The sequence below is a fragment of the Carettochelys insculpta genome, chromosome 9 (genome assembly GCF_033958435.1).
Source record: "Carettochelys insculpta isolate YL-2023 chromosome 9, ASM3395843v1, whole genome shotgun sequence".
NCBI lineage: Eukaryota > Metazoa > Chordata > Testudines > Carettochelyidae > Carettochelys > Carettochelys insculpta.
The window spans coordinates 34,822,152-34,966,330 of NC_134145.1; the positions used below are offsets into that span (position 1 = coordinate 34,822,152).

Here is a 144,179-nt window from a genome sequence, read left to right on the forward strand (position 1 = left end):
GGTGCTTTCAGTCAGGACTAGCTAGGGGTATGTGTTAGAGCAGAGGTTCCATTTTCAAGGAGGGTGGTAACCTATTTGCTTTGCATTAAGGATGTACTCTAAATCTGGTGGTCCTCCAATTCTCTCTTGTGTGCCCAAAAGGGCAGATAAGTTTTAGGAAAAATCCTCTATGCCAACAACCCTATATGACAAACCAAGACACTTATCGTTGAGGACTGACAGGCAACTCAACTTCTTGAATGTCTTCATGCCTTGAACATAATCGATAAGATTGCTATGATTTGGCTTGATCAGATTGCACATGGCAAATAATAAATAAGGTCTCATACAATTCACCGAGGGAAAAAAATCATACAGAAAACTATGGATGTGCCCCAAGAACTCCTAAGAACATACACAAGAGAGTGCAACACCAGTGACGAGGCAGAAACTCAGGTATGACTGTATAATGTGATGGCTCCCTCCAAGCCGTAGGAGGGACTTTTATGCTAAGATTTGGGTACCAATCAGCTAACTCTGCAGTGAACACAAACACAAAAGCTTGCAATCTAAGACCATGATCCTGCAAAGACATTTTATAGAGGCCGAACTGCACGCTGAAAGTAGTTCCAGACTTCATTTGGCTAATTCACTATGCAGAAAGTTAAGCACGGGTGTAAACCTTTGCATAAAAATAAGGAAGATATGAAGTCTTGGAAAGGACATAATTAAATGCTATATGTAATTGTGGCATGTTTAAATCCCTGCCAAGAAAATATTTCTTGATATCTCTGTAGAAGACAGAGCTGGTTTGTCACCAAGGAGGTATTTTCAGCTGTATAGTAACTATTGTAAACAGCATTATCCCTGTCATCTTGTGGTTACTGTTGAGTCAAATAGTAGTGGTACAGTCATACTCCGAGATACGCCGATTCAAGTTATGAGAATTCGACTTTACAAGGAGTTTCATTTCATACCCCTACTTCGGCTTATGAGGCATTTCTTCGCTTTTACGAGGACTGATTTGGATTTTGCGCGCCTCAGCAGGACGCAGCTGCCCTGCAGCTGGAGAAAGGCCGCAGCTCCAGGCGACAGCTGCCCACAGCTGCTGCCCGCCTGGCGCATCTCTCCACAGCACCCGGTGGCGGTTTCCTGGAGCCCATGGCTGGCCACAGTAGACACCCACCTCCAGAGCTCGGAGAGGAGGGGACAACGCCCATCCGCGGAGCTGCCACCCCAGGCACTTCGGTCCACCCCCGCCTTTACCTTGACACTGCTGTGGCTGGTCTGGGTCTCCACCTCAGCATGGCAGCAGCAGTGCACCCTGGTCTGGCCAGTGGCTGCAGGCTCCCTGCGCTCCTGGCAGCGCAGGCCAGGGCTGGGCGGAGGCTGGCGGCTCTGGTAGGCGAGCATTGAGGGGATGGAGTTGGCCGCATCGGTCTTGACGAAGAGGCCGTGCAGGGGGGCGGCGGCACAGTGCGGGGAGGTAGACTCGTCCGAGTCCTGGAAGTAGATCACGCCACTCTGCGAGACATGGATGCTGGGCGCACAGCCCATCCTGGCTGCGCCGCTGCCACCCGCCCCCCCAGGCGGTTAAGGGGCCGCTGCCGCCCCCCTGTGCAGCTGTGCCTCGGGTGCCGCTTGCTGCCTGCAGCGTTCCGTCCCATTTATTGCCTGGCTTGCCTACCACTGCCGCCTCAGCCACCACTGGCGGGGCCTCTCCACCACAGAGCCCCATACAAGCGAGACATCGCCCCTCGCCAGCCGGGTGTCCCCTGTGCCTGCCTAGCTCCATGCGCAGGCAGCCTCCGGGCACTGCACCCTCCCCTCTTAACCTAAGCTGCGCTCAGGCCGGGCTGCCTCCCCGTGCCCTGCTCTGCCCTGCCCACTCACTTGCACCAGACCCGCTTCTGCAGCTGTGGGCAGCTACCCGGCTTTGCACCCCACTCCCAGGCACTCTTCAATTTCCATTCCCCTCGCAGCCCTGTCTCTGCACCTGGGACAGCCCCCCGAAAGCAGGTAAACAGCCATATTATAGAGTAATTAATGAAGAGAAAATGCCTTGTTACGTTGTGTTATGATAACTAATGTTAACTATTGAAGTAATTGTGTTCATTTTAATGGGATTTGGTGTTGTTTTAGCATAAATGGATGTAAATTTTGGGACTCGGGAACGCATAAAATTTTTTCACATTGAAATTAATGGTAATTATGTTTTCGACTTACGAGAATTCGCCCTAAGAGGGGTTTTTCAGGAACGAATTACCCTCGTAAGGCGGGGGAAGACTGTATTAACTATTTTAGAGATACTCATTGTGGGATTGATTCTTAGAGCCATTTAAAATTTTAAAGAGCACCTTGCATTTGAAAAATCCTGTTAACTAATCACAAAGGTTCTGTTGCAGAAGCAATGCTGGCTTAGCTCTCTCTTGTTCTGTTTTTCCTAGTTTGAATAATAATGTTGAATTTAACTACTGTTTGAATACAGTAGATGCAATCAGTACTAATGTCAGATTAGAATAACCTGGGAATAGAATCTGGTGGCATCAGTTTTAAATAACATCTTTGTGTCTTACCCTAAGCCTAACCTTTAGCGCTATTATTTAATATCATGTTGTACATGAGCAAACTTCTTCACACATTACTTAAGTAAAACCGTCCTTATTGTAGATGGATTTGTGGCTGAACAAGTACAAGATCTGGGCCACTACTATTAACCAATGTAAGAAATCAAAGATAACTTTATTTGATGGAGTACATAAAGTAAGTAAATAAAATTCATACTTGAAAACATGATAGGGAGCAAAAGGAGAAGAAAGGAAGATAACAGGATAGTGAAACTAATCCATTTTTGGTCAGTTTGCTTGAGTTAATAAATCCAATTTGATTCCAGTGGGCTGGATCTAAAGTCAGTTGAAGGGAATAGGAAAACTCTCCATGTATTTTCAAGAAATAAATATGACATAAAATATATTAAGCATGAATCTGCTTCTTCATAGTGCAGCAATTAAAATGGATTTGAGTGGTTTTATGTATAAATGGACAATAATTACATTTGTGTGGCTCTCACTCACTTTAAGCTGTTAGTGTCTGTTGAAAATGAACTCCCCTCTATTCTTTATCTATATAAATTGATAGCAGGAATGAAATGAGAGTTTTACAACATGCTTTAAATAGCAGAAAAAGGGGATTCAATAGAAAAAAAACTGGTTGCTAGATAGCGTTAATATTGCCTTTTGTGCACCAGCATCTCAGTAAACAGTGTGATTTAAAAGTGAAAAGAATAGTTTGTGCCTATACTTTCCATATTTCAAACTCATGTTATTTTCAGATCACAGTAGTAGTAATAATGGTTAAGAAGCCCCAGTCAAGGATAAGAGCCCACATACCACTCAACCTGCCAGAACCCAAATATACAATGAAAACCCAATAGGAGGGGCACAAAATTGTTTTTAGGCAGGAAACTTTAAATGCTCTAAATTAGTTCTTTGTAGCATTAATAACTTTTATAACCTCAACTTTTATAATTTTTTATTTTTACGTAAGTTTAAGAATTAAAGTGAGACAATTTATGTAGATAGGTAACTATGGGACTGAAATTAGTGGCATACCACAAAATGAGGGAACTGAGAGTAGTGGGGTCCCATTGTTCGAAGTGCAATATAAACTTGCTGCTTAGCTATTTCCTCGCCCCGACTTACAGTGTTAGGTCCCCACCCTGCAAGGTATTGCTTGGATAGATCCCTGTACTTTCTCTGGGTGAGGCCTTAGTTAATGAGAAGGTGCAACAAGTGGGTGCAACATTATCATGTTTGGCAGAAGGATGATGTGAGTAACGCTAATATAATCTTGTTTATGGAGTAGTACAGTGCTTTTCAGGATCATTTTTAAAACTTTCATGTAGCATACTATGGCATGTTCAAAATTAACTTAGCTTTGTGGCAAGGTAGGTAATTACGATCTTAACTAATTTTTGGTTTTAATTTCATTTGGAACTTAAAAGTTATCTAAAATACAGTTACCTTAATAGAGTTTAATACTAGCAATGGCAATGGGAGGTAGGACTTTGTATTTTTTCTTAGTAGCAGATAGTGATTTGTAAAGGCCTCTTGAAAGGTTAGCAAAGTAAACCATTTAAACAGTTTATAGGCAGGTGGTTGTGCTATATCTAATAATTGTCCTGCTTCACAGCCATGCAAAACAATACAACCTCAGTAAGTTTAGGGCTCACAGGGTACATGTACACTAGCAAGTACATTCAAAATTAGGATCGGAAGACCGAGTTCTTTTGAAAGAAGCCGTGGAGCATCTACACTGACCCGGCGCTCTTTCGAAATTCATTTTTCATTCATCTTTCAAAGTCGATCTTCCGTTCCCGGGATGGGAAAAGCGCCCTCGAGAGCAAGTGTAGATGTTCCGTGGCCCGCTTTTCGAAAGTGGGTCCTCCATGGCTGCAATCAGCTGGCAGGCAGCGGCACCACTCCCAGCACAAGCAGAGCTCTACGCTCCAGCGTCCGGCCACCTTTCGGGACGCAGGCTCCCAGAAGCCCTCAGGCAGGAAGCTGAGAGCATGCAGGCAGCAGGGAGCCCACGCTGCTGCCCAGCCATCCAGTAAGGGCGACGCTCCAGCCTGCTAACCAGCCTCCCTGGCACCATGACCAGTGCCCCTCACCCCCGCCCACCCCAGGGGCCCCCCAAGGATACCAGGGAGCCCTCCCAGGTAGGGAGCCAGCCCCCCCAAGCACTGGGCGCCCTCCTGGGCTGACACTGAGCTGCAGGATCTCCTCGCCCTCTGGGCAGATGAGGATGTCTTGCAGCAGAAGGGGGTCTGGCACCGAAACGTGGCCATGTTTGAGCACCTTGCCAAGGGCCTCACCAGCTGGGGTCACCCCACCCAGACCCCGGATCAGGTGAGGTCCAAAGTGAAGGAGCTCTGGCAGGCCTGCTGTTGGTCTCTGAACACGGCCGGACAGTCAGGGGCAGCGCCCACCAGCTGCCCCTACTTTAAAGATCTCAACTGCCTCATTGAGCCTAAGGAGGCGGGACCCCCAGCCGTGTTCCTTAACACGGCGGACCCCCGGATGAAGCCAGAGCTGGAGGAGATGGGGACTGAGGGGGAGGACCGCCCCAGACCTCCAGCCACCCACAAGTGGCCACCATGGATCCTGGACACCAGTGATAATGAGGGCTCGAGTGAGGGGGCCCTCATCATCAAAGTCCCCTCAGGCCCATCCAGCCTGGCCCCCTCAGGTTGTGCCTCACCCGAGCTCCTGGAGGGACCAACAGGTATGTACCGTGCACATGGGTGGCTGCGGGGCTGGGGAAAGGGGCACACAGTCCCGCCCAGGGTGGCCGGAGCCCACCCACAGGGACATCAGCCCCAGCGCACGGGCGGGCCAGATGGTCCCACCACCCCGGCCTCACAGGGCTGATGTGTGGCACTCAGCACCATGTGGCCTGGACAGTACCACGGGCGTACAGGCTACAGAGGGACTGAGGGGGGCAGAGGAGAGGCAGTGCTCCCGCAACCCAGCCAGGGAACCCCAGATGTGGTCCCTGCAGGACCGCTGGGGTGGGGTGGTGTGGCTGGGGTCGGGGGGTTCAGCGGGTCCCTCACCAGGACTAATGGCCCGTTCCTCTCCCCTTATGTCTCCACAGCTCCAGTGGCCGGCAGCCAGACCAGCCCCACAACAGGTCCAGGGAGCCCCACCACCGAGGGCAAGGGGGAGCAGCCCAGGCCCTGGATGGGGACAGCACGGGGCCTCTGCTGGTACCTCTGCCAGTGCCACCAGGCCGGGGAGGAGAAGGCAGGGGACACGGCCCACATGGCCACCCTGAGGGAGCTGATGGGAGTCGTGCAGGAGTGGCTTGTCATGGAGTGGCAGTCATGGGACCGGGTGGCGTCCAACCTGGACTCCCTCACCCAGGACATGGTCAGCCACCTGGCCCCTGCTGCTGCTCCATCACAGGCCACTCCCGCACCCCCGTCGCCCCCCACCATCCCCCACACCCCCGTCGCCTGTGTGTCCCCTCCCCTCCCCCCAGCATTTCCCCCACCCGCCTCAATCCCCCATCCCCCCTGCTTCCCCCACAACAGCCCCCCGCCCCGCGAAGGCTGACCTTGAGGCCCTGCTCCCTCCCCACCTCCCCTCAGCCAGGCGGACCCTGCTGGCCAGGGCCAGCCAGCTGGAGGTTGAGCCCCTGGCCCTCCCGCTCTGGCCCCATGCTGAGCCTGGCGCAGGCGTGGGGAGTCGCGCCCCTACCTCCCCATGCTGCCGGCCCCAGCCCAGCCCCGGCAGAGCCCCCGGACCCGGGGAGGAAGGGGCGGATGCAGGCGGCGGGGCTCCCGGCCATCGAGCCCCGTGGAGGGGTGAGGCCCCCCCCAGCCCGGCTCCACATTCACCCTCCCCCCACACATCTAAATAGTTCTCCCCGTTCACTTCCCCCCACATATGTAAATAGTTCTCCCCACTTACCCTCCCACCACATGTATATAGTTCCCCCTAGAAAATGAGGGGCCCAGTTTTTCAAAGTAAATAGTTTATTTTTATGGTTTAACCTGTTTCCCTTGTGCATGGGTGCTGGTGGGTGTGCATGTGTGCGCAGGGTGTGGGTGGGGGAGGAGTGTGTGTACAGGGTGCAGGTGGCGGGGAGCATGCAGGGTGGGGGTGTTACAGTGGCCCCCGCTGAAAGGATTGGTGCAGGGCCTCCCTTACACGCACCCCGTCCTGCTGGGCCTGGTGACACGGGGTGGCAGGGAGCTGTTCGTACCTGCACCCCACCTTGGTGGCCCACCCCTGCATATAGGGCTTGTGTTTTGCCTCCACCAGGTTACGGAGGGTGCAGCAGGCCCCGACCACCGCTGGGACGTTGGGGAGGCCCAGCGCCAGCCTGGTGTAGAGACATCTAAAATGCCCCTTGAGGTGGCCGAACGCTCGCTCCACAGTGTTCCAAGCACGGTTCAGCTGCTCATTGTAAGGGTCCTGGCTCAGCTGGGTGTGCCTAGTATATGGCCACATCAGCCAGGCCTGCAGGGGGTAGGCCACGTCTGCCACAATGCAGCGTGGCATCCTCGTGTCCCCAACGGGGAACTCCTGCCGCTGGATGAAGGTTCCCTCGGCCGTATGATGTCCCAGCCCTGAGTTCCCAAAGACCCTTGCGTTGTGTGCAGGTCCAGACCAGCCTACGTAGATGTCCTGGAACCAGCCGTTGGCGTCGACCAGGGCCTTCCGGACCACCAAATGGTAGCCCTTGCGATTCATGTAGGCCACGTGGCTGTGCTCCGGGACCCAGATGGCGACGATGTGGGTGCCATCCAGGGCCCCGAAGCAGTTGGGGAAGCCCAGCTCCTGGAATCCCCGGATGGCGTTGTCCAGGTCCCTGATGCGAACCAGTTGCCTCAGGAGCACCTTGTTGATCACCCGGATGACCTGCAGGGCATAGGGGGCGCACTTGTGAGCATGGAGTAGGGTTTGGCTTACCCACCCATGCCCATCCCCATCCCTGCCCCTGTCCCTGGGGTGCCCACCCTTCTCCCTATGGTGCCCCTCACCAGGCTGCCCCTAGGCCCCTGCATGCAGTCTAGGTGTGAGCTGCGCACGGCTTACCTCGATGAGGACGGCCCTGACGGTGGCTGTGCCCACCCCAAACTGGTGGCTGACAAATCGGTAACTGTACAGTGTGGCCAGCTTCCATAGGGCAGTAGCCACCCTTTTGTGCAGGGGGAGCGCCGGCCTCAGGTGTGTGCCCTGGTGCTGGAGGACTGGGGCGAGCCGGTGGCACAGCTCCAGGAATGTCCCCTTGGTCATCCTGAAATTCTGTAGCCACCGGTCCTCCAACGCCAGTCGGTCCCACCAGTCACTGCCTCTGGGGAAGCTCCAAAGGCGACAGATGAGCCGGGGGTCCAGTTGGGGACGTTGCGCCCTGAGGATGGCGTCCAGGAGGGTGGCTGTTGTGCTGGCCAACCCGGAGCCTCTGCAGCACTGCATCCAGGACTGCATCCAGGGCACTGGCCATGGCTGCGATGGAGGGGTCTGCTGCTTGGGGTCCATGGGGGCCCGGGATGCCACCTCCGATGTCTCTCTCGTGCTCTCTCTCTCTCTCGCTCTGTCTCTGGCTCTGCCTGGGGACAGGGTTGCTGGCCCTCGGCATGTGCAGGCTGAGGTATTGGGGGGGGGCTTTAAGGGGACAGCAGGTGGTGGCCCTGGAAGGACTTGTCTGCCATGCAACCCTGCCCGTGGCACTTCCTGCCCCTGCTCTTTTGAAAGAGCGCCCTGGCATGTGTGGACATTCTTTTCTGAAATTGTGCTGGAGGCCTTTCAAAAGAATGGACCAAACCTTTGGTCCCCGCTGATGTGTGTGGACACTGCATTTTGAAAGACCATCTTTTGATGTTCTCTTTCAAAATACATTCTTTCAAATCAGAACTGTAGTGTAGATGCAGCCACAGGGAATTGTATGGGCTGTAGTCAGATCCACTAGAAAAGGGTTAAACTGTAGATTATCCTTCTCCCAAGGGGAACATAAAACCACACCTTTTCTTCCTAAGTAGAAAATAAACATTCCCTTATCCTCACAGTGATAGCAAGCCCCAACAAGGAAAATCAGGACACATTCCTTCTTTCCTTTATAACCAGTTGTTTGATTGCTTCCAGCACATTCCAGATCTGCTAGGAAACCTTAATTGTCTTCACCTGGAGGCCCTTACCTACTAAATTCCTGTCCACTACCACAATACTATGGAATGGAAAATTCTTTACTCCCAACCTTTCACTGCTAAGTCCTGAATTGAGTTATATATCCTGTCCCACAGGCATGTATAATTTATAGAAACAAGTGAGCTATGTAGGTGTAAATAACCATCTTGAAGTTGGTTTATAGGCCTAAAATATTATTATACAATTTGTCATAGATTTAGAACTGATAGGGGATAAAGAAAATCTCCTTCTTTTTGTACTATAATGTGTAGAAGAAGTACAAAAAACCATGCCAATGTACACTACGGGTTGAATCTCTCCAGTCCAGTACTCTCAGCACCTGAATGGAGCTAAATGAGAGAATTTGTCAGTCCACTGGAAGTCAATATTGTCTAGCAGCGTTACCAGCACTTCCACTGCTTACTGAGCTCTTAGAAGACATTTGGGTTACATTAGAGCTAAATAAAAGTGCAAAACACTGAGAGCCAGTACTGGTGGCTGTATACAAACTTTATGGGAACACGGGAAACTTGGTCATAGGAGAGAGTGGCAGAATAGAGGGGTTCAACATGTACATAAAACATTCAGAAAATTAATATATATGGTCCCCAAAGATATTGGGGTTGCAGGTCTCCCTCAGAAGACTTACCCAGACGGAATTACGGTTGTTGGTGGCCTCAGCTGTTTGCCTCCAAAGAAGGAATTAGTTAGGCAGAGGTGCATTGTTCACTCATTCTGAAGCCTAGCAAGGGAGGTATGTGGAACCCTTTGGGAGAGGTTAATATGATAACTAAGGGAGGGAAGAATGTACTAGAGGGCCTGAGTAACGCTAGTTACCATACCAGGCATGCAGGGAGATTTGATTCAATTTGCACAGCCTTGGAGGCAGAAATTGTCATTTCCTTTGCAAACTGAACTAATATTCAGAAAGGAAATCTAGCACCTGCCTTCCAGATTTGAACAGGAGTATTCAAGTTTAATTTGGGCTGCTATTAGATTCTTTCTCAAAAATCAAATACTGATTCACTGTAATTTGTTGGAGAAAAAAGTAGGATAACATTGAGTAACAAATGCTGGTATCTTCCCAGTGATGACTGGGATTGGAGTTGCTACTTTTAATTGCCATTACCAGGTATGTTTGTTTATTTTGTTTGGTTTTTTTATGTTTTCTCCTTTTAAAAAGAAGACAGTAATATTGCATTGGTGGTTTTCCAACAGAAACAAATAGTGTAACAAAAGAAAAAAAACAAGGCACCTCAAATGTTCTTCCTTACGTGGGATAGTCTTACTGTATGGAGCCAGATATCATTCAATCACAAAACCTGAAAATTGTTCAATTTCACTGCATTTCTGCAACCATGCAGGAATCAGTCCTATCGTCTGTGCAATTTCAAAATTCCTACTGAAATCAGAAGTGCCTTCCTTCTGCAACTATAGTACATGATATTTTCAGCCCTTATAAGCTAAGCAGGTTTATGTTTAGTAATTGAGTGTGAGGCCTCAGAAAAAATTAACTGCTGCAAGAGGTGTTGATTATTCACTAGATAATGTGAGCCCCTCTTGTTACAATAATAAACCAGTGCAGCATAACATGCACTTTGCTCCTAGAGTCTAGAATGGGTCCTTTGCTTTTATGTAAAGACTGTCATTTCAGCAGGCTTTGGGTGGACCTGGTTGTATATGGGGTAACTCCATCTTCTTCATTGGATCCCAGTCCCACAGAGGAAGGAGGCAGTGTGAACTTGTTGCAGAGCTGTTGCACAGGGCTGAGAACCTACTGGCACCCCAGCTTCCAAAATCACTCAGGCTGCACTGCACTTTGGTCATGGCTGTGTGCCAGATGAGTGGTGCCTGGGATTTGGGGACCCCTACTGCAATGGATGGCCATCTCAGGTCATGGTCTAGAGCAGCAGTTCTTAGCCTGGAGTGCACACACCTCCTCAGGGCGCATGATGCCCTTTCTCAGGGTGCAAGACATCCCAGATTTTTTTCAGAAGGTAAATCATCAAAAACACAAATTAAGCACAGGCACTTAAGTACAACTATTTTGTTTCATCAAACCTATGTATTTATTAACATTATATTTTTGTATGCCTACTGTACTATTATTGGTGGTGAGTATTTAATATGCATTTAGAAGTGTATAGGTCCCCCATCTCCATCTTTGATAAGGAGTGAGAGAACATATTTTGAGAATCAAAGGGCACTTCTCACTATTTTGGTTGCAGACCCCTGGGCTAGGCTGTGGTTCTGAGGCCCCTCATCAGCTGGAGCCAGTTGGGGGCCTTGTAACCATCTGTGAAGAGCTGACACAAAGTTGCAGACCCTCTGCTTCCACCTGCACTGAGACAGGCAGGGAGCCCCACTATGGTATTATTGCCAATTTTGGTTGTCTGTAGTCCTGGAGGGTTCATTACATGGCATAATCTTTACTTCAAGCCAATCCTGGAGGGTTGGCAACCATACACTAGGGGCATGTGGAGAATTTATGTGGCTCCACCTTTCGTGATTGGGGGATAGGGACTAGTGTGGTGCAGGAGAAGAACAGAAGGTGAGGCGGGTCCACTCTGGGAAAGTTGAAGAGCCATGGCCCCTTATCTTCTCCTGCTTCTGGTGTCACTGGCATATTTTCACTATCTCTATACAATCCTCAGACCAAATAAGAGGCTCTATGCATATGGGAATTCCTCCTATGTATTGTCAATGTCCTTTACAAGTATCAGATACTTCTCAGTTTGGTGTGGGCAAACTCATGGTGCTGTCCTGTGAGCTAGAAGTGTGTTTAGCAATAAATAAAGTCTTGCAGAGTCATTTGACTGCAATGAAAATAAGCATGGTTAATGAAGGGTTTGATGTAGGGCTTCCTAAACAGCGGTGGAGCCAGTGCTGGAATTCTCTTCCCATCCTCTGCCCAGGAAAGAAAGCATCATGCTACACTAGTCAAACTCTTCTACACACACAGGTAGATCTTAAAGATGATTCTCTGATTGTATACATTATCTCGCTTGGTTAAGTATGTATTCCCAGCAACTCTTCCTTCTTTGTGAAACTCTTTCAGAAACTCTTCCTATTGCACACTACAAAATTTGAATGGAATATTTGCTCCTAAACAAGATTTCCTCCAATTTTTCCCATCCATGAGTGGAATAAGTTTTGTTACATGTACCAAGGCATGTGCAGATGTACATCACCAGTAGAAACACATGTTGTGAGCTGTGGACACTTTGCTAATCAGTTGGGTGGCACCTGAAACTCTCCTGGGTAGCCATCCAAACACTCAGCTAACAGAAACACTGCTCCTAGGTGACTATTAGCAATTCTGCTTGTCCTTTGCTAACTTGACTGGTGAAACAAGAGGTCTATATTAGTTCAAGTATTGCTCCAGTAAAACTTGTATGCTGGTTAAATATGCACTGGAAAGTTTAAAAGAAAAGTGAAGATGTCATCTGTTCTACACCACAGTAAGAAAGGCACTTGTTACATCCCTGTTTTTATTTCAAAATGTTGTGTTTTGGGGAAATCAAGATTGAGGATGCAAAAAGAGATACTGCATTGTTACCAGCTGAAACCCCTTAAAATACCAGAATTCACCACTGCAGCAGGTTCCAGGAAGACTAACATAAATTGTGCCCCCCACCTGCACTTTGTCACTTGAGCCACAGCAAAAGAGGGTGGGAAATATTTCCTACAATCCAACACCAATAAAAGCCTCTGAGAGCAACAAATTAAGCAGTTCATTAAAGGATCATTAGTATTTTTGATTGTACAGGTTGAACCTCTCTCCTCTGGCACCCTTGGGACCTGACTGGTGCCAGATGAGAGAATTTGCCAGATGACAGGAGGTCAATATTTTCTAGCAGCATTACCAACATTTCCACTGCTTACTGGGCTCCTAGAAGACATTTTGGGGCAAATTAAAGCTAAATAACAGCATGGAACACTGAGAGCCAGGTCTGGCGGCTGTAAACAAACTTTATGGGACCACAGGAAACTTGGCCACACCCGTGATAAGAGGTCATCTGGCTAACTAAAATCATTCCATGTTATGGAGTTTGCCAGATGAGAGAGTTCTAGATGAGAGAAGTTCAACTTGTACCTTTTTTATGGTTTTTAGCAGTCAAGAAGAACTTGGAATGTGAGAACAAGTTGTTTACATGTTGGGAAAGATATTTTTCCTATTCTGGTTTTATGGCAGTATACACATACGGCTATTACTTTGAGCCAGGGTAGATACTAACAGTAAAAGCAGCAGCAATATGAACAGAAATATAACAGTATAAACATTCATCCTCAAGTTCCATGCCTGGACAGGACATCTGGAATGAGTTCTTTATCCTGAGTTTGGCTGAAACAGTAGAGTCTGCAGAGATTTCAACAAAGTGCAGCTAGATGATAGCAATACAGCATGCCCTGCTCAATTGATTGCACTGACTCTGTACCACAATACAATGCCTCATGGTTTCCATTGAATGTTCTGTACCAGGGTCACCTAGTGAGCTGTTTCCTTTCCCTAAGCAATCTATGGTCAATTCTGCCTAATATAGAAGCATGTTTCTACCAGCTGATAGGACTCGATCCAATGTCTATTAAAGTTAATGGAAGGCATGGCCTTGAGCCAGTTTTTGCTTCTTTATCATGGCTATTAGAAAAGTAGTGGTGTTCTGTCTGTTTTTTACATTAGAAACTCAGGTCTTATCCACTGTGATTTTCCTAGGAAATCACTGAAAACACCATGGGATTATGACATTGGCAAAACCACACAGATCCTTTTAAAAGCTGAAAAATGATGCACGCTCAGAAGGCAAGAACATTAAAACATTAACTCAAAATATTCCTGGCCATTTGGAAATCATAGTCTTTGGTTCTCAATCTAAAACTCACCAATCAGACTCATCTGGAAGATGAAAGAGGATCAAAAACGGATTGCCATGTTTAACTTAGTGAGTGGTTGAAGTGGGAAGGACCCTTTAAATGCATAAAAGGGGACTGCATACCAGGGTAGCTACTGACAACTAAGGAGTTGCAAAACCAAAAAAGTTTATTTTACTAATGCTTATCAGAGAAAAGATGGTCAAAATGGAATTAAATTCAAGGATGGCAGCGGGGAGGAGGGGAGGAAGGGAAGGAAATGGCAGAGGGAAATTAAGGACATTAGCAATTCAACCTGAGCAAACCCTGATAGTCTTTCCAAAGACTGATAAACTGTGAACACAATGGGTTATACCCTATAATCTGGAAAGGGATGGCTGAGAAGATTACTGGTGCATAATGGATACTTCTGATGGTTCCTGGGAGAGAGGGGAGGAACTCTTTGAGTAAGACAAAGTACATGTACTGTTCTCTCAAAAAAAAATACAGTAGGGAGAAGGGGAAATTAAAAACTAGAAAAACTGGCCATGGTAGGACTTAGGATTCTGGGAACATTTGTAAGAGATGAAATCACAAAATACCTGGAGCTATATGAATGCAATAATATTTTCTAGTTTTCACTCAGAATGGGTAAATCCCCTGCTCTGTCCCCACCTGATTCTTCTTGTGGAAGCACCACACTGCTTCCAGCAAGTGCAGGGGCAGTCCTCCCCCTACCCCAGAGAGGCAGGGAAGCTCATGCTGCTCTTGGGCTATGCTGCTCCAGGGGAGGGGTGGAGTTGCCTCTACACTCCCTGGACTTGACACAGCACTGACAGTTAATGGAAAGAGGGTGAACACTGCAGGAATCTATATGACTCCAGTGCACCCCCCATGCATCGCCCCTAAGTGTAGACAAGCACTAATGCAGTTGTGACTGTTTATAAGTTTGATTATATTATTTTCTTTTAATTTCCTTAAGTTATAAATGGAGGAGATAAACATTTTCGAACAAGTCTTAGTTTACACAGTTAACATGATTTACACTTTTGTTAGTTACTTAGATGTGGAAAATAAATTTAATTATTTTTAAAAATCAGGAAAGCAAGTTAAAAGCTGCATGATCTTCACAATGTTAGGAACTCAGCAACTGGGAAGCCTATACAAGCATGCCCTCAAGTTATGGGTATAATAGTAGTGTTGATCACTTCCCTTTACTATTATCTTTTTCAAGTAACTATTCTGATTCCCTCTGAAAGGATTATAAAACTAAACTGCTGGCACCACCCTGTGGTGCACTCAGAAATTACATTAAACTTACCTTCAAATCAGTGTCTTTGCTGTGGGCACGGGCATGGCCTCACAGTTTGCCAACATTTTTATGGCTGACCTGGAACAACACTTCCTCAGTGCTCATCGCCTAGCGCCCCTCCTCTACCTGTGCTACATTGATGACATTTTCATCATCTGTACACATGGGAAGGAGGCTCTTGAAGAGTTCCACCGTGATTGCAACAGTTGCCACCCCACCATCAACTTCAGCCTGCACCAGTCCACACAAGAAATTCACTTCCTGGACACTACTGTACAGATAAGCAACGGTCACATAAATACCACCCTGTACCAAAAACCCACGGACCACTATGCTTATCTACACATCTCCAGCTTCCATCCAGGGCATACGACAAGATCCATTGTTTATAGCCAGACACTAAGATACGATCATATTTGCTCTGATCCATCAGACAGAGACAAACATCTACAAGACCTTTACCAAGCTTTCCTCAAACTACAATACCCACCTAAGGAAGTGAGGAAACAGATTGATAGAGCCAGGCAGGTACCCAGAAGCCACCTGCTACAAGACAGGCCTCGCAAGGAAAACAAGAGAACACCACTGACCATCACATACAGCCCCCACCTAAGGCCTCTCCAGCGCATCATCAGTGATCTGCAACCCATCCTGAACAATGATCTTTCACTCTCACACACCTTGGGAGGCAGGCCTGTCCTCGCCTACAGACAACCTGCTAACCTTAAACAAATCCTAACCACCCACTACAAATCACAAACCAGTGACTCTAGGCCTGGAACCAGACCCTGCAACGGTCCTCGTTGCCAACTCTGCTCACACATCTACGCCAGTGACATCATCACAGGACCTAACACCAACCATACCATCAGGGGCTCCTTTACCTGCACATCTACTAATATAATATATGGCATCATGTGCCAGCAATGCCCCACTGCAATTTACATTGGCCAAACTGGACAGTCTCTCTGTAAAAGAATAAATGGGCATAAATCAGACATCAGGAACGGTAATGTACAGAAGCCTGTGGGGGAACACTTCAATCTCCCTGGCAGATTTAAGGGTGACAGTTCTGAAACAAAAAATTTTTAAAAATGAAGTGGAGAGAGAAATCTCTGAGCTGCAATTTATTTGCAAATTTGACTCCATTAGCCATGGATTAAACAGAGACTGGGAGTGGCTCACAGCTTACAAAGGCAGTTTCTCTGCTTTGGGTGCTATTAGCTCCCCATCTGACTCTGACAAAGGCTCACATCCCCCTGTCTGATCTGACTTGTTTTTGTCTCTTCTGGTAAGTACTGTTGATACTGGACTATTTCCACCTTGCTCAATAGACCTTGTCAGCTCTGACCCTTCCTCTTACTGGGACCCCACTCTTTAAATACCCCTCTGAAACCACCACCCCATTCATGCATCTGATGAAGCAGGTCTTTGCCCATGAAAGCTTATGATCCAAAATGTCTATTAGTCTACAAGGTGCCACAAGATTTCTTGTGGTTCATTAAACTCAGACAAATCCTTCAGCTCTTGTAACTGGGCACATCCTGTTAAGGTTGATTTTTAGCACCCAATTTTGTAAGGTCAAGGGTCCATGTCCATATTGGCACATGATGATGGTTGATGGAGTGTGTCCCCATTAGTGTGGGCAGCTTTGACTTTGTCAGCAATGCTCTGTGGGTACCTATCCCACAGTTTCTGCTGCTTCTTTTCATTGTGGGTTAAGTTCCCAGTGTCCAGCAGGACAGAAAAATTGCTGCAGAAGGTTCTGGATATATGTCATCAGCCTCCCACAGTGCACTTGTCTCTTCCCATTCTCTTCGGAAAGCAATGGAAAAAGTGTTTTCATGTCCTTTTTCACTGGGTATCTGGGCAAACCCCATAGCAAGGCTAGTATGGAACCTGTCCTGAATCTCCTGCACGCTCCATTGTGAAGCTCATCTGCGACCCTGGGAATTCATGGCTAGATGTGCAGCTGAGGTGTGCTGCCTACTCCGGTCTGCATGCTGGCCAAACAGGAAATGAAATTTAGACTTTGCCAGGCTGTTTCCTTGCATACCTGGAAAGCAGCAGAGCTGAAAGTCGTGGCCAGAGTGGTCACATTGGGGCACTGTAGGACACCTCCAGGAGTCCAAGAATGTCGAATTTCACAACGCTCTGTCTGCACTATTCTAAAGTTAACTATGCAAGATCGACTTTGGCATTTCTCCTTGTGGAAAGCAGGAATAAAAAAGTCAACCTTAGGGGGTCCTTAAAGTCATCAGAATGCATCCTGTAGTGTGGACTGATTGCTTAGAAAAATTGACCAAAGGCAGCAAAGTTCAACCTAATCTGCTAGGGTGCATCTACACTAGGAAATATGTTCGAAGTTAGGCACTACTTCAAAGTAGCCTGCAGAGAGTCTACACACATTTTCCCTTACTTCGAAGTTAACTTCAAAGTAAGGGAGCCCAGCTTCCAAGTCCTTACTCCATTCCTGGGAATAGTGTAGTGCCCTACTTCAAAGATTAACTTTGAAATAGGGTGTATGTAGATGCTCAACTTTGTAGTCTGTTACTTCAAAGTTGTACTTCGAAGTAAGCAACTTCAAAGTTATTTTTGTAGCGTAGACATGGCCCTAGTGTAGACCAGACCTGACTGGCCTTTCCCAAAGTATGTCTAGAACCCCCTGGACATGGGATTAGTGTCTTGTACTTAGCCTTCCTGCACCTCCTTGTGGCCACAGGTCACACCAACTACACAGCAGCAAAAGCTGCTCATTTACTGGCTGCTAGCTGGGAGGAAGCTTGCCATAAATAGTAGTCTGTGACCCTCTTTCCCCGTTACAGTGTTAAACTTGACCTGGAGCTTGTCCTAAAAATTAAAAGATCCACGATGATAGTTTTCCAAATGCAAAAAGCTCATTGCTTTGTTTGTTTAAACAGGTTCTACCGTGCTCAGTAAAAACTGGTATTTTTCTTATGGCTTGTGATATATACTAGTCAGTCTGTGGATTAGATGGCCTGTTAGGTCCCGATCATGCAACAATAGCAATCAATGGATACTGTCTTTGACTGCTTTAGCTGCAGGATCAAATTGTTCTTATGTATGCTTTACATATAAATCCTGTGTTTCTTTTCAAAATTATATTTATTTTCATGTTACTGAAAGAATATAATATGATACTTTAAGGTTACAAAATTTCACTCAAGCATTTGTCCTAATATATTTTATGCAGTTACTTTAACATTTATAGAGCCTCATCTTGAAAATATTCAATTTCATTGCAACACCATAGAGCTGCCACTTTACATGTTAATAGTACAATAACTTACAATATGACAGTGCTGTGCTCTAGAATCTTTTCATATGAGATAAATGTATATGATGTAGCAGACATCGTTGTCATGCACGCTAACCTGGTGTCTTTTACAGACCCAATTGATTATAGTACTTTGTAATGCTGTATTTGCCCGTTTCCTTATCTGTCAAACACGGATAATTAGCTGAATTCACAAAGAGGATGTAGGAATTGCAAAGCTGGAGAGAGAAAGAAAAAGTACGACAAAGTTAGTGAAGAAGAGCACTAACTTTGTGATACTTTTTCTTTCTCTCTCCAGACTCCTGGTATTCGCTCTTCCACTTTTTAAATTCTCTCTCTCATTCCCCTGAGATTTTAATTACTTATTTCTTTCTGCTCCTCACCTTAGGTCTGACTCATTTGTCTGCTTCTCCTCTCATGGATTGCAGTCTCTCAAATGCCTCCCCAGCTCCCATCAGTTTTTGACTTCTCGGCATTGGAACAAACCCATTGTTCACATTTCCTCAATCTTTCTGCTAACTCCTACTGGCAACCATACCATGTAAGTCCTCTTATTTCCAGTCCAGGAACATAATCTATGAACTAGGGTTGGGATGAGAAAGTTCCTGGAGATAAAAAAATATTAAGAAGCAAGCTCAAGCTTGCTTTCTCAAGCTTCTTTCTGCTTAACATCAAAGGCAAACTGCAGAGAGGCTTGGCCTATAACCATTGTGTGATTATTGTAGTAGGAATAAGGTGGGAATACTACATGCTTATTTAATTTTTATTTTATTTTTATGTGCTCTGCAAAAGCTAAACAGCTAAGGGGTTAAACTCAAGAGGGTGCCTTGCTTTTGCTGGTGAGCATGAAGGAGTTAACCTTCAAGGGACAGGAATCAGAAAATCTCCCTACCCTGTTTACACTTTCTTATCACAGCACAGCTCCCATACTTCATTGTACAGTATTAATAATGATCCATAGTCACCACGCCCTTTGTTTCATCTTCACCCATGTATTTAAATCCATGAATTGCAATTTACATTCCTCCACAAAGAAGGAAAGACTGTAACCAGGACCCAAAGTATATACAAGATGGTAGAACCAACTCAACACTTTGAATTGTCCCCAGAAATGAAGCAGAAGGCAGTGCATTCTGCAAAGCACAGGTACGAAACAGCTGTTGCAGAAAGCTTGGCTAAATAAGCAGGCTGCTACATTCTGCATAAGTGGTATTTCTTAATGGCTTTCTCAAGTAACTCCAGGTTACATAGGTAGGGTTAAAGTAGTATAAAAGAGAAGCAGACACATTGGTTTGAACTTTGGTTGCACAAGGGCTATGTGTATTTAAAGGTTGTCAGACCTCCCTCCCCACCAAAAAAAAAGCCCCAGCAATATATGCAGCAAAAACAAAATGAAGTAATTTATTCAAGTATCTTAGCAACAAAGAAGCAGCATTGTATCTGGTTTTAAGAACAGAAAATATACACCATCACTGTATAGTAACAGAGAGGAAGCCGTGCTAGTCTATACACTATCAAAACAAAAAGCAGTCAAGCAGCACTTTAAAGACTAGCAAAATAGTTTATTAGGTGAGCTTTCGTGGGACAGACCCACTTCTTCAGACCAGAACAGACTCAATATTTAAGACACAGAGAACCAAAAACAGTAAGCAAGGAGGACAAATCAGCAAAAGTAATCAAGGTGAGCAAATCAGAGAGTGGAGGGGTGGGGGGGAAGATCAAGAATTAGATTGAGTTAAGTATGCAGACGAGCCCCTATAGTGACTCAGAAAGTTCACATCATGATTTAAACCATGTGTCACTGTTCCGAATTTGAATATAAATGTCAATTCGTCCGCTTCCCTTCTTTTCTACTGAAAAGAAATTATCGCTCCTTTGTAGAAAGGGAAGCGGACAAATTGACATTTATATTCAAATTCGGAACATTAACACATGGTTTAAATCATGATGTGAATTTTCTGGGTCACTATAGGGGCTCGTCTGCATACTTAACTCAATCTAATTCTTGATCTTCCCCCTCACCCCTCCACTCTCTGATTTGCTCACCTTGATTATCTTTTTCTGATTTGTCCTCCTTGCTTACTGTTTTTGGTTCTCTGTGTCTTAAATATTGAGTCTGTTCTGGTCTGGATATGGTCTGAAGAAGTGGGTCTGTCCCACGAAAGCTCACCTAATAAACTATTTTGCTAGTCTTTAAAGTGCTACTTGACTGCTTTTTGTTTTGATACCATCACTGTATGATATCAAAAAAATGTCAGTCGCTTGCAGCACACCAGCGAGTTGTTCACAGAACACAGTGTTCTGTGGAACATAGTTTAAGAAACTCTGGTCTAAACTACATGGTCACATACTTTTTTTTTTTTAAACCAAAGGACAGCTGCCCCATTCAGTGAATGGGTAGTCGTTAATATTTATTTTTATCCTCCACATTCAGTGCCTGGCTCCAGGCCTTAAAACTCTGCACAGAATAAAAAAATTATTAATTATCTTCTGGGCATTTCTATGGTGCCCACATAATGTTTGTGACATGCACATATTAAGGAATTTATTTTCACAATATTATTTTCAGATTCAGTAATATTGTTGGCATTGGCTACTGTTGGAAGACAAGATACTGGACTCGATAGACCTTTGTTCTGACCCAGCATAGCCATTCTTATGTTTTACAACTGGGGAATTGAGAAAGAGAAATTAAGGCCAAATTGTCTAAAATGTTCACAGATTTTGGGTGCCCAAATTGAGACTCCTACAGCTTGATTTTTAAAGTTCTTACCATTTTATAGCACTTCATGGCTGTGTTTACACTGGCTCCCAACTTCGAAGGGAGGATGGTAAGTAGGGTGTCGGGAGATTACTAATGAAGTGCTGCGGTGCATATGCAGCACTTCATTAAGCTAATTCTCCCCTGCAGCAACTTCGAAGCAGCAAACTTCGAAATGCCAGCTTGCATGTAGCTGTGGCTAACCTGTTGGTACTTCAAAGTGCCCAGGCTACTTCGAAATCCCTTTACTCCTCAAAACTTCAAAGTAGCCTGGGCACCTGAGGAGTAAAGGGATTTCAAAGTAGCCCATGCAATTTGAAGTACCGGTGGGTTAGCCGCGGCTACACACAAGCCAGCACTTCGAAGTTGGCCGCTTCAAAGTTGCTACGGGGGAGAATTAGCTTAATGAAGTGCTGCTTATGCACCATAGCACTTCATTAGTAATCTCCTGACACCCTACTTACCATGCTCCCTTCAAGGTTGGGAGCTAGTGTAGACACAGCCCATATGTTTAAAAATTAAAAGAAAGCCAAGTGAAGGTGCAAGAGCTCTACACTCTTCCATAAATCTGAGCCCAGGCATCTCATGTAGTGCATCCAGAAAATGAGGAATACACAATTCAGAGCCTGCTGTGAATATTTTAGTTCAGTTGACTCACCTGAAGGGGCAGCAGCCTATGTGGCAGAGGCAGGGATACAATCCAAAGCTCCAGGAGGGCATTTGGCTTCCTTAAACATGAGACCCTCCTTTATTTCCCTGTGGTTCCCTGTGTCATTCACCACATGCCTTTTAGGTTCTGTAACAAGTGAAGCAGGGCAGGGGTGCTGTTTAGGGAGGGGAAGGGAGGCATCTTTCCCACACCCTGAGTTTGGTGCTACAGCGGAATGAGAGCCATTTGAGATATTGGTAGTGGTACGCTCTGCCCTCCCTAGTTGGCACCCATGAAACCAGTTCTGCAGTAGAGCATTGTGGGCCCACACAGCCACACCTTGTACTTCTGCTCTGGGCAGTGGCACCAGCAAAGGCTGTGCTTTTCAGTACAGGAGCTGATCACAAAGCTGCAGGTGCCGGACTTTGGTGGGAAGGCCAAAAGGAGAGCAGTCTGTGTGGCTGGTCCCTAGCAAGCTTTGGGCAGCTACTGGAGGTAGGAGACCAGCTGTATTAAGTGCCCGGGAGGCACATGGGTTAGGGCCAGGAGAGGATCAGGTGCAAGTTAGGGGAGAAGGAGGGGCCATGGTAGGGGAACTATGGCAGAAGTGGGCCATAGGAAAGGCTAGAGGACAAGTGCTTTAGAAAGCTAGTGCAGGGATGGGGGAGAAGTGGTGCAGGAGGAGAGAGGGTCAAGGGGATATATGAGCATCAGCACAGGTGCTAGGAGAGAAGGAGCAAGGGCAAGTGGGGTTATGTGATGGCGTAGATGTAAAATGTGCCAGGTGCTGGGCAGATCTGTGCTGTACAGGACTGTGTGGTTGATGAGCTCAGAATGAGCTGTTGCCTTCCCCAGCACTTTGTCGTCTCACATTCTCTGTGTGCAGAGCAGTGTCGGTTGCCTGGGGCCTGGCTGTCCCAGTGCTGTGGGAAAACAGGTGCTTGAGCTTAAGGCGCTCATTAAAGTTGCTAATCACAAGTTGTACTTCACCAGAGGGTGTTCAAACAAACTAATTTCTGGCCAAGCATTTTCTGTTAACAATCCCGCCTGCTGAGCGGCACAGCCATGGCTCTTGAGGTTCCTGGTTGATCATTACACTGGAGCCCACTCAGGGGCACTCACAGGCTCAGTGTCATCTTGGGGCGTTTGCCGCACACAGGGATGACCTCTGTCTCTTAACGGTTGATGAAATTTTGAATCTGACGCAACTGCCTGACAATGACAAGGAGAAAAGGCCTCTTACTGCCCCGGTCAGCAGCGAGCACCCTGGCACTGAGCTCCATAGAACTGCGGAGTGCCAGGCCGGAACCCCAGCTAGGAAGTTGGGAAACTCAAGTTTTTCGTGGGCACTGATGCATTCACGGCCCACGTCACTCACACATGGATGTCAAATGGCAGTGGCCGGCTTTTATCTGGCCCTTTGTTCTATTCTGTAATAACCTTTTCACTGCACTGAACAACTCACTGGGCACTGGGATGGTGAAGGTGAAACGCAGGTGTCTGTTGTGACAGTTCAACAACCAGTTGAAACTGTCACATGCCGCTCTGCTGCACACAACAGCCTGAGAGAGCTTAAAGCTGTGGCTGGAACAGAATCCCCATCACTTGCACTGAAGCACTAAGGCCATGGTGCCCAAACAAATGGAGAATCTTTCCTATCTATTGGCAGGATAGGTCCCATGACAGCCACGGGAACCACGAGAGGTATGTGGTGCACACACATGCCAGCTGTTTATTACAGACTTTCATATATACGCAAAGATTGCCCTCAGAACCAGCAGTTCACATCTTTTGAGATCAAAACAAAAAAGCCGTCCAGTAGCACTTTAAAGACTCACAGAATAATTTATTAGGTGATGAGCTTTCGTGAGACAGACCCACTTCTTCACTTGTCAACCTTGATTACTATTTTTGGTTCTCTGTGCCTTAAATATTGAGTCTGTTCTGCTAGGGCTATGGTCTGAAGAAGTGGGTCTGTCCCACGAAAGCTCATCACTTAATAAATTATTCTGTTAGCCTTTAAAGTGCTGCTGGACTGCTTTTTTGTTTTGATAGTAAATAGACTAGCACGGCTCCCCCTCTGTTACTTTTGAGATCAGTGTAAGAAATCTGTATGTCTCAAGTACTTCCACTCTGTAACTTCCAAAGTCTTTGCTTGGGCTTGTCTGAGATCTTGGGCCCTGGCCACTCAATTACTGTGGCACCTTCTCCTTATCTGAGACTTTATCCCACCCACAGGGATTGAAATGGACTCCTTCCATTCCCATAGCATGGGCTCCTCATCACCAACAACTGAGCTGAATGAGGATCTTAATAGTTGAACAGCAAAATTGTTCTAACTGCATCTCAAGGCCTGGAATTGGGAATGTCCTCGTATTATCTCTTGGTTGGTGTTTCTATATATTTTTTCTTTCTTTATATAGGAATTAGATACAGTGCTTCTGTAGTCTAATCTATTATCTAGAGCTTTCAGGTGTCTCAGTAGCACCCCAACTATCGGTTAAAGTTGTCCCCTCCTCCCACTAAAATCTGAATGCAGGGGTCCTACACACCAGCCTCATTCACTGGAGAATAGAAATGACAATCTGGCATGCTCTACTGTCCCTGACACAGCCTGTCAAATGTAGCAGGCCAATCAAAAACAGGTGAAAAATGACAACAGGTATGGAAAGCAACACCCTGGAGACAAAATAACAAAGATGAGCAAGAATGGGGACTAGCCAAACGCTAAAATTTAGAGCAGGAAGAGCGAAGAAAGGGGCAAAGAGAGAAAACAGAGAAACTTCTAGGTGAGGAGTAAGTCTCAAAATCAAGGGCTAGTGTACGCAGTTTTTGTATCAACTTCACTCTGTTTTTGGATATAGTTGCTAATCACCTTTTTATCTATATATAGGCATCCAGATTAGGGGGCTCCTCTACTGCCTGAAGGCTTGCTCTACACCAGTAGTTCTCAAAGTGCTATCTGAGGATCACTAGTGGTCCACAACAATGTTGCAAGTGGGCCACAGGTGTGGGACTCCCTCTCCCCCACTCCCACCCTGTTGCAGGAAGCTCCACCTGGTTCTCCAGGCCTGCACCCCTCCTTATGTTATAGCTGCATGTCTAAATTGTTGTGCTCCAGTAAACTAATATTAATAATTTAGTCAAGTGGTGTCCAATAAGAATTCAATGCTTGCCACGCTTGTGTTTGTCATCTTTCCATATTTGCTACACTATATGATACAAAACATTATTAAATAATATTAGAAAAATAAATACCTTCTGGCCTTTGAATTTGCATGACGCTGTGAGATGACATAATACTCACAGACACAAGTATGGCAACATGACTCATTGAAGCAGAGAAGTGCTAACTGTGGAAAGACTTTGAACCCCACATAGCCTCTAACAACCAGCCCAGGGCATAGCTCCAGCTGTAACCTGCGAGTAATGCACAGACAGCAGTGCTGCCCTGACACATTGGAGGGCATGATACCAGATCCCCATCCTTGCCTTGCCCTGCAGTGATTCCTTTCAGCACGGGTGGTGTCAGTGCCGGCAGGGGTTCCCCAGTGGCTGGCAGGCTGCCTTTTCTGGATAAGCGCATGGATGAATCAGGCAGCTTCTGGAGCAGGGCAAGGCGAGAGTGTGGGTTAGTGTCTGCAAATGCACAGAAGCGTGCCCCAGTGTCTGTCTTCAGCAGCAGCACATCTAGCATTGTGCCTGTGCTATCATCTTGAGCACGGGTGATGAATTTGAAGAATTATTATTTCTTATGAGTTAGGCATTAGTGCATAACACAGTCCTATTTGCCACATGTGGGCTGTGTCTACACGTGCACGCTACTTCGAAGTAGCGGCGCCAACTTCAAAATAGCACCCGTCATGGCTACACGTGTTGGGCGCTATTTCGAAGTTGAAATCGACGTAAGGTGGCGAGACGTCGAAGTCGCTAACCCCATGAGGGGATGGGAATAGTGCCCTACTTCGAAGTTGAACGTCGAAGTAGGGCACGTGTAGACGATCTGCGTCTCGCGCCATCGAAATAGCGGGGTCTGCCATGGCGGCCATCAGCTGAGGGATTGAGAGACGCTCTCTCTCCAGCCCCTGTGGGGCTCTATGGCCATCGTGTGCAGCAGCCCTTAGCCCAGGGCTTCTGGCTGCTGCTGCCGCAGCTGGGGATCCATGCTGCATGCACAGGGTCTGCAACCAGTTGTCGGCTCTGTGGATCTTGTGTTGTTTAGTGCAACTGTGTCTGGGAGGGGCCCTTTAAGGGAGCGGCTTGCTGTTGAATCTGCCCTGTGACCCCGTCTGCAGCTGTTCCTGGCACCCTTATTTCGATGTGTGCTACTTTGGCGTGTAGACGTTCCCTCGCAGCGCCTATTTTGATGTGGTGCTGCCCAGTGTCGAAGTTGAACGTCGACATTGCCAGCCCTGGAGGACGTGTAGACGTTATTCATCGAAATAGACTATTTTGATGTCGCTACAGCGAAATAAGCTATTTCGATGTAGCGTGCACGTGTAGACATAGCCGTGGTGATTAGCGAATATGTTGACCACCATGGATTTAGTATGTAAGGTATTTAGAGACAAATGAATGTGTGTTGTCATCAAGGTTGGTAGGCTGGCAGGCAGTGGAAAGATTTGTGTTGAGTGCAGTTGGCCACAGGCCAAAAAACGCGAGACCCACTGGTGTACGCTATACTTCTGCTGGCATTGCTATCTTGGCCGAGAGGTTTTTTTGGTTCGTGTTTATAAACTTCCAGCCAACTTGGCTGTTCTAGGAGTTCTTAGCCCTGCTTATTATAGACACAACTATGCCAACAAAATGTCATTTGGGAAAGTGAAGTACCATGTCAATGGGAGAACATCTTCTGCCTGTTTATTCTGAATCATCCCTGGCCAGCTTTGCGAAAATAATTATACTGCCCCAGGATCTGTAATGCAGACTTGGCTTTAGTCTGATTATTTCCTCTCCTTTCCCCCACTATTTCTACCAGCAAAAACCTTAGAGTAGATGCAGTTATACCAGCATGCAGTGGGGCTGACAGCCACTGTGGGCCCTGAAGGAAGGTGTGTGTGTGGAGTGGCTCCATGCCTGGGAACGAGTGGGGCCTCCAGTGGAAGGGCTGGGGATGGAGGCAGTCAGCCAGCCCTCTGTGCTACCTGGACTGCAGTGCTGTCCTCCCCATCTTTCAGAGCTATGCAGAGTACCACTCTGACAGTGATTCAAAGGGGCCTGGGGCTCCATCTTCCACCACTACTGCTACCGGAGCTGGAGCCCCAGGCCCCTTAAAATTACTGGGCTCCAGGGCTATTACCTTCTTTGCACTCCCCTTGTCAGTGGGCCAGCCAGCGCAAAGGTGGTTCTGACAATACAGTTTGTTTTGCTTGCCAAAACAGTCCTGGCTATATCAACAAAAGCAGGTTTTTGCTGGCAAACTAGGCCTACAGCAGGAAGGTTTGCTGCCTTAGCTGTGCAGGCAGACCATTTCTAGCGTATAACTGGCCTTATACTTGTATAGTTGTTCCCATTCCTGTGTGGGAGTGGTTCTTAACCTGGGGTGCATGCACCCCTGAGGGTGCGTGATGCTCTTTTGGGGGGTGTAAGACATGCCAGATATTTTTAGAAGGTAAATCATTGAAAACACAAATTAAGCACAGGCACATAAGTGCAACTACTTTGTTTCATCAAACCTATGTATAAATTCAGTTGGCCACTGTTAGCAGGTTGGTTACAGTTTACTTCCACAGCAAAACTCCATGACATCTCTGGATAGTATTTGCATATTTTTGTATGTCTACTGTACTATTATTTATGGTGAGTAATAACATAAAACTATTTTACGTATATTTAATATGCTTTTAAAAGTGTATAGGTCCCCCGTCTCCATTTTTGATAAGGGGTGTGAGAACATGTTTTGAGAACCAGAGGGGTGCAGGCTGCAGTAAAGGTTACGAACCACCTCTGTATGGGAGTAATTATAGTAATACAATACACTTTTATACTGATATAATTGTGCCTACACTACAGGGTGTTTTACCTACCTCTTCAACTAACTAAAGCTAACTTTGGCAAAATTCCTTTTAGCCACTTTCCTCTCCAAAATAAAAGTGTCACACAAACTAGCACCAAAATAACTACAAGTTTTTTAAATCACATCTTTTGTTATTCATTGCAAGGCTGTATGTAGTTTGGCATTTAGATTTGTGCTGCTCCACATGTAGACAAACTCTTCACATACAAACAAGGCCAAAGAGAGAGTGACATTTTCAGATTAAAATGCTAACTGAAGTAAGAACCAGAAAATACCTTTCCCACTGCTTAAAAAATCCCCCCAGTTAAGAGCTGCGCCATACCTAGCTACTTTTGCACCTGAGGCAAGAATATAAAATTGCGCTCCCTTGTATGGCAGGGTGTGTGTGTCATGTTAATGCCATCTATTCCTTTGCCCTGACTGCAGAGCTGGGCTTCCAGAGAGTGATGGCTGTTCGCTGGGCATCCAGCTCTGAAGCTGGCACCCTTTCAGCAGCAGTAGGGGTGACAATACGATATCATGCCATGCCCACCATTAGTCTGGGTTGCTGCTAGTGTTGGTTCTGCCTTCAAAGCTGGACTCTCAGCCAGCACCTGCTGCTCCCCAGCTGCTCATCTCTGAAGGCAACATTGCCACAATGGAGGTGCACATAAAGAGAATTCATTCTGCTTGGGATGGGAAAAATTAGGGGTTGGAACACTGACTCCAACCATTACCTACCAGAACCATGTGACACCTCACTCCCAAACTCCTTTTTGGTCACAACCCCTACAATTTCAGTGCTGTAAAATTTGAGATAAAAGACAGCTGAAATCATGGAATTTACGATTTTTAAAATCCTATGACCATGAAATTGATCAAAATGAACCATGAATTTGATGGTGCCCTAGTAATAGAAGAAGTGCTAGAGTGGACAGCCATTCAGAGTCATCAGCATTTAGTACTGCGGTGTACAATTCTGATTAGAGCAAATTCTAGTTTAAAACAACAATAAATTAATCCAGTGGCAACCAAAGCCTTGCCACTATGATCTCCAGAGGAGAGGAACTGGTGGCATCCATTAGATAATTTCAACATTAGATCATTTGGGTGACATGAAAGATAATGTAAATAAGTTCAGAGGGAGTAATTATAGTTACAATTCTATTGTGAGATCTCATGGTTTCCTTCTCCTGGGTTGGCACCAGCAGGCAAAGTACCTACAGACTAACACGGCTACCTCTCTGATACTGTGAGTATTACCACCTTATATTAAAATATTTTTTTCTTCCTTTTTTTCTTCATCAGGGCCATAATAGGGTAAGGTAGGTGAGGCACTCACCTCAGACACCATAGTTCCCATAGGGCACAGTTAAGATCACAGTGGTGCCATTTTTTAAAAGCTCTGTCCAAGATGCATGTGACTCTTTAAAGAGCCATTTGCAGCTTGGGAAACTGCCACCTCCCGCTGACTCCTCCTCCAGCTTGCTCCCTGCCCTGCTAGCTGTGCTGATGGAACTCAGTTTAATTGGTTTAACAGCCAGTTGTTAAACCAATTAAATTGAGTTCCATTAGTTTAGTACGGCAAGGTAGGGACTGCTTGCACTGAAGGTGTGGGCAGGGGGAGCCAAACAGAGGAGGAGGTGGTGGTGGCAGTGGCAGCAGCAGCTGCCACCTGGCAAAGGGGCAGCAGGGGCAGCAGCAGCAACACACCACTTGGCTGCTGATGTGAGGTAGGGTTGGGGGGCCGTGGGGGAGTGGCTTGGAGCCAGAGGGCTTAGTCTGGGGCTGAGAGAGCAGGGTTTTAGCTGGGGTGCCGGGGGAGAATGGTTAGAGACTGAGTGAGTGGGGTTTAAGCCTGTGGGGCTGGGAGAAGCAGTTTGAGGTTAAATGAGTGGGATTTAAGCCAGAGGGTGGGGGCAGAGGTTTAGAGTGGGCGGTGAACAGTTTAAGCCAGAGGGCGGTGGGAGCAGTGTGGGACTGAGTGAATGGGGTTTAAGCCAGGGGTCAGAGGGTAGCGGTTTCGGGATCAGTGAGTGAGGCATAAGCAAAAGGGAAACAGTTTAAGCTGGGGGGGTGGAGCAGGTTGTTTGGGGCTCAGTGAGTGGGGTTTAAGCTGGGGACCATGGAGGAGCGGTTTAAGATGGGGAAGGGGTGGGAGTGGTTATGGGCTGAATGAGTGGGATTTAAGGCAGGGGGCAGTTTGGGGGCTGAGTGAGTAGGATTTAAGGCAGGAGGCAGTTTGGGGGCTGAGTAAGTGGGGTTTAAGGCAGGGGGCAGTTTGGGGGCTGAATGAGTGGGGTTTAAGGCAGGGAGCAGTTTGTGGACTGAGTGAGTGGGATTTAAGGCAGGGGGATTCAGGGGAGCGTTTTGAGGCTGAGTGAGTGGGGGTTTAAGATGGGGGGAAGGGGAACAGTATGTGGCTCAGTGAGTGGGATTTAAGCCAGCGGTTGGAGGGAGTGGTTTGGGGCTCGGTGAGGCAGTCTCTTCCATATTGTGATATTTCTATTATTAAACACTAAGCTATATTTTAGTATATGCTGTTCTTTTTATATTTATTTCTTTGCGGTGAAATCTACCATTTTAGTAAGAAAGTGAAGGCAATAAGACAAGAGACTTCAGTTTGCATGTTGGGACTACTATTGAAAGGCAGATATTTATTAACTAAAACTCTTAAAAAAGGACTTATTAGCATCTTATGCTAATGGGGAAATGGTTAATTATTTTTCAGTGTTAAAAACAGGCATTTTGGCATTAGGGAAAAAAATGATTACATGGTTGCTACTTTATAGGTAAAAGTGTTGCTCTAATCTCTTCCATCCCACACACAAGGTGGTGACTACTTCCATGTAATGTAGTCTTGTTTGAGGTACATATTAGGCCATGCAATGAAAAGTACTGCTTACAGAAGAAGCCTCCACTCAGGCATTAAGGTCATTTTTAGCTGGTCCCTCCCACACCGCCAGTTGCTCCTAGAGCCAGATCATTTAACGTGACTTTTAGAGACCAGTACATTACAAATTGAAAGATTCATTGCAAGGGATGTACACTGTGTAATACACATTATTGTAAGGGGTTGTTGTTCTTAAGATATCTGTGTTCAGAACCTCCCTCCAGCACCATCTCTGAAGGAAAAAATGAGTTTAGATAAGTCTAAAGTTAACATTATAGGAGACTTGTATGTAGAATTTGCAGAAGACAGTGGCAAAAATCTTTTAAATATATGCACACAAAATATAGTGGGGAGGGGAAAGATGCAGCATTTATTAAAACTGAAGTTTGCTTCAATCTCCCATTCTTAATTCAATACAAACTTGCAGTTTTCTTGACTCTATGCTTGTTTCATTTGGTGCTCTGTTGGCAGGTGAGGCAAAGTGAGTCACATAAGTGAGTTTGGTACCACAACCTCCCACTCAGATTTTGGGTTTCACTTGATCAATTTCAGAGTCAACTGCTATAGGGAGGCTGAGCAGTGAAATATAGAGGAGTATCTTCAGAGTGCTTCTCTTCCCTGTGCTCCATTTATGAAGACTCACTCTAGATCGCAGCCCTGCTCCTTATGAGTTATGTCTGTTTGTACAATATAATCCTTATAGTTGAAATAGATGAAGACCATGCCTAGGCATGTTGAGTTTTTAAACTTTAAATCTGTGATAATTTACATCAGACTATTAACCCTACTTTCTGAGATGCAGTACTGTTTTAATTATCGGAGGGGTAGCCGTGTTAGTCTGGATCTGTAACAGCAACGAAGGGTCCTGTGGCACCTTATAGACTAACAGAAAAGTTTTGAGCATGAGCTTTCGTGAGCACAGACTCACATCTGATGAACAGCATCTGATGAAGTGTCTGTGCTCACGAAAGCTCATGCTCAAAACTTTTCTGTTAGTCTATAAGGTGCCACAGGACCCTTCGTTGCTGTTACAGATCCAGACTAACACGGCTACCCCTCCGATACAAATGGAGAGAAAATCTCTGAGCTGCAATTTATTTGCAAATTTGACTGCATTAACCAAGGATTAAACAGAGACTGGGAGTGGCTCGCAGCTTATAAAGACAGCATCTCTGCCCTGAGTGTTAAGATCTCCTCATTAGACTCTGACAATGGCTCCCATCCTCCTGTCTGATCTGACTTGTTTTTTCCTCTTTTGATACCTACTATTGATAATGGGCCATTTCCACCTTGCTGAATAGACCCTGTCAGCTCTGGCCCTCCCTTTTACTGGGACCCCACTCTTTAAATGCCCCTCTGAAACCACGACCCCCAACGCATGCATCTGATGAAGCGGGTCTGTGCCCACGAAAGCTGATGCTCCAAAATATCTGTTAGTCGATAAGGTGCCCCAAGACTTCTTGTTGTTCTCACTACTCACAGTAGTGAGTGTCGTGTAAATACCACAAGCTCTAAGGGCACAGACAGAAAAATGCTAGATGAGCAATCTGGCAACTTCATGAGCAGATAGTGTCCAAGATTACATACACTTGTTTTTGTATCTAAGGAAGGGGTAAGCAAACTTTTTATGTTGGGACCCACTTTTTGTTCCTACATTTAGCAGGGGACCCCCCAAACTGTGAGAGGACCACAGGAAGGGATGCTGGGGGGTGCTCAGGAAGGGGATGGGATGCTCAGGAATGGGATGGAGGGGGCTCCAGGGGGCCCCGAAGCGGGAGGAGTACTGTGGGGAGGACCCCAGGAGGGTATGTGGGGGACTCAAGAGGACTCACGGCTGTGCCATGATTGTCAGTGGCACCAAGCTGAAGGCAGCCTTGCACCCTCACAGGCAGCACTCACTCCACACCAACATCTTGGGGTACTCCTGATAGCGAGCATGAAACAGGATTCAGAGACCAACACAGCCACCTTACCAAGCTAGGAACTCACTGGCTTGGCCACACCACTTGACTTAGGACCTCTGAACATTCTGATTGGCCCAGCGGCAGGCGGGCGGGGGGGACATTCCCTTGGTGATGCAACAGCAGAGGCAGCAGAGGAGAAAGCAGAGGGCTAGGGAGGCAGTGGAAGCAGTGTGGGGAGCTGATCACGCTGTGCTCCCCTTACAAAATGTCATAAGCCCTCGGGGGGCACAACCCCAATTTGTGCACCCCAATCTAAGGCACGACAATCTCTCCCTGTTGCGCAAATTGTCCAGGTCCTAGTTAGGTGCATTTTTTTCAACAGTTATTTACGTGCCTAAATAGGAGTTGGCCTATCATATTCCGGAGTGCAATCTATACCAATAAGAGTTTGCACAGCCACCTGCCCTGCAACTTCGGGTGTCTCATAGTGCTTTGCTGTTGTAGCATGCATACTGGGCCGCTCATAAACATGCATGTCACACCCTGAGTGCACCCCTGTATAGCTACAACACTTGTCCAGCAATGCAGACTTCAGTGTCACTAACATACCAGTCAAACTCTGACTTCCACCAGCTTTGATTATTACCTGCAGGATGAACCCCATACACTCCTAGTGCTAAAATTTTCCCAAAAACCTATGTTCTGCACTGTCCAGCCCTCTCCTACGCTGTTCAGCCATTAGAAATCTGATGCACTTCTAAGGGATTGAAATACAACATGATGCTGAATTAGTTTTAATTAAAAAAATATAAAGCAAGTTTATTTAACTACAAAGAAGGATCTTCCAGTGATTACAAAAATAAGGTAGTAAAATCAGAAATGCTTACAAGAGAAATCAAGTTAGAACACTTTCTATTAGCTAAAACTTGCCAAACTAGTTTAAGTGTAAGATAAAATCCTTATCAAGGTTTCCAAGCAATATTGTTAACTAAATTCTCAGATCAGGAACCCCCTCAAAGTCAAAGGAATGTTCCTTTGCCACCTTAGTTGAAATGGAATAAGACCAAGAGAAACTCTTACATGTTTTCACCCACCCTTTTGTAGTTTTGTTACATGCAATGTGTGTAAATTTGTGTGTTTCTCGACAAAGTATAGCAAACATAGGTATGATGTACTTGGGTAGCTCTTCAGTTGGGGCAGAAAATGGTTCTCTGCCTTGTATAAGGGTGGGGGAGAGAAACTGATTGTATTCCACATATATGGCTCAGTCCTGCAAGTTGCTACACACTGTTGTCCTAATCCAGGGAAACATTTAAGCGGGTGCTTAACTTTTAGCACGAGCAGTTCAGTGCACTAGATCGGAGTAAGAATGGTCAGCCTCTCAAGTAGATGGAGCCCTATCTGTATGTATTTTGTAGGTTTAAAAAAAAAGGAACTTTTCTGAAAGTTCAGGGATGTCATTTTTGTTTCATATGTTGGGCAGCATCCAGTAACAGCTTGGGGAAGGGGATTCCAAAAGACACCTTAACATTTGAATACCCTTTTTGGTAGTAGGGATTTAATTATTTTTAAATAGAATAGGTTCTAGGGCCAGTTCTGTGCAACATCTTTATTAATAACCTAGATGAGGGGATGGATTGCACTCTCAGCAAACTTGCAGATCACACTAATTTGGGGGTCAGGGAGATCATTGGAGGGTAAGAGATAAGGTCCGGAGTGACCTGGACAAATTGGAGGATTGGGCTAACAGAAATTTGATGAGGTTCAACAAGGAGAAGTGTAGAGTCCTGTGCTTGGGACGGAAGAATCCTAAGCATAGTTACAGGCTGGGGACTGACTGGCTAAGTAGCAGTGCAGCAGAAAAGGACCTGAGGATTATATTGGATGAGAGCCTGGATATGAGTCAACAATGTGCCCTTGTAGCCAAGAAGGCTAATGGCACATTGGGGTGCATTAGGAGAAGCATTTCCAGCAGATATAGAGAAGTTATTCCCTTCTGTTTGGCACTGGCGAGGCCTCATCTGGAGTACTGCATCCAGTTCTGGGCCCTCCACTATAGAAAGAATGTGGATGCATTTGAGCGGGTCCAGCAAAGAGCTACAAAAATGATTAGGGGGCTGGAGCACATGACCTTTGAGGAGAGGCTGAGGGACCTGGGCTTATTTAGTTTTCAGACAAGAAGAGTGAGGGGTGATTTGATAGCAGCCTACAACTTTCTGAAAGGGGGCTATACAGAGGATGGAGAGAGACTGTTCCGGATGGCAGAACAAGGAGCACTGGTTTGAAGTTGTAGAGAGAGAGGTACAGGTTGGATATTAGCAAAAACTAGTTCACCGGGAGAGTGGTGAAGCACTGGAATGCGTTACCAAGAAAGGTGGTGGAATCTCCATCCCTAGAGGTTTTTAAGTCCCAGCTTGACATAGTCATGGTTGGGATGATTTAGTTGGGGTTGATCCTGTTTTAGGCATGGTGCTGGAATAGATGACCTCGTGAGGTCCTTTCCAGTCCTAGAGTTTTGATGCTGTGATTTGATAAGTATTTTCCCAAAGGTTTTCCCTAAAGTTTCATCCCACTAGAAGGGCAGCACCAAGTTTCATGGTGAAAGAGGTTCCATATAGTTACTTGCTAAAATGCAAATCCACCTATTCCTGCTCTCATTCCTTGCAAAAGAGTCACTTGATAGGTGATTCCCAATCAACTTTGATGGTATCAGGTTAAAGGCCTTACCTTGTCCTTTGTCTCTGAGGGACAGATTTACCCCCTTCCTTGACCTGTCTGGGAAACACATTTCAGTCACAATTTTAGTTTATGTTCATATAATATAGCTACACATATTTCACCATGATAATATTTCCTAATAAGCTTTTTCAGGTGATATCTCACTAAGCATAGCTTGTACATAAATTATTACAATAATGTAGTAGTAGTAGTAGGCATCCTTCAGTCTGCATAGACTATGGATCGCGCCCTTTAAAGTTTCAATCGAGGACTTCATTTACAGCGTCTATTGTGACTATGAAGACCCACACGAGAGTGACAGTCCTTGCTGCATCTCTTGCAGATGTAGTAGGTGTCTGGAAAGTCCTTATTGTGCTTTCTGTGCGCTCGCTTCTCCTCTGCTAGCTGTCTGATCTTCATCTCGCCCTTCTGAAGGCTCTTGTGTACCCCTGCCTCCATCTGCTGTGGTCATCTGCTAGTTCTTCCCAGTTGCCCAGCTTGATGTCTACCTCTCTGAGGTCTCTCTTGCAGACATCTTTGTAGCGCAACTGGGGGCATCCGGGAGGTCTTTTGCCAGAGGCTAGCTCACCATACAGGATGTCTTTTGGAATCCTTCCATCATTCATCCTGTGGACGTGGCCAAGCCAGCGGAGTCGATGCAGCCTGAGGAGGGTGTGCATGGTTGGGATTCCAGCTTGCTCAAGGACGGAGGTGTTGGTCACTCTGTCCTTCCATGATATTCCAAGGATGTGCCTGAGGCAGCGCAAGTGGAAGACGTTCAGCCTCTTTTCCTGGTGGGCATACAGGGTCCAAGTCTCGCTGCCATAAAGGAGGGTGCTGAGGATGCAGGCTCGCATTTTGGTGTGAGTGTACAGCTTGTTGTTGTTCCACACTCTTTCGCTGAGTCTGGACAGAGTTGTGGCTGCTTTTCCGATCCTCCTATTTAGCTCAGTGTCCAATGACAGGGTGTCAGTGATGGTGGACCCGAGGTAAACGAACTCGTGGACGACCTCTAACGTATAGTTGTCAATGTTGATTGATGGGGATTCAGCAACATCCTGACCGAGTATGTTTGTCTTCTTTAGGCTGATGGTAAGCCCAAAGTCCTTGCATGCTTTGGAGAACTGATCCAGCAGTTTTTGAAGCTGGTCTTCTGTGTGAGACACTACAGCAGCATCGTCTGCGAACAGCATGTCTCTGATGAGGACTTCTCGCACCTTAGACTTAGCTTTCAGCCTTGCAAGGTTAAACAGTTTCCCATCAGATCTTGTATGCAGCAAGATGCCCTCTGTTGAAGATCCAAAGGCATGCTTCAGGAGCAGTGCGAAGAAGATCCCGAACAATGTCGGAGCAAGCACGCATCCTTGTTTGACGCCGCTCCTGATTCTGAAAGCATCTGATAATGCGCCGTCATATTGGATGGTTCCTCTCATGTCTTTGTGGAATGACTGGATCATCTTGAGTAACCGTGGAGGACAGCCTATCTTGTGGAGCAGTTTGAACAGACCATCCCTGCCGACCAAGTCAAAGGCCTTGGTCCGGTCGATGAAGGCTATGTAGAGTGGCTTCCTCTGCTCCCTGCACTTCTCCTGCAGCTGCCTTAGAGAGAAGATCATGTCAACGGTAGACCTCTCTGCGCGGAATCCGCACTGCGATTCGGGATACACCCTCTCAGCAATCTTCTGGAGTCTGCCAAGGATGACGCGAGCGAACAGTTTACCAGTGACGCTTAGGAGGGAGATTCCACGGTAGTTGTTGCAGTCGCTTCTGTCTCCTTTGTTCTTATACAACGTTACAATGTTAGCCTGGCACATGAGCTACAATAATGTATGTGGAAATGAAAAGCAGTCAAGTAGCACTTTAAAGACTAGCAAAATGGTTTATTAAGTGAGCTTTTGTGGGACAGACCCATTTCTTCAGACCATAGCCAGACCCGAACTGTGACTCAAGAGGTGAATATCTGGTCCACCTGTGCAGTTTCAGTCTCTTACTAATACTGCGTCAGGGAGGTACCGGTATTTGGTGAGGTGTAGAAGTAGAGGCTCAGGAAGATGTGTGGCAGCAGCATTCCCTGTAAGCTGCCTGCTTGTGCAGCAGCTCAGCAAGATTCAAATGCCGCTCAGTTGATCTCCGCAGAATTCCCACAGCTAGACTTTTTGTTTCTATTGGTGGCACATGCCCCAATGCACATACAAATTTATTCTGCACATGGATGGAAAAAAAATCTGCACACAGATGGGAAAGCTTAGAGGGAACATTGCAGGGTAGTACATTGCAGGGCCGGGCTGAGACCCGACACCTCTAGACTTGGTAGTTAGTCCTGACATCATGAAGTGCAGAATTAGAGACTGGGGATCTGCAGGAACTCGGGATGTGCAGAGGCTCTGGGAAGTGAGGGAGCAGAGACTTGGGGAAGTGCAGGGCCTGGGGAGGTGTGGAAGGGAAGCGCGGGGTGGATACAGGGACTCAGAAGGTGCAGAAGCAGGACCAGGGAGGTGCAGGGACTAGCCCAGCGAGGTGACACAGGAACCCCTAGCTCACACTCTCCCTTCTCCCCCCGTCTGTTGCAAACAGCCGGCCCCCACCCAGAGGTGACAGGTCTCTCTGGGCTAGCGGGGAGCTGCCGGGGATCTCCCCACCGCCTGGTCCCTCAGCCCAGAGCACAGCTCCGAGCCGCCCCGCACCACAGAGGCCGGAAGGCCCACCTGGCCCGCAGGCTTTCCCCGCAGTATCAGTGACGGGAGGAGCCGAGACCGCAGTACCCCAGCTGGCCGGAGGAGGCGGGGCGGAGCTCCCTCGCCCCTCCGTTCGTTCCCGGCATTCCCCGCGCCAGTCTCCCTGCCTGGCTCGCTGCGCTCACTGCCCGGCCGCCGCGCTCGCGTTATGGCCGCTTACAGCAAGTACCTGCCCGCGCGCCACTCCGTGGTGGCCGGGGCGGCCGTCTGCGCCCTGCTCTGCCTCCTCAACAAGCGCTGGAGAGCGGCAGCCCAGCGGGGGTAAGGGGCAGCGCGAGCTGGCGGAGCGGGAGGGGACAGGCTGGGGTGAGGCGGGGCAGGAGTGGGGGGCGGGGTGCTGCAGGGTGGTGGGGGGCGAGTGGGGAGGGGGATTGAGGGAGAGGGGCCGGCTGGGGGAGGGGGGTGAAAAAGGCGGGCGGCGGGGTAGCTGTGGCTTTTGTGGGCGAGAGAAGGGTTTGGCCGGGGGTAGCTGAGGACGGCGAAGGGGAGGAGTAAGTGATGTTTGGGGTATGAGAGAGAGGGGAAGGGCAGGAGCGGGTAGGGCGAGCCCCAGGCCCGGACGGGAGAATGCAGAGGGCGATCTCCTCCCCGCCCGGCATGACACGTTCTTCCAAGAGAGCCCCCAGCAAGAGATGTTGGTTTTCTCCCTCACCCGTCGCTCTCCCTCAGTCTGGTCAGCGCTGCTGCGGAGAATTCACGCGCAGCTTTGGGAGGAAAGGCAAATTGTATTCATCCTTAACACGGAATGGGCCCTGTTGCACAACACGGAGGTGGGATTGTGCAAAAGGTACCGCTGTTCTAGGCTGTATGTTGTAATAGTGAGGTATGTTCCATCAATAGAAAATCCAGGGAGAAGATCAGGTTTTATAGCATATGAGGTTGAAGCTTTGATATATTTGGTTTCAGATTTCATTGTTAGGTAATGGTGGAGTTGAAGAGTGAGTCATGTGATGGTGTGATAGGTATAGGAGTTCAACTTGCGCTTTTTTGTTGTCACTCTTGCTGGATTGTCTAATTGACAGTGTATTATAGACATATGGCATATTTAGCACAGACGCAGCATTTAACGTCAGTGTTGCACAAACAAATCAGGATAGTGGATCTAGAAGTTAAAATGGTTTGTAAAAGCAAATACTGTACTAGATTTAACTAGTAGATTTTGGTAAGAATTTAGCATTAAACAATAATTGTTTCATTTTGATAAATGTCTTTCATACAAACTATTATAAAAGCTTCACCATTTATTAGAAAATTGATGCAAGTATGCATCAACAACTACCAGGAAGTGGGTTCTGAAAATTACATGATGATGGTGTGTTGCCCTGTGACAGTGACAGTAACAGTGACAGTTGTTGTAGGTAGTCAAGTTATATTTCTCAGGCTATTTTTTTTAATTAAGCAAAATATGTCAAAACAATTTGAAATGAAAGGTCAACCCTTTGCTCCAAAATTAAAGGGTTTGGGTCAAATAGGTTTTTTGTGGTTATTTCTTTTGTTTGCTTGGACAAGTTGTAAGACTGATTTTGTCTGAGGACCAGGAATTGGGGAAGTATTCAGGTATTACAGTCATAGGTTTTCTTACTGCACGTATCTAAATACATTTTTATTGAAAGAGGTAAAAAACAGCTCTGAGTCAAATAGGTTTATTTTCATTGTTATCAGTGTACATGTAAAAATGCATTTGTCATTGGGTGTGTTGAATTCATTGGGCTTTGCCATATGTAACCCTATAATACTATTTCTAATGATCACAGTATACTGTGCTGAGAAGCCAAAATACTTTTATTATAAGATGAATTAAAATGGTCTGAAGAGTGTACACGTGTCTGGGGAGGAGCAAAGTTTGATTAAACAAACAGGAGGTTTGAATCAAAACTGTCTGATCTAATTGGCCCTCTTTTTCTGTCCAGACTGCCAGAGATCTCTTCCGAGTCCTTAAAAACGGGTCTTCATTGCGGTAATCACATTCTGTCCACTTTTGACTGTGCAACCTTGCCATCCTCAAATCTAATCCAAATGCTTCTGCTGAAATAATTTTCAGTGCTTCTCATGTTAATCATGTCACCTTCCCCTCAGTATTTTTTGCTGGCTTCCTCTTCTCCAGTGCCTCCAAATATATGTCTCATGTCTGTAGTTTTAAAGCCCTCTACACCTTAGTCGAGCTCTACCTAGAAGTTTTAGTATTTTATCATGACATCATCTCCAGTCTTTGTGACGTACCCATCCAGTTATCTTGCAAGTATCTATCTTTGTTTTCTGTTATGTCTTTTTAACTTGATCCAGTCTTCCACCAAAAATCAATTCAGTCAGTACCCTGTGCTCCAGAATTGTCTGTAAGATTTATTTCAGCCATGTAGCTTATAGAATATTACTAGTCAAACGCTAGGCAAATGATGAGTTAAAGTGTGTGCACCATTTATGTGGATGGAAAGCACACTTACTAAGGTTGCCTTATCCTGCTTTTTAGTCTGTCAGTTTCAGTCATCTATTGCATCTTATTAATCTTGCATGTAAGTTACTTGGGGCAGGGATTGATTTTGTAGGGCCCCTGTAAGTTACTAATATATGAATAATAACAGTAAGCCCTTGTGTAATACTGGAAAAATTCTTTCAAAGTGTTTTTCACCATTTAAATCTTGTGTGGCTGTTCTACCAGGTGTATGTGTGCTTGGGGAGAGGGGCAGAGTGGATGGGCTGGGGACTTCTTGCTGAGCCTGAGCAAGTCTCTGTTGAGATGAAGCTATGGATCTAGCAGCTGGCTAACTAAGAGGGTGTAGAGTAGTTGTGGCCTCTATTCCAGCCGCTGGGTTATTTGTTTTTGTGGGTGGAATTCATTCCTCTATGTGGCTTCTCTGCCGTGTTTAATAATATTGCCTGAGTGCAGGGAAAGGTGTATTTCACTATTAAAAACTTCTGGACTTGGAAAGCATGATTTAAGGCAGTGGTTCCCAACCTGGGGTCCACGAGGGTATTGCAGGGTTCTGTGAATGAATGAATACATAAATAAATAAAAATGATCATAGAAGATAAGTTTTAAATAAATTGCAAAGTTACAATCAGTTACCATTTTTAAATTAAACGTCTTCCAGTAAAGTTGTTAATTGTCCAAAAGTTTGTTGTGGTTTCCTTTTTCATTTAATGAAGCGTATATAGCAGCTAGATTTGGCTTTGATGAGAGGTGGGGTCTGTGAACAGTTTGGGGAGTTGATTGGAGGTCTGCACTAGTGAAAAGGTTTGGAATTACTCTTTTAAGGAATATCATGAATGATAATGTAAGTATTGTAAAAACGTTTTCTTGAACAAATCAAAGAGTTAATTGTTGGGAGAGATTGAGAACAAATGTATCTTACATAAAGTATCATGGTACCAATCCTAATTTTTACTGCTGGCTTGCATAAAACAAAATCTCTTCTTTCACTTGTTTTTCTAATGCCTTTGGGATTAAGGACAATGTGAAATATGACTCATGTCATGTAGTAATTACTGTACAAGTTCCTTAGGTGATGTAATAATTATATATTGCATATCTTAGTGGAGGAAATGTTGGTTTCTCCCTTCCAGTTGACTCTGTTCCTACATTTCATTTAAAAGATCCACAAAACTGATGAATGATGATCTAAATTTTAAAAGGGTAATGTTATTTAGGAGCAGGTATTCTTTTGCATTGTAATGCATTCTCTTAACCAACTCTTGAAGAAGTTATTGAAAAGAAGAGGTATAAAATAGTTTTAAAAGTTTTTAATTTGTTGATATTCAATATTAATCCCTTTCTTTGAAATATCCATATAGCGGAATGCCTCACAATAAATTGCCCTGTTTCTCAAACAGTATTCTTCTCTCAGGCATGATTTTTGTTTTAGCAACGAACTACATTTGTTTAATTTACTTCCAGAGCTGAGGCCATTGCATATGTGAAGTAAAGTTGTAGCTTCTGTTAAGAGTTTTAAATGTAGACATCTGTGATACATGGAAACTAGTCCTGCTTGTGAGATTACATCATGGTGAAATTTAGTTTTTCTCCCCCTTGTACATCAATTTAGATTTGTTTCTGTGAACAAAAATTATTCCAATAAGAGTGGTCAGTGTGGGACCACTGAAAATTGTTGTTTCTGTTAAAGGGACTGACACCTAAAATCTCTTTTAACTTTCAAAAGCAAGGGGTTCCATTCTCACATGACAGTCATTGAATAAAGTAAGTAAACTGGTTGTAAGCAACTTTCTTGTTCCACTTCATTCTTCTACTCATGGTTAGACATAGACCCAAAGATTGTGTGATTAGAAATGTAACAAAATGTAAAATAGCTTTGGTTTAATAGGTGGTGTAACGTGGCGCTCTGTATGTTTTATGAAAACATGCTTATAATATGTCATAACTGCAAGATTGCTCATGTAACATACCATTGGCAAAGCTGTTCACTGAATATGATCATCTCCTTTGTTTAAATGTATCATTTTGTGCTTCAGGGTGGATTGATTTAAATTAGCTCACTCTGTTCCTCTGGCCACATTGCTCTACTTCCCACCTGTAAGTGTCCCATCTCCCAATGCATTGCTCTGTTCCCCTGCCACTGTCAATGAGTGTATGGAGCTGGACCCCTACTGTTGGCACTAGGCTCCCTGGATGCCTACGGACTTTGCTGGCTGGCCCCTTGCCCCTCCTGCCCATGGTGTCTGTGGGGGATGTGCCTCCTTGTGCCTCCCATGCATTGCCCCGGAAGCTATCTGGGAACAATATGATCAGAAGGGGACGTGGAGTGGATTATGGAAAGTGATAGGATAGGAGCAGAGGGGTAGAATATGGAGAAGCTGCTGGAGTATTGGGGCAGGAAGATGTGTACCTGTGTTCCCACTAATTTTTCCAACCATGGGTGGAATAAATTTATGTGCACCGTCAACAGAAGCACATACTGTACACAGTGCGTCGCCGTAGACACTGTTAAATCAGGTGGGCGGCACCTAAATCGCTCATAGGCAGCCACCCAAGTGCTCAGCTACAGGAAACACTGGTCTGTACTCAGTAAGCACGCTCCTTTCCAGAACCTGGAATTGATGGCTGGATTCCTGTGCTGAACATTCCATTATTCTCTCTAGCAAATAGCTGTGAAATTCTCTGGCAGAACATGACAACTTCTTGTAGTGGTTGGGCCATCTAAAGCAGGGGCAGGGAACCTTTTTTGAGTTGGGGGCTGCTAACCCACAGAAAATCAGTTGGTGACCACACAAAAATGAGAAGCGAAAAACCCCAGTGATGTGGCCACCAACTAAGAAGCACATGTAAGAAAATAAGTATGCAGAATGTAAAAACTTTATTAATCGGTATGTAAATATATAAAAACAGTAGCATATTTCAACATTTCTGATGAGATGATGAACCTGAGACCCAGCAGTTGATCATGTTCCACTCCCCCTACAAAATTTCACACCTCTGAGGGGACCCTTCCCCCACTTTGTGTGTTCCAGAGGTAGGAGATAATTATGGTTCCACATAATGAAATTTCTGTTTTTACAGTTTGCTTTTCTAAAGATTTAGGAAATTAAAATAAAAAGGATTACGTTAAAATGTTACAGTTGAAAAGTGAAACACTCAGAAGTTAAGAAATGCCTACTACGGTAGTATGTAATCAAAGAGTATATCCTAATTCATAATGCATAAGGGAACTGAATTAAGATTGTACAGGCAACTTTAACACAATAATTTCCTATTTTTGAATGTTTTATCTTGCAACTGATTTTTTTTAACATTTTTGAAATGTAGTAGCTTATAATTTGCTTGTTTCTAAAATTATTTAAAATGCATGCTTGGAAACTAATTAAATTGAAAATTCAGGAGAGCAGCTGTATAGCCTCTATAGTCTGCCTGTCATTTCTGGGTGTCATATAAGACATAGTTAATAGGTTGAGCTCTCTCTTCAGATACCTCTGTTCTGAAATCAGTGTAGCAACTTCCTTACAAATAAATATGGATTGAAATGCTGCTATTAGAACTTCAAGAGACCTTTGAAAGTGATCATATAATGTTTGTGACATGAACAAAAGCTGTAGTTCAGGTGAAAACCAATATCTACTCTACTGTTGACCTGAAACAGAGTTGGAGCCAAGTCCTCTTAGGTGAATGTTAATGTATTATTTGATTATGCTATGTATGCTCTCTGATTACTGTGTGATTAGAATACCAGATAGGAAAAGTCTGGAAAGGCAAGAAAATAGTCAGAGATTGACTGGCTGTTCTAGAAATAAAATCTCTTAAAGAAACTTTATGTTGATTCTAAAGTTTCAGGTAATGAGAATTGTTCCTCTTTGTGTGTGGTAAAACTTAGAGTAAAAGCAGCAAAAGAAATATATTTTACATATTGGCTTTGTAGAAATGTAGAGGGTATGGTAGTTGGTATAAAGTCCCAGAATTGGACACTTCTTCTAGCTTATGTACAAAATAAATAACTGTCTCCAGTGAATGTTCATTGGAAATAAATGCTACCGACGTTACTTTTTAGTAATAAAACGTGCCTACTTTTCAAAACATGTAGTACCACTGATAAGTGGGGTTAAAGACTTTTACAAATTAGTTTAAACTTTATGCTTGTCTACATCAGTATTTAGTCTACAGTAACATGAGTTGGTCTGATCTGCAAAATCTGTGTGAACATAACACAACTTCTTAGAGAGCTCTGATTCTCTATTTATTGTGAACCTTGGAGTTCTCATTCAACAAGTACTAAGTTTGGTGCTGATTGAGTTAGTACATTCTGTTCATGTGCATGCACTTCTGCTGTATGCTATTTTGGTAGTTCTCGACCAGCTATCCACACTGCTTCTTCGGTGTCTGTTTACCTGTGTGCCCTCCACAGCTCCTGGGCCAAGCTGTTCGTATGGCCTCTCCCTGGTATAAAAACTGGCTTAGTCCCAGGATAGGCTCATTTTCTTGATATTCCTCTACAGTCCTTTATAATTCCGATATTCAGTATGCTTTCTGTTCTCCACATGGGGCGAACTGAACACCATGATGGGGCGAACTGCGTTTCCTTACAGCCTCACATGTGGAGTGCCCTCTGCCCACTCCATGCATGTGCCCCATCACTTGGTGGAAGAAGTGCATGGCTGCGGCAGCTGCAGCCCACCACAACTCAAGGGATGGCTCTGGTGAGTTGCTGCCAGTTTGCATGGGAGGGAAGGTGGGGGCTGTGGTGATCTTTAAATTTCCTTTGGATACCAGTGCTTTACAATATGCCTTGAGTAGTTTAGAGCTTCTCTGAGACCCTAGATGATACCGCCATCTGACGAGAAGCAATGGTGAAGGAAGCTCTTGAGCCCAGCCAACAGAATAAAGATGGGTTTGTGGACATTGGATGCCTTTCAGTGCCAAATATATAGCAACCAACTCACAAGACCTTACATTAAAATGAGGAATGATAGGAAACTGTGAGGCTATGGATATATAACCTGTACATTTTTTGAGTAGGTGGAAAGATTTCATACAATTAGATCACTACTGAAGCCAAGGATCTTGTGGACTCTGATCTCTTTTCCCTGCCAATTATTGCATTCCCTGTTAGTGCTCCTTGATTTTTTATTTTTAAGTACCCTTCTTCTGGCATTATCCCAGGGCACTGACCTCCTGCAGCAGTACCTCAAAGAGGGTTACAAGGAGGAGGGAGAAAAATTGTGCTCCTTGGCCTCTGAGGATAGGATGAGGAGCAATGGGCTTAAACTGCTGCAAGGGAGGTTTAGATTAGACATTAGGAAAAACTACCTAACTGTCAGGGTGATGAAACATTGGAATAAATTGCCTAGGGAGGTTGTGGAATCTCCATTGCTGGAGATTTTTAAGAGCAGTTTAGACAGACATCCATTGGGGATGGCCTTGATGGTGCTTGGTCCTGCTGAGAGGGCAGGGAACTGGATTTGATGACCTCTCAAGGTCCCTTCCAGTTCTAGTTTTCTATGATTCTGTGATTCCTTTCTCTTCTGACACTGCACCCTTATCCTTGTCCTGTACAGGTGGGGGATTGGAGAGCAAGCATGTGGGAGCCTAGCACTTTTGAATCATCCATCATAACTGATAACTTTGGGCCCCCAACAGTCAACGTCAGAAGAGAAAAGAATCAGAACTGGCAGAGACAAATCTAGTTGCCTATGAAATGGAGACACTCCTGTCTCCTTGCCCCCTGCTTTTCCCTGCCATCTGCTTCCCTGTTTCATAATTTACTTTTGATTTTATTTAATAACTGTTAGAAATTCATTCACAGAATCTGCAGTGCATGGTTGAACATGACTTTTTTTTTTGTTTGAAATATGCTTAAGAGACCTTGTTGTGTTAAGTTCATGTATTACTGTTGGTCGAGATTGTATGATGTGATAGATTTAAGATCCAGGAGTTATATATGTCGTACAAGTAAGGACTTTTGAGACAATAAGTGTTAAATGGATTTCCTGGGAATTTGCTAGACAGAGCTTAATGCACATTACCTAGTTCTATAGTGACAGGGAGAGAGCCTTGTTAGTCTGTGTTCTATCAAAAGAAAAAAGCAGTCATGTAGCACTTCAAAAACTAACAAAATAATGCTTTTTTGTTTTGATTACCTAGTTTTTTTTTATGCCCAATCCAAGGTCAAAGACCCATGCTATACAAGGAAATGGTTGATCTGTCCAGCCTGGGTCCTAGTTCTGGATTGAAGAGGAGTAAACTTGAAACCACAGGGAAACCCACTTTTGCATTTTTAAAGACTGAAAACGTACTGATGAAATTACTTCTGATAAGCTTTTTAGCATGAATGTAGGTTGAGTTGCAGATGTTTGTTTAATTTATAAATATGGACAGTACATTGGTCATAGTCTTTGAAGAAAAAGCCATGCTGAGGAGCTGGCCTATTTAGGTACATTGGCTTGCTAGGGATATCATGATGTAAATCAGGAAACTGCGCAGCATTAAAATTTACAGTCAGAAGGGAATGAAACAAAGGTCTTGACACACAAGAAGGCTGGGCGCTCTTAAAGTAAAGCAGGTACTGTTAGTGGACTAGGGAGGGGCATGGAGGTTCAGTTGCCCTGGAGCCATGACATGCTGTGCACATAAAAATAACCTTTGCATACAAAAATGCAAAGGCATAGACTCAAGATAAAAGGAGTGCCACAATCTGTCACTTCTACGATCCAAAAAGGAAATTACAATGCTCTCAATCCATCTCCCATCCTCCACCCATGGTTAATGGCTGGATGTACAGCAGTACATTTTCAAGCCTGAGGCTCATAGTAAACTATGGTGTCTAAGATTGATGTATATTCCAATGCAGAAACAGAGGCAGGCTGCAAAATACACTTACAAATTCAGGAAGTGGCTTTTCCTACTGTAAATATTTCAGACCCACTGTTTGCACAATACGCTAATTGTGTTTGATCTATTTGCATAGTATGGCAGGGAGCATTGTTTATCGGGGTCATTGGAAACATTTCGCCACTCATTAAATCTTGTCACATCCTTAGTAATAGTTCAGAGCAATTTGATCTTTTTCCTTTTGAAGATTTTCATAGTCTCCCACAGTATTCTGGTCAGCAAGTTAAAGTAGTATGGATCGGATGAATGAATGAATGAATGAATAAGGTGGATAGAAAGCTTTACAGCTCAATGTCTGGTTGAAAGCCAGTATCAAAGGAGAAACCCTGGGGTTGGTTTTGTTCGACATCTTCATTAATGAGCTAGATGATTGGATGGATTGCGCCTTCAGCAACTTTGCAGATGACACTAAGCTGAGGGCAGAGGTAGATGTGCTGGAGGGTACAGCTAGGGTCCAGGGTGACTTAGACAAAAGGAAGGATTGGGCCAAAACAAATCTGATGAAATTCAACAAGGACAAGTACAGAGTCCTGCACTGATGCTGGAAGAACCCCATGCAGAGCTACACGCTGGGGACTGACTGAGTGGCAGTTCTGCAGAAAAGGACCTTTACAGGTGGAAGAGAAGTTAGATGAATCAACCGTGTGCCCTTGTTGCTCAGAAGATTAATGGCATGTTGGGTTATGTTAGTAGAAGCATTGCCAGCATCTTCAGGGAAGTGATTATTCCGCTCTATTTAGAATTGGTGAGGCAACATCTGGAGTATTGCATTTAGTTTTGGAGCGTCCGCTACAAAAAGGGTGTAAAGAAATTGGAGAGAGTCCAGTGAGGGCACCAAAATCTTTTAGGGAGCTGGGGCATATTACTCCTGAGGAAAGGCTGATAGAACTGGGCTTATTTGACTTTCAGAGAGAAGCATGGGGTGTGGGAAGAGATTTGATAGCAGGTAGTATTCCCTTTCATTTTTCCCACATCTGAGTGGAATGAATTTTGTTATGTACACCAGTTTGGCGGTGATGTGTGACACATCACTGTAATATTCGTGCACACAACAAAATTCACGTGTTGGGGTGGAGCCAAGGGGTTTTTAGAGTAGGAAGTGGTTCAGGCCTGGGGCAGAGGATTGGGGTGTAGGAATATTAGGCCTCTGGCTGGAGGTGCAGGCTCTGGGCTGGGGCTGGGGTTGATGGCTCAAGGCTAGATCATGGGATTTGGGTGCAAGGGCTTTGGCTGGGGGTGTGGGCTCTGATGGGGGGCTGGGACAGAGGATGGAGTGCAGGAGTTCAAGATGGTTCTTCGTCGCCTGCGCTGTGGCAGACTGGAAGCTGGGCTAGGTTGCAGTGGCTCTCCTTGCTGCCTTCAGCAGATGCCCTCTTAGGCAGCTGTGTGGCAATGCATCTTATAGAGAACTTAGATGGCAGGTGACACAAGGTGAGTAATCATCTCAAGTTGCTGTGAGAGAGATCAAGGTTGGATATTAGGAAAAACTTCTTCACTTCAGGCACTGAAATAGGGGGTTTTGAGGTTTGGCTTGACAAAGTCTTAACTGGGATGATTTAGTAGGGGTTGGTCCTGCTTTGAGCAGGGATTGGATCAAGTGATCTCCTTGTTAGCCCAAAAAAATTTAAATTATAGTTTTGTTATACAGAAAATGGGCTGCCTGTAGAATCCTGCCTCCTCCACATCTATCATTGGTTTGATATAGTCAAAACACAGGTAAATTGGATTCACATAAGTGGGTTTGTATATAATAAGACAAAACTAGGATTTAATAGCACAAGTGAAACGAGAACTCCCTATAACTCTAAGAATAATGGCTCAGTTGTTCACTTAGCCCTGATCCTTACACTAAAACTCCAGTGACCATCCGTCCTGTATTGGGTGGGATGGGTCCTGTATTTGGGACGCCAAAAAGCCATCCCGACTTATTTTTTAAAAGGGACTTATGTGGTATTTGGGCCGTCCCAGTCCTCCTCTGTTCCCTGAGTCTCATGGAATCAGGGTAAGTGTGGGCAGCTGCCACTACCCCAGGGCTTGGGGATTGCCAGCAGCTGCCACTTCCTGGGGCTACCGGGGAGTGCCAGCTGCTGCCCCGTTCCCGGACTCCCAGGGAGCGCTGGCAGCTGCTGTCTCCTTCCCAGCTTCCTGCGGGTTGGAGGAGCTGATCCTTTCCCCCATATCTTCCTGTCCTGTTTTTGGGACCAGGAGATACGGTTGCTCTAACTAGAACCAAGATTTGAAGAAAGAAGACTACACCATATCCTGAGTGACGGGAAGACACAGGAATTGGACACTGGGGACATCAGGAACCTCATACCAAGAACAGGTATGTGGATCTCCTCAGTGTTCTGCCTTTTGCTCTTGACCCACCATCCTGCGTGTAGTGAGTGGACCCTACCTATGTGATTTGTGCATGCAGGTAAGATACAGGATCCTTCTGGTGCTATTCCTTTCAGCAGGCTAACACTATGTGAGAGGGTCTCTTTGTCTCGCTGGGATGACCTGCCAATGCAGCGTCCAGCGACACAGAGCCCTGACTGACTGACTGCCATATCCTATATCTGCTCCGATTGCTAGGCAAATTTGCAGTCAGATGGCACTCCATGTTCCCACTCTGTCCCTATTTTGGCGCCAAAAGCCTGGAGGAGAAGGGGCACCAGAATGGAGTCCAGGTTGTTATTTTTCACATCCCAGACGGCAGTCGTTAACCAAGATGGCAATAATCCATTTTTTCCCCCAACATCCTGAGGTCTCTTTCAATCTGAATCTTCTATGATTCTAGTATGTATTATAAAATACCCAGTTCGGGCCTTACTATGAGTGATGAAAGCTTCCACTGATTTTTTTTTTTTTTAATTTTGCTCATAACTTGCAGGAGATTTCAGAGTTTTGTGAGATGGTTTCTCATTGAAAAGGAAATTAATTTCATGGAGCCAGGATATGTTTTAAGTATAACTGATGCTGTATACACCAGTATTTGAACACAGGGTGTTGGTGTGCAGGCAATCAATCTCCTTTCAGAAATCTCCCTCCAAAAACTGATTCTTGGTTTGCAGAACATAATAGTGCAGCAAGAACTGAAATACTCTGACAAGAACAAACTCTCTCACTGTTTGCAGCAGACCCCCAAGATAACTGGTGGGGGGTATTACAAAATTAGGACGGATACATTTTTTCCAGGCTCTACTGTGATCACATCTAAGAACTTCTAAGACTTATAACTCTGAGGACTCTTGCTATACTTGCTTACTGTATCCCTCTTTCTTGGGTCACAATCATTAACGATTACTCTATGGTAGGGGTGGCTAACCAGTTAGAGATGAAGAGTCAAAATAGCTATGAACAGAGTGCAAAGAACCAAGTATTGTATCTGTTTTTATCTATCCAAATAAATATATGGCTCAGTGCCCTCCCCTTCCCCCAGGGCCAGGCACTCCCAGCTCCCCTCTCTAACCCAGTTCCCCACTAGTCTCCCCCAGAGCTAGGCACCCCCAGGCATGCGCAGAGTGGCAGGGTGCAGTCCAGCTGCACAGCTCTAAGCAGGAGATGCATTTAACTGATGAAAGAGCTGAGGGTTGGCCACCCCTGCTCTACATACAATGCACTTTACCTCTCCTTATGAGCACTTCTTATTCGTAGCACCATGCTTTACACACATGCAACATATGCAGCACACATATCCAGTATTTCAAATTATTAAAGTTTCAAAGGACAAACATCACCCAAATCAAACTACATAAACTAGAAAATACAGCATCATCCTTTACAGGGCAAAGTTGTATAAATGATGTCACACCTGTATTGTTATAGCTGTTGACTTTTTTTGCAATAAAGGTTGTTTTGGGGGTATCCATTTGGGAAGGTGATTTGAGTGGTTGTATGGATTTATTCCATACTTCCTGATTTTTTTTTTTGTGGCTTTCAATGGGGTATTATTTGCCCCAAGCAACTGTAATTGTGTTTAATGACTTTTGATGCTTTTGTCTGTTACCAGCATTTGATTATAGACATTTCTGGGGCATTCATCCCCAAAAAACCTGAGTACTGCACACTGATTGCTTACGTGTACATTATGTCAGACTGATAGAGACTCTCCTTCTGTATCTGTTTGACAGCTCTCTGCAGAGACGCATCAGTGAATTCCCTTTTTATAGGTGTAACTGTTTGCAATATTGTTTAGAGAATGCTTTAGTTTATATGTGTACTTTGCACCTTAGAGTCATAGAATCACAGAACACTAGAACTAGAAGGGACCTCAAGAGGTCATTGAGTCCAGTTCCCTGCCCTCTTGGCAGCACCAAACACCATCTAGATCGTCCCCGATAGGTGTCTGTCTAATCTGCTCTTAAGTGTCTCCAGTGATGAAGATTCCACAGCCTTCCTAGGTAACTTATTCAAAGTTTTACCACTGAAGTTTTTCGTGATGTGTAATCTAAACCTCCCTTGCTGCAGTTTAAGCTCATTGCTCTTTGTCCTATCTTCAGAGGCCAAGGACAACAATATTTCTCCCTCCTCCTTGTAATCCTCTTTGAGGTACTTGAAAACCACGATCCTGTCCCCTCTAAACCTTCTGTTTTTTTAACTAAACAAGCCCAAGTCTTTGTCTTCCTTCATAGTTCATGTTCTCTAGACGTTTAATCATTCTTGTTGCACCCTGCTTTGAAATGATGAGATAGTGGCTTGACTTGCTCTCCAGTGCAAGTTTGTTCCATAATTATAGAGTCTTTAGTGAGATGCTCTGCCGCTGCAAGAAGAAATCCTGTAAATTCCACTTGTTAGCAACTCCCCTGTTGTCAGCCAAAAGTGTTGCTATTATCCATCTGTTACTAACAAATGGAAGGCATGTTTGCAAGGCACCAGCAGGGAAGGAAGCACTGGGGTGTACCTTCCTTGCTTGCAGTCCTACCAACCTGCTTGTGGGCACGGCAGCAGCAAGAAATGTGGACAAAGGTCATTGGTGCAGGGATTGTTGGGGGAAGGGCGGGGGCACTGGCCACCTGTCCCTGCTCCTCCACCGTCCTTTTCCTTTTGCAAAAGCACAGTGGTGCTGCTGGTGAGGGTGGGGCAGTCCCACCGCTTCACTGGAGCAACACGGCCTGAGAGTAGCTTGAGTTGACAGTGAGTGGGGCCCCCACCCCGACACGGGGGTCGCATGTGGCCCCCTGTGCTGCCTGTCAGTTGGGATTTAGAGGCTTTCTACAGAAGTGGGAGTGCCAGAAGTTTGGGTGCATTCTTTAGGAAGTGGGGCTGAGGAAGTCCCATTAGTTCCTTCTTTACAGTCACCAAAAAGTATTCAGCCTGGAGAGTGCAGAGAGATGTACCACACAGCATCCAGCTTCCATGGTATATTCCTTTCTCTCCCATGTAGCCTCTGTGTGCACAGGTATTTGGGGCTGTAGCCTGAGAAGGAAGTGCTGGGATGGGTTTAGCACTGGCCACAGAGGACATGTTTGTGGTGCAAGCACCAGGGAAGGCACATCCCAATACTTTGTTCCCAGGCTGCAGCCCTGCAAACCTGCATACTTGACATGTTGTAGTGCAAAGGTGGAGAACCTTTTAGGGCTTGGGGGGAAGGGGGACAGAGAAATCAGTTGGGAGCCACAAAAGAAAAGGAAAAAAAAAAAGGGTAAGCAAGGGTGGTGCAGGAGCAGGATGGTGGTGAGGGTGAGGAGTCTGGGCGGGAGGGAGTGTGCAGAGGTGGAATCTGAAACGGGGGAGCAGAAGCAGGGTTGGTGCACAGGGTCTGGGTAGGAGGGGGCAGAGATGGGGCGGGATGAAACTCAGTCCTTGTGAGCTGGATCCATCCTGCAGAATGTAGTTTTCTCACTTCTGTTTTCGTATTTCCTTCTCTGACTGCAGCATTGGAAACTTGCCTGCAGGTAGGCTCTTTGTTCCAAAACATGTTAATAAGCAGCATGCTGTTGCCAATATACACATCCCATTGATTGGGACAGGATGGGTTCCTGGCAAAGTGTCACTATAAACCAAAAGTTATTAATATCCAGGTGACTCTTCTGATGGAAAATTCTTTCACAGGAAGATTTTTGTAGGATTTCCTAAAGACTCTCAGATGTATGTAGTTTCCTGTAGAAGCTTATTCAATAATTGGGTCCCCTCCATGAAGAATGCCAGTATTAGACTAAAAATGTCCTAATATTTGTGCTTCATCCTGGGCCTTTTGATGTGCATTGTCCCATCAAAATGTAGATACTAATGTGGTTTTTAAATCAAAATTATCTTTGTAGCCGGGGCTTGATCCATTTATTATATTGAAAATTAGCACCACTGTCTTAAACTGGCATCAGAAGTTGACTGTGAGGGACTTGAGTTATAGAGTAGTACTTGTTGCTGATGACAGGTGAAGTGCACAGTAATAAGTTTGCTGAGCACTTCTTTCTGAACTGTGTTCCATATACACCAAGACACAGTGGGACCAAATTCTCTATAAAGAATGAATATTGCTGTGGATTTTAAGAATTCTATCTCCCTCGTAAAGGGGTCAGCAACCTTTCTGAGGTGAGCTGTGTCTACACTAGAAAATAACTTCAAAGTTATACTTGGAAGTAAGCAACTTTGAAGTAGAGCATCTATACACAAAATTCACCCTCCCTTACTTCGAAGTAGGCTTTTCCCTACTTCGAGGTTAAGTGTCTAACACACTTCGAAGTAAGAGGCCAGGAAATTATGCCGGCATGGGGGTCACATGGCCAACAAGCCCTTCCGGGCTCGCAGCCAGCCCGCCCCTTAAAGGTCCCCTGCCAACACCCCCACCCTGCACGCGCTCAAGGCTGCCAGGCTGCGGACAGTAGCAGAGTACGTGCTGAGGAGAAGAGCCGAGCAACGTGCTTGCTCCTACCCTCCCTGAGGACAAGGTCCTCTCCACTCTGGCCAACCTGCTGGCCATGCTGGTCGCCCTGCTCTTTCAGTAGCACAGCCGGGTGTCCTGCATGGGATCCTGCCTGCAGGCCCTGGCCATGGCACTGCTGCCCTTCCCCTGTGCGCCCCCCTCCCCCCCCCCGCCCATCCAGCACTGGTGAGTTTTCACCACCACCAGTGAGTAGTGGGACCGGCTGGTGCTGGAGGACTGGGATGACGAGTGGTGGCTGAGGAACTTCAGGATGACCTTCCAGACATTTGAAGACCTCTGCCACTGGCTCACTCCAGTCCTTCAGCACCGGGACATGTGGATGCGGCCAGTGCTCCCAGTGCGGAAGAGTGTGGCCATCGCCCTGTGGAGGCTGGCCACCCCCGACAGCCTCCGGTTCGTTGGCCACCAATTCAATGTCAGCAAAGCCACCATCAGAGCTGTGATGATTGAGGTAAGTCCATCCCCCACCACATACCCACCCTGTGGAGAGGCCTACTGGGCAGGGGGCCCCGGTGGGGGTCAGGGTAGGGGGGCCTCCCAGTCAGGCATTCATGGACATGTCTTCCTCCTTCGAACCCCCCACAGGTCATCCAAGCCATCAACAGGGTGCTTCTGCCACGAGTTGTGAGCCGGGGGGAGGGGCCTGGATGCTGCCTTTGCCGGGTTTGAGGACCTGGGATTCCCCGTCGTTTCGGAGCTCTGGACAGGACACACGTGGCGATCTGGGCTTTGGACCACAGCAGGGGCGCCTACATTGACAGGAAGGGGCGCCATTCAGTGGTACTCCAGGCTCTGGTGGACGCAAGAGGCCATTTCCTGGATGTGTGTGTGGGGTGACCGGGCAAGGCCCGTGACACCCGGGTGTTCCGGGATTTGTGGCTGGGACACCACATGGAGGAGGGCACATATGTCCCTCCGTGGCAGCTCCCACGCGGAGACATCGCAATGTCCCCCTGCATCGTGGCAGACGCCACATACCCACTGCACCTGTGGCTCATGTGGCCCTATACCGGATGCACCATGTGTGCACAGGACACCTATAATGGTCGCCTCAACCATGCCAAGGGCATAGTTGCGTGGACATTTGGGAGCCTGAAGGAGAGGTTTCACAGCCTCCTCATGAGGCTGGATGTCAGCCTCCCAAACATCCCCGCAGTCATCGCTGCCTGCTGTGACCTCCACAACCTTGTGGGGGGCCGCCGGGATCCTTCATCCCGGGCTGGGCCACGGACCTGGGGGCCAGCTATGAAAAGCTGCCTGTTGCCCTGTGCCGGGAGGCACAGAGGGATGGGATCAGGGTCTGGGATGTCTTGTACCAGGCCTTCGCCCAGAGCCTGCCCTGGCCCTCCCAGCCATACTCTGCACCACGGGGGCTCCCCATCCCTCACGCTTACCCCCTCACCATTCTCCCACTAAGCACCATGGACATGGGGTTAAGGTGGGAACATTGAATTTTAGTATTGAGGGTATAAACTTTTTTTTGCAGAACAACATGTGGAACTATTTATAGTGCACGGGGGGAATGGTCCACAGGAGGGACTGGGGGGCTAGGTGGGGGAACTGAACCATGAGGGGGCTAGGTGGGGGAAGACTCAGTCACCCAGGTACTTGGTGGGCCGGGAGCCATGTCGGCCATGGTTGCCCATACCTCCCTGGGCCCAGGGTTCCCTGTGGGACTGGGACCACAGGGAAGTAGGGCTGGGGTGGGGGTGCTGCGGCTCAGCCTCCGTAGGGTGTATGTGGAGGGCCACTGAGGCAAGGCCAAGTGTGCCTGCCTTGGCCAGCAGCCACCAAGCCAGCTGCCTGCCAGTGGACAGTGACAGGTCTGCTGAGAGGTGGGTGGCTGCTGGAGGGGCGGCTGCAGATCTGACTGGCGAGGGTTCGGGCAGTTGGGCGAGGCAGGTGGCCAAGGTCTGGGCCCACGGAATCCAGTCTGCTGGCCAGCTGCACCCACACATCCCACACCCATCACCAGCCAGTCATTTCCCATGCGACTGGCCAGCTGGCGGTCCCCTCCTCGTCACGCCAGTGTCATCTGCAGGATGCCCTGGGGGGATGCCGGCTGGGGCGATGGCATGGCCTCCCGGCCCCCTGTGGCTGCAGCCTGCTCTGGTGTGCTGCGGAGCATTCCTGACAATGGACCTGTGGGGACAGGGGGATGGCCTGTTAGTGCTGGGTCCGAACCCTGCTGCCCAATGGCCTGTGTGATCCTGGGTTCCCAGAGGTTCCTGCTTGTCCAGGGTCAGCCCGTGTTCCCTTCCCTGACGTCCCCAGGCCTGTGGGCTGTGGGGCTGTTCTGGGGCAGCCCCAGCTCCATCCCTGACACTATCCTGTTCATCCTGTATGTACAGGCTGCGACCTCCCAGGGCTCGGGCAAGACTTGTTGAAGCTCTGCTGTGTGGTCCAGAGGGGAGTGTGATGATGAGGGTCCCATCGCTGGAGCCCTCGTCGTTGTCCTCCGTCTTGGTTGGCTGTTACCCACACGGGGGGGCTGGTGGTGTTGGAGGGGCCCGCCTCATCCTCGCTGTCTGCAAGAGGGCGACCGGCGGTGGCCACCTCCCTCGGCCCCAGGAGCCTGTACAGCTCCTGGTAGTGGGGGCAGTGGACGGGCCGTGCCCCCAACTGGCTGGCAGCATTGCGGGCCTTGCCTCAGTTTTTGCTTTTATCCTTAGGCTGCTGCCAGTGTGGTCGGGGTGGCCTCGGGTGGTGAGGCTGCTGGCTAGCCAGTCAAAGGCTTCCACGTTTCTGTGGCGGGTGCCAGTTTGGCGTAGGACCTCCCTCCCCCGCACAGAGTGAGGAGGTCCTTCAGCTTGTCCTCGGTTCACGAGGGTCCCCTCCTGGCATGGCCCTTGCCCAGGCACTGTGAGCCCTCAGACTCCTCGTTCGGGGCCCCTGGGGTACCGGCGGGGGAGGGGTCCTGGCGTGCTGCCATGATGGCTAGGGAGTATAGATGCTGGCTGGTGCATCGATCAGGAGCAGTCCGAGTGAGAACTTGTGCTGCCCTTGCTTGTGGCACAGTCTCAGCTTCCTACCTGGGGTTGCCGGGCAGCTGTTTCCTTCAAGGTGGCCGGCAGGGACCATAGAGCCCTGCCTGGGCTGGCCAGAGTATCTCCATCCTCTGCCGGGGGGACGGGGGGGACACCTCCTTGGCAGACCCCTTACTTTGAAGTAAGGAGTGCAGAGTGTCTATAAACACTTATCTTGGAAGTAAGCCACTACTCCCTTCCTGGGAATGGAGTAGTGACTCTGAAGTTAGCCTCCCTTACTTGGAAGTTAATTTCAAATTAAGGGAAACTTTGAAGTAGGGGAAAGTGTGTGTGTGTAGATGCTCTGCATGCTACTTCTATCTAGCAGCTTACTTTGATGCAGCCCTGGAGTGCCAAAATTTGACCTTTTGACCTCTATGTATAGTCCGAATGCCAATGATACTTTTTAAAATCACTAAGGCTGTGTCTACACTAGCCCAAAACTTCGAAATGGCCATGCAAATGGCCATTTCAAAGTTTACTAATGAAGCGCTGAAATACATATTCAACACCTCATTAGAATGCCGACAGCCACAGCACTTCGAAATTGACACGGCTCTTCCAGACGGGGCTCCTTTTTGAAAGGACCCTGGCAACTTCGAAATCCCCTTAATCCTAGCAGCAGATAGGAATAAGGGGATTTTGAAGTTGCCAGGGTCCTTTCAAAAAGGAGCCCCGTCTGGACAAGCCACGCGCTGGCGAGCTACGTCAAGTTTGAAGTGCCGCAGCTGCTGGCATTCCAATGAGGCGCTGAATATGTATTTCAGTGCTTCATTAGTAAACTTCACAATGGCCATTTGCACGGCCATTTCGAAGTTTTGGGCTAGTACAGACGCAGCCTAATAGTCCTCTTTATAACAGATTCATTAATAAATTAATTTAAATGCTGAGCTTTACTGTTTTGTCTAGCTGGTGGTCAGTAGCATTAGCTAGACGTTGTTAAGCCGTAGGCAACATGGCCTTGAACAAGCTCCAAGCTGCATGAGGGAGAAGGGACTGTGCTGAGCTCCTGCCTCGCATGCCGATAAAAATTGCCTCATGTGCCACTCTTGGTACCTGTGCCTGCGGTTCCTGACCCCTGCCCTAAAATATGCTTTGTTCCCTTCCTTACAAAAACTCTCAATGATTATTCATGGTTGAAAATATTCATGGATTGGAAAATTTGTCAATGATTTTCAGTAATGGACTTTTTTCATTATGTTCCTCAGATGGCTCATGTCAGTTGGCCTTTGCTGGCAAAGTGTTGTCTTTGTAACCATGCTCAAACCATCATCTTTTCCATCCTTCTCCCCAGGAAGTAGGGAAGTTTGTACTAGTCTTCACCTTCTTGCCTGCCTGGGCTGCTGCATTTTGTATTTAGGCAGGCAACTCTTCTGCTACAACCTGGCTGCAAACTGACCTCTACCTCTGGCTCTTTGCCATACTGCTGTCTGACTGGCTCAAGTGAAACGTGCAGGGAGCATATGCTATAATACAAATAGCGCTCTACTGTGGAGAAAACAGAACAAGAGGCAGTTGCAGACTGATTGAGACAAGGCAAGTAGATGGCAACCAACGGTTTGTTTTCTTGGCAATAGCAAGATGTCAAATAGTGCAGAATTCTGTGTTTTTGTGGAAAATATCAAATACCAGAAGTATCCATAGAGCCCAGTTGGTCTGAATGGGACCCTTCATGCTTAACAGAGCTATGTGAATTTCTGTGTAGACTAAGGCTATGGCCATACTACCATTAGAAGCGTACAGCAGCGCAGCTGTGCTGCCTAAAGACAGCTTGTGTAACTGCGTTAAGCCCACACAAGAGTGGTCTCCTCTTGACATCATAAAACCAGCACAGCAAATATCCACAGTGGTCAGTCGAAGAGCATCTCCCATCAACTTAGCATTGTGTACACAAGCACTTATGTCAACAATCTTTTGTCCTTCAGCTGTGGGGGGAAAACACACCTTTGACTGACAAAAGTTTTGACAACTTAAATGGTAGTGTAGACAGGGCCTGTTTCTGTACTTAAGCAATATGGCAGCACAGCTGCAGAGCAGCAGGTTTGCCACTGTATCACTTCAGGGTTGACACTGTAGCAGCGGGAGGATTACACCAGGGATTAACTATCACTCAGGTGTGGATTTTTTGCACCCCTAAGCAACACAGCTTGGTCAACATAACTTTTCTCTGTAGACCAGTCATGAGGCACAGCAAATCCTGGATCTTCATAAAGAGTTAGACTAGAAGATCCTTGTAGTCCCTTTTAATCCTGTAGTTTTATGATTCTAAAAGTTGAGTGGCATTGTAGAAATCAGTGGCCAGAACTCTGTTGATTTTAGTGAAAACTGGGGAAAATGAAAGGGGAAAATGTAAGGAATACACAGCCCCTTGTATCTGTTTGGCAGCATCAGCATGTTCAGGAAACTAATTGTAGAGCAAAGAAATTGGCAGCTGTGCACACATTCCAGCATAAAAGTAACTCCCATGGAATCTTGACATAGCCTCCTCTTATAGCTCAAAATGTTGACACCCTAAAAGATTTGTCTCCCATATAGAAAGAGAAGAAAATGGTGGGAGGAAATGGGGTAATGTGGGAGACACACTGAATCTCTGGTTGGGGAAGAAAGTGGGACGATGGTGGAAGGAGAATGGGGAAGCATGCAGAGCCTCAGGGAACGGGAGGGGAATGGTTGATATTGGTGTGGGGGGTGGGGGAGGCAAAGCCCTGGCGTGAGAAGGAAGTAAGGGGATACACTGAGTCCCTGGCATGGCTGGGGGAGATGGAAAGGGGCACGCAGAGCATTTGACAGAGGGAATAGAAGTGCATCCATGAAATAAAAGTGGATGGGAGGTTAACATCCAGGGCTGTCACTAGGTGAGTGTGGGGCACTCCTGCCCCCACCCCACCCCACTCCACTCCCTGCTAAGCCTTCTCCTGCCCCCTCCCTTGAGAGAGACAGCCCCGAGAACTACCTGAGAGGCTCGGCATAGGGCATGAGCAAAGGTTCCCTTCTGCTCCCCTGCGGTCACTGCAGTAGCAGGAGCTGGATCAACCCAGCAGCCTGTTCCACTCTGCCGCCATCTCCTAACCAGGTTGCTCTGCTTCCCTGTGGTGGTGGGAAGTGGAGAGCCCTGGACCCAGCCTGCTCCTTCTGCTCCCCAAGCCCTGCATCGCTCGGGGGGAGCAGGCCAGGGCTGGGGCCAGGTAGCTGTGCTTGCTGCTTTAGCCTTGAAGCGAGCGTAGCAGCCTGCTGTGTGGCTCTGCTTCCAGTGGGTCCCCCCCGTTGCAGTGAATGTGAGGGGACCTGACCCCTGTTGCCATCTGCGCCAAGCTGACCTGGGCCCTGCTGGTCCCATCCCTAGGACTTTAGTGGGCTCTGCAGCGGCTGCCTCAAAAGCGCAAGGCTTTAGGTGGCCATCCCAAAGCTCTGTTGAAATGCATGGAACTTCTGCTGAGGAACTGAGAAGAGCACGGAGTCACTATTGTGTGTCTATAGCTCATCCTAAAGAAGTTACGAAGTATTTGTGTTGTTCTGTCAGGATTTCTTACATCACCAACATGATTTTACTGACACCCAAATCTTCTGGGGATTTTTTCCTCCATGTCTGATTTCGCTGTCACAACTCTTTCAGCCTCAGCTACATGCTCAGTTTCTGGAGGCAGTTGAGCTAATATTCTGTCTTATGGGTATCTCTTACATGGCCCTTAAGCCTGAAAAGTAATTTTCACTTACGCTAGATAACACACATGCTGCTTGACACGAGCAGCTATGCATGTGATCCTCTGTGCAAAAGAGAGGGGCCTGGAATTGTGGAAATTTGAATCTCTTCTAAACCCAAATATACTTTGTCATAATATAATGCCATATTCCTCACAGTCACCACTCTTGATAACTGATTTTGAGGATGTTCTCTGGTCCGTGAATCCACTGAACATGTAACCACAGTTCCCACAGAAAATATTGCAGTAGGGTAATAGAATCTAGATTAGTGTCATTGTGTACCAAGCTGAAAAAATGAGGCTGTTAAAAGGGAGAAAACAAAGAAACAAACCAAATGCTACAGCAATCAGCCTTTTGGAATAAGTTTTTGTAGCAGAGCTTCTGAGATACAGCTTTTTGTCATCAACAGAATTCCCTTATAGCTAAGACATAAAACTCTTGCTAGTTAAAATAACAAGAGTCACTTGTTTCTGTTGTTTGGTGTGTGTGTGTAACTTACATTTCTCTGGTTTTCATTTTTTTCCATGAAACAAGCATTTCCTTGTCATCGCTGTAATGTTTGTGCTAAGAATGACTTGTAAAACACTGAACCTTAGCTTATCACTGGTTCATGTCTTCTGATAGTGCTACTGTGTCTCTGGGCCTGTGTGCTGGTCTAGCTGTACCAGCAAAGCTTTCCCAGTTCTCCCTGCTCTGCTCTCCTTGCTTCGTTTTTGCAAGTCTCCATCACCTTTATTCTTTCCTCTTGTTTTCCTCCTATCTTCCCTTTTATGTAGATGACTTTTTTTCTGTTGGGCTGTAACACACATGGATCCTTGCACTAGGGACTTGTTACAATTTACACTTCATTCTGGATCCTTTTTCAGCTCAGCCAAAAAAAGAATTTTCAGGTACAAATGTTGGGGGATGCTGCTGTTGCTGTGGCCGGATGGCTGAACATATTACAGCCACCCGTTTTTGTATCAACTTAACACAAACTTTGGAGCTGCTGTGCATGTCTGCCTCCCCTCCTCTTTTTGCTTGCTAATTCTAATACCCGATTTTGTATTTCTGAGGTGCCATCTGCAAATACATGCTGTTACAACCTCAGGGTCTCTGCTAAAAATGTGTTTTGGAACTAATGAATTTGTCGAGAAGTGAAAGCTAACTTAACCTGCGTATTCTCCAAACGTGCCTCTTTGGATGTTTCCTTTATTGTGTGTGATTTCTGAAAGCTCTCCATCTTTCTTAATATTCTCGTATGCCAAGTCAGTTCTAAAAATATGGGAGGAGTGACTTTGTACTTGGAACTTCTAATTAATGGCAGTTGTTAGTACAGAAGTTTTTCCTTAACTATTTTGAGAAAGGAAGTTCTTTAAGAAATCTGGTTTCAAATCTAATTGCTTCTGTAAAAGGTTTATTTAAAATAACAATCTCTAGTATAATAAAATGGTTTGCTATATGTTAAATGGTTTACAAAACATATTGGTTCAGCTATTGTATATAGGGAGTGTGAAACATCAAAGCTAAAATGACTGGATTTTTAACTTGTACTTGGCCACAGATCTGCCAGTCTTGGTAGTGCAACTGCAGATATGCTTGGAAAGTCTTCATGTGTTAGATGAAAGTCCCAGCAATGTATAATATAAAAAGCAATGTATAGAATAAAGTCCTAGGTTTAAGTATGTTCCTGTCACCTAGAATGAAAAAAGAAGAGCGTGGTCTTGTGGCTAAGGCAGTGATTTAGAGCTAAGAAAATAGGAGTCCAGCTCTGCTATAATCATCCTATTTGTAAACTCTTTAATCTTTCTGTGCCTCAATTCCTTCTCGGAAAAATGGGGGATAATAATGCTTCCCATCCCTTATAAGGATATTCAGAAGATGACATCCATTAATATACACTTAGATACTATTATGATGGGAGTGCCAGGTAAATGCTTAGATTGATGTTCTTCAATAATATAGCTGGTAATATTTTAAGGTACAAATATGGAAAATTAATAGAAATGTGCTTAGAATCTTTGACATCTGGACTAATAGATTCAGCAAATCAATCAATGGTTTTTGGTAATTATTTGCAACAAATTAAAAGATTAATGTCTAGTGTTCTTTGAAATGATTAATCAGGCTTGTGTAACATAGGCAAAAATACAGTCGCCTTAATCTTTTTTAAAGAGTGTAAAATCAGGTGAGACTTCTGATTGCTAGTTGAGTTCTACAGTGTGCCTAAATATAAACAAAATGACCAGAAATTTTGAACTAGATTTGGTAGAGATGCATAAACTATACTTACATTCATAAAATGTTTTAATTTACAGTGCATTTACTGTACCATATAGATACTGTTTCTTTCCCAAGAATCCTGTTGGTCTTTAGACCTTTCTAAAGAGGCCATATTTTGCAAAATTAAGTACAAAACATGTTAGATGAAAGCTAAGTAAAATCCTTTTTTCCTTCACAGTAAGAAAAATGAAAAACCAGCATTGCAGAACAATGAGGTAATTATTTCTTCTTGTCTTATTTTTTATTTTAAATACCAGTAAATTGTGGTTTAGATTTAATTAATCCTCTTCCCAAAATTAAAGTCTTTGTATTCCTTCCAAATCTGAGCTATAGCTGTTGTAGCACTAATACTGCTAAAACAGATACATAGATTTGTGGTGTTTGGGTTCTACATTTTGTGTACTGGATTTTCTTATTTTTAAGTAAATTACTGAAGCTTCCTTTTGTAAGGGAGAAAACCCCAAAGCATTATATTGATTTAATTAAAAAGTGGGTACATTTTGAAACTAACAGACCTAAATATCTTCAAGTTCTTTAAGATTACTTTTCAAAGGAAGTACATACTTACTACCGTTTTGCTTTCATCATGGTTTATAAACAAGTCCTGAAATGTTAAGTGTTTGGCTTTGGATTTGTTTGTCTATGTCTTTCAATAGATATTCAGATCTTGTATGCCTGAAGAAGTGGCTCTGTCCCACGAAAGCCCATCACCCAATAAATTATTTTGTTAGTCTTTAAAGTGTTGCCTGACTGCTTTTTTGTTTTGATAGAGTGCGGACGAACACAGCTATCTGTCACTGTCTGCCTGGGAAAACTCAATGGTCATTAAAGTAACAGTGAAATTATTATTACATTGTAGAAGGAAAACTGAGAGAGGAAGGAGTTTTCTAGCCAATGTAGAATTTTAACATGTTAATATTTTGTTTGTTGTTAATATTTGGTGATTAAGCATGTATATCCCTTAATAATGTGCCAAGATGGTCTGTTCTAGAAATAGGGGAAAGAGAGATTTTATTATTTTAGCTTCTTATTAGTGACAGGTTTTGGTAAAGTGCTCTGAATTCTGACTTAGACGAAAAATGTTGCTTGAATAATTATATGAATTTTAAATCAATCAATTTAAAACAGTGCAAAACTTAATGTAAAAGCATATACATTCTTTTAGATCCTGTTTAAATAAATTTCTGAAGTTGATAATCAGTTTAATTGTATTTGTGCAGTTTTTTCAAATGTAGATTAGACCTGAGATGTAAAGAAAGTCCACAAGTAAAACTGAAATACCACACTTGGCATTCTTAATTTTTTTCAAAAGATTTTTTTGGGGGACTGCGGGGAGTTGGAGAGACCCTCTTTAGGCTGTTAATGCAGTATTCAGGAGCATCAGTGAGGGGGCCTGGGGATAGGAGAAGCACCTTTTAGATAGTCATTAGCAAATATGCGGGGCTGAGACATGCATTGTTTAGGTCCAAGAACATCTTGTACCCTAAGACAAGATAATTTTAAATTTTAGTATTTTTCATTGTGCAGCAGATAATCTAGCTATAGCAAGGGAATGGCTTGAAGGATTCTGGGCCCAGTCCTGCTGAATTGACTGCTGTGGGAACAGGCTCTGGCTTCTTTGCTCCTGTGAATGGGTCTTTATGATATGAGGAAAAAGCCTTTACTCTTGATAGCTGGGAACAGGTCTTATTTACATTCTTGTAAATCTAGTGTAATACCATTGGCTTTGATGAAGTTATAGTCTCACATTGCCGTAATCTGGAGAAGAATCTGTGCCATTTTATGGGGTAGAAGCAGATTGGAAAACGACCTTTTGGTATTAAAGTACTTTTTCAAACATTTAAATTAACCAGTGCTACAAGTTTGGCCACATTCCTTGTAACAATCCCTGTCTGTAAATTTAGTACACTGGCATGAGTTCATGAAGCAGTGTGTTTGATATTTAAAGTCATTATCACTAATTTTCTCTCAATTTTTAGTGTGGAATAGTCTGACATAATTGTAGTGAAGTATATAGGCTAGCATGGCTTTCTCTCTGTTACTGACATAATTATAGTTTTTTAAACACCAAAAGCCCTTTGAAAGTTCTTCATTTTCAGGGGTGATTGCTAATAAGGACATGCCCCTCCATCCCTCCACCCTCCTTTTGACTCCTCTCTGTGCCACCCCTATCCCAGGGAGGGATGGAACAACTCCCTACAAGTCCCACCCCTTCCTCACCTCTTCACTCCATGCCTCTGCTTCACCTCGGCTCCACCTCTTCCTCCAATTGAAGTGGCTCAGGGGATTAGCAGGGGGAATTGTGCTGGCGGCAGGGGTCAGGTCTCCCTATGCGTGTGTTGGCAGTGGCAGATGCATGTGACACCAGCCTGCTCTGCTCTTCCCACTGCTTTGCTCCGCTTCCTTGCTGGTGAGTGTGGTGGGCAGTCCTATACCCTACCCATAGCAACTTGGCTGGGAGCAGAGGGCTAGGGCTGTGCTGCTCTGCTTTCCCTCCCCCGCTGCTGCTGCTGATTTTGGAGGCAGGGCCAAATCCCTGCTGCTGATGCCAGCCTCCCTGCTAGTCCCCTGGGCCACTCAGAGACTTTGGCACTACTGGCTTGCCTGTCCCACACACAGTGTTGGCAGAAGGGAGGGAGGCAGATACCTATTGTGTCCCACCACACATTCTCCCTGATTTTTCAGGATTTTTTTAAAAAAGGAAATCTCTTTAAGCTAAAACTTGTGTGTTTGATCTCGTAGTACAATGTAAATGAAAATGTTTGCAAGAGTTGCTAAAATGAGTAAATGTCAGATCTATGTGTTTTATGATGTGTAAAGATGGCCTGAAATGTTTTGTTTTATCTGCTTGTTTTATAATATTAGAATTTTGTTTCCTTTCTAGCATGGAAAGATTCTCTATCACGGACGACTTAGTAAAATTGACATTTTTAAGAACAAAGCAAGTGAAAGTTAGGGCAGAGAAATATATTTTAGTCACGTTTTGGCGTTTTTATTAACACTGTATTTAATTTCAGTGACTAACTCATCAATGTGATTGTATGTCTTCAAGATTTTATTCCTTCCTTTCAATTAATATGTGAAAGCTTTCAGTAAATATGATCTAGTATGTCTTCTGCCAAAGCCAAAGATGTGGCTTGAGATTTCTGATAGTTCTGAACTGAAAAGTATACAATATAAAAGTATATATAAACAACAATAAACATTTTGGTGCACCTTTCCTACATTATAAAGAAACAAAAAAGGAGCACAAGCACAGTTTTTAAAGAAATTCTTTGCATGTCACCTTTAACTTTATCACACCTTAAAATGTTAAAGTTTCTGGAATAATTAAGCAGTACAGCACAAAAAGCAATTATCACATATTTTGTAACATACTCCTAGACATGTGTACGGTAGAGAAATGTATCATGGTAAAAAAAAGTTTGGCTATGGCCTGCTTGCAGTTTATTGTGCATCCACATGTAAATGCTCTCAAACGACTTAATGAATGTCCTAAATACCATTTGGATGGTACTTACAACAGAGCTGAATACAGTGCATGAACTATTGTAGGTGATGGTGTGGACACAGCCTAAGGTTACATCTGTACTACAGGGGACGATCAACCCTGCCACAGTCGATCTTCCTATGTTCAGTTTTAGCGCACCTAGTGGGAATGCACTAAATAGAACTTAAAGGGTTCCCCTGTCAACCATGGTACTCCTGCCTTCTCTTAGGAGTAAGAGAAGTTGACACAAGCGCAGGATCCTGTCGAATTCTCTTAGTGGAGACTGTGCAGAAGCCCAAATTAAGGTACCTTAACTTTTGCTGCGTAATTAACATAGCTGAAATTACATACTATAATTCAACTTTCCCCTGTAGTGTAGACCGACCCAAACTGAAGTTCAAGCAATCTTCTTAATATGTCAGCACACAGGAATATTTTTGACTTTTCCAGAATGTCCTGTGTCTTAAAGCTGCATTGGAAACTGTGGGCATTGGTATCCAGAGCAGGTTGCAAGGGGAACAGTGCTTGTGTGGAAGAGATACAAACCTGCAAGAAATGTTTGTGATTTTGTCCATACTAGCATGCACTATGAACTGTATGTATGTAATGCCATCAGTTCAGTTACAACTGTGGACAATGTATGAGAGGTTGGTCAAGTCAGTTGCCTGAGTTAGTTTCTAGAATTGCTCGTTGCCTTGTTTGTTGTTTGTTCACTGCATTCATAGGCCACAATCCTGCAAATATTTGTGAACATGCTTAAATTGATGCACCAGAGTACCCCCCTTGACTTTGGAAGGAGATCTTGCATGTAAGCATGTGTAGAATCAGGGCTTTACTGTTATTTATGTTTGCTTGATTTTAGATTAGTTGCTAATTTAAATTAAAATACTTATTTTATTAACGTGTCAAAAACTGATCCCATCCTGCATATTTGCCGTATTTTTACTTTGTGATTTAAATAGGCCTTACTGAGTTTTTCTAGAGACGTAAACATTTAATTGCAGTTTTCTGTTGTACCCTCTAGAAAGCTTGAAAATAGTTTCTTTTCCAAATAGCTTTTGTTATTTTATGTTTGGCAAACATAATTTTTACAGTTCTTTATGAGTTTTGAACTGAGCCTTTTGTCAGTATTTTGTGTTAACTTAAATATAGGTAAGTGGTCTGAAGCTAATAAAACCCAGTGTAAAGAGTTAGTTTCAACATGAACTACTGTTATTAATCTAACTCCTTGACAAGAGAGAGAATATATATTTTTAAAAATATGGTATTATCAAGACAGTAATGTCTTCTAGAGTCTAACAATTTTGAGAGATGACAAATTCAAGGCCTATACTATCTGACTGTGCCAGTTTCATTAGTACTGTAATAGCACTGGTACATACTATAACTAGTTATTGTTATGGCTTATCATCTGCATTGCTTGTGTCTATCTAGCTTAGTGGGTTTCTTATTACATTTAACATAAGTATTGAACTATAATTTTATAAATAATGGCATTTAATTGAGATGTTGTAATATACCTGAATTACAGAGAAATGTCAGGATACTTCATAAGGAGAGTTGTTCATAATCTGGATAGGGAAGAGGTCATATTGGCGTGTTGCAACAATTCAACTTTACACAAAGGATCTGCATTTTCTTGTCTCATTTTGTCTGTGCTATATAGAAAGATGTGAAGAAAGAACGAGCAGTCGTGGACAGAGTGTTTGTTGCAAGAATATGTCGAATCCTGAAAATAATGGTCCCCAGAACATTTTGTAAAGAGGTGAGCATTGCCATGTAGTTACAAATAAAAATGATCAGTCTTCTCATGTAGCTTTTTGTTGAAATCATAGCTCTGAAACATAAACATATCAGTTGCTCTCTCCCTAGTTTAGTGTAGGTATGTCATTAGTGGCACATTAAAAACATCATGGTTTTTGATGAAATTTTAGAAATTCAAGGTCACCATTAGATAATTTTTAAATTAGTTATTTAGTCTGACTGTTACAACATAGGTTATTGAAACTTCACTTAGTAATTCCTACATTGAGACCAGTAACTTGTGTTTGAGCTGTAGAGAGTCTTTTAGAAGACCAGCTAGTGTTGATTACTATATATAATGGAGAATTAATTATCTCTGTTGGCAGTTACTTCCAGTGGTTAATAACCTTCCCAGAGAATCATGATTTAGCTTTTAGTAGCCATGCTCTGCCTACTAGAAAGCCATTTTTGTCAAAATTAGTTGATGTTTTCCTAGGAAAATTATTCATACTAGAATTGGCAAGATAAAAATCTGTGCTGGATGCACCAGCTGTGGGTCACTGAACACCAGACTTGTATATTACGTAAGCATCTGATGATACTTTTGGAATGAGAGAATCAGTTAAACGCTGAACAAAAGTTCTGATGTACAGCTATTAGATTCTTGTAGTCAAGAGGAAGGCCTGAGCCCATACGGCACAGGCCTGGTTTGAGGCATAAGGCCTAGCAACAATGGACAAAACATGGCTAAAAGCAATGGACTGCACAGTGGATCAGTAAAGTATACTTGGTAACTGCACCTTGCTTGGCAATAAACCCTGGCTTGGGCACCTTTGATCCTTATCTGGTCTGGGGAGCCTTGTGGGGTCTGCTGCAATTATTGGGCCCATGTCAGTAAACACACACGCAAGCAGCCTTGTGCTTATCATTAACGACGCCAAAGGCACTATGGCAGTAAATATGCTGGACTACAGTTCTCATTACAAATTGCATTGTTTGGATTTTTAGGCTGAAACATTACCCCTGAATCAGGGATGGGCAAATTTTTTTGGCCCAAGGGCCATATCTTGATAGGGAAATTATATGGCGAGCCACGAATGTAGGGCTGGAGTAGGGGGATGGGGTGTGGAAGTGTTGCAGGGTACTGGAGGTGGCTTAGGGTTGGGGTTCAGGAGGGGTTCAAGTTGTTGGCTCTCTCCAGGTACTGATCACCTTGGGTAGCTTCTTGTTGGTGGCACAGCAGTGTCAAGGCAGGTTTCCGCAGTGTTAAGGCAGGCTTCCCCAGCTCCATGCCCCTCCTGGAAGTGGCTAGCGTGTCTGGCCACAGCTCCCGGGGAAGTTGGGGAGGCAGCTCCTTGCACTTCTCTCACCTGTAGGCTCTGCCTCTGCAGCTTCCATTGGCTGTGGTTTCCAGTTCACAGCCAATGGGATTTGCAGGGATGGTGCCTGCTGGTGAGGGCAGTGTGCAGAGCAACATGCAGAGCTGGGAGCCGGGGTAGGGGTAGGGAAGCCTGCCTTAGCCTTGCTGGGCCACTGGACTGCTAACCCAAAAGGCAGGAGTAAAAGCCTTAATGGGCCAGAGGTGGCCCGCAGGTTGTAGTTTGCCTATTTTTGCACTAAATGTTTAAATTCAGTACATAAATGTATTCCTTGACATGCCTACACTTTCTCTCCATTTGATCATATGCTTATATTATGAGTGGGTGCACAGTTTTCAGCTGGATATACATAATAACCCATAATAGCTTTTAAAATGCAAAATGTAACCTCTTCTACAAAAGAGCTCTTCCTGATAACAAATGTAGTAATGGATTTTTGTTGTACAAAACGTTACCTAGTAGACTCTGGCCTGTAAAATAAGCAAAGTGTTTTCCTGGAAAAGGAGAGGAAGATTGCTACTTTCCTGATAATTTTCCATTAGGTAAGCTTTTCGTTTTTGCGTTGTCAGAACTCAACATTGATTAATTGCTTTGCTTGATTTGTATTAGACAGGTTATTTGATACTTATTGCTGTTATGCTGATAGTGCGCACGTATTGTGATATTTGGATGATTCAGAATGGAACGGTCATTGAAAGGTACTTATACATTATTTAAATAGCTATTTTTAAATGTCTTGTTTCCCTGTACAATGTTATGATGATAGTGGAAGGCAGGTTCTGTGATAAATATGAAACATTAAGGCTGTGTCTACACTAGCCCAAAACTTTGAAATGGCCATGCAAATGTCCATTCCGAAGTTTACTAAGGAAGCGCTGAAATATATATTCCTAACAGCAGATAGGAATAAGGGGATTTCGAAGTTGCTGCGGTCCTTTCAAAAAGGAGCCCCATCTGTACGAGCCGCGACAATTTCGAAGTGCTGTGGCATTCTAATGAGGTGCTGAATATATATTTCAGTGCTTCATTAGTAAACTTCGAAATGGCAATGCAAATGCATGGCAAATGCAAATGCAAATGGCCATTTCGAAGTTTACTAATGAAGCACTGAAATATATATTCAGCACCTCATTAGAATGCCACAGCACTTCGAAATTGTCGCGGCTCGTACAGATGGGGCTCCTTTTTGAAAGGACCGCAGCAACTTCGAAATCCCCTTATTCCTATCTGCTGTTAGGAATATATATTTCAGCGCTTCCTTAGTAAACTTCGGAATGGACATTTGCATGGCCATTTCGAAGTTTTGGGCTAGTGTAGACGTAGCCTAAGTGAAATAATGTGAAATGACATGAGGTATGAACATCTGTTTTAAAACATATGTTTTAAAAGAAAAACATAAAACTATACATATCATAGGCGTGGGCTTCCTGTGAGCTTAGGGGTGCTCAACACCCTGCTGTGCCCCAGGTCATGCTCTCTCCTGACCCCTCCCCCAAAATTCCCAGTCCCATTCCTCCCAGAGCTTCCTGCATGCCACAAAACAGCTGACTGTATTGGGTGGGAGAGCCTTGGAGGGGGTGGGGGGAGTTGATTGGCGGATGGTATGCTCTGAAGGGGCAAAAGGAGAGCAAGCTGTCAGTGGGTACTAAGCACCCACCAATTTTTTCCCATCGGTGCTTCAGCCCTGGAGCACCCACAATCTGCTCTTATGACACTTTTCAACCCTACTGCCACCTAGTCTACTTCTTTTTTAATTTATTTAAAAAAAACTGTTTTTTTCTCTTCCTAGATGTAGAACTTTGTGCTTGTCTTTTCGGACGTTAATCTTTTTGATTTCAGACCAGTTATCCAATTTGCCATTTTGATTTCTGATCTAATCTTGTCCTCTAAAGTTCTAGGAGCCCCTCCCAGCTTTATCAGCTGCAGATTTTATATGTCTATTCTCCATTCCATTATCCAAATAATTGCTGAGACTAATAATATTCAATATGTCTGTCATGGTGTCTGGCACCACAGGTCCTGAAGCAAAGTGGGAGGGGGGGCCTAGATCCTCACCCAGAAAAGGCAGGGCTGAGAACTGAAGGGGTGGGGCCAAAGGTAGTCATCCATCAGCGCCTCCTGTACTGTGGCACTGGCCCTCCCTTTCCCCCACAACCATTGCTGTGTTTCAAAGGGATGGCTGAAATTACACCATCAAAAATTTCTGTACAGAAAAGCCCGAAGTATTCCCCTCCATCTCATTTATGTGAAGGAGAGCTATTAGAGGGGAAGTAGCTCTCTTGTATTTTTGCTTTTTTGCTTTACAGTTATCTTTTGTGAACCACAGCTGCTGGATAATAAAACATGCCGGATATTCAAGCTGGGGCCAGCCCATCTCTTCCCCCACCTGGCCAGGCAGCTGGCACTAGTCTGCCCTCTGGCAGGCAGTGGGCATCTCGCACCACTCCGAGGGGCCCTGGCTAGGTAAATAGCTGCGTGGCAACTGGCCCCAGCTGGTCAGCCAGCCCCTTGTCAGTTATCCAAATGTGCCAGTTATCTGGGTAACTGAGCTTTTACTGTATAAGAGATTTTATAGACTGAGTAATTGCCGGCTGATGAGACATACAGATTTTTCAGCTGCTAAATATAGTTATTAAATGCCATGCAAAATTTTTAAGGAATCTGGAACACTTTCTTGTGTTTTGTTGACTTCTCCACCTTGAACCTTTCTATACCTTACCCCAAAGAAAGCTGGATGATGCTGGGGCAAGTAATATCTTACTGTGTTACTCAAAGTTACTAAGTGCCATGGGAACAGAGCAGATCATGTTTGCTCCTCTGTTTTGTCTTATGGACCACAAAAGGACCTAGGAGAGAAGGCAGGCAGCTTTCAGTGAGCAGTCTTCCACTTTACACAAAGGTGTCCTTGACACGACATTTGGTGCTGTATTTTTTCATAGGGATCTTTTTTTGTACCCTGTTACTCCTGTCCTCCTGAAATAATCAGTCCACCCACCTGCCCTCACCTTGGGGAATACTGGTGTATTTAGTACTTGCTTTCTGTTGCAACTAACACAGCATGTGGTGGTTTTCAGTGCTATCATTGGACGCAGCAGAAAAGATTTCAAGAAGTACCTGTTCAATTTCATTGCTGCTATGCCTGCAGTAAGTGCTTTTGTTTTCTTGCCATCTTTTTTGGTAAAGTGGTTTAAATATAAATCCACTAAGCATGAAGAGATTCCAAATGAGTTTCTCAGAACTTTTAGAAGTGAACTGTTTTTAAAATGGATAGTTTGATACATTTTTCTGGCTGTAAGAATTAGGGAAATAAGAATGCAAGTTTCTGTATTGGCCGTCTGTTGATTCAGCAGAATTGATTTGCCCTTAATAAATCTTTTAGACTGCTCTGCTTGTCTCTTGGCATTGATGAGTAATTTAAAATCCCCATTGCCAATAGACTACAATACTGTACACTAAGCTGTCAAGGCTTGTGATTAACCGCTTGAATAGTTTTGGCTTTCAAGCAGATTCAAAATGACTATATGATTTTTCACATTAACTATCTTTCAGAGTGCATACGGTGTGTTTTTTATTTATTTATTTTTTTTCAATTGACTCATGTTCTAGGAATACGGAAATAAAGTATCCTGGAAATGAACCCTGTACAATAGGGAATGTTTCTCATTAGTTAAAGAAAAATGCAACCAAACTTGAATAATAGGCCGGAAAAAAAAGCTGGTGCAATCTTAAAGGTGGGATGTGGGCTGGGCTGGTAAATACATTATAAAAATAATTGAGAGTTAAATGTTTGGTTGTGTTACAGAGCTCTAAGCTAAAACTGTGACACAAAATAATTAATTTTGCCTTTTATCAGTACTGTAATATGTACTTTTAGTACTGATTTGATGATTCAAAGCTTTTTGAATTGTAATACAAATATGTGCTCTGATCCCTGCAAATAATTATGCACTTGCTTGACTTTAAGTATGTGAATCGTGTCATTGACCTAAATGAGCTGTTTGAAGTATCTGGGTCTTAATTTAAACCAATTTATGTACAATGTCTATGTAAAACTGTCTTTGATACTTCACCAGTTTAGGCTGTAATGTTGTATTTAATTTAACTGTTCTGGTGTGAATTAATTTGTATTACTGTTATTTATTTTAGATCTCTCTTGTGAATAACTTTTTGAAGTATGGGCTAAATGAACTTAAACTTTGTTTCAGAGTAAGACTAACCAAATACCTCTATGAGGAATATCTACAGTAAGTCCTAACTTTTAATGCTTAAAATGTTAAAAGTGCAGTATAATGTGTCAACTGTAAAATAAACTCAAATATCAAATAAGAGATGATTGTGCATTTTATAAATGTTTTAAATGAATTTCAGCTACTCATTTAATAGCATGTGAATCATTCATTCATTTTAAGTAAAAGTGACATGGGTTTCTCAGTCGTTGTTTTGTTGCTAATTTAGGTCTTACACGTATTACAAAATGGGGAATCTGGACAACAGAATAGCTAATCCAGATCAGCTGCTTACTCAGGATGTGGAAAAATTCTGTAACAGTGTAGTGGACCTCTACTCGAACCTTAGTAAGGTGAGTTCCAGTAATAAAACTTTAATCTTTTATTAAAAAGTCATTCTGAATCATTAAACACTGTGAACATTGACAAGAGTCAAGGTACACAAATAGCTAGAGTCCTGCGTGGATACAAAATTTGTATTCACACCTGCATTTGTAGCCACAAAAAATGAGCTATGGATATCTGTGTTGACACCTGTCCTCTGCAGCTCCTTCACCCTCTGCTCTTCACTGCAGCTGCATGGCTCCCCCTGCCCTCTGGGGTCCATTAAACCAATTAAATTAACAGAGAAGGAGCCGTGTTAGTCTATATAGTATGAAAACAAAAAAGCAGTCAAGTAGCACCTTAAAGACTAACAAAATAATTTATTAGGTGAGCTTTCGTGGGACAGACTCACTTCTTCAGACCATAGCCAGACCAGAACAGACTCAATATTTAAGACATAGAGAACCAAAACAGTAATCAAAGTTGACAAATCAGGGAACAAAAATAATCAAGGTGAGCAAATCAGAGAGCGGGGGTGGGGGCGGGGCACAAAACAGACATCAAAACATTCCTGATCCACAAACCAGTTAGTCTACATTTTAGTGGAGTGGGCCATTCTGTTAATGACTTAAAAGTCTGTGTTTTATTGAAGAAGAATGTCCAGTCTGCTTTACAAAGAGAAGCTGCTGAACTCTCTTTCATATTCAAATTCGACACATTAACATGTGATTTGAACCAGGATGCAAACTTTCTGGAACATTATAGTGGCTCTTTGACATACTTGGCTTAATCTAATTCTTGAGTCCCCCCACCTTCCCTCTGCTCTCTGATTTGCTCACCTTGATAATTTTTTTTTCTGATTTGTCAATTTTGATTACTGTTTTGGTTCTCTATGCCTTAAATATTGAGTCTGTTCTGGTATGGCTATGGTCTGAAGAAGGGGGGGTCTGTCCCACGAAAGCTCACCTAGTAAATTATTTTGTTCATCTTTAAAGTGCTACTTGACTGCTTTTTTGTTTCAATTAAATTAAGTTCTTTTGTTTCAGTGCAGCAGGGCACTGAGAACTATTCCAGTCATTGTCTATATATAGGAAGCTGGAGGGCTTGGGGAGCTGCTCAGCTGCCTTTTAAAAATGGCACTGCTTGTGGCTTCATGGACTGGATTAAAAGGGTTTGTGGGAGGCATTCTGGCCCGGGGGCCATGTGTTGGACACCCCTGCTGCAAGTTGTGTCTAAGTGAGCAAAGCTGGGAAGCTTAAAAATACTTACTAGGATAACTGTCGTTTCTTGAAAGTATGCCTGCATGAGACTTTGGTAGGACAGTGCTAGGTTTGTTGTGAATATAAACCTAGTGTTTCACAATTTTATATAGTAGCATCTAGTTTTTTTTGTTAAGATCTGGTTGGATAAAGCAAAAGACTTTCAGAAAAATTGAACATAAGCAAATAAATGTCTGAAACATACGTTTTTCTTTAAAGGGACCAGATTGATTTTATTGAACATTCCCTTGAAGTATTTCAATCCAAATATTAGAAATTGACTGTAGATTAAAATTACATTCATATATACAGAGTCAGACAATAGGTCATCTTTGCACTCTGTTGATTTATAGGGAGTAGATATGCAGGTCAAACCCCTCTCATCTGGCACCTTGAGGACCTGACCGGTGCCAGACAAGAAAATTTGCTGGATTGCAGGTCAATGTTGTCTATCACGTTACCAACACGTTCACTGCTGACAGGGTGCTTAGAAGACATTTAGGTGTAAGTTACAGTTACATAGCAGCACAGACCACTGAGAGCCAGCACTGGTTGCCATAAACAAACTTTATGGGAGCATGGGAAACTTGGACGGACCCATGATAAGTGGTCATCTGGCTAACTAAAATCATGCTGGATTACAGATGTTGCTGGAGGAGGGAGTTCCAAAGTAGAAAGGTTGAACCTGTACCTTTTTGTCCACTGATATTTGCTTGACCAAGTTGACTGAGTTAAACAAATGATGAAAATATTTTGAAAATTGTTTCATGAGTGGTGTAGGTATCAAAACCTACAAAGCCCTAGTAGATACCTGTTTCTTTTGTAAGAAAGTAAGTCACACACTTGTTACATCTCTTCTTCAGATGTAGTTACCATGAAGTAAGTTGCTATGGTTCGTGCTTTTGAGTTACAGTAAACCCTTGAGATACGTGCATTCAACATGCTTGTATCTCACATTAGCATGTTTGGAGGGGGACTCTGGAAGCTCTAGCCAGAGGCAGCCACTGCCACACAGGCGACGGGGGAGGAGATCCCCCTGTCCAAAGGGAACAGAGCTGGCATAGCCAGCTCTTCCTCTGAGTGACCCCCACCAGTGATGGCACTCGGGGAAAGAGCTGGCTGTGCCAGCTCTGTTCCCTTTGGACAGATGGATTTCCTCCCCCCTTCACCTGTGTGGCGGCGGCTGCTACCTCTGGCGGAGCTGATGGAGCTTTGCTCCAGCAGCCTTTTAATGGGTCGGGGGGGTCCCTGTTAACAAGGACCCCCTCAGGCCCCTCCCTGCGACAGCACTGAGGGCACCCCAGACCAGCTGCGATTCCTCTTCACTGAGGGATCACAACCATTCTCCCCACCCCCCACAGCAGCAGCAACTGCTACTGGCTGTCACAGTCAACCAGCAGCGTTTTAAGATGAGGATTCCTGTTAACAAGGGAATCCCTGCCTCCCCTGCAGCAGCACTGCAGGGCAGAGCTGGCTGAGCAAAGTGTTCTACCATCTCTCTTACCCCTTAATGGGGATCCCGTGCTCCCAGCTGTGTCAGCGGCTGCTGGTGCTGAGCTGGTGGCCCCTCGCCCCTCTACTTGCACAAATTTCAAGTTGCACCTGGTTTTACGGTAATGTAACTTTTGCGCAAATCAAGGGTCTGCTGTATTGCTGTGTGTAGTACAATGTGTATACCTCTTCCTTTAAATAGACACAGGTAGATAAGAACATTCTGAGGGATAGACAAATTACAGTAACCCTGTGTGAGGAATTTTCACTGAGTTTATGTACAATGTCTGATGTAATATGCAGCACTTTGAAAACAACATGCATTGGAATAAGAAATGCTTTTCTTATCATAATCCTTCAGACTTCTGAGATTAGAAAAACTCTATAGCTTTCATTTAGATGTTAAAGATGAATATTGATACAGTAAATTAGAACTTCATTATGAGAAACCAGTAGCTTTTTTCCCCATAAGGTTTTAATGAACACCGGAAGCCTGTTGGAACGCTACATTCTTGGTTTCACAACTCAAAAATGTATTGTCTATTTAAAAAAAAGACACCCATGCCAGTTAGATCAACTTATAAAATAGTAATGTTTTAAATTGTCATAAAATAGTACAAATTTTTAAATATTTTGATCCACAAATAACCCCTTTCAGTTTAGCTTCTGTTGCCTGTAATTGTGTGAACATCATTAGATGCTATTAAAATAGGATGCAACTCGGAAGAATGAAATCCTTCCATCTGGTATAGTACTCTGCCAAGAAGACCATTTTACACATGGGCAAGCAGAAACCCACAATCAGTTCAGAGAGCATAAATGTATTAGGCAATACACCTGGTTAATGTTATGGGAATGTGAAGTACGTGTCCAAAAGAGAGGGAAGGTTTTCAGATTAGAGCCAGTGTAGTATGTAATAGCTGGCATCCAAAGCTGCAGCTGAGTTACTGCAGTTCAGAGAAGTGATAAACACCATCCGTCAGTATCATGACAATCTGGGGTCATTCTGCCCTTCAAAGTTGGTCCCTTGTGCCAAATGTATAGCCAGCTGTATGTGGTCAGTTCTCCTTCCATTCCATCCTCTCTCTGCATGATTGTTTTTGGAAAGGGTAGGATTTAGCTCCATGTTATTCAGTTAGTGAGAAGACAAGGCCCGTAATAAGCTCAAGGAAGATGGGGAAGTATAATTTTTCTATGTACTCTTCAGGCTGTTTGAAGATTAGTGTTAAGCTCATGTGATGCCATTTTCAGTTGCTGCATAAAATGTGTTGCCTAAATCACAGGTCGTGCAAAGTTGGGGGACATGTCCCCTCTGTGTGTGTGTGAAATTTCTAAAAGGCGGTGCAGCACTATCAGTGCCCCTCCCCATTGGTATGTCACTTCCTGGACATGCTGCTGGCCTACAAAGCTGGCTCCTCTGCTTTTTAAATCTGTCTCCAGTCAGGGGGTCCCAATATCCATTACTCCTCCCTGGCCTCTCCTTCTTTTGGAGAAAGTAAGTTTGCAGAAGTCCCGTCTCTCTCTCTCTCTCTCCCTCCCCCCTCCCCCCACCTTGCTTAGTGCCTTTGCCCATTGAATCTTCTTTCAAATCGTTATAGTTGCAAAGTACCAAAAAAAGCAGGGGGGTGGTGTTGGAGGGGAGAGTTTGGAAAGGAAATCAGGAAGTGTGTTCTGCAAGAGAGATTTTAAAAAAACAAAACATCTCCCCTGGTTCGATTGCTGAAGGAGGAGCAAACTGCTGTTTCTCTGTCCCTCAATCTGCTGTTGGTTTTATAAATCCAGAACCAGTAGGCTGTTTTCCCCAAACCTGCTGCTCTTTTCTCTGGAGCCTTTGCAAAGGAGCAAGTTGGGGATTAGTCTCTAGCCCCGGCTGCTTCTCCCCATTAATTCAGGTTGGAGAGGAAACAAGGGCAGAGAGATTGATAGTAGCCAGTGATCCCCAAAGTTTCTCAGCAGCCTGTCTTGCACCAGACAAAGGCCTTGGATTGCAATAGTCGAGTCCTGGGCTGCTTAAAGGGGCAGGGGCCAGAAACTGCTTTGCAAAGCAGCAAGTGTGCTGGATCCATTGACACTCCTTCCCAGCACAACCACTTCACCTTTGTGCAGGCATGTGGCCCAGTTTCCTTTTCTTGTATCAATAGGTATTTTTTTCCCCGTCCAACTCAGTTTGTTTTTGCAGAGCAGGAGTCAACTCTGAGCACTGCAATCAGAAGGGCTGTTCTCTGGGCTGTTTACGGGTCTGACATGAGACATTGCACGTGGTAAATCTGGGAGCTTGTCTGTTTTGAAGTCTAGAGTATATAATTAGAAATTCATTTGGTCTCTTAATTTCCCCCCTGTCCCCCACACTAGCCCTCAGCAGCTTCCATAGCTGCCAAGGGAGTGCAGTGCATTACCACCTCTGGGAGACCGACACTTGCTTCAAGACAGGTTGAGGGGGCCCTGCTAATTGCAAGGACAAAAAATGGGGACCTATTTAAAAAAATTTTCTCACCCCTGGCCTAAATAATTACACTGGATGGAATGTTGCTTTTTGTTTCGGAGTTTTATTTAATTATGGAATATACATTTTTATAAATTTGTCTTAACTGTACTATGTAAAATATTATACTACAAAATTTGATTATTTTGGTTCTTTATATTCATGTTTTTTTGGTGTCTTCTAATACTAATTTTTTCTGTTGCAGCCATTTTTGGACATAGTTTTGTATATCTTCAAGCTGACAAATGCAATAGGAGCTCAGGTAAACTTTTTTTTTTTTTAAATGATTACTGTGCTTGAAATAATACATCTTTCAGGATCTTAGCTAGTGTATCCATTTGAAGACTGAGAAAATCAGAGTCAGCTACTTTAAAATACACAAGACTTGTCTTCACATGCCCCCAGCTTTGAAGGGGGTATGTTAACCAAGCCAGTGGGATATTACTGATGAAGTGCAGTGAGTAATTCTCTCCTGCAGCAACTTCAGACTTAGAACTACTGTCATGCTTGTAGCTGTGGGCACTTCGGAGTATCCGCACTACTTCAAAGTGCCTTTACTCCCCCAAAATTTTCAATTCTTTTCATTATTCCTTTAGCACACATCACACTTAGTTTTTCCCTGCATAAAGATTGCTTATGGACTATACGTTGCAGTCTGCACCAGATAATTTATAGATGGGGTCTATGTGCCTCATGAGGGAAGAATGCATGGAGTTATCTTTAAAAACTTCAGATGACTTGCGTAATTATTAAATATTAGAACATGTGATAGTCTCAAGTTTCATCTAGGAGTTTCTTCTCAGTTACATTTGAGAGAGCACATTTATTTTTCTTTATTTAGGATAGCAAATGATATCGTCTTTGATTCCACTGTGCAGCTGCTTTCAGTATTGCTATAAGAGTGAATGCTATGTGTTGTACTTTTGCTATATGAAGAAAATGAAAGATTTTTCTTTGTTTTGAGGAAACCATTATTTTAATGGTGCTAAAGTTGCAGTAAAACTAAAATTAAAGCTGGAAAATTATTCTTACCCTTTTTGGATTGGGGAAACAAGGTCCAACATTTGATGGCATTTATCTGCAATACCATAACTGTGGAATGCTGTGTCCAGTCTGTTGCAAAATTCCAAGGAATGTTCTAGGACTCTATGGCAGAAGCCTATCTTTTGGAGCAAATTGGAATACTAGCCTTTGATCCTCAGGAATATCAGGGCCTCCAGTTTTTCTAGTACTGCAGGTAGAGCTATCTCTCTCTGCCACCTACAGTTACTGCCAGTGTTCCCTATAAGCTGAGCACTTAGCATTTACCCAAGGGAGATTCAGGTGCCACCACCTGATTAGCAGAGTGCCCACAGCCACCCACAGTAGAGGCAATGTGTGTTTCTATTGGTGGTACACATCCACACACACCTTGGTGTACATAACACAATTTACTCTGCCCATGGATGGAAAAAAGTTGAGGGAACTCTGGCTGCTACCTACATGAATCAGAGCAGCAGCAGCTTAACTTGCTGTGGGGAAACTGTATGAAATCTGGATTGAACCAGAAATAAGAGACTTTTACAGGGAGGCTATATCTGCACTGGCAAGTTTTTCGGAAACGCTGGGACTCTTTTGAAAAATCCTGTGCAACGTCTACGCACACAATGTGTTTTTTTGATATAAAATCGGAAGAACCCAGCACTTTTTCCGGTGACCCTCCTCCTCTCCCAGATAAGGAAGAGCTCCTTTTTCCGAAAGATTCTTGGGGGGGAAAAACATGTGTAGATATCCTGGGGGCCCTTTTTTCGAAAGAGCTGTACTCACGGCACTGGATTTTCCGATCTATGGCCCATTCTTTCAAAAGGTCGGGGGCTGTGTGGCTCCTCTCTTTCAAAAGAGCGGATCTGTCTTTCAATCCGCTTTTTTGTGTGTGGAAGCGCTTTTTTGAAAGAAGTTTTTTCGCAAGAGATCTTCCAGAAGACCTCCTTTCAAAGGCTCACTATAGTGTAGATGCAGCTGTAAGGATTATATGGTAGAAATCAGAGACCTCAGGATGGGTGGAGGAGTGTGAGAGAGAGAGTCTGGAAGGGGGATCTAGATTGGACACTGGTAGGAGTGTGAAAGTAGACATGAAGCAGCAAGGCCTGCAGGTATAGAGCAGTGTTGGTGGAGCATGAAGAAGCATGGAGCCAATGAGGATTGGGAGGCTGGTGGTAGTGGGAGAAGAAAGTACATGGAGGCAGTGGTCTTGGTGGTCATTGGGGGAATTTCTCCATCAACACTAACATGCACACACACAGATAGCAGGGACTTGCAAAGGAGTTGGAATGGTGGGATGGTAAAGAAAGCAGCAATATGAGGACAGAGGTAGGTGGGGGGCTCAGAAGAGAGATCTGTAGAGGGAGAAAAAGGAGCAGGAAATGAACATTGAGCATGTGGCCAAGAGAGGAATGGGAAACACACAGAGCCTCTGCCATGGAGCAGGAGTGAGAGAGAATTGTCTTGTGGGTAAGGTGACAGGAATTCCTGAAATAGAGGAGGAGGGAAGGGTGGCACACAGGGACGTTGGGGGCAGGATGAATAGAGGTATGCAAGATGGGTCATATTTGCTTGACCTGTGGAAGTTGCAGGGGTACAGCCCCATAGCTCTACGGTTTTTATAGTCTTATCTTTTTCTTTAACATTCACAGGGTCCCGCTACCATGATGGCCTATTTGATAGTTTCAGGCTTTTTCCTTACGCGTCTAAGGAGACCCATTGGTAAGATGACGATCACAGAGCAGAAGTATGAAGGGGAATATAGATATGTCAATTCACGGCTCATTACAAACAGGTATCAATGTATTTGTTGACCAAACTAAAAGAAACCTTTGTAATATTGCAAAGTAGATGGAAGAGCCCTTATTCAGATTAAGTCCAAAAACTTAGTGAACTAATTCTGAGAAAAAATGTTCATATTTCTCTGTGGTTTGATGATTTAATAACTTGCATATCCATTTATTTATTTATTTTAAAAGGCAAACTCTAGTTGATACTATAATCTTCTGTCCTAAAGTTGTCTTGCAATATTGTAGACTCATATTTGATGAGAAGATAATTAAAATATTTTATTAGAGCTTTGTTTTTATAGCTAACTTTTTAATTAATTTTCTTTTTTTTTTAAGTGAAGAAATTGCTTTTTATAATGGGAACTTAAGGGAAAAACAGACGATTCACAAAACCTTTCATAAACTGGTAAGAGAGAATAAAGTACTTGATCATACTTTAAATGCTAAACTTTCGCTTTGCCCATACAAAGAGTTCTGTTAGAATTGCATCTGCTTCAAATACCATAGCAGTTGACAGCAAGTCAGTCACTTTCTCAGTTTCAGTCAGATTTGGGGGAACCAGCAATAGATATATTGATATCAAAATGGGATCGTCAGTCAGTTACCTCCTCACTAATAGATGATTGTTGATTGAGATTGCTATTCACATATTCTGCCCACGTTTGCAGTATCTTTTCTTTACCAAAGAGTGGTGTGGTGCCCATAAGCATTTGTCACCTGAAATGTTCTGATGAGCTTGGCCCATAAATTGTTCTCAGAGTATCACAGAAGTTTTTCATATTGTTCCCAGCAGCATAGGACTGAAGCTCAGCTGCTTGTTGCTTAGCTAGGAGTTTTACATCTCTCTAGATTTGCATTGGACAGTCTCCTTGATGTTTCCAATCCCTCTGTAGCCATACCATTAAAAATTTAACTGTAAATTTTCTGAATTTTTAATGTTGTCTTAAATTCTAAACTTCTTGGAAGTACTTGAAACCACTGATATGTGCTAACGCTCCAGTGACATTTTTTAATTGTATGTGTGTAAAATTTACTACTTAAAGTAGTTTTAGCTCACAGTATGTGAACCTGCAAGTGTGTTACTGGCGAAGGGAATGATACTCTCACTAGTGAGACAAGGATGAAATGGTCCAATAAAAGGTACTAATTTCTGTTGGTGAGAGAGAGAGAGAGGCAAACTTTTAAGTGACGTGTTCTTTGGGTCTTATAAAAGGTGTTACTTCTCCTGCCTTGTCTCTTATATTCTTGGACTGACAGTTACAATTATGCTGCAATCTAAATAGTGTTGACCAGAAAAATTGCAGATTTTGCAGCAGTGTGGAAGAATATGCTATTTGGACTCTAATGAAAAGATGACATGTACTAACCTTTTCAGTAGCTAGTCTTTAGAGAGACCAGGAATCTCATATTCCATAAGGAATGATAGGTGTGGTATTTCTCAAAAGAATAGAGTCAAGTGGGAAATATGAGGGAAGACCTGAAAGCTGTGGCCTTTAATTGGCCATACAGAAATGCATGAGAGGCTCCATACACTGAGAAAGGTACATAATTTAATTTTTTCCATAACATTCTTAAGTAGGCGACCATCTTAACTTCTGCCTTAGTCAGTCTCTCTCTTTCTCTCTCTCTCTCTTTAGACTATAGCTCCCTTATGCCTTTTTAAAAACTGCCACTGTGACTCTTTCTGGGCCGTCCTTCTGGCAGTGGCAACAACACCCCAGTCTTTGAATCTATTCACTGATTTTATTTCTCGTGACACCAAAATTCAGACTGTATTTTCTCTCCTTGAAGGTTCTTGAATTCTTGTTCCATTACCTATCCACTTGTGTTTAAGTGCGTTTGCCAGTTTTGCTCTGTCAATGACACTAAATTTTACAACTCTATGCTTTTTTTTCCATGTTTCCTCATAAGTGGCACGTCCTCCTTGAATTAGTTTGTGAAACCATTAACCTTTTCATCAAATACATTGTTCAGACACACTTCTGTTGTGACACCTCCAAAAAGATGAACCAGTTACAGACAGGTTTTTCAGCGTTTAGGATTAGCTGATTTGCTTTAATATTTTTTTATTTACAGATTATTTGAAACTGTAGCTAAGCTGTCTGAGTGACCTTTGTTTTACTATCCTTGTCCTTTTTTCCCCACCACTTGCAAACTTTCTTCTTATTTACTACTATTGAGTTGTTTATGTTGCTTCAGATTATATTGTACAAAGGGAAGGGACTTTGTCTATCTGGATTTTCTCAGTGCCTAATACAGGGGTCAGCAACCAAAAAGCAGGAAGAGCCATTTTTTTCAAATTCATTAAATTCTAATTCAAGAGCCTCAGTATATATGAATACAAGATGGTCCTTAATGAATAACGTCAAACCATACCTTTTGTAACCTCTGTTTTAAGAACTGCACCCATGCAATGCTTTGTAATGTGAAACATGTTTACTGCAAGACATTCACAAACTTCTTACATTTTCTATTTCCTCACACTTTACACATGTGTATTTGTACCACTGTCTTCCTGACTTTCATTCTCAGACCTTCTCTCTCTCTGTAGGATGCTAGATTCTGAACAATTTTTATTTTTTTTAATCCCAATATAGCTGCTCTGATAACTTAATAAAACACTTTTATATATTTGCCATCCATGAATGGCTTTCCTTGTTTCATGATCTCTTAATTTGACACAAAACTTCCCACAGTTATGCTATTTTGGTGATTTCACCCATTTAGCAAATGTGTTCTTAATTTGCTCTGATTTCTGTAGCAGGTCCTCCATGGGCCTTTTTTTTGGCATCTTCAGCTGGGTACTGTTGAGCAAAAGAGTGCGTTTCTTGAGACAATGCCTCTCGAGGTTGCATTTTTTTTGTTGGTGGTGGTGACTTTCTCGTTGCAAATGAGAAATAAAGGGACCCCAGCCAAACTTGATATAAATGTGAAGGATTTGGGTCCATTCAGTTTCAAATTCTCTGTTTTCATTTTTTATTTTCTTCTTTTTTGAAACCATTCTAACCCCACTTTAATTATGCCAGTTTTACTTTGTTTAATTTCAGTTTTCTTTTTTAATATGCCTTTTGCCCTCCACAGCGAGAATGCTGCAAGCTTCCTTTTCCTTTTCCAAATCAAGACTTTATTAACAACACAGTCAAAACACAGATACAATATTATATCCCACAATGTACTGTACATATGAAAGGGGGAGTTATCCAACATTTCAAGATCACATGCTATTTGCTGTTTAGATACGAGTTTTTCATCATTGGCCTTTTAGACGTTCACAGTTCATTGAAAATAATCAGGGGATTTTTCGACTTTGCAATTGTAGCGTTGGGAGCCACAAAGAAGTTCTTAAAGAGCTGCATACGGCTCCAGAGCCACAGGTTGCAGACCCTGGCTTAGTAGAATTAAGTCACCATCTTTACTGGGGTCTCTGTGATTTCCTGCAAAAAAAACCTTTTCTTTAATTAAATTTGTTTCTCTCTTGTAATTGCAGGAAGCATGGCGCACATATGTGTGTACTACATTTTTCACATTTTTTTTTTCAGGTGGAACATTTACATAATTTCATCTTGTTTCGATTTTCTATGGGCTTCATAGATACTATCATAGCCAAATGTAAGTGTTTTCTGAGTGCTAGTGGACTGATATTTATGGTACAAGTAGTGTTACAAATATTTTTAATATGAGTGGTCATCTTATGTTTTGATTCAACTTTTTTTGGTAGAAAACATTTACTTTTAAATATTGCAGACCTAGCTACAGTGGTTGGTTACCTGGTCGTTAGTCGTCCATTTCTGAACCTAACTCATCCTCGCCATCTAAATAGTACCCATTCAGAACTTCTGGAGGTAAGTAATGCAGAGCAGAAATAAGTAAAATATAGCAATTGCTTGAATTCTGTTACAACTACGTTTACTTATGTAAAATATCTTGATATTTAAGGATTATTACCAAAGTGGAAGGATGTTGCTGAGAATGTCTCAAGCTCTGGGCAGAATAGTCCTGGCAGGCCGCGAAATGACCAGATTAGCTGGGTAAGTTTGATAACTGGAATTCACAGCTGCTTTAAAACTATTTTATTTTAAATATATGTAGTTCCTGCCATCCATAACTGTTTTTATGAATGGGATTGTAGATGAAAGCAAAACATCTACAAAACCTTCACTCATTTTGTTCAGTTCAGCAATAATATAGACATCATACTGTGAGAATATTAGGGAAAATTGTTTTCAGTTAATTAGTAATTTCTGAGCCTATTAGCATTTGCAGATGTTTTGCAAGTAAGATCAACTGTGACAGCCAATATAGAGGTAAACCATTCTACATCTTTAATGTTTTGAGAGAATATTTTTATATGAAAAATTTACTTTAAAGCTTACCTTTCTAAAGTATCAGTATTTCACCATCTTAAGGGCCAGCTTTGTAAACTGCAGAGGTTAGGAAAATAAATTGTTGGGATTAGGAGGTTCTTCATTAAGTTCTGAAACAAAACTGATTATTTTGCAGAGTTTTGCAGTACCAGCCCAAGACACATACATATACACATACATAAATAAAGAAATAGGGCTGTCAAGTGATTTTTAAAAAATTAATCACAAATAATCACATGATTAAAAATTAGTCATGATTAATGGTGCAATTAATCGGGCTGCCAAACAATAATAAGAATACAATCTACTTAAATATTTTGGGTGTTTTCTACATCTTCAAATATATTGATTTCAATTACAACACAGAATGCAAAGTGTATAGGGCTCACTTTATATCCATTTTTATTACAAAAGTCACAGGGGACTTGAACACCAAAGATGGGAGTGATAATACCCACAACAATAGAACCATGGGGAAACCTGGGTGTGGTACCATGAAAAAGAATGGAGAGAGGATAGTGGAACTCTGTACTTTACACAATCTTGTCATCAGAGGTATGCTCTTTCCTCATCGCAAAATTCACAAGTGAACATGGTGCTAACCAAATGGTAGGGACAGTAATCAGATTGACCAGCTAATGATCAGTGGAACATGGAGATGCTCGTTACTAGATATCAAGGTGAAAAGAGGAGCTTTTGTCATCAGTGATCACCACCTTGTGACAACACTCAAAAAGCTTAAGCTAAGAATCACTGGTCACAAGATACGCATGCAGAAATGCTGTGATGTAGAGAAGCTACAAGACCCCAAAGTTAAGAATGCTTAGAATGCTTTGTCCTTAAGGTGGAAAACAGGTTTCAAGTCCTACATGATCTTGAAGAGGAAACTCTCACAGTATAGAAGAAATTAATAAGAAATGGGAACAAATTACAACAATATATATAAAGAACAGCAAGGACTGCCTAGATTTCAAACAGAAACAGAAGAAGAAAGTATGGATTCTGCCAGACACATGGAAAGCAATCGATAATAGGCTTACCTTAAAGAAGATACTTACAGATGCCTAACCAGGAAGACTGAAAGAAAGATACCAGCAGCAATACAAAGAAGCAGACCAGTATGTCAAGAAATTGGTGAGAACTGTTAGAGAGCTCACATAGAAGAACTAGCAGCACAAGCTGAAAAAGCCACTACCCTAGGAGAGCAAGGACAGATTTTTAAAATCACCAAGCTTGTTTGCAGTAAGTATCATGCCAGTACAAGTGTACCTGTCTACCTGTCATGGACAGAGAAGGAAATCTACTTAAAAAAACAGAAGGAACAGGAGGCATGTAGGGCAGAATATTTTCAGGGAGTTCTAAACATGCCACCATCAGGAAAAGAAACCAATGTTTTAGAAGATATGCATCTCCTAGAGCTGGAAGGGACCTGTCCATGGACCTCTTGGCAGGACTAAGCACCATTCCTGACAGGTGTTTTGTTTTTTTTTTTAAAATCTATTTGCCCCAGACCCCTAAATGGCCTCCTTGAGGATTGAACTCACAACCATGGTTTAACAGGCCAATGCTCAAACCATTGAGCTATCCTTCCATCCTGAGCAGTGTGGGAAACAAATGGAAATTGACCTTGACATAAATATTGCTCCACCAAAAATGGAAGAAATTAGCATGGCAAATAAATCTTTAAAGAATGGTAAAACTCCAGGCCATGATCCTCAACGTTGAATTGTTCAGGGCAGACCCAGAACTTGCAGCCCTATTTTTCAGCCACTCTTTATAGCAATATGGGAAGGGAAGCAGGTGCCAGAGGTATGGACTAATGGAATTAAGATATCCAAGAAAGGAGTACTCAGTTACTGTAGCAGCTGGCATGGCATTACTCTCCTTTCAGTTCCAAGCAAGATCCTCACTAAGATCATTATTCAGTGGATCTCAAATGCTGTTGATAAATGACTGAGAAAAGAACAAGCTGGCTTTCACGAAGGAAGGGGGTGTGTAAATCAATTTTTTTGTACTGCATAACATCATTGAGCAGTTCATTGAATGGCAGAGGCAGTTCATCAATTTTATTGATTTTTGAAAAAGCCTTCGATAGCATTCATAGAGGATAGTTTTAATGTATTCTGAGAGCACATGTAATTCTACAACAAGTAGTACAGGTCATCAAGAGTTTGTGTAACAGCTTCACATGCATCATGGGAAACAATGATCTGTGCTTTGAAATTAAGACTGGAGTAAGGCAGGAATGCATCATGCGTGCGATGCTTTTATGTTAGTCATAGAGGCTGTGTCTACATTTGCTTCCCTCTTTTGAAAGAGGCATGCAAATGAGGCACCAGATTTACATATTGGGTGCCTCATTTGCATATGCTTTCAAAAGAGCTTCCTTTGAAAGAAGAAAAGCCATGTGGATGGGCCTTTTTCGGAAGTAAACCCCATCTTCGAAAGGACCCGTATTGCTGCCCTACATGCTAGTTGGAATAAAGAGCAATATTGATGATGATGACAAATTTACACTGTAACATAAACCTCAGTTCACCTCAGTGCAGTATTCTAGTGCAAATTCTACCATGAAACATGAACTTACAAATGTAGAATTATGTAAACAAGAATAATTTCACTTAACAACAAAACAATATAAAACTTTAGTCCACTCAGTCCTACTTATTTTTAGCCAATCACTAATACAAATAAGCTTGTTTACATTTGTGGGAGATAATGCTGCCCACTTATTGTTTACAGTGTCACCTGATAGCAAAAAATAGATGTTCACATGGCACTGTTGTAGCCGGCGTAGCAAGATACTTACATGCCAGATGTGCTAAAGATTCACATTCCCCAACATGCTTCGAACACCATTCCAGAGGACATGTGTTCATGCAGATGATGAGTTCTGCTCTCTACTGATCCAAAACAGTGTGTATCAAAGCATGTAGAACCCACCATGGGCAGTTCAGAGTTTGGGCAGCAGGGACTCAGCCCCAAAATCAGATGTGAGGGCAAGTATCACTCCCAGCCCCAGGATGCAATGAGAGGGTGGCTTGGGTAAGCCCTGCAAGTGTGGAGGAGATGGTTTGGGCAAGGCCCAGGCTGTTTTATGTTTAAAAATATGGTCACCTAACAGGGGAGAGGAATGGGCAGGGTGAACACATTTCCCTATGCTGAGTAGAATCATAGAATACTAGGACTGGAAGGGACCTCGAGAGGTCATCGAGTCCATCCCCCTTCCCCAATGGCAAGACCAAGTACTGTCTAAACCATCCCTGATAGACATCTATCTAACCTGTTCTTAAATATCTCCAGCGATGGAGATTCCACAACCTCCCTTGGCAATTTATTCCACGGTTCGACCATCCTGACAGTTAGGAACTTTTGCCTAATGTCCAACCTAAACCTCCCTTGCTGCAGTTTAATCCCATTGCCTCTTGTTCTATCCTCAGAGGCCGAGAAGAACAAGTTTTCTCCCTCCTCCTTATGACACCCGTTTGGATACCTGAAAACTGCTATCATGTCTCCTCTCAATCTTCTCTTTTCCAAACTGAACGAGACCATTTCTTTCAGCCTTTCTTCATAGGTCATGTTCTCTAGACCTTCAGTCATTCTTGTTGCTCTTTTCTGGACCCTCTCCAGTTTCTCCACATCTTTCTTGAACTGTGGTGCCCAGAACTGGACACAATACTCCAGCTGAGGCCTAACCAGCACAGAGTAGAGCGGAAGAATGACTTCTCATGTCTTGTTCACAACACACCTGTTAATGCATCCCAGAATCATATTTGCTTTTTTTTTTTTTTTGCAACAGCATCACACTGTTGACTCATATTTAGCTTGTGGTCCACTATAACCCCTAGATCCCTTTCTGCTGTAGTCATTCACAGACAGTCTCTCCCCATTCTGCATCTGTGAAACTGATTGTTCCTTCCTAAGTGGAGCACTTTGCATTTGTCCTCATTAAACTTCATCTTGTTTACCTGAGACCATTTCTCCAGTTTCTCCAGATCATTTTGAATTATGACCCTATCCTCCAAAGCAGTTGCAACCCCTCCCAGCTTGGTATCATCTGCAAACATAATAAGCGTACTTTCTATGCAAATATCTAAATCGTTGATGAAGATGTTGAACAGAACCAGTCCTAAACCTGACCCCTGCAGAACCCCACTTATACTTTTCCAGCAGGATTGAGAACCATTAAGAACTATTCTCTGAGTATGGTTATTTATTATCCAGCCAGTTATGCACCCACCTTATAGTAGCCTGGTCCAAGTTGTATTTGCCTGGTTTTTTTATGAGAATATCGTGCTTTACTAAAGTCTAGGTATACCACATCTACCGCTTCTCCCCTATCCACAAGGCTCATTATCGTATCAAAGAAAGCTATCAGATTAGTTTGACATGATTTGTTCTTTACACAGCCATGCTGGCTGTTCCCTATCCCCTTACCACCTTCTAAGTGCTTGCAGATGATTTCTTTAATTACCTGCTCCATTATCTTTCCTGGCACAGAAGTTAAGCTGACTGGTCTGTAGTTTTCTGGGTTATTCTTATTCCCCTTTTTATAGATGGGCACTATATTTGCCCTTTTCCAGTCTTCCGGAATCTCTCTTGTCTCCTATGATTTTCCAAAGATGATATCTAAAGGCTCAGATACCTCCTCTATCAGCTCCTTGAGTATTCTAGGACGCATTTCATCAGGCCCTGGTGACTTGCAGACATCTAATTTTTCTAAGCGATTGTTAACTTGTTCTTTTTTTTATTTCAACTTCTAACCCTGCCCCTTTCCCGATAGCATTCACTATGTTGGGCTTTCCTTCATCAGACTTCTCAGTGAAGACTGAAACAAACAAGTCACTAAACATCTCTGCCATTTCCAAGTTGCCTGTTACTGTTTCTCCCTCCTCACTGAGCAATGCTCCTACCCTGTCCCTGGTCTCCCTCTTGTGTCTAATGTATTTATAAAAAGCCTTCTTGTTTCCCTTTATGCCTGTAGCTAGTTTGAGCTCATTTTGTGCCTTAGCCTTTCTAATCTTTCTCCTTCATTCTTGTGTTGTTTGCCTATGTTCATCCTTTGTAATTTGTCCTTGTTTCCATTTTTATATGATTCCTTTTTTATTTTGAGATCATGCAAGATCTCCTGGTTTAGCCAAGGTGGTCTTTTGCCATATCTTTTGCCTGGGTGGGAGGCTGCTGTCCCATGTCACAGCTGCCCAGCAATGGGGGCTACTGCCCTTTGGTGGGGCACCAGCGATGGGGGCTCCACAGCCTCAAGCTGGGAGTTCTGGGGATGGGGCTGCAGCCTCCCAGAGGCGGGAGGAGCCCTCAGGGAAGCAGGTTGTGGCCACGAGAGGGGAGTTCCCTGGCTCCCATGGAGGAGGAGAAAAGTTCCCAGGCTACCTCACTATAGCGGGGCTCCCTGGCTGTGGGGCTGCTGCCTCAGTGCAGCGCACCAGGAGCAGGGCTGCCAAGTGGGTAGGGTGGGCTGGGGAGAGAAGCTCCTCAGCTGCAGTGGTGGCTGCTCTATGCAGGGGAGGCCTCCCTGGTAGTGGCGGCTGTTGCCCCCAGCCACCAGGAATGGGACTACTGCCCCACAGGCAAGGGGGAGGGTTCCCTGGCTGCACGATCTGCCAGGACTCTTGGCTGTGGGGCTGTTTCTGTGCCATGGACCACCAGGATTGGGGCTGCCGCTCTGTAGGTGGGCTACCTGCTCTCTTAGGAATCCTAGGCATTGGGGAGGGGTGATACTACTTGCCTCCTGCCCCCCACTTACCCTGTTAAGGCCTTTATTTTGGGCTGGCTCCTTCTTCTGTTTCTCTGCTGGAGCTGGGATGTTTGTCCTTGTGCCCACTGGTGCTGGTTTGTATTATTGTGCCTTACCAGAGATGTCTCCGGAGCACCTCCCTCTGCAATTAACTGATTTAATTTTTTAATGCATTAATTGTGCCCTGTGTTAATCTTAGACTTTAATGTGAGTTAGTTGACAGTTCTAATGAACAAACACATGCATTCAGAATGAACAACCAGCTTGCATTCAGAAAGTGCTGTACTCCAGACACACTGCAACAATGTGATTCCGGTTCTTCCTTGTTATGATTTTAATTTTGACAATTTAGGGTATTCATGCAAAGTTTGTTTTCAACAATAAAATCTTGAATATATTTCTGAAGATTAATTCTTAATGCATCTTTACTTTAGCTTCACAGCCCGAATTATAGAATTAATGCAAGTACTGAAGGACCTGAACAGGGGTAAATATCAGCGTACTATGGTATCTCAACAAGAAAAAGGTAATTATGACAGATATTTAATGCACAATACTTGCACCTTAGCAGACACAAATCTAGGCTCCTAGTACTTGTTTGTTTGTTTTATTTTGTATTTAAGATGGAGAGAGAACCCAAAGTGTTCCCTTGATACCTGGGACTGGAGAAATCATCAACACTGATAATCTTATCAAGTATGTACAGAAAGTACCTACCACTGTAATAATTACAGTGTAAACCTGCTTTTTATTTTTGCTTTATATCATTATTTTAAATACATTTCAGTATATATAAAACAATAATTTATATCCACTTCCTTCTATACAATATGCTCAGAAATCTTATCGCAATCATCACTGCATAAAGTGTTTTACAACCTTACTACTTACTCTCTATTGCGGACTACTGATACCACCAGAATCAGTCTTCTTTATGACCTGTCTTGCTGCCTCTTGAACATGGCCACCCAGATCATTATCTTTTCCATCATTTAGACTGTAACTCTTCCTTGCTGGCATTACCGCATTGACTTTCTAAAATTCTCTGTGTACATGTCAAGCAACTTCATCTTGGAGAGGCACTTCTTCATGTCAAGCAACTTCGTAACTTGATAGCTATGGCTTTGCCTATATGATTATCCTTGTCTTTTTACCACCCTTTCTGCAACTTTTAGTGCCCTTTTAGACTTTCAAAACCCTTATAGCTAAGTCTCACTATGTATGCCTAGAAGAAGCTTTCAGTTAATGCATGTTAAGCTACTTCCTACTCTTTTTAAAATAAAAACAAAAAGAATCAAGACACAGTCAAGCTCTGGCCACATGCAGCTGTGTACCTTCATAGCACCTGCTTGTGTTTTTAGTATCTGGTTCTTCAACAGAGTAGAACCAACTGGTAAAGTATTATACATGAGAGTTGTAGTAATGTTTCAATTTTGCCCATAGGTTTGATCATGTTCCATTAGCAACACCCAATGGAGATATTTTGATTCAAGATCTTAATTTTGAGGTAAGTTTTTAAGATACAAATCTTCATGTAACACTTCAAATATGAAGACGGCTATTTCCCACAAACTTACTCTGTGTTGTAAACAAAGAAAACAATCAAGAATAAGAACAGAAGAATAAGAAAACAATCAAGAATAAGAACAGAAGATTCTTGTAGGACAGGAATATTATTAGTGTGGGGTCATTTTTTTGAATTAAACGATGCTAAATGTATTGGGCTATTAAAGTGCAATTTAAAAAAAAAAACTCGTTTTCACAATTTCGAGTGTTTTAACAAGCATGATTACTTAAATTTTAAACTTCAAACTTAGGCAATCTGCCCTGAATTTTGATGATATGTAGCACTTGCCTTTTGTTGTTTGTGCTACAGATGGGCAAGACAATATAGTGATGTATGTGGTCTTTGCTTACCTCTTGTGCAGGCCAGTGAAAGCTTGGCTGCAATGGCAGCAGATTTCCTCCATGGGACATTTATAGTGGATTTCTCCATTCACCTGTGTACTAAGTTGGATTAATTTCCCCCTCTACAGGACACAATGGATGTGATTCTCTTGTCTGTATCAGTGGTTTATAACGTTTTCTGGCTAGCGCCTCTTTATTTAAAAAAAATTATATTGCAAATCCCACACACTTTTATTGCTATATGTAAAAATTACATTTAAAATAAGTCTATGCCATTCATTTGACTGTGCTCCAAAGCGTTGACAGAGAATACAGGACCATGAAGGCTCCCAAGTTATTAAGGCCACTGCCCTAGTCAGCAGTGAGAAGACAAGAGATAGAGCATATGTCTGTCTGGCAGATTAGCTTGAAGACTCAGACTTCACTTAAATACATGGCATTTAGATGGCCTTTAATAAGGCATGAATTAGTTTATTAAGAAAGAAGGGAGATGTGAGTGATACTAAAAATAAAATAAAGGTATAGTTACAAATTGCAGTTTTTGCCTAAGAAGTTTTTTGCTTACATCAGTTTACCAGCATACCTAGCCTTCTAGACCAGGGGTTTCACAGGGTGCTGTATCCTAAGTCCCCTCAGTAACAGGTCACTCCAACATCACTAACCCACCAAAGTAAGGGATCTAGCTTTCACAGAGTGGTGTTTCCTATATCCTCTGAGTGGTGGATACCTAAATGGCTTTTAGCTTCAGAAACTTGTCTCCAGATTCAGGATGACTTCCCACACCTCTTCCTTTCTTCTAGATTTCCCATTTTCATGCTGCTTCATAGGTAAATTACTTCCATTCTTTTGATTCCATAATGCTTAATGTTGCATTGGAGACAAGAAGATAGCTGCCTTCCTTCCTGTCTGGGAGAAAACTTGTTCTCCTTTTGGAGTATCTGGACCAGGATCATCACAAGGGTGTATTTGTGAACCACTGAATTAGACTATTAACTAGAGGTGGTCAGGAAAGAAAAGATAAATTCATTTAAAAAAAAAAAAAAGATTTCATTTTATATCCGTGTTTTCATCAGTTTTCAAACAAGGTCTGCTATTGATTCGGAAAACTCTCATCAACTAGTCACTTATCAGTGCTCATAGAAGCCAAACAAATAAAAGAACATGAAGTGTTTAAACAAAGTTTCCTAAAAAGTGATTAATCCCTCCCTCAAAAAATCAGAAAACTTTACAAAATAATTAATACCTGAAATGTTAACACTAGTATTTCCAAAGTGCTTTTATTCAATTTACCTTTTAAAAAAAATTGTGCAGTAATTTTCCTGTTACCAGATCATATGTGGAAGAATAACTTCAGATAAACTGATTTAGTTTAAGCTCAGTTTAACGTTAGTGCAAAGTATAGTAGCCAGTCTTATGAGGATATTGGCTTCTCTGCATCAGTGCAAATTTTCAAATTATTTTCCTATTATTTAATGTGTTGACTTATATTTTAGGTTCGGTCTGGTGCAAATGTTTTGATTTGTGGGCCAAATGGATGTGGGAAGAGTTCTCTTTTCCGTGTACTTGGTGAGGTAAGGAAATACTGAAGTGAAATTTAAACACAAGTCCTTCCCCGCTCTAATGTCTTAAGATAAATTTTCTCTTTGACTTTTGTTTTCTTGTTGCAGTTGTGGCCTCTGTTTGGAGGACGTCTAACCAAGCCTGAGAGGGGAAAGCTTTTCTATGTTCCTCAGGTAAAGAAAAGTACCATGTATTTTTTGTTTCCAATTTATTTGATTACTGTTAAACTTGTCAGTAATGCTGTACTAATCATTTGCAATTTAATCCCAGAGACCATATATGACATTAGGAACCCTTAGAGACCAAGTAATATATCCAGATACCGTAGAAGACCAGAGGAAGAAGGGTATATCTGACCAGGTAAAAAAGACATTCTGTTCAATAACTGTTGTTACTTTTTCCTGAGTCTTTGTAGTGTGAGATTATGTGTATGTTAAATTTGTTGAATGATGGGAAAATCAAATCTGTTACCTTGGGACTAATTTGGCAATTCTTTTCAGAGGTTCTCCTTCTCCACCCCCATGTAGTTCCAAGCAGGAAATGTTGATGGACCCATGGCTTCCTTACAATTCTTTGCTTTGTGAGACTTCATAGCAGTTTGGTTTTTCTCTTAATTCATCTTTCAGTTCACCTGATTGGCTGTAAAATAAAGATTTACCAAACCAAAGGTCATCAATTGTGGCTTTAACTCATAGTCTCTAGTGTTACTTGCCAGCATATATCAAGGATGTCCTCTTCTGTTAATGAGAAAACAAGTCAGGGTTCTACTTTAAGTTGCTAGTTATAAGGTCTTGATCCTGCAAGCTGCTCTGTGTAGATGAGACCCATGTAGCACGTGCAGTTTCATTGGAGCTCTGCACTTGCTTAGGTCTGCATGGAGCAACATGCAAGAATGAATCCTAGTGCTGTAAGTTGTTGATCTTTTATAGAACATTTAAGATGTTTTGGCATAAGAGACTGTGGCCATGTCTACCCTAGCCAAAAACTTCGAAATGGCCATGCAAATGGCCATTTCGAAGTTTACTAATGAAGCGCCGAAATACATATTCAGCGCTTCATTAGCATGCGGGTGGCCGCGGCACTTTGAAATTGAGGTGGCTTGCCGCCGTGCGGCTCATCCAGACGGCGCGCCTTTTTGAAAGGACCCCGACTACTTCGAAGTCCCCTTATTCCCATCTGCTCATAGGAATAAGGGGACTTCAAAGTAGCTGGGGTCCTTTTGAAAAGGAGCCCCGTCTGGACGAGCCGCCTCAATTTCGAAGTGCCATGGCTGCCCACATGCTAATGAGGTGCTGAATATGTATTTCAGCGCTTCATTAGTAAACTTTGAAATGGCCATTTGCATGGCCATTTCGAAGTTTTTGGCTAGTGTAGACGTAGCCTGTATGTTTAAGCAGAGGTTTAAAATTGGGGATTGGTCAAGTTTCACTGTTCATTTAAAACCATTCATTTTTAACTGTATTGAAATAGCAAGGAAGAACATTAGATTAGTTAGCATTTTGAAATGTTATTTTGATATCACCATCCTGGGTGATAGGAGACGACTTCTAATATTTTGTAGTATACTATACTAATTTGAGTCCTTGTAGTATGAAGTATGCTTAGATGCATCTGTAAGCATTTATTGTTTTGTTAAAAGGTGCTGAAGGAGTACTTGGATAATGTCCAGTTGGGTCAAATCTTGGAACGGGAAGGAGGCTGGGATAGTGTTCAGGACTGGATGGATGTGCTGAGCGGAGGAGAAAAACAGAGGATGGCGGTACGTCTTGATCTTATGTATACTTTAAAACACAGTAAATTATTACTTAAAAATAATTAATAGAATTATAATAATCTGACACTTAAATGTTATTTATTAAATAATAAATCTGCTATTAAGTGCTGTTTGGTAATTTTTTTCTACTGCTTTATTTTTGAAATTTTAGTGCTTATGAAAATAAGCATTGTTGTTTTCACATGGTCATATAGATTTCTGAATGCTTTTTTTCTGTTCAGCTCAGTTCTCTGCTGTTATATAAGCAGATGGTGTGTAATACTGATTTCTTACCCTTGAAAAGTACACACAGAATAATTTACAGTGTTCACATTTCATTGTGGTTCAGTAAATGATGGCTAATTGTTAGTCAATAATTTTTGCTTAAGACTTCCAAAACTACAGTATTAGTTTTCATTGTTGAGAAATCTTCATTTTCTGGTAACATCATCATATATATTAATTTTGCTGTCTCTCTCTGTCAGTCTGTCCAGGCAAAGTTCTACCATGTCTCCTCCCCCTCCCATCCCCCGGCACTGTGCCAGCCCAGCTTCCAGACAGACCCTTCCCCCAACCCACACCATGCCAGCCCCTCCCCCAGACAGTGCAGGGCCAGGCCAGCTCCCAACAGAGCCCCTCCTCTGGAAGCCCTCCAACAGAGCACCCTCCACACCCATTGTGCCAGCCCCATCCCCTGCCCTGTCCAGCGCAGGGCACAACTCTCAAACTTTGGACATGTATTACAAGAAGTTTCTGTCTACAGCTTTCTTCCAGACCAACTTCTGCTTGCAAGGAGAGCTGCAACAGGTCCTCTAGTTTATCATTATATGTGTAAATATTTTGGCATTCGTCCTTGTTTTCTCTAGCAAATGTTAAGCCATAATGATGGCATGGCAGCCCGTAACACATTTCTGGGTTAATAAGTGAATACACAGTAGTGAAAAGTTGCCTGTATGATTCATGTACATCTGAGATATATTGTATGACAAACTATTATTTTTAAGTTGTGTCCATGTTGACTGTGAATTGCCTACCTATCTGCTGGAAGACAAACTGCGAAGACACTAAAGGTGTAATCCACTACGCTTCAGTATTACTCAAATCTCTAATTATTGCATGGTAATGTACATATTACCGTATCTGTTGAATACTTGAGTGTAATGGAAAGAAATCATACTAAAATGTCTATATTTCAAATGTTTATTTTCCATTTTTAGCTGTAACCTGAAATAGATTCATAGTTTTCATTTCTGCGTCTTGGGGGGAGATATAATGACAGCACAAAAATTGAAATGTTTGAGCAGTTATGTAAATATTTCAGACTATTTGTTAGTTATATTTTTCAGTAGATCACAGTAGTTCCATCTCTTAAATGCTATTATAAAGATGAAGAAGCTTGCATTGTGCTTATGCTCTCTATTCACAAATGGTGTATTTTTTGCTTTCCAGATGGCAAGGTTATTTTATCATAAACCTCAGTTTGCAATTCTGGATGAATGTACAAGTGCTGTTAGTGTAGATGTAGAAGGCTACATTTACAGTCATTGTCGGAAGGCAAGTTTGTTTTGTTTCTGCTGTTTCTAGATAAAGAATGCTGAAATACATTTAAATTATTTGTGAATGTAATTTCTAATTTGAAAAGTGTTGACTTGATGGATTGCTAAAACTGGACTTCAGCAAAAATGTTCAATATTATCCACTATATATTTGGGGGAATTTATCTGTGAGTCTGTTTCTTCAAGGACTCCTTTTCTAATTGGTAAGAGCTAGGACCACCAAATTTGATATATGTTTTCCTTTTATCATAAGTAAAGGAGGGGTGGGGAATCTTTTTTGGGTTGGGGACCACACAAAAGTGAGAAGAAAAAAAAAAACCTCAGTTCTCATTGATGTGGCCCCTAACTGAGAAGCAGAAAAAGATATTTCCAGGCTAGTAGATTTTGTGGGCCAGAACTGAGTGTGTTATTGTGTGGGGAAGGGGCTGTTATTGTGTGGGGAAGAGGCTTAGGGTGTGGGGTCTGGGCAGGAAGGAGGACGCAGAAGAGGTCTGGGTGTTGGCGGGGGTCTGGGAGGATAGTAGGGTGCAGGACTGGAGTGAGCATATGGGCGGTTGGTCGGGGTGGGGCGGTTCAGGGTGGGGCAGGGTGGATAAGCAGAATGGCACTGCAGGGTCTGGGCAGAAGAGGGGTGCAGGAGTGAGCTCAGGATTGAGGGTCTGGGAGGGTGGAGGGAGAAGCAGTGGGTGAGGCATGGGAGGATTGGGTGGGAGAAGGTGGAAGGGGGCATGAGAGTGGAGCGGCCGTGCAGGGGTCTGCGGGGGAGGGTGCAGGAGCAGGCTGGAGGTGGGAGGCCATGGGAGTGGAGAAGGAAAAGGCAATGGGGGATCACTTACCTGAGCAGCTCCTGGGGGGGTGCACATGGCTCCATATCACACCCCCACCTTTTCTAATGGCAGTGATTCCAACCAGTCAGAGTGGTGGAGGAAAGCCACCAGCTGTGGGGGAAGGGAGAGTAGCAGTGCACAGAGCTGCTTCCTTACTCCCACTAGGTAGAGCCTGTGGGCTGGATATGACCCCAGCTTGCCTGATTCCAGCTTGTGAGTTCCCCCACCCCCAACTCTACAGTGGAGAGCTGGCACTGGTGCGTTAGCCACTTGAGAGGGGTGCAGGGCTGGAGTGCCAGAGTGGGCTCCCTGATGCTGGGAGGGAGGGGGTTCCTGAGCCTCAGGGGCTGGATCCAGGCAACCCGTGGGCCAGATCTGACCTATGTGCCTGCCATAGGTTCCCCACCCCGACATAAAGCAAGTAAGGGTTCAGTTGTACCAGGAAAATGGGATGTGCTTGGAATGGGATTTTTTTCCCTCATAAAACCAGAGGGAGAAGAGCCAGCATCTCTAAAGGGGGAGTAATTAAAGCATTGGCCTTCTAAACCCAGGGCTGTGAGCTCAATCCTTGAGGGGCATTTCAAGGTTCCGAGGCAGGTTAGATTATAAAAAAAAAAAACCTGCCAGGGATGGTGGTATGTCTTGCTGTGAGTGCAGGGGACTTGACTTGATAACCTGTTGAGGTCCCTTCCAGTTCTTTGAGAAACGTATATCTCCAGGGTTCAAAAGAATCATCAAGCAGGTGAAGAGGGCAGACTGGGGGCTTCTACCCCATATCTGGGACTGCCCCAGGATCAAGACTCTCATGCCCAGGTGCCCTTTAGGGAAGTGGGGAGGGGGCTGAAAACTTATGCTTCAAAATATCTGTTAGTCTGTAAGGTGCCACAGGACTTCTTATTGTTTTTGAAGATACAGACTAACACGGCTACCTCTCTGATTGGTCTCACCCTCCCTGATTCATATGGGGACTTTTGTCAAGGAGCCAGAGGAAAGTGCACAGTTTGTTGCTTTTCTCACTCTGGCTGGGGAGCATAGGGGACAGACAAACTGGACCTCCCACAGCTGGGGAACATGGATCCCTCCCCTGGCTGTTCCCACTGGAGCTTCAGTTGCCATGGAGAGTACTTCTCAGTTGGCCTCAAACTTCTGCAGTGAGAAAGGGCTGGGGTACTCCTCTCTCCCTGGGGCAGCCTGCCTACTGAATCTCTCATTTCCAGCCCACACAAGAGCAGTGCTTCAATTGCACTAAAACAAAAATTAATTGAGTTAAGGATGAAAGTAATGCACAGTAAATCTTCTAGTAATATTGTTTCCAAAATAGTTATTAAAATGTGAATGGAATCCTGCTGAATGGGCTCGGTATGAAAAGCTGCAGGTTGTTGTTTAAGTACATTCACCATAAATAATATACACTAATAAGAAAACATCTTATGCCATTTTTAGTTTTTAAAACAACCTAAATCTCACTCTAAATTATATTGTTAACATGGATACCAGATTTTACAGTAAGGTCTCAGAGTACGCGAACTCAGAGTGCGCGACCTCGCTCTGATGCATCTGACCCTGACCCCACCCCCAGACCCAGTTTAAACCACGTTCAAGCGGCCCATGCGGCTCCGGTGCAATCCCCCTGCCAGCTCACAAGCTGCCTGCCCGCCCCCCTGGCTCTGTGTGGCTCTGGTGCAACCCCCCCGCCCCACTGCCTCACAAGCTGCCCAGCTGCCTGCCTGTCGTCCCCCCCACTCTGCATGGCTCTGGTGTGACACCTCTCCCCCCCGCTGCCTCACAAGCTGCCCTCCTGCCGCCCCCACTGCTCCACATGGCTCTGGTGTGACTCCCTACCCCGCACGGCTCCAGGGCAACCTCCTCCCCTCCCACCCGCCGGCTCACCACCCAGGCACAGCTCTGGTTCCAGCTCACCACCCGTGCTCAACTCCACCCCTCACCCCCCTGCAGCCCTAACCCACCCCAGATTAGTGCCCCCCCCCCCCCCCCCGCCGGCCTCCCGCAGCCCCAACCCACTGCCAGGCTTAACCTTCCCCAACTACCACCCCCAGCCCAGGGATTACCTTTATGCTGCTTCCCCATCTGCAGAACGTGTTCCACTGGGGAAAAAAACGGATCCCAATATGTGCAGAATCCAGGTTTATGCATGGGTATGTGGAACGGAACCCTTGTGTACTCTAAGACCTTACTGTGCTGCTTTTCATTTTGAGGACTTACTGTTACAAAGTGGCTGATGATAATAAATCCCTCTGTAAAATCAAGCCCCTAATCAGCCACCTCTTACAGAAAGATATAAAACAAATAGGGCTTGTCCACTCTAGTCCACTCCTTTGAAGGGAGCATGTAAACAAGCCTGATTGGAGAGCGGCAGTGAGGTGCTGCGCTGCATATGCAGCACCTCATTACCATAATTCCCACCATGTGAACTCTGAAATTGCTAACTTTGAAGCTGCAGCAAGCAGTGTAGCTGTGAGCACTTCAAAGTACCCATGCTACTTCGAAGTTCCCTTACTTGCAAGAGCGTTTTGGGAGTAAGAGAACTTTGAAGTAGCGTAGGTACTTTGAAGTGCCCACAGCTACACTGCTTGCTGCTACTTTTGAAGTTAGCAACTTCAAAGTTTGCATTGCGGGAATTATGCAAACGAGGTGATGCATATGCAGTGCAGCACCTCATTGCCATCTCCAGTCGGGCTCATTTATATGCCCTCTTCTGTTTGTTTTAACCTTTAACCATTTACAACTTAACCCATTCAGTACAGTTGCAGCTGTTACCTACAGGTGATTTTGAAGGGGAATTTTTGTGTTGTATTCAAGAAACGCTCTCAGTTCTTAAATCATTAACTTAATACACTTTTTAGTTTGCAATCAAATACGTTAGAAGAAAATGTTTGGAAATAGTTTCCTCTTTTATTTACCTTTTATGGTGTAAGTTCAGTAATTTGGGGTTTTTTCTGCAAGAGCCTATGATCTTGCTGACATCTAAGCATGAGGAGTGTATTCTTCAAGCCATCATTTTCAAGTTCTGTAGGAAAAACTGAACATTTAAATCACCTGTTTTAAAAAAATAAATTAAAGGAAAACCAAACCTAAAACATCTTTTGTTTTTCCACTAATAGGTCCAATCCTGAGGCTGTACACACAGACTACACTAGAGAGTTTTGTTGACAGAAACTGTCAACAAAAAAGCCATGTAGATGTGACGGAGGGTGGGGGTGGTATGTCTACAGAGCAGATCGAAAGATTCATCTGCTTTAATATGTAGATATGATCTGTCAACAGAAATTTTGTTGGAACATCTCTTCTGACAGTAACTTCTGTTGACAGGTGCTTCTAGTGTAGATGTAGCCACATAGCATAAATGATTTAAGACACTAAAGTTTTTGTAATTGTTAGCATAAGCTTTTAATTTTACATTTTAATGTTACCAAGCATGAGGGATCAAGGAAATAAATTCAACTTATGGGTGAAGTTTTACTTAGTGTCTATATTCTTTTCTTACTACAGGTTGGCATCACTCTCTTCACTGTGTCCCACAGGAAGTCCCTCTGGAAACACCACGATGTATGTCATTTTTATTTTTGTTGATAGTATATTTAGCCTTTTAGCAGATATTAAATAGACTTTGAGTTCAGTTACATTCAAATGTCTTGCTTTTCAACCAGACACTCCCTTCAAAATTAGTATCATTGATGACAGTAAGAATCCAGCAGTATTTGAAGGATTCACAAAAAAGTATGAAAATCAAAGCAATTGAGAGTAGTGAGTGTTGTCTTTTCTGAAGGGTTATTCATATACAGTATTCACAAGTTAGTGTTTCTTCTTCTGTGGACACTGATTAAAGGGGTCTGAGGCTAAACACACCTGTAAATCTCTTCTGATGAAGTCACCAATGGCTGTGTTTATAAAGGGTCTTTGTGCAATTCAAGATGCATTTTTTAAGTGTGGGGCTAGTCGTTGTGTACTCTATACCTAAATTTTGTTATGGGAGGGAATGTAAATTCTGTGTGTATACTGAGGTACAATGAAGAGAATACTATCTGATATAAGTGAAATTACACATGGCTTTATAATCCTATAAAATAGTTATGGAAGATGTTTTCCCTTCCAGTTACAATAAAATATGATTGCTCCCTAAATGGGGGAACATATGATCTGTGGATATTTTGTTCAGATAGGGGAATTCATTGTTCATGCATATAGTTGGGAAAAGGAATTTCAGACATGTTAACGTGTCAAACTATGGTACAAGGTTTTCCTTTTCTCCGTTGAGTTAATTCTAATAACTTCTTCTGTTGTCATAGTGTGGAAGTGGGCTAAACAAGGCTTGTAATAAATAATAATTGAAGAAATATATTTCATCTTAGAAAGTATATAAAATGTGACATTCTGTGGGGAGATGCTTGTGCTAATTTTCATCTCCCAGCACTAGATAAATGAATATTCATTTTAAAAGAACATGATTAAAAGCGTGTGGCTGGTTTGTGTATGCAGATATGTATGCTATTTCATTCCTAATTTATGCACACATTTCTGCAAATCATCTGTTTGGTGTAAATGTCTCATTGTGTACAGATACCGAGTTTATAAACATAATTAAAATTATGCATGTGAATTAAGTATTTGTCATAACAAACGAAACCCCAGTGATGAGAAGTATGACAAACTAACAGAAGATGGAGACAGAGCATATCCAAAAAATCATAATGTTATTCCTCAAAAGTAGTTAAAGGCTAAGCATTGCAGTAAGAGATCATCCTGGCTACGTCTACACGTGTAGCCAACATCGAAATAGGCGCAGCGAGGGAACGTCTACACGTCAAAGTAGCACACATCGAAATAGGGATGCCAGGCACAGCTGCAGACAGGGTCACAGGGCGGACTCAACAGCCAGCCGCTCCCTTAAAGGGCCCCTCCCAGACACAGTTGCACTAAACAACACAAGATCCACAGAGCTGACAACTGGTTGCAGACCCTGTGCCTGCAGCATAGATCCCCAGCTGCCGCAGAAGCAGCCAGAAGCCCTGGGCTAAGGGCTGCTGCCCACGGTGACCATAGAGCCCCGCAGGGGCTGGAGAGAGAGCATCTCTCAACCCCCCAGCTGATGGCCGCCATGGAGGACCCAGCAATTTCGACGTTGCGGGACGCAGATCGTCTACACTATTCCTATCTCCTCATGAGGTTAGCGACTTCGACATCTCGCCGCCTAACGTCGAAGTTAACTTCGAAATAGCGCCCGACGCGTGTAGACGCGACGGGCTCTATTTCGAAGTTGGTGTCGCTACTTCGAAGTAGCGTGCACGTGTAGACGCAGCCCCTATGACCAGTTGATAGGGGAGGGATTGGAGGGCAGGATTAAATTTGTTTTTCAGCAAATTAGTTGCTAATAGAATTCATTATGATAAAGATAATATAAAAGATTTTTTAGCTTTTGGTTACTGATATAAATTTTCATTCCACAGTTTTACCTTCGCATGGATGGTAGAGGAAATTATGAGTTCAAGAAGATAACCGAAGAGACAGTTGAATTTGGATCTTAAAGTCCATAAAGCTGCAACTACAAGAGACTGATAATTACAGAGAACATGTAGAATGGAAAAGTACATAGCAAGATAAAACTAATTGGCTTGTTTTTTAAATAAATAAAAGAAGTAGAGGATAATCCAGAGCAAGCTATTAAGCATTTATTATGTAGGATATTGCTGGTTGTGTATATGTTGGTTTAATAATTAATATGTACTAAGAATGTCCTTATTCTTGCGGTTAAAAACCTGCCTAAATTAAATTGGGCTTAAATCAATGTAACCTGATTCATCCTGGGATGTAAATCATTTGAAGTCAGATGATTTGACTTTTATGGACCTTCCTTTGCTTCAGTGAAGAACTCAGTTAAAATTAGGGTTACTGCTTCTCCTGTTTCTGGCAGCAGTTGTGGATTTTCAGTCTAGTGTATGCATACTTCTGAATTATTCCACATGGTGCATGATATCCTCCCCTTTTCCTAGCCATACCCTGCTGTCCTGCACAATGCCAGAATTGGGTAAGGCCAAGCTTTGTGATGGGTGTGTATATGTACAATTTTCCTGGTGCAGGGTGAACTGAATTCAAGATGGCAGGAACTAGGGATGTTAATGATTAACAGGTAGGGGCTGGAGCATCCCCCTGCCTGCCATGTGTAGGGGCTGCTACAGGCCCACCGCGAGTGGGAGCACTCCAGCTTGGCAGGAGCAGCCCTTGTCCAGGGCAAGGGAAGGATTAGTTAACCAAGGCTTAATTGGTTAACTAATTAAATGGGATTTTACATCCATAGCAGGAATGTAATTCTACTTGCTGTTATAGAGATGAGGCCTGAACCATCATGGATTCCTTGACTATTTCAGGCTGTTTAGCCACAGCTCTCCTCTGCATCTTTGTGTCTCATTCTTCCTCCAGTCAAGGAAAGCAATGCTGTATGGCATTCTCCTCCTCCCTCAAAAAAGGGAGTGGAGGCAAATGGAAAGAGTTGAGGAAGAAATTGAGATGGAAGGGAACTCAAAATAAAAATAGTAGCAAAAAAGGTGTTTCACAGGATGAGTTGCTTGAATATTTTTTATTTGAAGTTCTGTCAACTCATGATAGCTTTGAAATTGAGGAGTATGATTTTAAGTCCCACAGTGCGAATGGAGAATGCTTGCGACTTAGTTTGCTTGATGAAGTCTTGGGAGTTTTGCCACTGACATTAATAAGTTCAGAAGTTGGGCCCAGAATAATGTATCCTTCTGAAACACTTGGCATCCTTCCTTGAAAGCAACATTTTGTTGGTTGGTAGCAGGCTTTCAACCTCACCAATTCCTGAGGGGTGTGGTAGCTGATGGTTGTCTTGCAGCAGAGTCTTTGTCCCACTTGTTACAATAGGATGAACTCTGTCCAGCTGCTGCATAGGTTTGGATTTTAAGAGGGAGTGATGATGGTAGTCTCTGTTTTGCTTTCCATATTTTATGTGATGTCTGGGAAGTTACATCTCAAAATTTATCAAAATTTGACTCCATTTTCTGAGGGCTTTTTAAAAAGGCAATTTTAGTGTAAATTAATAAATGGTCCTCCAACAGCGTTCCATGGACCACTAGTCTGCGGAGTGCTGGTTCTTTTATTCCAGCTGCCAAATCTCATTAAAAGACAGCTAATATATTATATACTTTTCTAATACTAGTTTTCCATGTAAACAGTTATTGTACTTGCCACATGATTTTAAGTGATCACAAATGCAAAAAACATGGTCTGTGATCAGACGTGGGAGGGTGGTGGTCCATGAGATTGTGTTGTCCACACTATGAAAAAAATTAAAATCCCTGCCATCCACTCTGGTGGTTCTGTAGTGTTGCACATGTGGTGTAACATAGGAACGCACTACATGAAGACATGCACTAAATACACAATAAATGTGATCTCTGTACATTTCTATCATGTTTTCTTCTTTTTATGTAATCAGTATGCACTTGGGTATATATGTTCCTCTTTGTGACTAATTTAGCTCTGTGAATACGTATTAAGAATTGGGCTGTCAATTAATGTGTTAACACATGCAGTTAATGCAAGGCAGAATTAACAGGTTAAAAAATTAATGCGCATTAGTGCTTGTTAATTGACAGCCCTACTTTTCACACTTTCCAGCACTGGAGGTGGTTGTAATCCAAAGCAGAGGTTGCTTTGGATTCCCTTACACCAGGGGTTGGCAATCTGTAGTTCCTGAACCTCATGCTGCTCTTTCAGGAGTCACTTGTGGCTCTGGGAGCTTCCACTGCTGACTCCTCTTGTGGCTCCCTGCATTGCCCCTGCTGAAATAATGGAATGAGATTGAATTGGTTTAATAGCCAGCACAGGGGGAGATGGGCTCTGCTGGAGCTGCTCAGCTGCACTAAGAAGGAAGAGGTAGGGGGAGGCCTCCTGTGGGCTCAGCTTCCCTCCCTGCAGAGCCAGTGTCTCCTCACGGGCAGTGCAGTGCCCCCTTCCGGGCAGTGCAGCACCCCCAAATCCACCTCGCTCCATACCAGCTGCTGGAGCTGCGTCTGGTGGTACATGGTCAGCTCCCCCAGGGCCTGGTGAATCGGGAGCAGCTGGGAAAGTTGCAGGCACTTTCTGGCTTGAGAAGTTTGGGGAGGGGGACCCAGAACAGTGGGAGGGAAGGTGAAGAGGGCATCCAGAGCAGATGTAGCAAGAAGGTAGAGCAGGAGGCATCCAGAGTGCGTGTGGTGGGAGGGCAGAGGTTGGCCAAGTAAGATCCAGATTCAGTAGGCAGCTTGGAGTAGGGCAGCTGAGGTGGGTTAAACCTGGAGATAGGGGAACAATTTGGTGGTATGGGGGGGTAATGCTTAGGGATAGAGCGCAGAGTTGGGGGCTGAGGTGGGTAAAGCCTAGAGTTGGGGGTAACAACTTTCAAACTGGAACAAATTGTGTGCACCATTCTTAAAATGGGGGTTATAAATAAAATATGAATGTATGAAAATACACATCTCAGAGTTGGAAGGGACCTCTGGAGGTCATTGAGTCCAGTCCCCTGCCCTTTTGGTATGGCCAAGTGCTGTACCTGACAGATGATTTTTTTAAAAAAGCCTATTTGCTCTAGGCCCCAAATGGTCTCCTGAAGGGCTGAACTCACAACTAGGAGTTTAGGAGGCCAATGCCCAAAGCACTGAGCTATCCTCTCTCCCCTATACTTTGATGCTGTTTATTAAGGACTGTCTCATATTCACGTGCATGTCACCTCTTGAAGTACTGGTTTTGTAACTGAATTTGAAAAAAAAATGGCTCTTCTCATTATTTTGGTTGCAATCCCCTACCTAGACAATTTAAATATTAATTCTGCAAGCCCTGACTTTCAGCAGGTTTGTTCAACCCAGCTGCGCTTTACCACTTATAACAAAATGTTTGCATGTTAATTGAAAAGTAATTTACTACGTGCTGGGGGAGGGACAGAGGGGGGAAAGGTGGAGGTGTTGGAATTAACTCTTGGAAAACTGCTGGCTTGCATAACGGTAGCCACATGAATGCTTGGGTGAAGTTGCAATACGTTGTCCAGGGAGCTAGAGAGCTTATGCAATAAACTTAAAGGTTGTGACTTACTTTTTCAGAAGGCGTGGAGCATACCAATAGCCTTTGTAATGAGGGTTAATGGAATTTTATGCTTCTGGTCACAGGCTGACAGCTCCCAGGTTGCAGGTAGGAATTCCCCTTACTCTTGTCCTCATGCATGGGTCAGGTTCATGCTGGCTAGTTCACTTTCCTATGTCAGAAACTGGCCTCTCCCAGAGGCACAATGCCAAATAAAATCCTGGTCCCACCCTGAGAGTGACTCTGTGGGATGCCTTTTTCCCAGCCTAGGACTCTGCATGGGTCTATTATGTTAGAAGATCTCACTGTAGCGTTAGCACTTATAGGAAATCCTGTGCACATTGCACAAAATTGCATGCTGCACCCCCTCCCCCTGGTATTGCTAACCCCAAGCATTCAAAAAACAGGAGATCTGATTTGCAAATCAGGAGATTTGTAGGAAAATAAATATAAAACTAGGATTCTGTTTTCCTTCTGGATTCTGGGCCCTTGTTCCCATGTTCAAGTTTTTTCTCTACAACCTTAAAGGCTAATTTAAAAAAATAGTGTTTAACAGCGCGATTGATCATGCAAATAAGCATGGTTATTTTTAAATGCTTGACAGCCCTAATTAAGATTATTTTCTATTATGTTCTCCTTTTATCTTGAAACTTGCAATTTGGAGGTTTTTACATATCTTGCCTAAACCACACACATTACATAAATACTTTCACATAGCAGAAGAAATACCAGTGACTGTCTTAGTACAAGTACCCACTGGCATAGGAGATAAATTCAATAAGTTAAATAGCATCAGTGAAACTCAAAAAGCCATGTGTTTGAGGTTTAACTTAATCCATGGGTGACCTGATACTATAATAAACTGTTTCATTCTACAAGATGGGTAAGTTAGCTTTTTTTTTAAATCAGCTTTTTATTCAAATTCTTAAAGACTGGTATAAGACTAATTTGTAGTGATGCAAATGATGCTGCTATAGGTGAGATTGTAGTGTTTTCATTATATCCCTGTATTTTTCAGGGTTTACCATAATAGCTGTTTTATTTAAGTTGTTATCCAGTTTCAACTTCAAAAAAAATGTTTCAGTACCTTTTTAGAGAGACAAAGCAAATAAAAGAATATTCTCTACATTCAAACATTTCTAATTTTGGCTAGAGGGAAGTTTGCAGTGAAGTAAAGTGTTCTGAGGATTTTTTTTAAATGTATTTTTGGCACTAACAAGAAGAAACCCTTCAGCACGTATTTGTGTATTCTCCTCTGAAGTAAGTCCATAGGTGCTTTACAATTTAGAAATTGATTAGTAACAATGCTGAACATAAACTTTTTCAATTTTGCCTTAAAAATTAAAATAGATATGGCCTGCTCCTGTAGTGTATTGAAGTCAATTTGAGAATAAAAGGTCATCTCCTACAAGCTCCAATTTAAATGATTGATAAACCAAAGAATCATTGGCTAACATTGTGAGCAATTAGGAACATATAGTGAAAACAATTTGGAAAGAGATTCTAGACCACTTTTCTTTAAAGGATTATATAAATGTACTTTTAATTGCTCAGGTTGGAAGTTTAAAAATGAATTATAAACAATCATATTGAGAATGAACATTACTGATAAAGCATTTTCATATTCTCAAGTACAAAATCTCAAACTAGTGATATTTCAAAATAGCACTAGTGATAGAGATGGTTTCATTTCAGGAGATATTCCTGTCTGTACAGATACTGTAGCTGGTAAAGCACTGTGAGAAGAAAGACACTGGATAAATGTAAGATATTTAACTGCCCCCTGGAATAATAAATCTGAAAGGCATTAGCCTTTTTATATTGATGTTGTAATTAGCAATGTCTTGTAACAAACACTATAGGAAGGGTGGATGTTCAAGAAACTTAGAATCAATTAATGAGACTTTGGAATCATTTAGGGTTAACTTTATAAAATTCTGTTATATCAGAGTATGGTTTTCTTACAAAACCGTCACTTAAACTGAACTGAACTGTAGAGATCAAAGTGCTATAGTTTATCTCATGTTAAGTTGTAGAGAAAATATTTTCCCAGTCCTTTTTGGCTTCCCTGTCCTCTCTCACTTCCTCAGCTTTCCTTCTTTGAAGTAAAATTCTCCAGTATCTGAAAACTGACTCTAGTTGTATAAAAGATGAAAGAAGCTTTGCTCCATGAAATAATTCCAAACATTTTGGGATGAAGTTTACCTGTCATTTCATTTTAATTCTCATATACCTATTTTGCATTCTCTTATTTGGAATTTAGATCTTTAGTATAATCATAAGATTAAAACAAATGCGTTATCCAGCCTTCTCAAAGGACCTAGCTCTCTGTCCAAAAATTCCTTAACCGAGAATACCATTTAGAGCAGTGGTTCCCAAACTTTTTGGCATCACGCCCCCGCTTTTGATTTTTGAGAAACCCTCACGCTCCCCACCTCTTCTTTACCATCATCCAAACCCCTTTTAACAAAAAAATTCAATTTGTAATTTGAAATAAACACAAAAACTTGATATAAAAATGTTTAAAATTAAAAATAAGCACAAATAATTTTTCTTGGCCCGTTGTGGTTGCCTGGTGCAGCCCCAACTGGCCAACTTCCTGAGCCCCGTGCCAGCCTCCAGAGCTGCCCACGCCAGCTGCCCGCCCGCCAGAGACCTGCACTACCAGAGCCACTCGCCTGCCTGCCAGCCGCTGGGGACGCTGTCCCCCTGCCCACTGGCCACCCGAGCCCTGCACTGCTGGCACCAGGCACCCGCCCACCAGCCACTCACCCCAACCGTGGGCCAGACACCTGAGCACCCCTCCCAAACCCCACACTGCCAGGGCCAGCCACCCACCCACCATCTGAGCCCCATGCTGCTGGGACCAGCCATCCGAGCCCTGTTCTGCCAGGGCCAGCCACCAGAGCCTGAGTCCCACAAGATGGCTGGCTGCCTGAGCCCTGCAAGCCCTGTAAGCTGCCCACCCGAGGCTCTTCCCTGCCCTCCCACAAAACCAGGCACCCCCAGCCCCCCATCTAACCCCACCCTCCTTCTCCAACCCAACCCACTTGTGGGTCTTTCCCAGCTGCTTGCTTTTTATGGCAGCTGCACCAGGTCACTCATGTAAAATGGCAGGGGCTGAGAGCCAGAAGCAAAGGCCAGATCTTTCTTCAGGTGGGAGAATAATGGGGGTCTGGGTCACCTCACACCCCCCTGAAATTTCTTCATGCCCTTCCAAGGGGACATGCCCCCCAGTTTGGAAAACCATGATCTAGAGTATTTCACCAGTTTGGGATTGGAGGTCAGGAATATAAGATCAGGGCCTAGATTTATTTGTATTTTAACTGACTCAATGTGTGTATCAAGGTCAGTTGTTGAGTCAGTTCAGTTTTTGCGTGAGTCATGTCACTTCCAGTTATAAAATCTAATTAAAACCAGTAAGTGATACACACTTCTCAGATAAGAGACTAGTTATTTTGTGGTTTTGCTGGACTCCCCTATACTGGCATTGTGTTGATGGTCTTAGTGAAAACTTATAGTGCTTTGGGAAACACTGGAATTGGACCCTGCTGCACATATCAAAGAGAAGTGAGGCTGTATATTTTATTCTAGATAGTGGGCTTGAGTTGTTATATTCAAGAGTATGTTACACAACTGTACTGCAAAGCAGCTGAAAATTTGATTCCTAGAAACAACCCTTAGAATCATAGAATGATAGACTACTAGGACTGGAAGGGACCTCAAGAGGTCATCGAGTCCAGCCCCCTGCCCTAAAGGCAGGACCAAGTACTGTCTAAACCATCCCTGATAGACATCTATCTAACCTGTTCTTAAATATCTCCAGTGACGGAGGTTCCACAACCTCCCTCGGCAATTTATTCCACTGTTTGACCACCTTGACAGCTGGGAACTTTTTCCTAATGTCAAACCTAAACCTCCCTTGCTGTAGTTTAAATCCATTGCCTCTTGTTCTATCCTCAGAGGCCAAAAAGAACATTAGAGATCACTATTTAACCAGAACAAACACCCAAAACCTGCAAACTGATTCTTACACCCTGGCATTGTCCTCTTTAAATTAATGAAGCTTTGCACAGGCACAGAAGTCCATGTGCATGAATTTCACTGCAGGATCAGGACCCAAGATAGTAAAGGTGATTTGTTTATTTTTGTTACAGTAACACCTAGAAGCTGTACTAATGGACCACTGTGTGGCTTCATTGTAGAACTTACCATCTGTGTGTAAAGAGCTACCCATCATAGGCAGTGTCTCCTGGTGTTGAGTTCCTGTAGCAGAGGGCCATATGATTTGCACTGCCTGGATAATAGGACTTTTTTTTTAAAAAAAAAAATAGCAAATGCTAATATTTGTGAAAAGTGGCAGAATGGTAAGACTGGACATTGTACTTTTTTGTTCTTTTGAAAAAGCGTGGGCAGGCAGCAGCAGTGCAAGCTTTCCTGACCTACTTTCCATGTGTGCCTCACTTATGTTCTGATGTGCTCAACCCTAGGATTGGCCAGTTGTGTTCATTCTTTGTCTCCTCATGTTTGTACCAGGGATTCCAGCTCATGTTGAAGGTAGAAGGTACAAGATCATATTCATCACCATTACATAATATAATTGAGATGTTGTTGAATGTGGACCAAAGCATGTTTTGTCTTTCAACAGTGGTAAATGGAGTTTCCCTTCTTATTCTATCAGCAAACCATTTTCAACACCAGCTGCTGGAGGGCCAGGGAGCCAGTCACTGAAAAATGCTGTCAGCACTGGATCATTTTCCTAGTATAGATAAGAGCCAAAACCAACCAGCTCACTTCAGGCATATCTTGAGCCAACCATCAGATAACAATATCTGGGTCAAATTTGAACAAAAGACTTGTAACAGAGAAACAGCACAAGCATTTCTCCCTGCTAATCTAGTGAGCAACGCTATCCCCTCAGTAAAATGGAAATTAACAGGCTATGTCTTTGTACAGGAAATTCACATTGGTTCCTTCTGGGAATCCCCCCCAGTAGCAAATGTGGTCATGGTGGGAGCTTTAATTTTTTTTCTAATGTGAGGAATGGATTTTACCCTGTTCAGTATAGATTCCTATGCCAAATTGATTAATTTTTTTATTTTTGTAGACCTGAGACTGATTTAACACATGAAGTAGTTTTCTGTTACAGTCTTGTTCCAGCTGAGCTCATGGCACAATGAAACCTAGTTTCACCTTGTATATGTAAAACTGTTTATTCCTTCCTAACTGGTGTACATTTCATTTGTTCTTATTAAACATCATTCTATTTACCTCAGACCATTTTGAGTTATGACCCTACCCTCCAAAGCACTTGCATTGTTCACTTACATGTTCATTTTCAAGAATCATGTTCAGGGTCTCAATTTTACCTTCCTCTGACTCCAGCTGCCTGAGTTGAGCATGTCTACATGAATGGTGAAAGATCCAGGATTAAGAGGTCACAGACCACAACTCTCCCTTCAGGCACAATGGAACTTTAGAATATATGGAGATTTTTTTTTTTAAATGGCCTCCTTAAGGATTGAACTCACAACCATGGGTTTAGTAGGCCAATGCTCAAATCACTGAGCTATCCCCCCAGAAGGTTTACAGTAAACATGTCAAGCATAGAGCCTGGTTGATGTTTTTGGCAGCTTGCAACTACATGGCCTCAGGCAGCCCTCCACAACAGCTCCTGGCTTGGGGGAGGGGCACAGTGAGCTCAGCCCACCCAGACCTGTCCAGGCACTCACCTGTTTGTCCAGCTACTGCAAACCATCCCTGCTCAGCTCCCGCATATCTGGTGCCATCATCAATCACTGCGCTCTGCAGGCAAATGCTTAGCGGCTCTCATGACAGCAGTTGAGCCCAGTCAGTTCTTGTGAGGATTCAGACAGTGCCCGGGGAGAGCAGTTGGTAACAGCTGAGCTGCAAAGAAGCAACCAGCTCCACGTGGAGATGGGCTGTGAGTGGGGATCCTGCAGCTTGGTGACTTGTGAAGATGTCTGCCCGCTCCTCCCGACAGCGACAGCGGCTGGATAGATGTGGGCCCCTGGTGGGGATGAGGCTCCATGGTTGAAGCATCTGGGCTACCCGGAGCAGGCTCTGAGGCTGCATTTCCACAATGCCAGCATGATCCCCTCCCTCCTCAGCAGTGCTGGGCTGCATGTGGCTGTTCCTAACCTGAGTCTGGGTCCTGCCCCAGAAGCCAGCATTTTACTGAAGCACCCGCCCCTTGAGATGCTGCATCCCCTTCTGGGTGCTGGGCAGCTGTAGTGGATGCAGGATGGCCCTCCTGTTGGCCCCATGCCCCCTCCAGCAGGGGAGACTGATGGAGGTGTTAGGTGACACTTTTGCTCAGGGTGTCTTCTGCTGAATTTAAAGTATTGTCTCCACACAAACTCCAGAAAAGACTTTCAGAATCAAGCTGTTCTGGACATACTTAAGGTGTGTATTTTGTTTTAAGCTGGTGAGAGCTGGCACTTCTCTCATATGTTTTTCTATGCAGCTATCAGCCACTGAAAGCAATAGGCTTCAGTCGAATGAATCCATGCTAGACAAACCTTTTTCATTACATGGTATTTTTGACCAATAAAATGCATATTTTTGGCTCCAATGCTAAGAGCCAATCAAAATTCCTATTAACTATTAAATTCTTCATTAAAATAGTTTTATATTCAAACAAGACTTGGAAAATATTATAAAATATACGTAAAACATAATCTATAATAATAATTATGACTTTCTCACAGCAGTACATTTTCTTTGGCAGCCCTGAAAGCTATCAGTTTGCATTTGTGTGCTCCTCAGTAGGCTTTGAGTTTCACATGCCTTGTTTAAAGCTTGTCTGTGCATAACCCTCGCAACAGCTACTCTGAGACTGAGGAATGAACTCCAATGGAAACTAAGGAAATGTTCACCACCTTCTGCCTTTCTCAGCTAAGGGAACCCTCCACTCCCCCAAAAACCAAACAAACCAGGCCATAAACAATTCTTAATCAGGGAGAGGAGAGCATGTAACAGCTGTCATGCCTGTATTGTGTCACATGACCTTATTAATAAACTAGAGAAAAGCAATCAAGAGGATGTGAGTACATAACTGGCTGGATAATTCAGTCTCAGGGAGTGGTTATTAATGCTGGAAGGTCATAAAAAGGTGGGTTCTGCATGGGTCAGTTTTGGTTCTGTTTAATAATCAGTTTAGATCATTGCATGGACTCTACAGAGAGTATGCTTATGAAGTTTGTAGATAATACCAAGCTGGGAGGGTTGCAAGTGCTTTGGAGGATAGAGTCAGAATTATCAGAGGTGTTACCTACATTAGTCTGTATCCACAAGAGTAACAAGAAGTCCTGTGGCACCCTCTAGACTATTATTTTTGAGCATAAGCTTTTGTGGGCAAAGACCCACTTTGTCAGAATTCAAAAGGATCGTAGATTATGAGAACTGGAAGGAACCTTGAGATGTCATCAAGTCCAGTCCCTTGCACTCCCATGGCTACGTAATTCAGTGCTACAAAATAGGATGAAGCAGAGTGGTGAGAAAGAATAATGGTATGATGCTCACTGTGTCTCCCTGTTTTTGTAATTCCCTTCAGGGGGGACTCTCATGCAGCAGTAAAGCTATCCCTGATAGTCCTTTCCACTGAAATGGCAATTTGTACCTCTTTACACCACTATTTACACTCAGAGCTGTAGGAAATTTTCACCTTTACACAATGCTTATGTATAGAAAGAGGGAAGCCCTGAAGATGGAGGGAGAAGACATAAACTCAGAGCACTCTATCAAAACAAAAAGCAGTCAAGTAGCACTGTGTGGGACAGACCCACGAAAGCTCACCTAATGAACCATTTTGCTAGTCTTTAAAGTGCTACTTGACTGCTTTTTGTTTTGATAGTGTATAGACTAGCACGGCTTCCTCTTTGTTACTACTCAGAGCACCCTGTGCGAAATGCTGACTGACCCTCTGCAGGGGGTGAATAAGAACTAAGCACCATTTAAATCATGCTTTGAGCACTACAGTAGTGAATAGATGGTGCACTGACCCTCAGCAGAGGCATGAATTTCACCACTTTTGAATGGCTTCTGCCTGAGAGCTAGAGGCTGCTTCCCCACAGCCCCCCCGTTTGAGGAGCACAAGTGAGACTTGCTCTTTCCTTCTGCCTCAAGTCTGAACATGCTCTTTTCGTGATGCCAGTGCAGCATTCAGATACGGAGAAATCATAAGACAATGGCCTGTCTGATCCACTGATCCTGTTTTTAACTTATCAAATCTTCAAAAGTTATCATTCCAGCTCAGAGCAAAAGGCTGGGGTAGTCTTTTTTTCAAAGCCCAGATTTTGTACCGACTGAAAGCAGGACACCTTCCCATTACTCCCATTGAAGGCAAATGAAAGTTTTACCAGTGGCACAATCAGAAAGTTTGTCCTAAGCGGGGAAATCACTCAGTGAATCAGAGTTTTAAGCAGTGGACTAAACATCACTTCCACTCTCTGGTAATCAGGCTTTAGCGCCACGCTGTTTGCGATGGCATCATACTCCTGTAGTACCCAGAGGCGCTGAGACCTCATCTGGGGTGAGCGAAGTCTCTGCTCTACAGCCGAGCAGAGACTTCGCTCACCCCAGATGAGGTCTCAGCGCCTCTGGGTACTACACTCCTATTAGCCCGCCAGTCACCCACAGAAACTTTCGGCGCGCGGGGGGGAGGGGCCGAGGCTAAATCTCAATTTCTAGCCTGAAAAACGAGCGGAATTTAAAAAAAAAAAAAAAAAGGGTTTGTTCACCTCAGAGCTGTAAAGCAACCGGGTAGGTCTGGTAATTATCACACGGAAGCCATGAGAAAAGAACAGGGGCCGGACGCACGGGGGACGTCGTTTGCAAGGTGGAATGACGCTCTGAAGGTCTCCAAGCCTTCCAGGGGGCGGCTCTTCGCTCTTTCCTCCCAGCTACACAGCAACGCGCAGCTCTTCCGGCAGCGCCCCGCCGTGCTCCCGACTTCCCCTCGACCCGCGACTTTCTCTCCGACACGGAGTTTCCTGATTTTTCTAGAGCTCGGGGCGGGCGGGGGAGCGGGGGAGAGGAGAACGCTGCGGGGTTCCACGGTGAACGGAGAGCGGTTGGGGGAGGGGCCGCAGCGGCTGGCAGTTAGTTCCCTTCTGCAGCAGGAGCGCCACTCGCTAGGGAAACTACTCAGCCCCCGTGGTGTCGCGTGGCGGTGGGGGGGGGGGGGGGTAGAACTCCCGCCGTCCCGTCTCAGCCGTGGAGCCCGCCCCTTGCCTTGGGTGAGTGACTCCGGCTGCCCCACGCCCCACCCCCGCCTCCACAGTCAGCACCAGGTGGGGAGCGGAGGCAGGTGAAGAGGTGCGTTTGCCAGGCCTGGCCGCTGCCGTGTGGGAAGGGGCAGCCAATTAACCCAGTCAGTCTTCCTGGGGGTGGGGAGACGCAGCAGATTATAGGAAGGATGTGGATACACTGGAGAGGGTCTAGCCGAGGGTGACCAAAATAGTTAGGGGTCTGGAGCATATGACCTATGAAGAAAGGTTGAGGGAATTGGGACTGTTTAGTCTGCAGAAGAGAAGAGTGAGGGGGGACTTGATAACAGCCTTCAACTTACTGAAGGGAGGCTGCAAAGAGGCTGGAGAAGGGCTGTTCACAGTGGCCACGGCTGGCAGAACACAGAACAATGGTCTCAAGTTGCGGTTGGGAAGGTCCAGGTTGAACATTAGGAAAAACTTTTTCACTAGGAGGATGGTGAAGCATTGGAATGGTCTACCCAGGGAAGTAGTGGAGTCTCCATCCCTGGAGGTGTTTAAGTCTCGCCTGGACAAAGCCCTGCTGGGCCTGATCTGATGGGTTTGGTCCTGCTTAGAGCAGGGGGCTGGACTCGATGGCTTTTTAGGTCTCTTCCAGCTCTATTGTTCTATGATTCTATGATTAATTCAGCCAGGGGGTAGGTAAGGGGAAGGACACACCAACTTGGGTGTGGGGCAAGTGGAAACAGAAGTCTAGTTTGAGGAGCAGAGCTTGTAGTTTGTGTGGGGGTGGAGGCTCCATTGGTAGAGGTAATATCTTGCCAGGTTACTGTAGATTTTAGCACCTCTCCCTCCAGGGGTATCTAGTTAAGGAGAGAACAGAGCTCCCCTGCCACTGGCCTTGGAGCCCAGGCGTAACTTCTCTAAGGCCTTATCAGAACTAGATTCCAACAGCAGGTGTAGCTTTACTACTGCAAACATGTCTGTGTAGATAGACAAATCCACTGATTGGCTCCTCTGGGTTTATCCTACTTTGAAAGCTTGAGGGTAAATGCCACTGGGTGCAAAGAGCAGCTTTGCTCATTGCTACAAAAGGTTGTGTTGGTACAGTTTCTTCACAGGCTGTAATTGGAGCAAATCCTTAGGTAAAAACAACTATTTTCATTTTAACAAATTGCTGCATGTTTATGAAAATTTATTATTTTGCTGGAATGTCTTGGCAGATAATCTTAGTATAGGTAAGAAGGCACACAATAATGGTAGTAAAATTAGATGGAGACTTCTGAAACTGTCCCATTTTAATTTCTATTTCTCATTTTAATTTCTCCTGCCACCTTCTAATTTCAAGGAATAGAAAAGTTACTGTTTCAGTCCCTAGTTGTATCTTACTCTGTTCCAGCACACTCACTGTCTACTGCTGATATTTTACTATTCTAGTAACATCTGGCATCTTACTCTTGAACATATCAAAACAAAAAGCAGTCAAGTAGCACTTTAAAGACTAGCAAAATAGTTTATTAGGTGAGCTTTTGTGGGACAGACCCACTTCTTCAGACCATAGCCAGACCCGAACAGACTCAATATTTAAGACACAGAGAACCAAAAACAGTAAGCAAGGAGGACAAATCAGAAAAAGATAATCAAGGTGAGCAAATCAGAGAGTGGAGGGGTGGTGGGGGGAAGGTCAAGAATTAGATTGAGCCAAGTATGCAGACGAGCCCCTATAGTGACTCAGAAAGTTCCCATCACGATTTTAACCATGTGTTAATGTGCCGAATTTGAATATAAAAGTCAGCTCTTCCACTTCTCTTTCCAAAACCGTGCGATAATTCCTCGTCAGTAACACACATACCTTTAGGTCATTGACAGAATGCCCCATTCCATTAAAATGTTGACTAACTGGTTTGTGGATCTGGAGTGTTTTGATGTCTGTTTTGTGCCCGTTGACCCTTTGTCTAAGGGAGTTAGAAGTCTGTCCAGTATACAAAGCATCTGGGCATTGTTGGCACATGATGGCATATATGATGTTAGTAGAGGAGCATGAGAAAGTGATCCACGGGCACTTTCTCATGCTCCTCTACTAACATCATATATGCCATCATGTGCCAACAATGCCCAGATGCTTTGTATATTAGACAGACTTCTAACTCCCTTAGACAAAGGGTCAACGGGCACAAAACAGACGTCAAAACACTCCAGATCCACAAACCAGTTAGTCAACATTTTAATGGAATGGGGCATTCTGTCAATGACCTAAAGGTATGTGTGTTACTGACGAGGAATTATTGCACCGTTTTGGAAAGAGAAGTGGAGGAGCTGACTTTTATATTCAAATTCGGCACATTAACACATGGTTTAAATCGTGATGGGAACTTTCTGAGTCACTATAGGGGCTCGTCTGCATACTTGGCTCAACCTAATTCTTGACCTTCCCCACCACCCCTCCACTCTCTGATTTGCTCACCTTGATTATCTTTTTCTGATTTGTCCTTCTTGCTTACTGTTTTTGGTTCTCTGTGTCTTAAATATTGAGTCTGTTCGGGTCTGGCTATGGTCTGAAGAAGTGGGTCTGTCCCATGAAAGCTCACCTAATAAACTATTTTGCTAGTCTTTAAAGTACTACTTGACTGCTTTTTGTTTTGATAGTGTATAGACTAGCACAGCTTACTGTCTGTTACTGTTCTATGAACATAGTTTATGTTTGGCTTCTTGCTCTCACTGATATCTTCTCTTTGTACTAAATGTTATCTCTCTTTTTATAATAAACATCTGATTTTATTGTATGTTTTTTGTCTCTTCCTTTCATCTTCATATAACTTTGCTGCTTTCTTTTTGTATTTCTAACTTACGTTTCTGGCCATCAGCTATTGGTCCAATAAGAGTTTACCTCAGCCATCTTGTCTCTCTGATTTGCTGGGTCTGACAGAGCTACCACTGTAATGGAGGGGTCAGCATACTCTTTACGTAAGGCCCCACTTCTCATCCCTGCAATAAGCAGGCCTCCCCCAACCTGTTTAACGTAATACAGAACTATGGAACTTTCAGTTATGTTTATATGAAAAAAAAAAAACCAAAACCCTTTCCGTATATGCAAGGAAATATACACAGTAAAACCTTCAATTTAATGGACTAATGTGGGGAAGGGGTGTCTGTTAATGCCGAAAGTCAGTTATATCCGAATGGTTATACTCTATGACGATGCATTGACTTTCCCAGCCCATCACTCACTAGTTTCCTCTGCCCCCCCCGCTTCCCTTCCCCTCTCTTGCCCCATTCTTCCCCTCATATCTCCCTCTCCCAATTACCAGGAGAGGAGCTGAATGCCAGCCTCACTCCTTCTGCCTCCTGCAGCTCTCAGCGCTGCAGCTCCTCCAGCCCCCAGTTCTGAGCTGCCCGCGCAAAGGTAGAGCATGGCTGCAACATTTTTAATCAGATGGATGAAACTGAAACCCAACAGCCAATTGTACTGTGGCCCCTCCCTTATGAAATTTCACAGACCCCTGAAGAGGCCTGCCCCCCATTTTGCACACACCTGTTATAATTCATATTAAATATATTCAGTTGTGTAATATTATGCATCAGCTGTAGATGGTGCCATAACCAAAATATTGTTACTATTATTTTATTGGGTCTGAACATTTTATGTCAGTGGCTACATCTAAACTAATTATACCTAAATCTATACAAAAGATCAATAAGTAACTGAATCTTCCACTGTCTTTTTCTCCAGAAGAATTGGAAAATTCCAATGCCAAACTTTGAGATTCTCCTTATTAATTTTAAACTAACAGATGAGCAATAAATAATTTTTATGTATGCTGGATCCCATATTCTTTGTGCCTCCAACCTCAGTGATAGGTTTTGTGTGTCCAGTGAATTGAAGACCTGGATGAAGATAAGAGACACAAAAAACTGGACAAGGGTAGATCTTAAATTCTAATAGTATGTATCATCTACTAGTAAAATAGAGACCATGTCTTTCATAGTCCAGTGTAATGTACACCTTTCTTGAGAATGTGACCTTTGCTTCTCAGTAGATTTCCAGGTTGCTTCTCATTTATTGTGCTAATTGTTTCCATAGTGTGAAGCAGCTTGTATTTCTCTACTACATCTCCCTTTTGTCTGAAATATCAAAATAATTATTTTATACAACTGTGTTATCTGGGCTACGTCTACACGTGCAGCCAACATCGAAATAGCTTATTTCGATGTTGCGACATCGAAATAGTCTATTTCGATGAATAACGTCTACACGTCCTCCAGGGCCAGCAACGTCGATGTTCAACTTCGACGTTGCTCAGCCCAACATCGAAATAGGCGCAGCGAGGGAACGTCTACACGTCAAAGCAGCACACATCGAAATAGGGATGCCAGGCACAGCTGCAGACAGGGTCACAGGGCGGACTCAACAGCCAGCCGCTCCCTTAAAGGGCCCCTCCCAGACACAGTTGCACTAAACAACACAAGATCCACAGAGCTGAGAACTGGTTGCAGACCCTGTGCCTGCAGCATAGATCCCCAGCTGCCGCAGAAGCAGCCAGAAGCCCTGGGCTAAGGGCTGCTGCCCATGGTGACCATAGAGCCCCGCAGGGGCTGGAGAGAGAGCATCTCTCAACCCCCCAGCTGATGGCCGCCATGGAGGACCCAGCAATTTCGACGTTGCAGGACGCGGATCGTCTACATAGTCCCTACTTCGATGTTGAACGTCGAAGTAGGGCGCTATTCCTATCTCCTCATGAGGTTAGCGACTTCGACGTCTCGCCGCCTAACGTCGAAGTTAACTTCGAAATAGCGCCCGACGCGTGTAGACGCGACGGGCGCTATTTCGAAGTTGGTGCCGCTACTTCGAAGTAGCGTGCACGTGTAGACGCAGCTCTGGTGTCCAGATATGATGGTGTGTGTATTAGAAATACGGATGTGGTTAGACATAAAGCTATGTGAAATAAAAGCCTGGGTTATATTCAAAGCCATACATTTCTTGAGGCTCTTTGCAAACAGTATGTTTGAGGCTATTTTACCTTGTTTAAAAACTATTTAATTTTTCTACTAAAATGTCTTCATAAGCAGCCCAAATCTCGCTCCCTGAGAGGGAAATGCATTTGTCTGGGAGCTCAATAACTTCTAACAGTCTCCCTCTTGTAATAAAGAAATTGAAGTATATGTCAATGAGAAACTTAAAATCTCCCTGATCAGTTTTTCAAATCTGGTTCATTCCACGTACTTCTGTCAGGGTCTCCTCATGGAGAGCTTCTATTGAAATGAGGGGCTAGCCACCAATCACGTGATCCTCTCATGCTCATAGTCTCACACTTGTTTTTGAAGACACATGTACCCTGTTGGAAAATATAAGAATGTGTCTAGCTATTACTCCATGTGTTGCTGCTAGTGAGAACTTGATTAACCATTTTAAAATTATCTTTTAATTAATAGTTCAACTTAACTGTTATATTAGCTTTATTAGAATATTTGAAATGAATAAATGGCAATCTGCCATTTGTTTATCTACTGATTGCACGAAGGGGCGGATTCCCATCCATCCTCCTCCAAAGTAATTTCACATTAAACTTCAGCTGGAAGTTTAAAAATGCTGGCGCATCATGTAGAATAATATGTAGTGGTGTACACTTCCTGTTGACACTCTCATATTTTTTCTCCTGCTCACTTACAGGAAGCAGTTGTAGATTCTGAGCAGAATAAAACTAGGTTAGATTATCACAGCAGCAGTATTATGTTTAGATTTCATTTTATTCATTCCTGTTAGTTAAAAATGTTGTCCTGTAAACTGCCCCAGTCATCTTTGAAATGCTGCAATATCCTGTCTTGAAGTAGGACTGCAGCCTGATAAAACAGCCATAAAACCCACAGACACAGGGGGTCTTGATTCAAAGGAGACTTGAATCTCAGTTACGCAGTATTTTTACTTCAGCTTTGAATTGAAATCATGTTTCCAAACATCTGGTGACGTTTATGTGGGTACAGCCTTCTTATATGGAGATGACTTGGTGCCAGTGTTTCAGTGAGAAATTGCAGTGTGAGAATATTCATACATTTGATATTTTGATGAAATGTGAGATGGGGGTCCTACGAGGCTCACCTTGGAGGAGAGGTTTCAGTTCCATGGAAAGAATCTTTCAAAGCCCAGACTTGGAAAACTTGATGTGGCTTCAAGCCACCATCTCAGAAATGTATTTGCTAAACGTATATTTCTCCAAACAGAAACCCTAAACGTTTTTGAAACTTTCAGAAGGAATTAATATAGCACTTGTCATTGAGAAGGATGCCCAAATACCTTATATTCTGAAATACGCACGCCAAGTCTGACGTGGAATGGTGCCCAAATAACTACTCAGTTTTTTTAGAGGAGGATTGAGATCTTCCACAGTTGAACCTAAAAATGGCAGTGTGAAACCACGAGCCAAATTCGGCCCTCCTGTTGCCAGCATGGAAGGCGTAAATTCAGAATTACCAGTTTACTTTTACTGTGTAGAGTAGAAGGCCATAAACAAAACAGGAGGGAATGGGGCTACACATATTCTGCACATCAATGAGAAGTGCTGTTGGTGGTTGTCAGGTTTGTATAATTTTTTGTGGTGCCCAGAATGGGTCCAAAGCCTGCCCCTTCACCTGCTTTGTAAGTCAGTGGGGGAGTGAGGGCTGCCATCTGGGGGTATGGGGAAGGGGCTTAGGGTTTCGGTGGGAGGGTCAGGGCTGCAGGATGTGGCTGGAGATGGGGAATTCAAAGTGCAGAAGGGGGCTCAGGGCTGTGGCAGAGAGTTGGAGTATGGGAGTGTGAGGGCTCTCAGGATGAGGAGTTTGGAGTGCAGGCTACCCTGGGACTGAGGCCAGAGGCTTCCCTGGCCCTCTCCCTGGCAGCAGCAGCAAGCCCTGGAGAAGAAGCCCCCTCTGCATGCCAGCCAGCCCCACCAATGAGGAGGGCTAAAGGGGGCAACTGCCTGGGTGGGCAAGTGATTAAAAGGGCTCAAGGGCCCCAGCTGCAGCCACAGTAGTGTTGTCTGCTCTCAGGAGAAGCCACAACATCCTTTGATTCAAAGATGCTTTTGATATGCCCCATGCAGGTTCCAGGGTGGCTGAAGCAGCAGAGTGGTAAATACCATTCTCAGCTTCCCTGGAACCTGCACAGCTGCTATGGCTACTGCTAAGGCCCCTTTTTGTCATGAGAGATGGTGGTGACCAGCGGCAGTGAGGATCTATGGGCAGTGTTTGAGTCGTCGGCTTCTCTCATGGCTTATCAGTTCAATATTGGATTTGCCCAATAACTACATGTCAGTCTATTTCTGAATTCCTGAGTCTGAGAGTTTTTCCTTCTAAGATGACGTTCTTTTGCATGGCTTGCACATATAAAAATGAAGGATGATGTGCCCTGTCACAGCAGTTGTTGCCAGGTATTTCGATCTGATGATATAGATTCCCAGGATTTTGGATCAATGTTGAATTTTTTTCATGGCATTTTTGCATGTGTCCTGAATCTTAGGTTTGGTTTTCCTCTTGTTCTCAACCCACATGACAGTTCACCAAAGAGGATTGCTCTGGGAAGACGTTTGTCGCCTGTTCTTCTCACATGACCAAGCCATCTTAGTCTTCTGCTGTTGAGGATTGCTATGAGGCTGGGTATGCCAGAGCTTGACAGGACGTCTGCATTTGAATCTTTATCTTGCCAGTTGATATTCCTAGTTGGGTGGAGGCAGCACAGACGGAAGCTGTTCAGTTTTTTCTCCTGGTTTGAGTAGGTGGTCCATACCTCAGAGCCATATAGCAGGATACTCAATATACATGCCTGGTAGATTAGTATCTTCATTTTCACTGACAGTTTAGGATTGTTCCATGCTCATTTGTCTGCCAAAAATAGTAGCTGCCTTCCTGGTTCTGATGTTCCATTCTTCGTCCATGGATAGGTTTGTGGTGACTGTAGATCCAAAGTAACAGAATTGTTGAACCATATCTAATGGAGTGTTATCCAGAATGACATTGGGTCACTGTGGTATGCCTTGAGTGAATACAACAGTTTTCTTCATGCTTATGTCAAGGGGAGACAACTTACAGGCTCTGGACAGACAATTCATCAGTGACCGTAGCATGTCTTCATTATGAGCAACAAGAGCTGCATCATCTGTGAAGAGGAGTTCTCTAGTGATGACTTTCTTGACCTTAGTTTTGGCCTTGAGTCTTGCCAGGTTGTAGAGAGAAACATCTAAACTTGTGTGGAGAAATACATCGCTGTGTGAGTTTTGAAATGCACAGTTTAGTAGAACTGAGAAGAATATGCCAAAGAGGATATGCCCTTGTTTGACTCTGCTGTTCATCGCAAACAGTTCTGATGTAGATCCATCATATTGCACTGTTGCATTCATGTTTCCATGAAAGGATGTTATGAGCTTGAGTAAGGTCGGTGGGCAGCCAATCTTGGTTAATACTCTCTATAGTCCTGATCTACTAACTGTGTCAGATGCCTTTGTTAAGTCCACAAATGCTACGAATAATGGCTTTCCTTATTCTCTTCATTTTTCCGGTAGTTGTTGAAGTCAGAAAATCATGTCCTTTGTTGACCTCCCAGCCCTGGAGCCACATTGTGTTTCTGCATAGACTTGATCTGCGAGTTTTTGCAGGCCTTTGAGAATGACATGGGCAAATGCTTTTCCTATGATGCTCAGTAATGAGATGCCTGTGTAGTTGTTGTAGTCATCCTTGTCGCCTTTGTTTTTATAGAGAGTGATGATATTTGCATCCTTCATGTCGTGGGGGGAATCTCCTGCTCTCCAGCATTTTAGGAGTATATCATAGAGGAAGGGGAAGAACACAGCCTTGTTTACCTTTAGGACTTCAGCTGGGATTCTGTCCTTTCCTGGTGCTTTTCCACTGGAGAGAGCACCAATAGCTTGAGAAAGTGCCTCCTCCATAGGTGCTGCATCTAGCTCAGACATTTTTGGAAGAGTTGGAAGGTTGTCAAGTTCAGATTGTATTGTATGCTTGTGGGAATAAAGACTTGAGTCGTGTTCCACCCATCTGGACATCTCCAGCTTTTTGTCTGTGATCACCTGTCCATTTAAGTGCTTCAGTGGGGCAACTTTGGTAATGTTTGGTCTGAGTGCTTTCTTCAATCCATCATACATGGTTTTCAGGTCCCCCAAATCAGATGATTTTTGAATATTAGAACATAGAGCAGCCCAGTACTTGTTTGCACACTGCCTGGATTCTCTCTGAAGAGCAGATCTTGCAGGTCAAAGTTGATCTCTTGTGCTTTGAGATGGGTTCTTTATGTTATTCAGATGTGCCTCGTGTTTTTCTTCAAGAAGAGGCCTAACAATGTCAGCATTTTCATCGATCCAATCTTTGTAAGAGAATTTATATGTTCCAAAGGCAAATTGGGCACATTTGTATATTGCATCTTTCAGCATGGATCATGTTTCGTCAACGGTTTGTTGGTCAGGTTTGTGTTCCATTTTGCGAGTGAGATCACCTGCAAAGACAGAGCATTTCAGCACAACTCCGGTATTCAAGGTATTGATTTTTAGCTTATTGCATTCCTTTGTCATATAAAATTTCTTTGGGATGATTTTCACTCTGCTGATGATCAAGAAGTGATCAGTGTCACAATCTGCACTGTGATACGTGCATGTAAATTTGACGGCTTTGAGATATTTCCTGCATACTAGTACAAGGTCAAGTTGATGCCAATGAACAGATCTGGGGTGGCACCATGAACCCTGTAACACTCTTTCAAGTTAAAGAAAGTATTAGTGATGCAAAGCTCATTCTGAGAGCTGAATTCAAGAAGGCTTTGACCATTTTTGTTCATTTTCCCAATAGCATGGTGGCTGAGGCAGATGGGCCAGGACTGATGGTCGCGTCCAATTCTTGCATTGAAGTTGTCAACAATGTATAGTAGTTCGCCAGTTGGTGGGGAGTCAATAACTTTCTGAAGATTATAATAAAAGCGGTCCTTATCTTCGGTGCACAGTACCAACGTGGGTGCATAAGCACTGAAGATGTTGACATGTCATGACTTGGTGCAGAGCTTCAGGGATATAATTCATTCCGATTCTGCTGTGGGTGTATTGATAGATTTCAGCAGATTGTTCTGAACAGCAAATCCAGCTCTGTAGAGGCAGTGTTCCTCTGAACTCAAGCCCTTCCAGAAGAAAGTGTAGTTGGTTTCTTTCACTGACCCAGCATCTGCCAGCTTGGTTTCCTGGAGAGCAGCGATGTGCATGTTCGGTTTGTGTAGCTGTTGATCTATGACTGCTGTTTTGTGTATTGAGTCAGTGTTCGTAAGATTCATGGGCATGTTCAAGTCCTGGACACATGGTCCACACATTCCAGCTATCGAGCCAGAGGCAAGTTGATTTATTATTTCGGTTTTTGATGGGTACATCATTTACATCTACTTTTTGATTTTTGGTCTATCCCCATGTACCCAATGAGGAAGGCAGATGTGGCGGGTGAACACCTTATTAACCGGGGGCTGCTCAGCTTGAGGCAGGCAGTAGCTGACCAATGTGGTGCGATGATTCCTCCCACCAACAAAAGTGACACAGGGCGTCCTCCTCTTCACCAGTTGAGGAGGGCTTATAACCCGTAACTGCCACTTCCTGTGTTATTTCCATGCTATCAGTAAGGATGGAGCATCCTCTCCATTTGGCACCGTCTTATACGCTGCATTGCGTGTGCCAGTGTTTGGAGCAAGCGCGTTGCCCCAGTGGCACTGTCCCCCCTCAGTCTCCCCAGTTGAATCCAAAGGAAAGACAGAAGTCGGTACATTTGGAATTGAGGTGACTGCAGGGTGATGCTGGAACGATGTATCCTGTCTGCTGACTGCCTTAAGGGTCTCCAATCTGGATTTTCTGTCGGAGTTTACTCCCATAGCCTGTGGCTCTCCCAAACCTATCCGCAGTGAGGAATTTTCTGACAGGGTTGTCTTTCCTGGGGTGACATAAGGAGTCACATTCCCTTTGATGCTGGTGACCAAATCATGGTTCATACGCCATTTGAATTAACCAAAATAATCCAGGGACTCAAGTATCTCAGACCCTCATCTCATGCAGAATGAGGGGGTAGAAGCCGCACAGTCCGCCTGCCCGTTGTCATGGTCGGGGGTCTGCGCTGCCCACCCAGTAACTGCGGGCCGTGGTGCTGCTGCTGCAGCCTCTGCTTGGGGCTCACAAAGGGCCATGTGAGCAAGAAGAGATAACAAATGGCAAATGGCGGGGAGGATCAGCTCGATCTTCCCTGCCACTGCCTGCAACCCTGTTGCTGAGCTCGCCCCCAGCACCCCCAGCCTGGCCCACCCCAACACTCCCCTGCCTGCAGCCCCCCACAACAACCCCTGGCCCGGCCCACTCCGAACACCCCCTGGCTTGCACTTCGCCCATCCCCCAGCCCAGTCCGCTCCCAACACCCACCCCCCCCAGTCCCCAAACATCCCCCCTCCAGGTAAGTTAAGCACCTGCACCTGGTGCAGCCTAGAGGAGCTGCCACTTTCTCCACCGGAGCTTCTGGTGCCTCTAGCTGCACATAACAAAGCGCCCACAGCCTTGCAGTCAGCCGCCTTCAGTCATGCTCTGCAGCTCCTCCCACACGCTCTGGCCCAGTCCAGCCCGTTCCTAACACTCCCCGGCCCACAGCTCCCCCCGACCCTCTGGCCCGGCCTGGCCCAGCCCAGCTTGGCCCACCGCTCCCTGCGTGCACCCCCCAAGTAAGTTAAGGACTTACTGCCGGTGCAGCCCAGAGGAGCTGCCACCTTCTCCGCTGGAGCTGCTAGTACTGCCAGCTACACACGGCAAAGCAGCTCTAGCTGCATGGTGGGGCGCCCGCAGCTGTGCAGTCAGGTGCTTCCAGCTATGCTGCAGGGTTCCTTCCGTCCCCTCCATCCCGGCCTGGCCTGCTCCCAATGCTCCCACTGCACAGGGCATATCAAAAGCATCTTTTATTCAAAAGATCCTGTGGCTTTTCCCCAGTGCAGGATGGTTTGGTGCAGTGCAGCTGCCCTGGAAATCTTTGGGGCAAGTGGGGGTGGTACTTGGGGGTTTTATGCATGGTGGTGGTGGGGGAGCTCATGGCCCTGGTTCAGGGAGGTGGGTAGGGCAACTGGCCACTGTCCTGGTACGCTCCAGAGGAGGTATGGAAGGGCGGTGGTTGGGACTGGGGGAGTGGCCCAACCCCAAATGTTGGTGGAGCCAGGACTTGTGCTCTGAATATTGAGGTAGCGCATGGGCACCACAGGCCCCTGGAACTCGCTGCCTGCCTGGGGGTGAGCACTTCACACCAGTGCAAAGCAGCATCTTGGGAGTGGGAAAATGGGATACAGAGAGACTAGCTATGGTGTAACAATCTACTTATGCAAAATCTCTGCAGGGTAAGAAGGGAGGCAGCAACCGCAGCTACTGTTACGGTATGTGGCATTTCGTGTCCTGAGGAGAGCATTTTACCTTTTCTAACCAGCAGAGTTGCCCTTTATTAGGCTGTTTATTCAGGCATTATACAGGTGGCTAGGATTTGGGCACATGTAATAACCCAAGAGGAAATTTTCCAAAGGCATCAGCCAGTGTCTTTAGTAGCTTGGAGTAGCTGAGGGTGTCTGTGTTATAATTCAGTCAAAAGCTAGAAATGTCTTCTCAATTGTTTAACATGCTGCAGACAGCCCTGCTAAGGAGACAAATAAGCTTTGTTGCACACATTTGACTTCACAGTATTTTGAATGCTAATTTCCTTTGATATAAGTTCCAGGTTGGATTCAAACTTCTGGTGCAGATGAATATTATGTGGGTGCAGATCAAAAAACCCGGATAGTGGTTTATGCCTGAATGTCATGATGATTGGTGCATCTTCTAAGAATTAGTTAGCCTCACTTTTATATTTAATGTCTTATACGGGATTAATAGGTGTCTTAATAAGTGGTTAACCAATTGTTACATATTATTAGAGTCCTGCAGTCAGTAGTTTGTTTAGAAATACTGTATAAATCAGGTAGTTGTAACATCTTGTGATGTGCTCATAATTATCTATGACATATTACTCAAGTCTGTAGTATGGTCAAGTCATCAATAATAATTTATTAAGTTTTTAAAAACTGTTTGTAAATATGTGTCTCAATTAACTTTACCCCCTTCTCCAAAGAGAACTGAAGTCCTACCTTTTAGTGTGGACAGATATTAAGGTGCTAAGTGGCAACTTTATATTTGTCTATACCTTCATTAATAAAACTAAAGCACTTATAAGTATGGAAATGAGTAATTTCAGAAATGTTATCACCTCAGCCTAGCTGAGAGGACAAAAATTAAGCAGGCATAGAGATACTTTGGGGAAGAAAGTTATTCCTCTAAAAATGCAATATATTTATTTATTTTAAAAGATTTAAATTTATCAAAGGTAGACTTTATAAATGGTCAAATAGAATATTTTAAGTGATGATAAATGAAGTGCAGTATATTTTTTGGACATTGAAGATTGGATTGTAGGATCTTATGTTCACTGGCTGCAGCTTATGTGGTTTAACTGATGTAATGGTTGATGTAACTTCCATTAGTATGTTCGAAAGAATTCTGTGGAACTTTTTACACAATAGTCTATTAAAATGATTGACTCATCTTTCAAAATTCCATTAATCTTAGCATTATAGGAAGAAGTTCTTGCAAATATATTAAAGTGTGTTTCTTGCCTGTTGTTACCAATGGAAGTTTTTGCTGTGAAAATGTATTGGGAGCAGCAGCAGAGCCATACTTTTTTCCCAACGTAGTCAGATTTTGGGGGTTACCAATGTGACAGAGAATAATCTATAACCTTTGATGTTTCAATTTACAGTGAAACAGCGAGACAAAATTAGGCAACTTCTCATAGTAGGAGACTCATCCAAATGTAAGAAGCAAGTTTTGCTGCGTCTGTATTAGAAGAACACCATCAGGTAGAAACCAATTTTTGTCACTTTAGAGAAGTATCACTGTATATACATTCCAGACATTGTTGTTTTTTCATTAATTCATTTTATGCTGTTGCTATTCTAACTGATATGGTAGCATGTTCAGTTACATTTTGGACTACTATAGTATTAGGTGTTTTACTGCCACCTCTAAAGTCCAAGCAACATGCTTTCAAATTTAATTTCTTAGTGAGATCTTACAATTGTATTGGACTCATAACTAGGTGTCATTTTAACACTGAAAGGAATGAGCAACCTTTAAGTAATTTACATACATTTCTTTGGAAAGACAACTATTGGAGTTCTCAATACTCAGAAAGATTAACTGAATAGCTATTTTATGGTGTAATTTTTGTGTAGAGCAGTGTTGAGTAACACACTGATCGTACTGTATTTATTAATACAGCAAATCTGTCTGTGAATCACAGTCCCATTTCATTATTCTTAATACCATATAGGGATAGAAGATGCTAAGTGCCTCAGCCAAATTCATCCCTGGAATAATACCATCAAAGTTAGTTGAGGGAACATGGATGAGCCTTTAGATTGGTTTTATAAAGAGCAGGCAGCAAACATTACTTACCAATTATAAAACGATATGCTACACAAAATATGTTGGCATAGAAACTGTTGCACAGAACATGGAAGTCTTAAATCTTTTTTATGCCTGTTTAAGAATTCAGAAAGATACTGAAAAAAAACACGGTATAAAGTGTTGACACAGAAAGTGGCTGTTGTGGTCAGAGACAGCTACCTGTGAGAACTGATAATGTGGAACATTTGTGGGAGCAACCAAACAAAATATTGGCTGTGGCCACACTTGGCCAAAACTTCAAAATGGACATGCTAATGGCCAAATCAGAGGATGCTAATGAGGTGCTGAAATTAATATTCAGCTCCTCATTAGCATGCTGCCGGCCATGGCACTTCGAAAGTGCCGCTTTTGATCGTGCATGGCGTGGCCACACGGTGGTCCTTTTCAACAGGACCCCGCAGACTTCGAAATCCCCTTATTTCTGTCACCACAAGTAGAAACACATGCTGTCATCTGTGGGTAGCAGTGAGTTTTCTGCTGATCAGCTGGGTGAATGTGAATTTCTCTTGTACGGCTGCCCAAGCAGTCAGCTCACAGGGAGCACTTGTCTGTCTATGATCAGAGTCTCCAAGCTCCTTGGTAAGCTGGTTGAGACTGCAACCCCTTTTAACTGGCAGCTGGTCTCCTGTCTGGGCCACAGGCCCTCTGATTCCTGCAATCAGGGGTTAAAGTGGTTCCCAAGCTGGAGCCTCCACCAAGCATGCATCTTCCTCGGCAATGAGCACAGAATGAGTGGGGTTTCTTTTCTTTATACTAGTGAAGCATTTGGAGCATGCCCAGACTGGTCTAAGGGCCTGGACTTACGCCACCCATAGGGTGAGATTTACTCTTTCGTAACTAGTGGGGGGCATGGGCCTGTCACAGGCCACTTGGCTACATCTTCCTCTCTTCCAGCTGGTAAAGTAACTGTTATGCCAGTGATCTCCAACCTTTTCAGTAACCTGGCACACTTCAGTGAGACAATTCCACAGCACACCCACTTTTTTCAGCTGAATCAGTTGCTCATAAGCATCACATTTACTCACATTTACTGTGGTTGCAGTCTTACTACAGAGGTTTGCAGCATCCTAGTGCATACAACAAGCTAAACAAGGATCAAATGCATTAATGTTTCAAATCCACTACAGAATACACCATCTTAATGAGAACAGACACATTTTCAAAATCTGCTCAAGGCCATGCTAGGGATGTTGAGTAAACAAATAACAACTGAACACAGGCTCCCATCCCCACCAGCTTGTTGAGGTCAGAACACATCATTTAAACTGCGTCCCAGCTCCAACAAGCCCTCACCTTCCCTCCCCCACCCTTGCCACAGGAAGGGGAGAGGGTGGGCTCCCCACCAGCTCGTTCAGACCAGGAAGCAGCATTTCAGCTTCCTCCTGTCATGAACAAGATCCTATGAGGTTGGCATTTCCTCTCAAGGTGGCTCTGCAAAGAAAACCACTGTTAGGCCCCACTCATCCTTTTTTCTTTCTTATTGCTATGGAGTTGGCATGTTATCACAGTTCAAAACATTGTTGCTGACACTGTTACGACCGGATGATTATAGTCAAACACTCTAGTATATTTGTAGAAGGGCAATGTGGTAACTATGTAAGAGGTGAACCCTTAACAGGAAGTTGGAAAGACTGAGCTTGGAGATTTTGTTGGTGAAGTAGGACATATGCAGTGGGCCCACATCTGGGGGGGCAGGGGGGAGCAAGTAAACTTTTCATGCATAGCGACAATGGAACAATGCCCAGGGATGTTGGAGGAGCTCAACCATCTTTGATGCTTCAGAATTCATTCTCCATGAGTTGAAAAAGGAATGACAGCACTCCACTTGCTGTATGTGAAGCATCCTTACAATGCACCAAGAGACAGAAAAGTCCGGTATGTTGATGGGCACGTTATGGAAGGTTTTCTGCATTGGGAAAGGTGACAGTACAGTAAAATTCCTTTAATCCAGCATGTCCAGGACCAGACAGGTGCTGGATTATCAAATTTTCTGGACTATTGGACATCACCATAACCCCCATGCTCTAGATCATACCCTCCTGTCACGGCTAACCACTCACTAGCTTCTTCTCTACTCCATGCTCCTGCAGCTTCTTCACCAACCCATTCCTTCTCAACTTCTTCACCCCCCTGGCACTCCTGCAGCTTCTGCACCCCCGTGTATCTCCAGCTTCACCTCCCCTGCATGCCCCAGCTCCAACCCCTGCATGCCCTGGCTCAACTCCACCCCCCAGCTCCCCTGCAGCCTTAACCCACCCCAGGCTTAGCCCCATTGCTCCCAACCCAACACCCAAGTCCCCTGACTTATGCGAATTCCGAGGCATGCATATCTTGGGGGATGCCAGACCACGAGGATTTCTGGACAGTCAGAGGCCAGATGAAAGGAATTTTACTGTGTTTTGCAAGAATTCAGAAGATCAAGAAAATTTGATACAAATAGAATTTAATTTTCTTTCTTACAGGCATCAGTCTGATCATTCAGACAAAAGGGTAGATAGTTTTATTACCATGGGCAGCAGGTACTGTAGGTAGGGGTAAGTGGTGCATGCACACTGCTCCCAACCCAGGGTGCTTCCTGCAGAGACTTGGGGCTTCTGGGGCGCCTGGTGCTGGCCAAGGCCTGTGGGTGCTGAGGCTGTACTGTATGGGAGCTGAAGCCTCACCCCTACCCTAAGCTGTCTAGCGCTGGGGCCAGAGGCCATAGTGTGGGTGCTTCTGGCTTGAATTGGCTTGTGTTGGGTGCTTCTGGCTTGTGTCAGTTTGTGTTGGAGGAGGAGGGAGATGACCTTAGGCACAAGGGGAAGGGCTAGGGACTAGCCACTGCTGTTTACTGCCCATCCAAGGAATGTCAATGTAGCCTTATTTCTGGTAGTACTTTTAGGCTAGATCCTGAGATAAAATGTGCCTACTGCTCAAACAATTTAGAAGAGCAAATTATGCAGACTAGATGGAAGATGGTCTTGGAGTGAGCTCCTACACCAATCACTCAGGCCCAGGATTAGCATGATCTAAATTGCTCAAGGAGTGCATGTATGAAATGCTGCTACTCCTATAGGACTACATACATGGCAAAATAATAAAGAATTGGGCTCTTTATGTGTGATAATGTCTATGGCTATGTTCCTGAAGTGGCTGACTATAGCAGCCTCACAAGGAGGGGAGCTGTCTGTACTCTTGATGTTATGCAGAAACAAATGAAATGTAAATTAAACGGAGAGGCGAGAAACTAGATCCACTGCCATTTTTGCTTCAGCAAATTATCTGTGATATGATCTGAATGCAGATACCACCATATTGTGTAAAAGCTATTCAGGCAAATTAATTACATGTTTCGTTCTTATGTTTTGAAATGCTCTCAGAGGTTCTATCTGGTATTGCTTAACTATGGTACACTGTACTGAAGTAAATTTAAAAATTATGAAACTACTTTTGGCACTATGGTTTATTTTTGGAGGCATGAATGAAAAATATTTTATGCAATCTCAATGGAAAATATTAATTTCTCCATCGATGTTTAAATGTTATTGTTCTGTTGGTGAAATATTTTAATGCAGAAGTGAGCACATATTCTCTTTATAAGATGACTAATATACAACTAAATTCGTGGCTTAAATATTTCACTGTATAATATGGTTGAACATTTAGAAAACATATAAGCATCAAATTTATAGCACCTACTGTAGGAACTGGAAAAGCAAATCCTCCTGGGCTTAGGTTGGTGACATCACCTCTACTTAGCAACTGATCAGAAATAATCATCTTATTAAAATTCTGTTGTGTGTGCTGAAGTAGGGATTTTAAAAAATCCAAGCACAATAATCCCATTTTCAATAGGGTTTATTGTAAATGTTTAGTTGAAGGAAAATTAGGGTTAGTTTGCCATTATTTTGCATGTGTGTTTAATTTTGGCAGCCAGGAGTAGCTATGAGGAGCTGGAAAATGCTGACAGTATCTTAACTGGGTGGATCCAAGGGCTGAGTAAATGAAAATTTGGTATGATTGGAGAATGAGGCTCTGTTCATTGCACCAGCCAAGCAGGAGGAAGTGCTGGGAGGAGTACGGCTTACCAAAGCCAGAGCCCCTCCTGTTTTTAGGAGAGGGTAAGAAGCTATGTTTCCCTCACCTTCCTCTCCTACCCTACTTCCCACCTTAATATTCAGGTCTGATAGTGCTGAGATGCAGAGGGCAACTCAGGGGAATATTTGAGTTCAAGAGAGCAAGAAATGCTTCCATAAGTGGTGCTTACGCTTCAGTTACTTAGAAGGGAGGGAGAGGAAAGCAGGCACAGGCTAGTACAGGTGGTGAGAGTTAGGAAAGAAAGTAGGTGATTAGAGGAAGCTGTTGAGGAAGCAGTAGAAGGCTGCATCTACACTAGGAATTGCTTTTGAAAGAACAGGGCCTTTTCTGAAACAACTCACAGAGTGTCTACGTGCAAAGTGCACTCTTTTGAGCTGAAATCGAAAGAAAACAGCACTTTTTCTGATGGCCCTTTTCCTCTCGCCAATGAGGAAGAGAGCCATTTCTGAAAGACTTTCAGAAAAAAACACGTGTAAACACCCCGGGGGCTTTTTTTGAAAGAGCAGTCTTCACGGCACCGGATTTTTCAGTCCCCAACCCATTCTTTCAAAAGAGCAGGACCTGTGTGGATGCTCTCTATTGAAAGAGCAGATCGATTTTTTTATCCACTTTTTTGTGTATGGCTGCAATGTTTGGGAGTATTTTTTCAGAAGAGCTCTTCTGTAACATCTTTCAAAAGATTGCTGTAGTGTAGTGTAGTTGTAGCCAGAAAGTTCTGGGATATTCCAGCTGTCTGTGGGAGCACTTTTTCATTATCCAGGACTAACAAGAAAAGCCCTGGGCTCAGTTTCTTGGCCCCAGCAAATCCTGGGATTGGAGCAGAGCATACAGAATTGCTGATGCCTCCCCCACTGGCCAGTAGTCCATAAAAGAATGTAGCAGAAGAGAAAGGACCTGACCCAGAAAAAGTAGTCAAGTTACCATGCTGGTTTTCAGATGTCAGGTTCCAGTAAGTGGAAGCAGCCCCCAAGGTAAATTTTTAATGGGGTTCACAGACTCATGTCTCTGTTTCCTTTGAATCTGCCTAACCCAGCCTGGACATGTTGCTGTTAGAAGCTGGGGAGTGACATCAGGGATGCAGAGTGACCCTCAGTCCCAGCAAGAGAGACTGAATTGCACTTTGTGGTCTGAAGGGAGAACATCCTGACTGGAAATTTCAAAATGGAGCTTAACTGAGGAGAAGTGGATGGTCCTCATTAGGCTTGAACGGTCCCTTCTTTGACCACTTAAGTGGAGAGAAACATACATCCTCCTCCTCCGTACAAGGCTTTTTCTTGTATTATATTTTGGCCATCTGTACAGTTTCATACCACATAAATGCACACAATAAATCACAAACAAGGAAAGGGTATGATTCCTTGCTGCATAACTCTCTGCTGTTAAACATGCTGAACTAGTTACAAGGAGTAGGCGGATGTGATGAGAGTAGGCAAATATTAATTGAGGTAACTATGGTAAATATAGTTCTGTATGTTCAGTACTCTTATCTGGATCCGCTCCAGCTTATCTTACTTCCTTTTAGGCACCCTCTCCTAGTGAATTCAGTGAAGCTCCTGTGCATGACAGGAGAGACTACTTTCATGTGCATAACTAATCACCCTAATCAAATTCAAGGCTATGTTCCAAGTTCTAATTTCTGTACACCCAGACAAGCCCTTTGAAAGCAGTGGAGTTGTGCAGGAACAAGTGAGATCACACTGTGGCCCTCTGCTGATATTAATCTGCTATACATATTCTTTGGTATAACTAATAGCCTCATGTTGCAAGGCTCTGGAATTGTGCTGCCATGCTGAACAATAAACAGCATTACAAAAATGCAGGCACCTAATCTCTCTCACAGTTTATCACTTGTGCAATGCTGTAACTGTTTGTCCAGAATTGTCATATGAGTAGTGATCCAAGTTAATCTCATAATCACATTATTTTCCTTTCATGCCATTCACTAGCAGACTTGGCACTGCAAAGAGTTTGCTATACCGGAAGTGAAATTTACATTTTGCTTTGTTGTTGTGACACCTAGCTTACGTCCTGTAAAGTTTCAGTAGATGTTAGTCTGACATGTTAATAAATTTGGTACTTGAGTGGGCATCACAGTAAAGACTTGTTGCATTAGTAATTGCCTAAGGAAATGCATACAAAAGATGGGAAAACCAGTAATGTCTAAAGGAGAGGAGGCCAACTGGATGTAGCTCTCCGACTGAAGGATTCTCTAGATCGGGGTGGCCAATCAGTGGCTCTGGAGTCAGAAGTTAATATGTGGCTCCTTGCATAGCTGCCAGCTCTGGGAATAGAGCCACAGGCACCAACTTTCCAGTGTATGTGGGGTGCTTATTGCTCAACCCCCAGTTCTGCCCCAGATCCTGCCCCCCCACTCTACTCCTTATGGACTAGATCTGTGGTGTCCAGCACACTAACCACAGGTGCCTGTTTTGCTGGTTTAGTGTAGCTAGTTGGCTTGAATAAATATATTTTCAGAATAATGTGACTAGTTCTCTACAGCAGTAGCCACTATATGTGGTTTTGCTTCAGAACTGATTGGACTCCACAGGTCTAGATGGTGCTTGGTCTTGTCATGAATGGACTTGATGACATCTCAAGGTTCTTTACAGTTCTATGATTCTGCCCTGTTATAAAAACTAATATACAACTAAAAGCACAGGCTGGCTTATTTTCAACAATTTTGTAAGTTTCATGACTACAGTAGGTTGACTGTGCCTTGAAAAGGACTTCTTGTTGTTCTTGAAGATACAGACTAACACAGCTACCTCTCTAATCCGTGAAAAGTAATGTTGATTCTCATCAATTTGAAAAGTCATCTAACGTATATAGTAAGAGTTGACAGCCGAGACCTCTCAAGTGAGTTGAATGCTCTTACCACTAAACTGAATGAATAACCTCATCTCTGTGTTCCCCCTCCACCTTCTGACATGACCTTCAGTTTCGTTGCCAGTTCACAAATCATGATGATATCAAAAGTGTCAAGAAAATAGTTTGAATCTATTCATTGTGTTGGTCAGGTATTGCTATGAGGATGGAAATATGCTGGTCTGCAAACCACTTGAGGGGCAATTGCTTATTATATATGCCCCCCAGTATGTGCGCCATTGGAATAGGTTACAGGACACACAGCTAGACAAACTGGGTTGTATTCCTAGCTGTAATCACTAGCTTGCCACGTTGCTTTAGCAAAGTTATGAAATGTCTCACTGACTCAGCTAATCTATTTATTAAACAGGTATGTTGCTATGTTCAGTTCTTTACCTTCTTTCATATAGCAAGCATGTAATGCAACCAATAGAGTTCTACATCACTTGACTGCATGTTCTATATTACAAAGCAATAATCTGGGGTCCAAGTTTTTAAAAGATGCCAAGCTCTGCTCCACATATTTCTTAGATATATGCTTAACTTTGAGAATTAACATTACCCTGCAATAATGAACCTTTACTTTTTTCCCCCACATTCACCTTTATTTCAGTAAGAAAGTATATTAAAGTTACCACAATATATACAAATATCACCAATATAAAAATTATTCCAATTTATAAAAATTATAAATACATAAATAGTAGTATGAGATACCTCCATATCACATCACCCAAGTAGTTCATTTATACCCCACCTTATAAAAATAAAATATTAATCTCTTAAGTGTTTAATCATCAGTATAAAGTGCTAAATTCTATTTCCAATTGAATATTTACAAGAAATTAGTTACATATTGATTCAAATTGATTGCAAACAGTGCAAGTTAATCACTTTTAGCAGCTGGACTTGACAAAAGTCTAGAAGGGTAATTCCGTATCTGTGTTGTTAGCAGGTGCCTCTTCTGAAAATGTCTGTTAGAAGCTTAGATCTGTTGCATTATGGTTTTGAATGTTGGTTTTTGATATGGTACACTCATGTCCTCAAAGGTGAATTTGTTAGGATGTCATATAGTCAGTCATTCATTTAGTTTTGGTAATCTGTATCAATTTACATACAGAATAAACCAACCTATATCAACTTGTACACAGAATGAACCAGTCTAAAATTGATCTATCCAAAAAAGTGCAGAAAGAATAGTATTGTTTTCATATCTGTGAGCTAGTATTTCATCAACACATATTTCATCAGTTTACTAACATTGTTAAAATCAAAACAAAACAGGATTTAAAATGTAGGTTTGCTTTAAAAATATTATATATATAAAAATAAAAGTTTCACAGAAACAGCAAGTGTTCCTTTACACTTATGTAAAGGCTAATATGTAGCGACAGTAGTTTTTTCCACCTCATTAAGTACCATAAGCTTTTCTGTCTGGGTACGCAGCAACATTTGAAGTTGTAACAAAAGACATTGACTGTGTCTACACTACAAAAATAACTTTGAAGTGGCTTACTGTGACATACAACTTCAAAGTAAGCAACTTCAAAGTACAGCGTCTACACATACTCCATTGCCGGGAATGGAAGTTGGGCTCCCTACTTCGAAGGTAACTTCAGAGTAAGGGAAAACGTGTGTAGACTCTCTCCTGGCTACATCGAGGTAGTGCCTAACTTCTAAGTTAACTTCGAAGTTAGTTTCTAGTGTAGGCGCGCCCATTGTGTTTTTTTCTTAATCATCATTAAGTGGCATGGTTTCTTTTTCCTTTGCAGTTTTTGTTTTCTTGCATTTACACAGGGTCACAGATAAAACAATAATTGTAAGGAGGATTACAATGGCAGCAGCTGCTATGATAATAAATACTTCGATTCCATACTCTGTTTGGGGGAGAGAGGTGGGAGAGAAAAAAAAGCAAGCAAAGAATTAATAGCTCATCAATACATATTGTTTTATATATAGTGATCATAACTAACATGTTTCAATCTTACAAAGGTATTGAATCTCTCTCATGAGGTGGCAAGACCATTTAGGACTCCATCAAGCCAGTCCCTTCCTATGTGACACTCAGTTTTGTACATCTTAACAGAACTTATTCTAGGGTTTTAAACTGCCAAAACCAAAATAAAGCAAGCAGTCCTGTAGCACCTTAAAGACTAACAATTTTATTTATTATGTAAGGGGCTTTTGTGGGTAAGACCCACTTCCTCAGATTAGGACAGAGCTCATATTTTGACTTGAAAATTCTGTCTTGTTGAAATGTTTTATTTTTGGATTTTGGGTGGATGTACAGCTCTTAAATGCAGGGTCTTTCCTACTCTCTCATGCCATTTCTGTATTTCTGTTAAGGCTGGACTGACTGGTTCACAGGTCACTTACATATGCTATAATCAAGGGCATAATGGAAAAAAAAAAGTCTTCTTCCCTGTGCCAGTCCTTCATTGATTTCTTAATTATTTGATAAAGACATATATTTGCATGATTGGACACATATTTAATGTACATCATTTGGGGAAAACATCTTTAAAAGGGTTGTTGATTAATCAGTTAATGTGATTAACAAAAAATGATTAAGAATTAATTACGATTAATCACAGTGCTAAACAATACCAACTGAAATGTATTCAATAATGTAGATCTTTTTCTACTGTTTCAATAAAATGTACAGTGTTCACCTTCTATTTAATTACATAAGTGTAGTCTCTTTACTGTGAAAGGGTAATTCATGAAATAGACTTTAGTTACACAACCACTCGAAAACAAAGTAAAACTTTAGCTCCTACAAGTCTGCTAAGTCCTATTTCTTTTTCTGCCTATCATTAAGACAAACGAGTTTGTTAACAGTAATGGGAGCTACTGCTGCCTGCTTTTTATTTATAATGTCACCAGAAAGTAAGAATAGGTGTTCAAGTGGCACTTTAGATGGAGTTGCAAGGTATTTACTGCTGAATATCGCAAACATTTGTATGCCCCTTCTTGCTTTAGCCACCATGCCAGAGGACATACTTCCATGCTTGTGATACTCAAAAAAAATTAAAAAAAAAAATTAAAACTGTTACTGAACTCCTTGAGGGTGAACTGTATGCCTCCTGCTCTGTTTTACCTGCATTCTGCCATATGCTTCATGTTATAGGAGTCTTGGATGATGACCCAGCACATTTGTTTTAAGAATGATTTCACAGCAGATTTGTCAAAACACAAAAGGCCAAATGGGCAATTTCTAACAATGGCAACAGTATTCCACCAGGGTTTAACAATTGGAAGTGCCATCTGAAATCTAAGAGGGCTGAGATGTGGCATATGCTTTCAGAAGTCTTAAAAGAGCAAGAGTCTAATGTGGAAACTACAGAACCTGAGTCACCAAAAAAAAAAAAAAAAGTTATGCTGGTGGCATCTGATTGAGATGATAAAAATGAACATGCACCCGTCCACACTGGTTTGGATCATGATCCAGCAGAACCCATCATCAGCATAGATGCATGTTCTCTGAAATGGTGGCTGAAGCATACGCATCTGGCAAGTAAATATTTTACAATGGCAGCTACAACAGTGCTATGTTCTCACTTTCAGGTGACATTATCAACAAGATGCAGGCAGTATTATCTTCTGTAAATTGTAACCAAACTTGCTTAACAAGAAGTTAGGACTGAGTGGGCTTACCAGCGCTAAAGTTTTATATGGTTTTATAATTCTAAGTTCAACTTTTGTGGTAAAGACTTTGCATTACAGTACTTGTATGAGACTAATTAAAAATGATCTTTACAGTGCAAATATTTTCCATTAAAATGTAAAGTATACACTTAGACTTTTTATTCTGTGGAGTAATTAAATCAATGTATTGGAAAATGTAGAAAACATCCAAAAAGATTTAAAATAATGGGATTTCCATTATTGCTTAACAGTGTGATTGATTGCAATTACTTTTTTAATTGCTTGACAGCCCTGATCTTTAAGGTTATGGGTGCTACAACTTGAAGGACAATAAACTTTAAATGATCACTGGCACTAGAGAAAATGGCGAGAGCACAACAAAAAAAAACAAACAGGAGGTCGCCTCAGTCATGTGTGCACCACTCCTTAGTGATTTTAAGTCTTACATAGTTTGTTGTCATGCATATCTAAAGGCTCCATCATGCAAACACTCACAATTGGGCCATTAGTTGGGAAACTTTCATTATAAGAAAAATAGCATTTGTCAAAGGGAGGAAAAGGGAAGGAGGAAATAGATCCAATGAAGGTCTACAATAAATTCAGAAGCTTGGTGAAAAGTTGTCAGTGCAGGCCCACTAAAGAGGAAGAACATCTTTAAGTGAATAGGTAATGGTAGATGGTGGACAAAGGTGGAATGTTCAGAAGCACTGAATGTTAGCCTAACTTGCTCTTACTAGAGCTTGTTGGCAATTTTGTTATATGGTAGAAACCTCACTGATGATTACCTCATCAAGAGTTCTTCTTTTGGGTTTTCCACATGGGAGAGGAAATGGAGCCCTAAGTAAT

The 144,179-nt window shown here is 43.7% G+C and overlaps 2 protein-coding genes across 2 annotated transcripts in view; one reads left to right on the top strand and one right to left on the bottom strand.

Annotated features, from left to right (window-relative positions):
• Window positions 1-37,886: 37,886 nt before the first annotated feature.
• On the top strand, window positions 37,887-107,339 carry ABCD3 (ATP binding cassette subfamily D member 3). Its single transcript, XM_075002273.1, has 23 exons — window positions 37,887-38,049; window positions 63,153-63,189; window positions 68,131-68,229; window positions 70,196-70,284; window positions 72,661-72,730; window positions 73,733-73,830; window positions 74,042-74,165; window positions 79,574-79,630; window positions 82,041-82,183; window positions 82,515-82,584; window positions 85,718-85,787; window positions 85,923-86,020; window positions 86,115-86,206; window positions 92,729-92,820; window positions 92,918-92,990; window positions 93,738-93,801; window positions 95,696-95,773; window positions 95,870-95,935; window positions 96,033-96,122; window positions 97,402-97,521; window positions 98,965-99,069; window positions 103,409-103,465; window positions 105,364-107,339. Exons 1-23 carry the CDS (start codon window positions 37,937-37,939, stop codon window positions 105,439-105,441), a joined length of 1,983 nt encoding a protein of 660 aa, XP_074858374.1. The 5' UTR covers window positions 37,887-37,936; the 3' UTR covers window positions 105,442-107,339.
• Window positions 107,340-140,324: 32,985 nt separating this feature from the next.
• Window positions 140,325-144,179, bottom strand: part of F3 (coagulation factor III, tissue factor) — a 12,380-nt gene continuing 8,525 nt past the window's right edge. The window contains exon 6 of the mRNA XM_075002777.1: window positions 140,325-141,562. Coding sequence (XP_074858878.1) covers window positions 141,417-141,562 — 146 coding nt within the window. The 3' untranslated portion in view covers window positions 140,325-141,416. The remainder of the gene's footprint in view (window positions 141,563-144,179) is intronic.

What these genes read in the sequence shown, in the direction of transcription:
- ABCD3 (XM_075002273.1), top strand. Translation starts at nt 37,937, where the DNA reads ATGGCCGCTTACAGCAAGTACCTGCCCGCGCGCCACTCCGTGGTGGCC. An exon ending in GAAATGACCAGATTAGCTGG is followed by an intron (nt 86,207 to 92,728) that starts GTAAGTTTGATA and finishes TCTTTACTTTAG; the next exon opens with CTTCACAGCCCGAATTATAG. An exon ending in GAGAAAAACAGAGGATGGCG is followed by an intron (nt 97,522 to 98,964) that starts GTACGTCTTGAT and finishes TTTGCTTTCCAG; the next exon opens with ATGGCAAGGTTATTTTATCA.